This window comes from Budorcas taxicolor, chromosome 8, assembly GCF_023091745.1.
Source record: "Budorcas taxicolor isolate Tak-1 chromosome 8, Takin1.1, whole genome shotgun sequence".
Lineage (NCBI taxonomy): Eukaryota > Metazoa > Chordata > Mammalia > Artiodactyla > Bovidae > Budorcas > Budorcas taxicolor.
This window is the reverse complement of record NC_068917.1, coordinates 51,036,216-51,180,394: the sequence shown is the minus strand read 5'-3', so window position 1 is coordinate 51,180,394 and position 144,179 is coordinate 51,036,216. Positions and strand designations below refer to the sequence as shown.

Below are 144,179 nucleotides of genomic sequence, written 5' to 3'. Positions count from 1 at the left end.
TTGAAACATGTATATTATCATATGTGAAATAGATCGCCAGTCTAGGTTCAATGCATGAGACAGGGTGCTCAGGGCTGGTGCACTGGGATGACTCTGAAGGATGGGATGGGGAGAGAGGTAGGAGGGGGGTTCAGGCTGGGAAATACATGTACACCCATGGCTGATTCATGTGAATGTACGGCAAAAACCACTACAATATTGTAAAGTAATTAGCCTCCAATTAAAATTTAAAAAAAAAAGAACTGCACTTAAGAGTAACCCAATAGCCCTAGCTAAAAAGAAACCTCTTCCTTTTCAAAGAATTTTAGCTAGTAAATATAAAAGAAATAAAAAATTAGAAAGTGACCATTTTGCAGCCCCTAACTTAAAAAAAAAAGGATCTAGCAAAGATTAACAATTAACAGTGAAACAACATTACAAAATTGATAGAGAATGAAATAGTTGCAAAGTAAATATTTCATGGGTCACTTATGAGTCACAAGAGGAAAAACCAAACACTATGTTGAAGGCATTAGGCTTACCCCATCTGAACCGAATGATAAATATTCTCATCACTATTTTAATGGAATGAGACATTATGTGCAACTTGACATGATGCAACGGGAAGTAAACAATATTTACTGTCTGTGATGTATAGTCTTGCCAAAAATGCTTAACCTGAATCTAATCAAGCCTTTGGCTCTTACTTGTAATTTACAAGAAATACAGGGACTAGAAGAACAAGTTAAACATGACTACAAGGAAGCAGTCAAACCCAAAACTGAGGACATTCTACAAGACAACTGACCTGTCTTTAACTAGATGATGTCATAAAAAGAAAAGGTAAGTGTGGGAGGGAGGAGAGAAGTAGTCTAGATTCAGACACACTTAAGAGACATAAAACATAATGACCAAAACAGAGAGACCAAGATTTGATCCTAGTACACACAAAGTAACTGCAAAAAGCTCTTTTGGAAATAGCTGGAGAAATCTGAATACAAATTTAGTACTAAGTCATATTAGAGAATTATAGTTAATATCATTAAGTTTTGATGACAACATTGCAAACATGTACAAATGTCTCTTATTTTTAAAAGGACCTCAATAAACTATTTAAAAAGCAAGTCTTTTCCTTTCTGCAATTTACTTTTAAATAAGTAAAGAAAAAATAAATATATGAAGCAATTATGGCAAAAGGTTAGTATTTGTTAAACATAAAAGATGCTTTCTCCTTAAACTAGTGTTTCTCATGCTTTAACATGCTCATGAATCAACTGGGGCCTTGTTCACATGCAGATTCTGACTCAGCATTTCTGGGCCAGGCACTCAAGTTATGCCAAAGCTATTTCTTCACAGACCACACTTTCTGTAGCAAGATATTACAGCATTTTTTATGCATTTCTGACTGTTTGACAAAATAAGTAAATTTATTCACTAAAGAAAAAGAAATGAGTGCATAAAATTCAAAACAGAAGAAACAAAGTCAAAGGGAAAATAAATTCTGAAGGAAGTATCATTAGCAAAGCCCATTCTGGATAATAAAGTCAAGTCTAACCTTTTTTTTTTCCTTTTCCTTTTCCTTTGTGCTTAGCATTCACTTGCTTGTAGGATGCTGCATCCAGAAGCCCGGCAACCAACACTCCCATTGAGAAATGGCTGGGCCTATGCTTGCTCGTAGAGGAGCAGGAGGCCTCAATCCAAGATGGCAGCAACGGGCCGTGTGCAGAGACGCTGGGCCTGGAGCTGGAGCCTGAGCAGCACAGCTGCACCCAATCTGCAAGAATTCCACCCCTTCCTCTCCCCTCCCCACTGACAAGAACCGTATAAAGTAGCCCCACCCACAGCTATTCAGGAGAGCAAGGACTCTAATGTGTGTCCATTCGTTAACAGAGGAATAAAACTTTCCCTTGCTTCTGAACCAAACTTGGTCTCAATCTACTGGCTCCAACCACACTGGGCAGGAAGACCCTTGTTGGGTTCCAGCTCTAAAGGGTCAGCAAGAAAAGCAGTAGTAGAAAAAACGAGGGAATATAGGAAACAGCAGGATGAGACAGCCAAAGATAACTCAGAAATAAATCTAGGTACATCAGAAGTCACACACAAAAAATTAACTCAATTTACCAGTTAAAAGACTGAGATTGTCAAACTGGAAAAACTGGTAGTAGAAGAATTGAAATATATGGCACTAACCAAAATAAAAGCTTTTGTAGCTATAGTAATGCAAAATAGAATTCAAGGCAAAAAATACCAGGTTGAAGAAGTTCCCCCGGTTGAAAAGTTTTCAAGTACTATACTGTGGAAATCTTATAAAATGAAATACTCTTAAGAGCAATGAAAAGGAACAAACCAGAGTAAAAACAATAGATTATAAAAAGATGTGGGAATTGCCCAGCAGTCCAGTGGTTAGGACTCTGTGCTTCCACTGCCGAGGGCCTGGGTTCAATCCTTGATCAGGGAAATAAGATCACACAAGCTACCTGGCACAGCCAAAAAAAAAATAAAATAATGTGTGCAATATTATACCATTTCTATAAAGTATAAAACCAGGCAAAAAATATATGCACATACATATATATGTATATAAAGTGTGCAAACACATGTGTGCACCTGTGTATAGTTTAGGAATACATAGACATATGGGAAAATTATAAAGAAGTACATGGGAATGACAGAACATGAATTCAGAATAGTGGATCCTTCTCAGGGAAGGGAAACATGGGTGTGGTCTGGAAACATTTTATGTATTAAATGGCTCTGGGATTTATTACACTAGTCTTTGTATTTTCATATTTTTTTTCAAAGATGATGGAATGAGAACATGTACTCACTCACCATTGGTTTAAATCCCATTGTAATGGCAGGAAAAAAAATATTTTTAAAAGAATGAATTCCTAATAGCTCCAGAAGCAAAAAAGGGACACAAGCCATCAGACTAAAACAGTGCAAGTTCTTAGAGTAATAAAAGTAGAGAAACCCATAGCAGGCCAAAGAAAAGAGCAGCCCTCCAGGAGAGACTTGAAGCTCACAGTCGTGACTTAAAGCACAGCTTGGTTGCTAATACCCTGAAAACTCTCCAAAGGCAACTGAACAGCTGAATTAATTAATTAAGGGATTCACCTGCAGCAGTCATGGTGGACTACCTGGGCCCAACTACGTCTTCTCTTTCTCCCCCTCCCCCCCATGATGCCTGCCCTCCTCTCCCCTCCTTTTCCAGCCACTGAGCAGTAGCCAGCAATGGTTTTTGAGCCCAGTGTTAAAAACTCAGTATTTTTCTAACCCAAAGCTATGTAAAATATCAGCTGAATCAGGCTTACAGATATATTTTGTTTGATCTGCAGAACATTTACTGAAAACTTAAAGAAAAATCCAAATTTTCAACATCTTGGAAAAAAAAAAACAGTAAGGACAAGCACCTTGGGCCCCTCATTCCTGAATGACAACACTGCAGCATCTCAGTTTTCTGCTCTTCAGGAGCTGAAGTTTCCACCAGTCCTTGGCCTGTCTGGCCCTTGCTGTTATTTTCATTTTTTCTTCTACCCTAGATCATGTTCCCAGACCTTTCTGCTGTGCTTGCTAAATGTTAGGTTTTTCAGGCCTTTTCTCTGGAGATTCTGATTTAGGGAATGTTATGGATTGAATTGTGCCCCTAAAATTCATATGTTGACATTCTAATCCCTAAGTCCCTCAGAAGGTGACTTTATTTGGAGATAGAGTTTTTACAAAGGTAATCAAGTTAAAATAAGGTCGCTAAGGTGAGCCCTAATCCAATATGACTGGTGTCCTTGTAAAAAGGGACAATTAGGACACAGGGACTCCCATGGAGGGAAGATGATGCAAAGACAGAGAGACAATAGCCATCAACAAGCCAAGGAGGGGACTTCCCTGGCAGTCCAGTGGCTAAGACTCTTCACTCTCAATGTAGGGGACCTGGGTTCTATCCCTGGTCTGGGAAGTAGATCCCACTTGCTGCAAACAAATAAATAAACTTAAAAAAAAAAAAAAAAAGCCAAGGAGAGAGGCTTGGAATAGGTTCTTCCCTCAGAGCCTCAGAAGAAAACAACCCAGCTGACCCCACACTTTGATTTGGGACTTCCAGCTCCAGAACTGTGAGAAATTTCTCTTGCTTAAGTCACCCACCTGTGGAACTTTGTCATGGCAGCCCTTACAAATTAATATAGCGTACTTGGTATCAAGTCCAGAAATTTGCGCTTTTAATAAATGCAGCAAACATGGCCACATGTTGGAATGATTTGTGGAGCTTTTTAAAAAAAGAAAAAGATACTGACCCTGGGGTTCCAATTTCAGAGATTCTGAGCTCACTGATCTAGGGTGGAGCCTCAACATCAGGATTTTCTGAATCTTCCCAGGTGACTCTGTGGAGAGCATGTTTGAGAAAAACCAGCTGGGGGACACTTTTCTATAATACCAGGTTTGATATTAATATAACAGTTACATTTTAGTTCACTGTTTTTCATTTCTTAGTTTTCTCATCTGTAAATACTGCTGATAGTTACCACTTATTAGGGCCCTTCGATGTGCTAGGCACTTTCTAACTTGTCTCATTTCACCACTGCTGCTGCTGCTACTGCTGTTGCTTCAGTAGTGTCCGACTCTGTGTGACCCCATATTCGGCAGCCCACCAGGCTCCCCCGTCCCGGGGATTCTCCAGGCAAGAACACTGGAGTGGGTTGCCATTTCCTTCTCCAATGCATGAAAGGGAAAAGTGAAAGTGAAGTCGCTCAGTCGTGTCCGACTCTTAGCGACCCCATGGACTGCAGCCCACCAGGCTCCTCCATCCATGGGATTTTCCAGGCAAGAGTGCTGGAGTGGGGTGCCATTGCCTTCTCCAATTTAACCACTAACAGTCTCTAAATTTGATTCTTCTCTACAGTTGAGGCAAATGGGCTCCATGAGATTAAATAGTCAGTTGAAGGTCACACAGGCTCTTAAGTATCAGTCTATAAACCAATGTCTTTCCACATTGCTGTTAAGTCTTCCAGGAAAATAGGTTAAACCAGGTGACCTCTAAAAATGCATCCAGTTAAAAAACTCTTTACCAAGTTTAAAAAATATTTTTAGAGTTTTTTCGAAAACTCTTTAAGATTTTTGTGCCTCTGCCTACAAACTCCAGAACCTTCTACTTCTAATCACAAATAAATGAATAAAATGGATTCTGTCTGTTTTACTTTTTAAGGCAGGAAATTATTAACAATTTACTTAAATCTATTTCATGGTAATGAAAAGTAAAGCAACAGTAGCACATATAAAACAGAGTCCTGGTGGATCAAGACAGTCAAAGGTGAACACTCAGGATGAATTACTGTTGTCCATAATCTAATGAGACTCAGTGGCTTAAGTATCCATTTCCTCTAGTGGCCTAAGGGAAACTATTTCCTGCCATAGACCCTGGGATTACCACTGTAATCTCTCTCTCTCTCTTTTTTTTGGGGGGGGGGGGGCATGTCATGTGGCTTGTGAGATCTTAGTTCCCCAATCAGGGGTCAAATCTGTGTTCTGCAGTGGAATCACAGAGACCTAACCACTGGACCAGCAGGGAAGTCCCATCATAGTAATCTCTTTAAAGATGTTTTATGTTAAAACATGCATTGTATGCTGTATCTTCCTCATAATTCTTGCCATTTAATTTGCAAAAGGATAATGGCATGTCTTTGAGTTCATCCATTCTTTTCATTTCATATTTATGGAGGGCCCACCATATCCAGACCCTATGCGAGGGGCTTGGGGTACATCGTGGAACCAAACTGTCTGCCTGCCCTCATGGAGCCTAGGGAGACAAGAGTCAATGAGAATTTCAGTAACTGAGAAAATCACAGATTTTGAAAAATACTAGAAAAAGAAAAAACCAGGATGAGGAAATATAGTTTCTGGGGAAGAATACTTCAGATAAGGAGGTCAGGGAAGACCTCCCTGAAGAAGGGATATCTGATTTGAGTTAGAGGGGTCTGGGTAGACAAAAGCTGGGGAAACACAGGAGCAGTTGATACAAAGATCCTAAAGGAGGAATGAATTTAGTGTGGTTGGGAGATAGCAACAGCTGGTTTGATTGAAATACCATGAGAAAAGAGAGGAACAGTATCAGATGAGGGTCAGCATGGGTAGGCCACAGTAAAAGGCCTGGGGGCCTTGGAAAGAAATGTGTATCTCAGGTTATTGATATTTCTCCTGGCAATCTTGATTCCAGCTGTGCTTCATCCAGTCCTGAATATTCATTGGAAAGACGGAGGCTGAATCTGAAGCTCCAATACTTTGGCCTTCCAATAGTTTGGCCTTCTGATGCGAAGAATGGACTCATCAGAAAAGACCCTGATCTTGGGAAAGATTGAAGGCAGAAGGAGAAAGGGCCGACAGAGGAGATGAGATGATTGGATAGCATCACTGTCTTGATGGACATGAATTTGAGCAAGCTCTGGGAGTTGGTAATGGACAGGAAGCCTGACATGCTGCAGTCCATGGGGTCGCAAAGAGTTGGACATGACTGAGCAACTGAGCTGAAATGATCGCTGTAGTGACTGAATGCAACAGCTACTTGATCTCCCAATGCCTTGTTCTCTTCCTGTTCTTCATCTCATGTCCACACAGTGATAATCTGAATAATCTTGATGCTGCCTTAATATGGGATTATATTCCCATTTGCCATTGGCAAATACAGTATCTCTATTTCTTCAAATAGATGTGTAACCCAGACCCAGAATCCATTCTGAGTGTTTATTTCCTAGACACTAGGTCTACTTATGAAAGCAATTTTGATGTCAGTCAAGATTCCAGAAAAAAACAGATGACTCACTAAAATTGGATAATTTAAAGAGAGTTTTTAAGAGACTATTTATAAGGATATGAGCTGAGTATAGGGAACCCACAGAGCACAGATTGTACCCTGAGGCTAGGAACAGCATGGCATCATTACCACCCTAGACCTGAAGGAGATATGAGAATGTCTTTCCAGAACTGGAAGGCAGAGAAGTCTACACACAGAGAACCTCAGATCCTCTCTCTGCTTTTTCTCAGCCTGCCCATGGAGACCCCAAAGGGAGGGAATCAGGGGAGCAATCTGAACTCTTCTTTCAGGGATACACATGGAAGGAATCTAATTGGAAGGCCAAGGGTAAGGGCATCCATAAAGGTCAGGCTCCCAGGTCACAGTGCAGAGGCCAGCAGAATACAGTAACCTAGGGGAACAAAGGGAAGATATCCCGTGGTTTTTAAAACTTAACTTCTGTGTTTTTATGTTCAGTTCAGTTCAGTCGCTGAGTCATGTCTGACTGTTTGTGACCCCATGAACCGCAGCACGCCAGGCCTCCCTGTCCATCACCAGCTCCCGGAGTCCACCCAAACCCATGTCCATTGAGTCGGTGATGCCATCCAGCTGTCTCATCCTCTGTCGTCCCCTTCTCCTCCTGCCCCAATCTCTCCCAGCATCAGAGTCTTTTCAAATGAGTCAGCTCTTCGCATCAGGTGGCCAAAGTATTGGAGTTTCAGCTTCAACATCATTCCTTCCAATGAACACCCAGGACTGATCTCCTTTGGGATGGACTGGTTGGATCTCCTTGCAGTCCAAGGGACTCTCAAGAGTCTTCTCCAACACAGTTCAAAAGCATCAATTCTTTGGTGCTCAGCTTTCTTTATAGTCCAACTCTCACATCCATACATGAGCATTGGAAAAACCATAGCTTTGACTAGACAGACCTTTGTTGACAAAGTAATGTCTCTGCTTTTTAATATGCTAAACTACCTGGGGCAGAAACTGTCTTACCCGTTCATGGATTCTCCCATAGCACCTGGGACAGTTTAGCATGACTGAATGAATGACAGTACTTCAATGTTCAGAGCTGTGCCATAACATGTCCACAGACCCAGTTATAAAGCATGATAAAAACAAGTTATCTGAAGAAAAAATCTGCCGTATGTATTCTGCCCAATTCATCCTACCCAGTTCATCAAAGTGATTGGAGCATAATGAAATAGAGCACAGCATTTCAAAATGACTGAATCAGGGGAAACTCTGACAGTATTTAATGTAGTCCCAGATGAACAAAGAATTCAGCTCTCCTTGAGTGATTTCATAGGTAGGCGTCAGCCAGTCCAGCCTCTGCTTTAGATTAGCAGGGCTTAAGATGAAATCAGATCACTCAGCGTGTGGCTTTAAAGTGAGAGCTGAGTAATGGATGGTAATTTCCCATCTATTATGATAAGGCTCCCTTTCCAATGGGTTTTTGTGCATTCTGCTAAGTGACTCTGGTTTTCATTTCCCCAACACATTTTTCTTCCCTTAAATGCCCTTCTAATATGCCTTATTTTGACACTGAATGGCTTAGTACAATTTGCAAAGATTTGTTTGTCTCTGCTACAGATTGATTCTTCTTACCTCACCTCGATTTGTTAGAATGCATTTGACCTCCTCACACTCACAGGAAAGGTGTTGAGGTCTCTTCATGCAGATAATAAAGAACAGCCAGTTTCATTTCTTAGATTCACTACAAGATTTGAAGAATAAGGAAGAGATAGCAGAGGGTTGTCCTCCCTAACAGAATCAATTATCCAAGTGTATTGGTGCAGAATGTGCACCCTGGTCACATACAAATACTCAAAATAAACAAGGGCTTTAGATATACAGAGATCATGCCATGACCTTCTTAACTTGGAGTCACCGAGATTAATATACTGTACTCTGAAGCTTAATATCAGCATGAAATCAAAGTGCTGTGTTCATGTCTGGTGAACACAGATGGCACAAATAAAATAATTTATTGAGTGATCATGGGTTGGTGTACCAGTTACTCCTCTTGAGGATCACATTTCAACTTTTAAGTCTTTATTATTGAGGAAAAAGATACAGTAAAATGCACAAATTAAAGAGTACATACAGTTCAATACATGTATGTATAATATGTATATAACTATCATCAGATCAAGTAGAGTACTTCCAGCACTCTAGAAGTTTCCATTGTGCTTACTTTTAGTTATTTACCACCCTATCCCTAACGGTAACCACTATTCTGACCTCTACCAATATAGATTAATTTTGCCTGTTTTTGATTTTTATTTAAATGGCACCATAGAGTGTTTCTATTTTGTGTCCAGGTTGGGGAGAGAGAGGGGACTTTTTTTTTTTTCTCATCATCAAATTGTGAGATTCAGCACTATGTGTGTGTATATTAGTAGTTTATTCATTTTTATTGCTGAGGACTATTCTATCGTAAGCATATACTACAATTCATTCTATCATTGGTGGGCTTTCCTTTGAATAAAATTGAACAAATTGCAGATGAATATTTAATAAAGTGTGTGTGCGTGCTCAGTAGCACCTGACTCTTTGCAGCCCCATAGACTGCAGCCTGCCAGCCTCCTCTGCCCATGGGATTTTCCAGGGAAGACTACAGGAGTGGATTGCCATTTCCTACACCAGGGTATCTTCCTGACCTCAGGATCAAACTCCTGAGTCTCCTGCACTGGCAGGCAGACTCTTTACCACTACACCACAGAATTACCTGTTACCAGAAGTTAAGAAACGGAGTTTCCTCCTCTGTGCCTATCCAGCAGCAGAGTTTCGAAAATGCCTTTCTATTATAGCAACACCTAGTGGCCTAAGAAGGCTGTGGGTCTGGATGCCCACATTTACATTTGGAAATAGTAACTTTCAGTGGTACTAGACAGCACCTAGATGTCTATTAGACGCACATCACAATGTCTGGGTCCCATCAGAAATCATTTAAATCAGATTCTTTGGTGGGTAAAGTTCGGGACTGGTAGGTTATAAAAGCTGCCTAGGTGATTTTAATGCACAGCCATGACTGAGAACTACTGATCTAGGTCACTGGTTCTCAAAGTTTTGCCAAGCATCAGAAGCCCCTGGAGGGCTTGCTAAAACACAGATTGCTGGACCCCATCCCAAGTGTATTTCGATGTGTCTGAGGTGATGCCCAAGAATTTGCACTTCTAACAAGTTCCCAGGTGATGCTGATGCTGCTTGTCCTGGGCCTACATGATGAGTACTACTGATCTAGATCAACTCTGTTATTTTACATAAGGAGAAATTACAGGCCAGGCAGTTGAAGTAATTTACTGCAGTCATGGAGCCAGTTAGCGACAAAGTTATAATTAGAATGGAGCCTCACAATCACTTTTCCTTTCATCTGATAGAACCAAAATTGGATATCTCAGAATGCTATGTCATCTGAAGCTACATGAAAAGAGAGACTTCCACCCACCAAAAAACAAAATAAGGAGACGTTTAAGGGGTGGGTGAAGGTAACCTTTTTTCACAAGCCTATTTGCAAGACGTAAGAATGCTGAGCAAGTGAGTAGATCATACAGTCTAGACCCAGGACTTGAGGAGGGTAAAAGAGGGGGAACGGAGATTATGGGGTTGCCTTTAGCAGCGTGAACACTGACCCCTGCCCAGGAAAGGCTGCATTTGCCTTTCAGTACCCCTCCCACTTCTTCCCTCCTTCAGCTACGTCCCAAAGGCTGAGCTGCTGCTACCCAAATGGGCTACATGGCCACAAGCCATCCCGTCAGGAGTCAGGGACTCCTGCCAATAGTTTGTTTCTCCCACATCTTTCACATAGCACAAGATTTACTCTGTCCTGATATTTCCCCATGGATCCTAAATGTCACCCACATTTGCCCCTTACAATAGAATTTTTTCAAATATGGCCAGCTTGTCCCCACATCTGAGGTTTAAACAGCTCTGTGCCTGAGGGTTTGTAGTAGTACCAGGCTGTCCAGCAGGGCGAGTCCATCCTCCTAGCTCTGCTAATCATACTGTAATGACAACTGAGAGCTTAAATGGACCCTAGCCTGCAGAGCCATTTCTGTCTTCCCTACTGGCTCCCCAAATTAGCTGGTATCAAGTCTGTAGAACTTTGCCTAATGGACTGGAGAATAAACACTTTAATACACATCACAGGTGATTCTAATGTACACCCAGGTCTGGGGACCACTACCCAATATCATATCTCAATTGCTATTTTTTTTTTTTTGATGGAGGGTATGGTTACTGGCAATACAGTGATCTTAGTGTCCACACTTTTGAGCAGTGGAGAAAATATTTTCAGCTCAGGATTCAAATAGGAACAAATTCGTTCTAAAAGAGAAGAGAAAAAAAACTTCATCAGGCAGAGACTGCAGGTGTAGGGCATTTTTATATATGACATTTTTTAAAATGTTTTCTATAGAAAACAACTGATGCAGACTCATTTAGAATAAGAACATAGGCAAAGACTTAACAGTTCTCTGATGCATGGCAAAAAGCAGCCATCCAATCCAGTGGTAGACAAGAGTCATCTTGAAAATAAAACCACCAAATAAAAAAGTCTCAAGATGGACCAAAATGATTCCAGCTACTACAACGGTTATACACCATTTTCTTAGGAAGAACCAGAGGCTGATATGAGAATCTACATTTGGCTTTTATGATTTGCTGTATACACAGTTTTCATTATTGAAGGTAGATCCAGTTATTCTTTTGTACCCTTCATGAAGTACCTGGTTGAACCACCTCCTCCAAACATGTTTATTTATTTACAGACACACACGTTTATACACACAACCAAATAGTGAAATCCCACTTTGACTTAAAGATAGTGAAAGCCATTTCTTCATTCTCAACAGATGTCACTCCCCTCCTTTCCCCAGTCATACTGGACATGCCCACAGTATAATCACCACAAAAACTCCTAACATGAAATTTCATACTAACTTACCTCCTGTGGCAATGTGCTAAACTAATACATACTCTCTGTATGTCTTCCAGTTCTAAAAATCTACCCAAACAAAATTGCATGCACGAAGGCTGTTCTAAAATTTTCATAAATGATGTAGCCTGTAGCTGGGAGGAGCAGTGGACAGTTTGTCAGGCTTCAGAACTGCAAGCGTCCATAGCAACCAGAGGGATTATTATGTCTCTACATTGACAATTCCTTAATGTGAATAATCATATTTTTAAACTGAATTATATTTATATATCTGCCACAGACTAGTAGAAAAGTATTTCTACATTATATCTGATAAAGGATTTGTATATAGACTACATATAAAGAAATCTTACAATAGTAATAAGACAGCCTAATTTTTGAAATAAGCAAAGAAGATATACCACTGGCTGATAAGCATATGAAAAGATGCAGAGTCGACATTAGTCATTCAGTTCAGTCGCTCAGTCGTGTCCGACTCTTTGCAACCCCATGAATCGCAGCATGCCAGGCCTCCCTGTCCATCACCAACTCCTGGAGTTCACTCAGACTCACGTCCATTGAGTCCGTGATGCCATCCAGCCATCTCATCCTCTGTCGTCCCCTTCTCCTCCTGCCCCCAATCCCTCCCAGCATCAGTCTTTTCCAATGAGTCAACTCTTCGCATGAGGTGGCCAAAGTACTGGAGCTTCAGCTTTAGCGTCATTCCTTCCAAAGAAATCCCAGGGCTGATCTCCTTCAGAATGGACTGATTGGATCTCCTTGCAGTCCAAGGGACTCTCAAGAGTCTTCTCCAACACCACAGTTCAAACGCATCAATTCTTCGGCGCTCAGCCTTCTTCACAGTCCAACTCTCACATCCATACATGACCACAGGAAAAACCATAGCCTTGACTAGACGGACCTTAGTTGGCAAAGTAATGTCTCTGCTTTTGAATATGCTATCTAGGTTGGTCATAACTTTTCTTCCATGGAGTAAGTGTCTTTTAATTTCATGGCTGAATCACCATCTGCAGTGATTTTGGAGCCGCCAAAAATAAAGTCTGACACTGTTTCCGCTGTTTCCCCATCTATTTCCCATGAAGTGATGGGACCGGATGCCATGATCTTCATTTTCTGAATGTTGAGCTTTAAGCCAACTTTTTCACTCTCCACTTTCACTTTCATCAAGAGGCTTTTTAGTTCCTCTTCACTTTCTGCCATAAGGGTGGTGTCATCTGCATATCTGAGGTTATTGATATTTCTCCCGGCAATCTTGATTCCAGCTTGTGTTTCTTCCAGTCCAGCGTTTCTCATGATGTACTCTGCATATAAGTTAAATAAGCAGGGTGACAATATACACCCTTGTCATACTCCTTTTCCTATTTGGAACCAGTCTGTTGTTCCATGTCCAGTTCTAACTGTTGCTTCCTGACCTGCATACAGATTTCTCAAGGGAACATTTCATGCAAAGATGGGCTCGATAAAGGACAGAAATGGTCTGGACCTAACAGAAGAAGAAGATATTAAGAAGAGGTGGCAAGAATACACAGGAGAAATGTACAAAAAAGATCTTCATGACCCAGATAATCATGATAGTGTGATCACTCATCTAGAGCCAGACATCCTGGAATGTGAAGTCAGGTGGGCCTTAGAAAGCATCACTACAAACAAAGCTAGTGGAGGTGATGGAATTCCAGTTGAGCTGTTTCAAATCCTGAAAGATGATGCTGTGAAAGTGCTGCACTCAATATGCCAGCACATTTGGAAAACTCAGCAGTGGCCACAGGACTGGAAAAGGTCAGTTTTCATTCCAATCCCAAAGAAAGGCAATGGTAAAGAATGCTCATACTACTGCACAATTGCACTCATCTCACATGCTAGTAAAGTAATGCTCAAAATTCTCCAAGACAGGCTTCAGCAATATGTGAACTGTGAACTCCCTGATGTTCAAGCTGGTTTTCGAAAAGGCAGAGGAACCAGAGATCAAATTGCCAACATCCGCTGGATCATGGAAAAAGCAAGAGAGTTCCAGAAAAACATCTATTTCTGCTTCATTGACTATGCCAAAGCCTTTGACTGTGTGGATCACATTAGTCATTAGGAATATGCAAATTAAAACCGCAATAAACTTCACACCCACTAGAACAGAGACAAATCAACATGGATCAACAGTGTTGGTGAGGAGATGGAACTCCTACATGTGGAACATATGGACCCCTCGACACTGACGGCAGGATTTAAAATGGTGAAGCCACGCTGCAAAACAGTTTGGTAGCTCCTTAAAAATTAAATATAAATTTACCATAGGATCCGTCAATCTCACTCCTAGGTGAGAACACTCAAGAATGTCCACATAAACACAAGGCAAATGTTCACAATAGCATTACTCGTAATAGCCATCAAGTGGAAACAGTAAAAATTGGAATGGGTAAACAAAATCAGTATGCCCATATGACGGGATATTATCCAGCAAAAAAGAATGAAGAAGTACTGACACATGTTACAACATGGATCTATCTCAAAAATGTTGTTAGATGAAAATACCCAGACTTAATGACTACATATTTTATAATTTCATCTATCTGAAAGGTTCATAAAAGGCAATTTTATAGATACAAAGATTAGCCGCCTGGGGCTGGGAATAGGAGTGGGGAGCGAGTAAAACTGATCATGAAGGATCCTTTTGAAGTGATGCAAACTGACCAAAACTAGATTGTGATGATAATTGTACAACACTGTAAAGTTACCAAATCATAAAATTACACACTTAAGTAAATTTTATTAACATATAAATTATACCTCAATAAAGCATTTAAAAAGTATAGAGATGGAATTATCACTCTGTTGTGGGAAAAGCTTTTATACAATTTTACAGAATTTATAGCACAGCGAAGGCTGATACTTTTAGCAATGATTCTCAACCATTTCCAAGACTAGAATCACTGTTCCAAGACAGTAACAGCCCTGTATATTTATATAAATGATTCAAACTTTGGCATAAATTGAGGAAATATAATTTTAAGAATACTATAAAATCATTAATAACTTTATGCATTTAACTAATCACATCTACGCAAAAGAACAGTAGATACACATGTAAGGCATATTATTTATTCAGTCTACTATCAATGCAGAGTTGCACATGTGGATTCATAGCTTCTTGAACACTGGTGGCTCAGCAGCCAAGTTGAAACTCCTTCAAAATGTTCATCATGCAGGCTCTTTTTGAAGTAAAAAAATACCCAAAACAAATTTACTACTCTAAGTTCAATTCTATGGTATTTTAATTATCTTTGTCATCAGTTTACAGCTGGGAAGAACATACTTGACTTTTGGACTATAGGATAGGTATGTCCAACACGTGGACAAATGTACTTAGGTGGATCACAGGAAAAGAGGAAGTCCTATGACTGGAAAAATAGAGAAAGGTTGCCTGGTTGGATGCTTGTTCAAACATATAATGAAACTGTTCTGTGGATTCCTGTTTTGTCTCAAATCTGTCTCCAGGGCCCATTTCAGTTGTAACTGGTTGTGTCACTACAGTGCTCCAGTACAAACCTTGTTATTAGGTAATTGTGACCATGCAGACGGCATGCTCCCACACGTCTGTCTTCCTCTGGGATTTTCATTTTCTGTAGGATATCTTTTCAACTTTATGGACAGTGGCATAACATCACTAAGTATTTCCAGAAGTACCAGTTGAGGATTTCCCACATATAAATCAATCTCTTAATGGGATCTGAAATGTACCATTTCCATTGCCAAGAAATGGATTCCAAAATTGTTTCCAAATTATTTATAAGAAACACTTGTTTGTTTCAGTAAGTCTTGTTTCCATCACTGTACACTGGCAGCCACTCTTGCTGCACCTGCCTTGTTCAGCTGGCAGCCACAAGTGTTGCAAAGGCGGGAAACATAAAAGAAATTTATTTTTAAACAGCGTCTAACTATTCAGTCGTACTTCCAAATAGTATGTTCAATATACTTTGGGATAAAGTATATTAAATACATCTTTCTCCCTGTTTTCTAGATACTATGGACACTGTATAGAGTATCAGTTGTATTTTTCTAGAATAACCATTGGACCTATTGCTTTAGAGTTTTTCACCAGAAAACACACTGAGTATACTATATGAAAGTGTAAATAGCATTGTTTAAAAGTCAGTTTATGTTTCCGGACTTCGTGGACACGCTGTCATATCCTCTGCTATGGGACGTCAGTTCTGTCCTGTAGGAGACCATCTTTTTTAGTCTCAGCTGGTCCTGGCCATTTCCCCAGAGCCAATTCATTTCCTCTATCAGTCATTTAGGTCATTGTTCTCCATGTTATTGTGATTCTTCTTCATAATACTAAAAGAAAAAAACAACTGTTTTACAGATTAAAGAAAATTACTCTGCAAATAAATTTGCGACTAAATAAGTGAAAATAAAAAGTAGGATAAGGTCATGCTCAACTGCACAAAAACATTTGTAAAGTTCAGTGTCATGTAATATGCTTTTCTAATTTATATTTTTAATTCACTAGCTAATCTTAAAAACATAAATTTTTGATCCTTTGATTTACTAAAGATTCTCAGTTTTTCTGTGATATTAATTACAGTTGGCAATGTTATTACTTAGTTTTAACAAAGAAATGAAGGGCAGTTCATACAGTTGCTACTGCCAGAAATATTTTTTCTAAAGCTTGCTACTGTATTCCCAAATTGGCAGATGTTGTTATTCAATGGCCTATCCTTCACAAATACTAAAATTAGCCAATAGCAAGCGTGACATCTGATTACAAACACTTTCCTTAGAAGGATTTGTCTCTTACTTTCAGTGTATAGGAACTTAGTATCAAGATTTCTTTCTTTCTCCCTCATCCAAGAATTTCCAATAACTTCATGTGTAGTTTTATGTAGTGATATCTCTTGAAAGCCTGGTGCTTTAATTACTTAAAAATTGTCTTATGAGATTTGGAAGTGCATATTTTTCCCTAATTGATGAAATTGTGTAGCTCCTTAGCATAAATAATCCCAACACACATCCCTGACTCCATAGGGTTGGCAGTAAAAACTGCGGAATACAGTCTTGCAACATTCAATATTACTGACATATTTGAACATAATGAGTGACAAAAATTCTGTGCCACAAGTTATATGGAGGATATCTATAATTGTTTTTTTTTTAATGTAGCTTGAAAAGCATTTAAGAACATGGAATATTTGTAATTTTGCGTAAATGTGGTTGAAATAATGTAGGCTTTGGAGTCACATAGACTTGGTATGAACCTTAGGCTTATTACTCATTATCTTTTTGACTTTCCAAGTTACTTAACCTCAGCCTTAGTTAAGTAATCTGAAAAACACAGAATACTTACTAAGAACAATACTGTTTATCTTTTACAATATAAAAAATATATGCATCAAGTACATATAACAACTTTTTCTTCTAATAATTATTACCATATTTGGAGATAATCAAACTTACTTTCCCAATATAGCTATTACATATATCCAGAATTGCTTGTAAATACCTATATCCCTTCCATTGTTCAAGTAGGTCTAACTATAAAGTGACATCACTAATTAGAAAGATTACAAGTATCACCACTAAAGCCACTTGGGAAGCCCCATGATTCACATATGGAAATCAACAATCAGAAGAAAGTACAAAAAAGTGATTTGAATTCAGGCAGTTCAATCCCTGGGTGGGGAAAAATCCCCTGGAGAAGGAAATGGCAACCTTCTCCAGTATTCTTGCCTGGAAAATCCCATGCACAGAGGAGCCTGGTGGGCTATCGACCATGGGGTCGCAAAGAGTTGGATACAACTTAGCGACTAAACCACCACAACTCAGTTCAGTTCAGTCGCTCAGTTGTGTCCGATTCTTTGCTGCAGCAGCCTAAAACTTAAGCACTCTCAGCAGTGATATCTGGGACCTTAAAGTTCTTCAGAAAAAAAAGAGAGAAAAGCTCTAAATTTTCTCAAATAATAGAATATGAAAGTATGGTAGTGGGAAAGACTGTCAGCTGCTGCTGCTAAGTTACTTCAGTCGTGTCCAACTCTGTGTGACCCCATAGACGGCAGCCCACCAGGCTCCGCCATCCCTGGGATTCTCCAGGCCAGAGTACTGGAGTGGGGTGCCATTGCCTTCTCCATGAAAGTGAAAAGTCAAAGTGAAGTCGCTCAGTTGTGTCTGACTCTTAGCGACCCCATGGACTGCAGCCCACCAGGCTCCACCGTCCCTGGGATTCTCCAGGCCAGAATACTGGAGTGGGGTGCCAGTGCCTTCTCCAGTGCATGAAAGTGAAAAGTGAAAGTGAAGTCGCTCAATCGTGTCTGACTCTTCTCAACCCCATGGACTGCAGCCCACCAGGCTCCGCCGTCCCTGGGATTCTCCGGGCCAGAGTACTGGAGTGGGGTGCCAGTGCCTTCTCCGTGGTTCTCCTCTAGTCACTCCTTAGTCCCCTAAGCTATACATATGCAGGACAAACCTCCAGAATCCTAGCATAGAACAGCTGCAAGGCAGATACTTCAGAGGTCACCCAGTGTTGCCGTATGGACTTACCCAGGGGGAGATCCTTTGGTGAACACCAATGGCATTAAGACCTCAGAAAATATATGCCTAGGAATAAAGACAAAACTTGAGGGGAAAGAGACAGGAATAAGCGTCAAACTGAAACGGACTATCCCTAATAAAGCTTAAACCCAAGTTTTGAAGGGATCCAGGTGATTGGCTTGGAGAAGGAAATGGCAACCCACTCCAGTGTTCTTGCTTGGAAAATCCCAGGGATGGAGGAGCCTGGTGGGCTGCTGTCTATGGGGTCGCAGAGTCGGACACGACTGAAACGAATTAGCAGCAGCAGCAGCAGCAGCAGCAGCAGGTGATCGGCAGTAATTTACTTTTCAGAAGTCTATAATGTGCCATCTACAATTGCTAGCATACAATAAAAATTACTAGATGTGCAAAGCTGGGAAGAATGACCAATAACCAAGAGATAAAATAATCAATAAAAGCAAGAAAAAATAAGGACTTCAAAGTAACTGTGATTAAATCATTTAAAAAATAGAGAAAAATATGTAGAAGAGAGGTAGCACAGAACATTTGTTTTTAAACATTTAGAGAAAGAATGAAATGAACATTTGGAACTGCAAAATTCAGTATCTGACCTGACACAAAGAACTGACTCATTGGAAAAGACCCCGATGCTGGGAAAGACTGAAGGCAGGAGAGGTTGGCAGAGGATGAGATGGTTGATGGCATCACCAACTTGATGAGTTTGGGCAAGCTCTGGGAGTTGGTGAGGGACAGGGAAGCTTGGCATGCTGCAGTCCATGGGATAACAAAGACTCAGACACGACTGAGCGGCTGAACTGAACTGAGGTGGATTTAAAAGTATACTAGAAAAAATTCCTGGTGGTCCAGTGGTTGGGACTCCACACTTCCACTGCAGGAGGCACAGGACCCTGCAAGTCTCATGGCCAAATAAGTAAATAAATAAAGGCATACTAGCAACACATCCTTTTCACAGGAAACTATATTCAATATCCTATAATAAACTGTACTGGAAAAGAATATGAAAAAGAATATAACAGTCACTTTTCTGGACAGTAGAAATTAACACAACAGTGTAAATTATAAATTATCTATACTTCAATAAAACTAAAAAAATTCCATACCTGAGAAATTAAACGGCTGAAAAACAAAGAAAAGCAGGTTGCACATAATATGGCCTCCCATTTCATTTCCTTCCTGATCTTCTCTCTTTCAGCTCTCCAACTTAATAGCTCCTTCCTTGCTGTTCCTTAAACACTCCTGGCACAGCCTTGCTTTAGAGGCTCTGCAGTGGCTGTTTCTTCTGCCTGGAACACTCTTCCCCAACATGGTTTTCTAGGCACCTTATTTAAAAATCAACACTTCCATCCACTTGTGCACCCTCACTCCCACCCGATCTGTGCCCTTAGACTTCCAATCACCCTACCATGCCTTTCTTCCATAGAACTTTTTACCTTCTAACATTCTGCATTTGATATTTATATATGTATATATGGAATACATATATAACTCTTTTGAAGAATGTAAGCAAACCACCAAATTGACATCTTCATTACTATTTACTAATTATTTCATTTCAATTAATAATTACTAATTCATTACTAATACATATATACAAAAATCACAGTAGCAATAATAATATCAGTTGTTTAGTGCTCTCCTAGTTGGCACAGAAAGATTAACTGGTGTCAAGTCATACAGCCAGAGTAAGTGGCAGAGCCAGGATTTAGATCCAATAAAAATAATTTTTAGATTAGAAAGGATAATACCTAAAGATATGTAAATGACCTAAATGTAACAAATTTCTGTCTGTTGAAAAAAATAAAACTTTTCCTAGCATTAAAGAATGAAATGCAGATATTAGTATATGTCACTAGGTGATGCTCTTTGTTAAACTTCTCTCTCAGAAGGTAATCTGAGGAATAATAACTTATTCAGATGAGAAAGAATTTATGCTAGGTCTAATAATAATTAAGTGGGCTCTTTAACCACAAAAGTTACACAGTTCAGAAAACAAATTTACAAAACAAAAGGTAAGCCACACAAATTTATGGTAGAAAAAATTTCTGTAGACTATAAACTTAAAGGCTTCTGTATCACAAACATGAGATCTCCTTTCATTTATTTTTATCTTTTTCCATTTATGTCTCCATTTAATTTTAATGTCTTGATAAGATTTTGATTTTTGTCAAGAGTTCTTGAATGTTTTAAAAATTTATTCCTAAGTAACATAGTTTCGATACCACCGAAATGTTCTCTGTATCTTTACTTTTTTATCCTAAAATATTTTAAAGTAAATTGACCATTACCCTTTAATATTTCAATATGTATTTCTCAAATAAATTATCATGCTTTACCATTAATTAAACAATTCCTTAATATCATCTATTATCCAAAAGTCAATAGTCAATAAACATTGAAGGGGGCTCAAGCTTATTAGTAATTAGAGAAATACAAATTAATAAGACGAAGGCATATGTTGCACACACACATTAAACTGACAGAAATGTTAACAGTATGATACCAAGTGCTGGAAATGTCGCACAGGAACCCTAATACGCTGCTAGAGGGAAGGGAGGTAATAATCCTTCTGGAGAGATAGCATTACATAGCACACGTAATAGTGAAGATGCATATACCTGATGTCCTCTACCACTGCTAGATATACCTAACAGAAAATGTAGTGTGAAATGAAAATATTTCCTGTCATATTAATCAATAAGAAATGCCACAGCCGTCAGTGGTTTCGGGCCTCCAAAAGTGAATGCGAACACTCCAAGCTGTGATCAGGAGGATGATGCCACCCCCAGGGTGACTGCTGAGGAGCTGGGGAAATGCAAGAAGCAAGATGAACTAGGGGACAGGATGGGGACAGGATAGGCCCAGGTATCTGAGGTGCATATGAAAGGAATGAATTCAGTGAGCCCCGAGGCTTGCACCTTTCCAGAGAATGCTAAACTCCTTAGTGATACCTGATCTCTGATGTTCAAGACTACCTGCTCTCCTTGTTGCAAACTTGTACATAGCCTGACTTCCCTCCTGCGTCCTTGGACCAGTTTTCTCAGAGCTACTGAGATGCTGTCGTCCAGGCTTAGAGTCCTAAACGTTATCACCAAATAAAATAACTACTTTCAGGTTGTGACTATACTTTTTGAGTCGACGGTAGTGAGAAACAAGTACACCAAGAAACATTTCAATCTTCAACTACATACTTAAAAAATGTACCAAGAAATAAGACATTTATACCAAGAAACACTTAGTATTGTTTTTAATAGGAAAATTTTTAAATAACTCAAATGTCCCTCATTATTAGAGGGGATAAATTGTGGTATGTAAAAACAATAGAAAAAACACTAATGTAAAACTAACAAATTAGAGCTCTTGCAACAACACGGATCAGTCTCACAAATTTCATAATAATAAGAACAGATACAAACTAACAGGCATAGTATAAGTCTGTTCACATAAACTTCAAAACCAGTGCCTGACACTTATTTTCAACTGTGTCAGCAAATAAAAAATATATCCATATATCTATACAAATATAAAGAAAGTGTGGCAAAATGTTAACTGTGAATCTAAGTGAAGAGTATATAAAGGTTCATTGTACTACATTGCTACTCTTTGGGTTTGTGGATTTTCAAAATAGAAAGATGATTTTTCTTTATAATTATTTATTAAACTATATATATTTTATGCATTTTTCTGTATGTAAATTTCATGAGAAAAAATGTAAAAATAATGTAATAAAATACATAAAAACACTTTCAGAGAAAAATTGCTATGTATTTGTTAAACAGTGACAGACTTTATTTTCTTGGGCTCCAAAATCACTGCAGATGGTGAGTGCAGCCATGAAAGTAAAATACACTTGCTCCTTGGAAGAAAAGCTATGACCAACCTAGACAGTATATTAAAAAGCAGAGACATTACTTTGCTGACAAAGGTCCATCCAGTCAAAGCTATGGTTTTTCCAGTAGTCATGTATGGATGTGAGAGTTGGACTATAAAGAAAGCTGAGTGCCAAAGAACTGATGCTTTTGAACTGTGGTGTTGGAGAACTCTTGGGAGTCCCTTGGACTGCAAGGAGATCAAACCAGTCCATCTTGAAGGAAATCAGTCCTGAATATTCATTGGAAGGACTGATGCTGAAGCTGAAGCTCCAATACTCTGGCCACCTGATGCGAAGAACGGACTTATTGGAAAAGACCCTGATGCTGGGAAAGATTGAGGGCAGGAGGAGAAGGGGACAACTGAGGATGAGATGGTTGGATGGCATCAACGACTCAATGGATCTGAGTTTGAGCAAGCTCTGGCAGTTGGTGATGGACAGGGAAGCCTGGTTTGCTGCAGTCCATGGGTCAGACAAGACTGCAAAGAGTTTGCTGCAAAGAGTCGGACATGACTGAGTGGCTGAATTGATTTGTTAAATATTACTATTAAAAATAATAAACTTTTTACTTTATAATAACCAAGCATAAGCAAGAGGGCTTTTTAAAATTTGGGATATTTACCTGAGATCAGTCTATCAAAAGATACCTCCTTAAGACCAGTTTTTGAGGTTAGCAACATAAGAATGTCATTTTATTTTTCCATGAGATAGTTCTTATACAACCATCAATTCTGAATCTTGTTTAGTTAGATACTAGATAGTGTATTCTCAATAATTTTCATAAACTTCAATATGATACTCCAATACTCATTTTGGCAGATATACTAGCATATGCTACTTTAAAATATAAGAAACCTCTGGATAAAAGTTTTATCATTATTCAAATATCATACACAATTCATACTGTCCATGTATTTTCTATAGGTTTTTCCAATATTCTTACTAGGATTCCACATTTTTTTAAACCCTCAAAGTCTCAGAAGGTAAAGAATATGCCTGCAATACAGGAGACCAATTTTTGTTCCCTGGGTCAGGAAGATTCCCGTGGAGGAGGAAATGGCAATCCACTCCAGTATTCTCGCCTGGAGAATCGAAGGACAGAGGAGCCTGGCGGGCTACAGGCCTTTGGGGTCGCGAAGAGCGGGACGTGACTGAGTGACTAAGCACTACCATGTCTCTCAAAGATGTTCCGAGGGCTTCCCTAGTGGCTCAGTGGTGAAGAATCTGCTTTCCAGCGGAGACAAGAGTGTGATCCCTGGTCTGGGAAGATCCCACGTGCTGGGGAGCAACTAAGTCCATGAGCCACAACTACTGAGCCTGTGCTCTAGAGCCCACATGTGTCACCTACTGAAGCTCATGCTCCACGAGAGAAGCTACTGCAGTGAGAAGCCTGAGCACTGGCACTAGGGAAAAGACCCCACTCATCGCAACCGGAGAAAAGTCCGAGCAACAGCAAAGACCCAGCACAGCCGAAAATAAAGAGGGAAAACAAATTTTTTAAAGGATGGTCAGAATTTCATGTCTTAAAACTGACTTTTAATATAGTTATATTATTTGTCTTCTTCTGCGTCATCTAAATCAATATCAAAATCTAAATCATCATCATTTTCTTCGTTCCTTCTGCAGCTTCTTCTATGGCTGGAACATAAATTACTTTCAACATTTTCTGTATTCTCTGGTTCTTTATTAAACCTAAAGATGGAAGAAAAAAACTCTTATTTCTCAAGATTGCATTGTTTGGGTAGACTGAAAAGACTTTTACACTACACTTCTTGATTAATAAGAGCTTAATGAATAAAGAGGAAAAGATCCTTGAAGATTAACTCAGTTGAAGAGCCAACCAATTATAATACTGCTGTCAATAAAGCATGATTAAACAAATTAATTCATGCTGTCCATTAAAGAAAAGAAGTTATAGAATGAATAATTCTTTTGTAATATATAATAAATGTGGCTCTCACAGATAAATATTTTAATTTCCTAAAAATGATGTTTTGCTTTTATTATAATGATAGAAACACTGAATAATTAATTATGATTTTTTTTTTCCTATTGGGTAGAAAAAGTCTACATTACTGCGATATACTGTATCTTAAGATTCGCAGAGCTACTCAATGTTTCTTTAAAAGAAAATTCACACGCCATTTACTAAAAGAATAAATTGCAAACATAAAAAGAAATACTCACGGAATAACAACGTCTTCTCTCTTTCCACACTTGGCACAGACTTCAAGTTCACAGGCACATGGTCTACACATTATATGATAAGAATCCTTCACTGTCTTTTGTAAACATTTAACACTAAAAATGGAAAAGAAAATCAAATCTTAATTTTTACTAGTTGTCTAAGATTTATTTAGTGAAATAAGGGGGTGTGGCTAAGTGTATAGCTGAGAAGCCTCCAACTCTTAAGATATTTCTCTCATATGTCACTTGAGTTTAATTATATAGCATTTCTAGACAATGGTTGACAACTCAAAATAACAGTACTTAACATTTATCTACTTTCTTAAAGCTTGTAAAGAATGTCACCTGCAAATATTAACAGTCTTGCTTCCTTTGCAATTTGGATTCCTTTTATTTCTTTTTGTTCTCTGACCTCCATGGCTAGTACTTCCAACACTATTTTGAATAAAAGTGGTGAGAGGGACATCCTTGTCTTGTTCCAATCTTAAAAAAAAAGCTTTCAGTTTTCACCACTGAGTATATTAGCTCTTGACTTGTCATATATGGTGTTTGTTATGTTGAGAAACTTTCCCTATATATCCACTCCATTGTGAGTTGTTTTTTTTTTTTATCATATCATTGTATAAAATGCTTTTTCTGGATCTACTGAGAGGGTCATATGATTTTTACCCTCCATTTTATTAATGTGGCATATCATATTGATTGAGTTGAGCAATCTGAACCATCTTTGCATCCCTGGAATAAACTCCACACTTGATCGTGGTGAATTACTTTTTTTAATGTATTGGTAAATTTAGTTAACTAATATTTTGTTGAGGATTTCCGCTAATATTTTATTGAGGATTTCTGCATCTCTGTTCATCAGCGATAATGGCCTGTAATTTTCATTTCTTGTGGCATCATTGTCTGGTTTGGTATCAGAGTAATGCTGGCCTCACAAAATGAGCTTGGAAGAATTTCCTCCTCTTCTATTTTTGGAAGACTTTGAGAAGGACTGGATCATTTTATCTTTGAATGTTTGGTAGAATTTACCAGTGAAGAAATCTGGTTCTGGACTTTCGTTTGTTAGGAGGTTTTTTATTTAAATTCAATCTCCTTACTAGTAACTGAACTTTCAGATTTTTACTTCATGATTCAGTCTTGGCAGGTTGTGTGCTTCTAGGGATTTATTCACTTCTTATAGGTCATCAAATTATGGGCAAACAATTTGCCATGAAAGTCAAACTGTTAGTTGCTTAATTGTGTCTGACTATTTGCAACCCCATGGACTGTAGCCCACCAGGCTCCTCTGTCCATGGAATTCTCCACGCAAGAATACTGGGAGTGGGTTGTCATTTCCTTCTCCACGGGATCTTCCCCACCCAGGGATCGAACCCAGGTCTCCTGCATTACAGGCAGATTCTTTACCATCTGAGCCAGGGTACCCCATAGTCTCTTACAATCCTTTGTATTTCTGTGATATCTGTTGCACTGTTTCCTCTTTCACTTCTGATTGAGTTCTCTTTTCTTTTCTTGATGATTCTAGCTAAAGGTCTGCCTGTTTATCTTTACAAATGACCAGTTCTGAGATTCACTGATCTTGCCTGTTGTCTTTTCATTTCCAATTATAATTATTTCAAATCTGATTTTTGTTATTTCCTCCCTTCTACTAATTTTAGACGTCATCTCTTCTTTGTTTCTAGTTTCTTTAGAAGTTAAAGTTAAGTTGTTTAAGATTTTTCTTGTTTCTTGATGTAAGCATTTATTGCTGGCAACTTCCCTTTCAGAATTATTTTTTGCAGTACCCCATAAATTTTGGTATGTTGCTTTTTCATCTCTCTCAAGGTATTTTTTATATTTCTTTTTGGTTTCTTCTTTGACTCACTGGTTTTTTCAGTAGCATGCTGTTTATTCTCCACAAATCAGTGAATTTTCCAGATTTCTTACAATTAACTCCTAGTTTCATACTATTGTGGTTAGAAAAAGACACTTCATATATATGATTTCAATCTTAAAAATTTAAGACCTGTTTTGTGAGCTAACAAACAATATTTTGTGAAGAATATTCCATGGACATTTGAGAAGAGTATTTTGTTGCTTTTGGTTGGGATGTTTTGTGTATATGCATGTAATATTGCTTAAAAGGCCATATATCAAAATTTCAATGATATTTTTCACCTAAATAAAAAATCCTAAATTTGGATGGAACAACAAAAGGCCCAAAATAGACAAAGCAATCTTGAGAAAGAAGAACATAGCTGCAGGTGTCACACTTCCTGATTTCAAACTATATTACAGTTTCAAAACAGTATGGCACTGTCATAAAAATTAGACACATAAATTAATGGAATAGAGAGCCCAGAAATAAATCCACTCATATGTGGTCTTCCCTGGTGGTGCTAGCGGTAAAGAATCCACCTGCCAGTGCAGGAGATGCAAGAGACTCAGGTTCAATCCCTGGTAAGAAAGGTCCTCTCGAGTAGGAAATGGCAACCCACTCCAGTATTCTTGCCTGGAGAATCCCCAGGACAGAGGAGCCTGGCAGGCTATGGTCCATGGGGTTGCAAAGAGTCAGACACGACTGAAGTGACTTAGCACAGAACAGCAGCGATTTACAAAAAGGAGCCAAAAATATAAGTAAGGGAAGAACAGTGTCTTCAATAAATAGTACTGGAAACTGGACAGAGAAAAGAATGCCACATGCAACAGAATGAAACTAGACCACTATCTCACACCATACACATGGCACCCCACTCCAGTACTCTTGCCTGGAAAATTCCATGGATGGAGGAGCCTGGTGGGCTACAGTCCATGGGGTCGCTAAGAGTCAGACACTACTGAGCAACTTCACTTTCACTTTTCACTTTCATGCACTGGAGAAGGAAATAGCAACCCACTCCAGTGTTCTTGCCTGGAGGACCCCAGGGATGGGGGAGCCTGGTGGGCTGCCGTCTGTGGGGTCACACACAGTTGGACACAACTGAAGCAACTTAGCAGTAGCAGACTACTATCTCACTATCTCACACCATACACAAAAAATTAACTCAAAATGGGTTAAAGACTTGAATGTGAGACCTAAAATCTTAAAACTCCTAGAAGAAAACTAGCAGAAAGTTCTTGACATCAATTTTAGAATTTTTTTTGAAATCATATTTAGAAATAAAGTCAAAAAAATAAAAAATAAACAAGGACTGTATCATACTAAAAAGCTTCTTCACAGCAAAGGAAAACATCACACAAAATAAAAAGGCAACCTACAGAATGCGAAAAATATTTGCAAGTCATGTATTTATTAAGGAGTTACTAACAGAAATATACAAAGAACTCATATTGTCAAAAGGCAAAAAAAAAAAAAAAAGGATGAAAAAATGGGCAAAGGATCTGAACAGACATTTTTCCAAAGACATACAGATGGCCAACAGGTACACGAAAAGATTCTCAATAACACTAATCATCAAGGGAATGAAAATCTAAACCACAATGAGATATTACTTCACACCTGTTAGAATTGCTATAATCAAAAAGACAAGAAATAACAAATGTTGGTGAGAATGTGGGAAAAAAGGAAACCTTTATACACTGTTGGTGGGATTGTAAATTAATGCAGCCACTATAGCAAACATTATAGAGGTTAATCCAGAAATTAACAGAACTACAATATGATCCAGCAATTCTACTTCTGGGTATTAAAACAAAAACACTAACGTGAAAAGATATATGCACCCCCAAGTTCACTGCTTATTTAACTTATATGCAGAGTACATCATGAGAAACGCTGGACTGGAAGAAACACAAGCTGGAATCAAGATTGCCAGGAGAAATAACAATAACCTCAGATATGCAGATGACACCACCTTTATGGCAGAAAGTGAAGAGGAACTAAAAAGCCTCTTGATGAAAGTGAAAGAGGAGAGCGAAAAAGTTGGCTGAAAGCTCAACATTTAGAAAACAAAGATCATGGCATCTGGTCCCATCACTTCATGGGAAATAGATGGGGAAACAGTGTCAGACATCATTTTTTTGTGCTCCAAAATCACCGCAGATGGTGATTGCAGCCATGAAATTAAAAGACGCTTACTCCTTGGAAGAAAAGTTATGACCAACCTAGATAGCATATTCAAAAGCAGAGACATTACTTTGCCGACTAAGGTCCATCTAGTCAAGGCTATGGTTTTTCCTGTGGTCACGTATGGATGTGAGAGTTGGACTGTGAAGAAGGCTGAGCACTGAAGAATTGATGCTTTTGAACTGTGGTGTTGGAGAAGACTCTTGGGAGTCCCTTGGACTGCAAGGAGATCCAACCAGTCCATTCTGAAGGAGATCAGCCCTGGGATTTCTTTGAAAGGAATGATACTAAAGCTGAAACTCCAGTACTTGGGCCACCTCATGTGAAGAGTTGACTCATTGGAAAAGACTCTGATGCTGGGAGGGATTGGGGGCAGGAGGAGAAGAGGACAACAGAGGATGAGATGGCTGGATGGCATCACTGACTCGATGGATGTGAGTCTGAGTGAACGCCGGGAGTTGGTGATGGACAGGGAGGCTTGGCGTGCTGCAATTCATGGGGTCGCAAAGAGTTGGATACGACTGAGTGACTGAACTGAACTGAGGTTCACTGCAGCACTATTTGCAATAGCCAAGAAATGGAAATAACCCAAGTGCCCACTGATGGATGATTTTAAAAAATGTAATATATACACATACCCTTCTGATAGATGAATGAATTTTAAAAATGTCATATATACACATACCCTTCTGATGGATGAATTTAAAAAATGTAATATATACACATACACTCACACACACACATGAATGTACTGTCACACGTGCATACAATGGAGTTCTATTCAGCCTTAAAAAAAGAAGGAAATCTTGTCATTTGTAACAACATGAACAGACCCTAAGGAAATTAAGCTAAGGGAAATAAGTCAGACAGAGGCAAAAGCCATATGATCACTTGTATGTAAAATCTTTAATGATTAAATGAATGAATAAATAAATATAATACCTAGCTTTGAGGTACAAAGCTAGGTACAAAATATAACACAAACTTTGAGTTGCAAAATAAACAAGTCATTGGATGTAATGCACAGCATGGTACTATGGTTAATATTATTTTTAAATTTTATTTATTTATTTTGGCTGTGGTGTGTGTGGGGGATCTTAGTTCATCAACCAGGGATTGAACTCAGGCTCCCTGCATTGAAGCATGGAGTCTTAACCACTGGTCTGCCAGGGAAGTCCTTATAGTTAATAATCTTATATAGCATATTTGAAAGCTGCTAAGAAAGTAAATCATAAAAAATTCTCATAAGAAAAAAATGTTTGTGAGTATGTATGATGACGGATATTAACTAGACTTCTTGTGGTGATCATTTTGTAATGTATAAAAATACGTTGTATACCTGAGACTAATACAATGTTATATATCAATTATACTTCGATTTTTAAAAAATTAAAAACTTTTTTGCATCAAAGGATACAATCAAGACAGTGAGAAGAAAACCTACTGAATGAGAGAAAATACTTGGCAATCATATCTGATAAGGAAGTGGCATCTCAAATATACTAAAAATTCCTATAACTCAATAACAAAAAGATAACTCAATTAAAAATAAGCAATGAATCTGAAAATATATTTTCCTCAAAAGTTTTACATAAATAGCCAATAAGCATATGAAAATATTCTCAACATCTTTACTTATCAGGGAAATGTAAATCAAAACCACAAGGAGGAACCATGATACACTGATCAAAATGACTATTATTAAAAAAAAAAGAGCAAAAAAAGCATTGGTCAGGATGCGAAGAAATTGGGTTTCTTGCATTGCTGGTAGGAAATAATAAGGTATGGTCACTTTTGAAAACAATTTGGCAGTTCCTCTAAAAGTTATAAATATAAAAGTATCAAATAACCCAGAAAGTCTACTTGTAAATACATACTCAGGGGAACTGAAAAAACATACACACACAAAAACTTGTACATCAATGTTCATAGCAGCATTAATTGTAACAGTCAAAAAAAGTGGGAATAATCCAATGTCCATCAACTGATTAATGGATAAATAAGAATATATATCTTTACAATGGAACATTATTTATTAATAAAAATTAAGCACCGACAAATGTTACAACATGCTTAAAAAAAAAATCCTAAGTGAAAGAAACCAGTCAAAGAAGTCTAGATATTATATGATTATTTACATGAAATGTCCAAAATAAGTAAATCTACAGGGACAGAAAACAAGAGAGGGGAGAATGTTGGTGTTGGGGAGAGGGAATGGAGACTGAATCCTAACGCGTATGTTTCTTTCTGAGATGAGAAGATGTTAAAAAACTGATGTGCTATAAAAAAATTGAGTTATATAACTCTATGACATACTGAAAGTTGCTGAACTATGTACTTTAGATGGATGAACTATACAGTATGTGAATTAAACCTTAATAAATCTGTTTTTAGAAAGTCAAATGGAAATATTAGAAATAAAAAAAATGGAGTGAAAGATACAAGATACAAGAAATCTACTTTAAACGTAAAAAGGTACATCTCATTTTACTTTTCAGCTACTGCATTTATTTATTTATACAAATTGAAGGTTTGTGGCAGCCTTCTGTTGAGCAAGTCTACCGACATCATTTTTTCCAATGTTTGCTCACTTTGTGCCTCTGTGTCACATTTTGGTTACTCTTGCAATATTTCAACTTTTAAATTATTATTATTATTATATTTGTTACAGTGATCTAAGATGAGTAATCTTTATGTTACTACTGCAAAAAGACTATGACTCATTGAAGGCTCAGATGATGGTTAGCATTTTCTAGCAATAAAGTATTTTTAAAATAAAGTGCTCACTGACTTTTCTAGACATAATGCTACTGCATACTTAATATAAATTAAGTTTTATATGCACTGGGAAACCAAAAAATTCATGTGACTCAGTTTATTGCAGCATTTCCTTTACTGAGGTGGCACAGAATCAAACCCCCAATATCTCTGAGATATGCCTGTATACAGTTAAAAGCAGAAGGGAAGGAAAAAGATGAAACAAAACATGCAAACACTAATCAGAAGAAAGCTGGAGTAACTACATTATTACTGAAACAGACTTCAAAGCAAAGGAAAAAAAATTGTCAAGTTTAAGAAAGACTATTACATAACAATAAAGGAATCAATTTTCCCAAAGCATGAAACATCTTAAATATTTATTCATGCACCTAAAAACAGGGTTTGAGATAACTGATGCAAAACCATTGAACCAAAAAGAGAAAGAGACAAATCCACAATTAAAACTGTGGACTTCAATGCTTCTCTCTTTATAAGTGAAGCAACAAGTAGACAAAAAGCAGTAAAACTATACAACACCTGGTTGACAGAGTCTATCAATCAAACTGACATTTATAGAACACTCCACCTAACAAGAGCAATATAGTCTCTTCAAGCACACATGGAACAGAATCTAAAATTGACTCTACTCTGAATTATAACACCAACATCAATGAATTAGAAACAAAACCCAAAGTTTATATAAGGTGTACTCTTTTGCCACAATGAAATTAACTAGACATAAGCAAAACATTTGGAAAATATCCAAATATACAGAAATTAAAACACTTCTAAATAACCTATAGGTTAAAGAGGAAGTCTCAAGAGCAATTAGAAAATGTTTTGATTCAATAATAATGAAATATAGCATCAAAATTTGTGGAATAGAGCTAAAAAGACATTCTGGGGAAATTTATATAATTAAATGTTTATATTAAGCAAAAGAACTATCCAAACTTCCACCTTAAGAAAACAAAAAAAGAACAGTAAATTAACTCAAAGCAATATCGATGTGAACAGAAATCAATGAAACTGAAAAACAGAAAAAAAAGAAAACCAATAAGACTCCAAGCAGGCTATTTGAAAAGATTAATGTAATTCATAAACATATAACCAGACAGACCAAGATAAAAAAGGAGCAAATACAAAAACCAATTTCAGGAAATAAAAGGGAACAACACAACAGATATTAAAAGAATAAGAAAAATGTACTAACAACTCTATGCCTATAAATCCAACCATTTTATTGAAATGGACAAATTTCTGGAAAGACAGTATAAAAACCTGCTTAAGATGAAACAGATAAACTAAAAACTCCTCTAGCCATTCAAGAAAAACTTTATAATCGTTAAAAACTCTCCAACAAAGACAACTCTAGGCACAAATGGCTTTACTGGTAAATTCTACTAAATATCTGGAAGTTCACGGTTCACATATTGCTGAAGCCTGGCTTGGAAAATTTTGAGCATTACTTTACTAGCGTGTGAGATGAGGGCAATTGTGTGGTAGTTTGAGCATTCTTTGGCATTTCTTTCCTTGGGATTGGAACGAAAACTGACCTTTCCCCGTCCTGTGGCTACTGCAGAGTTTTCCAAATTTGTTGACATATTGAGTGCAGCACTTTCACAGCATCATGTTTTAGGATTTGAAATAGCTCAACTGGAATTCCATCACCTCCACTAGCTTTGTTCGTAGTGATGCTTCCTAAGGCCCACCTGACTTCACATTCCAGGTTGCCCAGCTTTAGCTGAGTGTGACTGATCATACCTTCATGATGATCTGGGTCGTGAAGATTTTTTTTGTACAGTTCTTCTGTGTATTCTTGCCCTCTTCTTAATATCTTCTGCTTCTGTTAGATCCATACTATTTCTGCTTTTATTGAGCCCATCTTTGCATGAACTCTTCCCCTGGTATCTCTAATTTTCTTGAAGAGATCTCTAGTCTTTCCCATTCTATTGTTTTCCTCTATTTCTTTGCATTGATTGCTGAGGAAGGCTTTCTTATCTCTCCTTGCTTTTCCTTGGAACTCTGCATTCAAATGGGTATATCTTTCCTTTTCTCCTTTGCCTTTCACCTCTCTTCTTTTCACAGCTATTTGTAAGGGTTCAAGCTGGTTTTAGAAAAGGCAGAGGAAACAGAGATCAAATTGTTTTTTGCATCAAAAGAGCAAGAGAATTCCAGAAAAACATCTACTTCTGCTTTATTGACTATGCCAAAGCCTTTGACTGTGTGGATCACAATAAACTGTGGAGACTTCTGAAAGAGATGGGAATACCAGAACACCTGACCTGCCTCTTGAGAAATGTGCATACAGGTCAGGAAGCAACAGTTAGAACTGGACATGGAACAGACTGGTTCCAAATAGGAAAAGGAGTATGTCAAGGCTGTATATTGTCACCCTGCTTATTTAACTTATATGCAGAGTATATCATGAGAAATGCTGGGCTGGAGGAAGCACAAGCTGGAATCACGATTGCCAGGAGAAATATTAATAACCTCAGATATGCTGATGACAACACCCTTATGACAGAAAGCGAAGAAGAACTAAAGAGCCTCTTGATGAAAGTGAAAGAGGAGAGTGAAAAAGTTGGCTTAAAGCTCAACATTCAGAAAATGAAGATCATGGCATCCAGTCCTATCACTTCATGGCAAACAGACGGGCAAACAGTGGCTGACTTTATTTTTCTGGGCTCCAAAATCACTGCGGATGGTGATTGCAGCCATGAAAATAAAAGATGCTTACTCCTTGGAAGGAAAGATATGACCAAACTAGATAGCATATTAAAAAGCAGAGACATTACTTTGTCAACAAAACTCCGTCTTGTCAAGGCTATGGTTTTTCCAGTAGTCATGTATGGATGTGAGAGTTGGAATATTAAAAAAAAGCTGAGCCCCTAAGAATTGATGCTTTTGATCTGTGGTGTTGGAGAAGACTCTTGAGAGTCCCTTGGACTGCAAGGAGATCCAACCAGTCGATTCTAAAGGAGATGAGTCCTGGGTGTTCATTGGAGGGACAGATGTTGAAGCTGAAACTCCATTACTTTGGCCACCTGATGTGGAGAGCTGACTCATTTGAAAAGACCCTGATGCTGGGAAAGATTGAGGGCAGCAGGAGCAGGGGACGAGAGAGGATGAGACGGCTGGATGGCATCACCAACTCGATGGCCACGGGTTTGGGTGGACTCCAGGAGTTGGTGATGAACAGGGTGGCCTGGCGTGCTGTGGTTCATGGGCTTGCTAGGAGTCAGACACGACTGAGTGACTGAACTGAGCTACTAACATTTAAAAGATAGTACTAACTATATACAACTGCTTCCAGAAAACAAAATAGAAGCAATCCCCAACTCACTTGATGAGACCCTAACATCAAGATAACAAAAAAATTTCAGACTGTTGGTAATAAAAATGGGTCTGAAACTGAGTTAGCAAATCAAATCTAGCAATATGTAAAAAGGATACAGTCATGATCAAGTGGGGTTTATCCAAGTGCATAAAGGTTGATTTTATATTAAAATCAATAAATGTTACCTCATCAAATCAATGTTCTAAAAGAAAACCCACGTGACTATCTAAATGGATGCAGAAAAAGTATCTGACAAAACTTAATTGAAGCTTTCAAACTGTGGTGCAGGAAAAGACTCTATACAGTCCACTGGAGAGCAAGGAGATCAAACCAATCAATCCTAAAGGAAATCAACCCTGAATATTCATTGGAAGGACTGATGTTGAAGCTGAAGCTCCAATAATTTGGCCTTCTGATGAGAAGAGTCAACTCACTGGAAAAGACCCTGTTGCTGGGAAAGACTGAAGGCAGGAGGAGATTGGAAAGTAAGAAATAAAACTGTCCTCATTTTTTATCACTTAAAAAAATGTATTTATTTATTTTTTGGCCATGCCATGCAGCTTGTAGGATCTTAGTTCCTTGACCAGGGATTGAACCCAGGCCATGTCAGTGAAAGTGCCAAGTCCAAACCACCAGACCACCAGGGAATTTTCATGTCTTCATTTTTTTAAAAAATCACTGTCTATGTAGGAAAATCTAACAGAATATACCAAAAAAGTATTAGAAATAAAATTGACAAGCTGATTCTAAAGTTACAAGAAAAAGCAAAGGAAAAATATTAGCAGAAACAATTTTGAAAAAAGAAAAAGAAGGTGGGAACACTTTTAAGACTGGATTTCAAGATTTAACTTACAGCTGTAGTAATCAAGGTAGTGTGGTACTGGTGAAAAATAGACACACAGATTATTAGTGGGACAGAACAGATTCTAACATATATACTCAATTGATTTTCAACATAGTACAAAGGGAATTCAATGGAGAAAGGAGACACTTTTAAACAAATGACCACAGAGCAGTTGAATATACGTAAAATTAACAGAAAATGGGCCATAAACATAATATAAAACCAAGAATTACATAATTTATAGAAGAAAACAGAGTAAAAAAAAGTATTTGTGATCCTAACCAAAGATTTTTTACCTATAAGAAAATAATAATTAATAAATCCTGATAAATGGAACAGATCTTCACCAAAATAAAACATTTCTCCACTTTAAGATACTCTTAAGTGGATAAAACGTAAGTCAGAATTTGGCAGAAAATATTCGTAAAACCCATATCTGATAAATGATTTGCACCTACAATATATAAGAATTCTCAAAATTCAGTAATAAGTGAAACAAAACAACTTAATCAAAACATGTGCTAAATATATGTATAGAAAAAAAGATAAGGATGCAAAATGAGCACAGGAATAGATGATTAGCATCACTGGTGATCAAAAAAGGCAAATTAAAATCAAAATGAGATAGTGCTATTCACACTTATGGTTCAAAAAGAACAAAACAAGACTTCAAGGGGGGAAAAAAAACCCTGACAATCCTAAGTATTGATAAGGATGCTAAACATCTGGAGCTCTCACACACTGCTATTGAGAATGCAAATGATACAGCCACTATGGAAAACAGTTACACAATTTATTCTAAACATACCCTTAACATAAACCCAGTGAGCTTACTACCAGATATTTACTCAAGAGAAATGAGACCATACATTCACACAAAACCCTGCGTATGAATGTTTATGGCAGGATAGTTCACGATCACCAAAAACTAGCAAAACCTAAATGACCATGAGCCAGGGGACAGACGAACAACTTGATACATCCTGAAGGAATACTACTTAGCAATAAAAAGACCCAACCACTGATTTACACAACAATGTGGATGAATCTCAAATCCACTATGTTAAGTTAAAGAAGTCAGCCTCAAAGACCATATACTATGTGATTCCTATATATGACATTCTGCAAGAAGGCAAAAGCATGGGGAGAGAAAACAGATTGGTGTTTGCCAGGACCTGGGAGTGAGGTAGCAGGATACCAAGTGCCATAAAGGAATGCTTGGGGGTGACAGAACTGTCTTGTATCTTAACTGTGATGTCAGTCTCACAAATGCATTCGTCAAAACTTACAAAACTGTTGTTAAAACAAAACAACTGGCCCCCATATAGACTTAGTTAGGCTAAGCCCCAAATCATCAAAAGTCGAAGTGTTAGTTACTCAGTCGTGTCCGACTATTTGCAACCCCATGGACTGGGGCCCACCAGGCTCCTCTGTCCATGGGATTCTCTAGGCAAGAATGACGGTATGAGCTGCCATTTCCTTCTCCAAGGGATCTTCCTGACCCAGGGATCAAACCTGGTCTCCTGCACTGCAGGCAGATTCTTAACCATTTGAGCCACCAGGGAAGCCCCCCAAATCATCAAACTGAGACTTAATTTCAGTTTTGGCTCTCCCAGAAATGTAATTTTAAACCAATCCTGAATACGTGCTCAGTCATATCTGACTCTGTGAACCCATGGATCACCAGGCTCCTCTGTACATGGCATTGTCCAGGTAAGAACACTAGAGTGTACTGCCATCTCCTCTTCCAAGGGATCTTTCCTATGCAGGGATCCAACGCATGTCCCCTGAGTAGGCTGCACTGGTAGGAAAATTCTTTGCCACTGCAGCCACCTGGGGAAGCCCCTTAAATCAATCACAAATTGTCTGATCAGCACAAGCTAGGCACTCAGCCTGATAAGACCCCTGTTATTCCCTGAAGAAAAGTGACTCTGCAATAACCAACCTGCTTTTCTGTCTAGTGTGACTTTCTTGTTACCATTCCTTTCTACCTACAAAAGTCTTTCATTTTCTACAGTTCCTCACAGATCCTTTCCATCTTCTAAGTGAGACAAAGTCAATAAAATCTTTAAAAGTCACTCAGTTGAATTTTGTTTTTTAACACTGTTTATTATAACATGTATATTTTACTGCATGTTAGAGCTCTAGGGAATATAAATTAGAATTAAAAAGTCTTCACAATCAAAGTGAAAATAGTTTTGAAAATTGTTTGCTGAATTATTTGATATGCTTGTGTTTTGACTTTCCAAACAGCTTTACTTAATTACTTTGAAATAAAAGTTAGGTTAAAATTTCATGCTATTACAATACATACAAAGTCCTACCAATATAAATGGACTAGAAAAAAATCTCAGTATTTTTTGGCTTCAATTTTTTAAAGTTTTTAAAATAATTTTAAAGAAACTGTTTTGGTTAGGTTCTTCTGAGGCTTCAAAGAAATTCATTTCTATGAATATGCTGTTTTATAACAGGGACTCCTGGGGTAAACTAATCCTTAAGTATTCAAATTGCTAATTCAAGGATAAAACTGTATTTATAGAACTGTTAATGCTAAAATTTACATGTAAAATAGGCTCAAAAATGGGATATCCTGTTTTGGAATCCAGAGTCAAAAGAGAGCAGACTCTACACTCTCTGGCCCATCTAATCCTCAAGACAGTGACTTTTGGCACTGGCTCAAACACTGGCATAGCTTATTAAAATGCAGATCCCTCTAATACACCCATTATTTACATAATCAGAATCTTGGGGATGGGTCCCAAGAATCTGTCCATTAACAAACTCCTCAAGAAATTCTTATGCACCTAAGCACTTGAGAACTCTTGAACCACATCAAAGTACTACTGCCTAGATAGGGGAATTTTCCAATATCCCCAAAGCTGGTTGAAAAGACAAGGAATTTTGTTGCTGCAAGCAATTATGCTCTTTTAAATTTAAATCCACTCAGAAAAACAGGTTGTTAGGCTAGTAAATATAAATCTACCTATCTTATAAGGAAATACACACATAGACACGTTTTTAAAATGTTTCCTTTTCATAAATGTGAAATGTTTGTTGAAAGATAAATTATATACATTTTTTATATGTTTACAACCTTCAAGTTTCTCAATCACAGACTTGAGATCTTTGTGCCCCTTTGCTTTCAAACCTCTTAACCTAGGCTTTATGTCTTCATGGGGAGTAGAGAGAAGATGTGAAAGTAATTTGAGTTTCAGCTTTTTTCTTCTTCTAACATCACATTTGTCCAGCCTAAGAATCTTGATCTTAAGCACAAGATGGTTTAGAAATTATTTTAATGATAAAAGATATACATTCCAAGTTGTCATAGAACTTGTGCAGTATCTTGAAACATCTTTAAAAACACCTGTAAGTTAGATAATCACTCCTATTTTTTCCTACAAAACGAGTAGTAAGGAAAAACTTGAAATTGACCTAAATATAAATTTTACCTAATTTCCCCTGGAAATAGCTATATTTTGAATATTTTATGAGTTCATTACTAAGAGAACTGCAGAGAAGTTAAAATAATGGTGGCTTGGTCTTCTTTTCATATTTTCATGGACTACAATTCCCAGAAACAATAAATCTTGTCCATGCATACACCACAACTAACCATTTTAGTGGAACCTGGTCAAATAAAACCACAGGTTACTCCTATGAACCACTCCTATGAACCACTAACTGATCGGGCCCACGTGGGGTCTCACTGATAAGATGTCTCATTATGTTGACCTTGCAAACTAAGAATAAAATCACAGTGATCCTTGAGTTTGACCAAATTGCTCAAATGACATTCTGTTTTCCCACTGGTGTGCCTATCTTCTCAAAGCTGTGAGACCACCAGATTCCAGACCTCCGGCTGCAGGACTCAACTACAAGCTAAAAATTAACCATCCCTTCAGAGAACTTTTCATTGGTGGGGTATAAGAAGGACCCCATAAGAAAGGAAGGACAATGGTTCTCCTTAAGGGCCAGTCACCCTGGCCCTTAGAAAGAAGACAAAAGAAAATAAAAGCTAAAAAATGTTTACTATCCATTTAAGGGTAAAATTCAAGAGATAAAATTTTATTTTCAAGATCACTGTAAATACTAGAAATTATTATGCATTTTGATTTGGGAAGCAAGAGAACCAGATCTAGTCTAGCTTTGACATACTCTTGCCATATAATCACTGAAAGTCACTTTAACTTCTTTGAGTCTCATTTTTAATAATAGTTACTAAAAGTGCTGAAACTTAGCAAGAACAAAGACAGCACACCAAACTGTATTAGTAATTACTGTATTTGTCACCTCCACAAACCGACAACAAAAATGAAAAACCCACACTTTTAAATGACATCCTTCCAGTATCAACACAACATTTTAAACTGCATAATACAACACAGCAACATTTGGAAGATCTGTATAATTAAATGAATTAGTATTTTCCAAACTAGCAAAATGCATGATGTTACAAAACCATGCATGGGTGAAAGATCAACTGCAAGACACACCAGTGGATTTCAGTATAAGAAGTGTTTACGGATATGGTTTCAGATTCTACACTGTACCAAAGATGAACTTCTATAATCATCTGGAAAGGGTTATTAATATTTACTTCCATTCAGTTCAGTTCAGTCACTCAGTCGTGTCCGACTCTTTCCGACCGCGTGAATCGCAGCACACCAGGCCTCCCTGTCCATCACCAACTCCTGGATTTACCCAAACTCAAATGCATCGAGTTGGTGATGCCATCCAGCCATCTCATCCTTTGTCGTCCCCTTCTCCTCCTGCCCCCATCCCTCCCAGCATCAGGGTCTTTTCCAATGAGTCGACTCTTTGCATGAGGTGGCCAAAGTATTGGAGTTTCAGCCTCAGCTTCAATCCTTCCAATGAACACCCAGGACTGGTCTCCTTTAGGATGGACTGGTTGGATCTCCTTGCAGTCCAAGGGACTCTCAAGAGTTTTCTCCAACACCACACTTCAAAAGCATCAATTCTTCGGCGCTCAGCTTTCTTCACAATCCAACTCTCACATCCATACATGACCACTGGAAAAACCACAGCCTCGACTAGACAGACCTTTGGTGGCAAAGTAATATCTCTGCTTTTTAATATGCTATCTAGGTTGGTCATAACTTTCCTTCCAAGGAGTAAGCATCTTTTAATTTCATGGCTGCAATACCATCTGCACTGATTTTGGAGACCAAAAAAATAAAGTCTGACACTCTTTCCCCATCTATTTGCCATGAAGTGATGGGACCAGATACCATGATCTTAGTTTTCTGAATGTTGAGCTTTAAGCCAACTTTTTCATTCACCTCTTTTACTTTCATTGATATTTACTTACACTATTTTAAAAATGTACTGCTTCATTTTCCTTCTACTAGTCAGACACTAATGAAATTCATAAATATATAAAACAATGCCACTTGTCTCACTAATATTTTTGTTTCAAAAGTTATTTTTCATAAAAAATTATTAGTGTTAAATGTGGTGACCCAAGGACAAAATAGCAGATAAAACCAAGAAGGGTCTTGGAATGCAGGAACGGAAAAACCAGACCCTTTTCATCCTTCCCTCCCCCATGTTGTAATTATTAAGAGATTTCAGGTCCTTCTGAGCAGTATAACCTGTCTCCCCTCCTAACCCACAGAGGCTTCCCCTTCTTCCCGCACCCAGTATATATGCCTCATCCAATCAGCAAATAACCCGCAAGACCCCTAGCCCACTCCCTGAACCACGGGTATAAAAGTGGACTAAGGACCACTGTTCACCATTCTCCCTTGAGCTGGCCTGCTATTCTAACAGTGTCTCCCATTCTAATGAACTTTATTTCCCTCTCATTCTGTCTCATGTCTGGAAATTCTTTTCCAACCTGCACTAGGAACATGACATTAACCTTTAATGGTTGCTTATATTCACATTCTTTATAAAATAATTATTTTCAAGTCTCAGTTTTCATATCTAAAACAATAAATATCATTATATCTAATAAATACCATTAGATATAATGCATAAAAGCTGACATAAATCAAGCTATCTGGGTCCTCAGTAATTTTTAACAATATAAAGAAAGAGGTCCTGAGAACAAAAGCTTTGAGAACCACTGATCTAGACAATAAACATCAACTGGAAAAGAACTGATCTGATATTTTTAGTATTTCTGGAATAGACTTTCTGCCACAACTTTTCTGGTATTGCCTTCATTTCCTGGTCTTATTATTACACTTTAACCTTTATGATAATTCAGCTCCACTTACAATACTCTCACATGAGATGACTAGGTACTTTCGTAAACAGTGAGCTGTGCTACTCCACCCTTCGTGGACAAATAATAGAAACTCACAATGACGATCAACACTATCCCCAAGAAAAAGAAATGCAAAAAGGCAAAATGGTTGCCTAAGGAGGCCTCACAAATAACAGAGAAAAGAGAAGCTAAAGGCAAAGAAGAAAAGGAAAGATATACCCATTTGAATGCAGAGTTCCAAAGAATAGCAAGGAGAGATAAGAATGCCTTCTTCAGTGATCGATGCAAATAGAGAAAAACAACAGAATGGGAAAGACTAGAGATCTCTTCAAGAAAATTAGAGATACCAAGGGAAGATTTCATGCAAAGATGGGCTTGACAAAGGACAGAAATGGTATGGACCTAACAGAAGCAGAAGATATTAAGAAGAGATGGCAAGAATACACAGAAGAACTATACAAAAAAGATCTTCATGACCCAGATAACCACAATGGCGTGATCACTCACCTAGAGCCAGACATCCTGGAATGTGTGGTCAAGTGGGCCTTAGGAAGCACCACTACGAACAGAGCTGTTGGAGGTGATGGGATTCCGTTGAGCTATTTCAAATCCTAAAAGATGATGCTGTGAAAGTGCTACACTCAATATGTCAACAAATTTGGAAAACTCTGCAGTGGCCACAGGACTGGAAAGGGGCAGTTTTCATTCCAATCCTAAAGAAAGGCAATGCCAAAGAATGCTCAAACTACCACACAATCGCACTCACCTCACACACTAGTAAAGTAATGCTCAAAATTCTCCAAGCCAGACTTCAACAGTACATGAACCGTGAACTTTCAGATGTTCAAGCTGGTTTTAGAAAAGGCAGGGGAACCAGAGATCAAATTGGGAACATCCAGGGGTCATCGAGAAAGCAAGAGAGTTCCAGAAAAATATCTACTTCTGCTTTATTGATTATGCCAAAGCCTTTGACTGTGTGGATCACAACAAACTGGAAAATTCTTCAAGAGATGGGAATACCAGACCACCTGATCTGCCTCCTGAGAAATATGTATGCAGGTCAGGAAGCAACAGTTCGAACTGGACATTGAACAATAGACTGGTTCCAAATAGGAAAGGAAGTACGTCAAGGCTGTATACTGTCACCCTGCTTATTTAACTTATATGCAGAGTACATCATGAGAAATGGCCGGCTGGATGAAGCACACGCTGGAATCGAGATTGCCAGGAGAAAGATCAAGAATCTCAGATATGCTGATGACACCATCCTTATGGCAGAAAGCAAAGAAGAACTAAAGAGCCTCTTGATGAAAGTGCAAAAGGGGAGTGAAAAAGCTGGCTTAAAACTCAACATTCAGAAAACGAAGATCATGGCATCCGGTCCCATCACTTCATGGCAAATAGATGGGCAGACAATGGAAACAGTGAGAGACTTTATTTTTTTAGGGATTCAAAATCACTGTAGATGGTGACTGCAGCCATGAAATTAAAAGACGCTTGCTCTTTGGAAGAAAATCTATGACCAACCTAGACAGCATATTAAAAGGCAGAGACATTACTTTGCCAACAAAGGTCCGTCTTCAAAGCTATTGTTTTTCCAGTAGTCACGTACAGATGTAAGAATTGGACTATGAAGAAAGCTGAGCACCAAAGAATTGATGCTTTTGAACTGTGCTGTTGGAGAAGACTTGAGAATCCCTTGGACTGCAAGAAGATCTAACCTGTCCATACTAAAGGAAATCAGTCCTGCTTATTCATTGGAAGAACTAATGCTGAAGCTAAAACTCCAATACTTTGGCTTCCTGATGCGAAGAACTGACTCATTGGAAAAGACTCTGATGCTGGGAAAGATAAAAAGCAGGAGGAGAAGGGGATGACAGAGGATGACATGCTTGGATGGCATCACCGACACAATGGACCTGAGTTTGAGTAGGCTCCAGGAGTTGGTAATGGACAGGGAAGCCTGGCATGCTGCAGTCCATGGGGTCACAAGGAGTCGGACCCGACTGAGCATCTGAACTGAACCGAACCCTGACAGAGATCTATAAAGTGAAAGTTCCTATAGTGGCTCTAAGTAATCTGTGCTGACATAAAAAGAACCTGAAACCATATTAAGGAATTACATCAGGTGCTACTTAAGAAATGTTTTTAAGGAAACAATGTCTACAGATTTCAAGAACTTGTAATAGAAGAAGTTTAATTCTCTTCACAGTTAATGTATTTGAAATAAGTGAAGATATTTTATTACTTCCTGTTGCAGTGGATTTGACTTAGAATAATTCTTAAAAGAGTACAAAATCTTCACCTCCGGCCAACAGTAGTTTAGAAAAAAGAGATAATGGAAATTACTTCTCAAAACTATTACTTGGAGCAGGCAATTTAAAATCAAAGCTTGCTGTATCAATCAATATTAATGTCAAAAAGTAGGCTTTTTGCACAGGTGCACAAGTGATGACAGTACTAAAAGCTCTCCTTAATAAGGAGAACTAAAACTTAATGGCTTTAGTCTAATGGACTAAAGACCTGGGCAGTAATAAACCCAGGGTTTACAGTCACTGTACTATGATATGACGTAGAATGGCCTGTGACTAAAATTCCACTCTAGGACATTTTAATACTCTTGGAATGTGGTGACACAACTCTCAAATTACTGATTAACCAAACTATTATAAGAGCCTCAAACTATTATAAGCAATGCTGGAGCTGACGAGCTAAAACAAAGAGGTTAAGCTCACACTCTGTATGTGTGTGTGTACATACATAAATACTACATATATGTCTGTGTATATATATATATATATAAACACACACACATATATACATATGTATATAATTCCTTGTCATACACTGGTATATATGGAGGGATTGATCATCTTGTTGTTCACTCGTTAAGTTGTGTCTGACTCTTTGCAACCCCATGAACTGCAGCACACCAGACTTTCCTGTCACCATCTTCCAGACGTTGCTCCAGCTCATGTCCATTGAGTCGGTGATGCTATTCAACCATCTCACCCTCTGTTGCCCCCTTCTCCTGCCTTCAGTCTTTCTCAGTATCAAGGTTTTTTCCAATGAGTCGGTTCTTCGCACCAGGTAGCCAAATACTGGAGTTTCAGTTTCAGCATCATTCCTTCCAATGAATACTCAGGGTTGATTTCCTTTAGGATTGACTGGCTTGATCTCCTTGCTGTCCAAGGGACTCTCAAGAGTCTTCTCCAGCACCATAATTCGAAAGCATCAATTCTTCGGCACTCAGCCTTCTTTACAGTCTGTCACATACATACATGAAGCTTTGACTACAGAGACCTTTGTTGGCAAAGTGATATCTCTGCTTTTCAGTAAGCTCTCTAGGTTTGTCACAGCTTTTCTTCCAAGGAGCATGCACCTTTTAATTTCATGGCTGCAGTCAACATCTGCAGTGATTTTGGAGCCCAAGAAAATAAAATCTCCCACTGTTTCCATTTTTTCCCCTTCTATTTGCCATGAAGTGATGGGACCAGATGCCATGATCTTAGCTTTCTGAATGTTGAGTTTTAAGCCAGCTTTTTCACTCTCCTCTTTTACCCTCATCAAGAGGCTCTTTAGATCCTCTTCACTGTCTGCCATTAGAATGATACCATCTGCATATCTCCCAGCAATCTTGATTCTTGCTTGTTATTTTCATCCAGCCCAGCATTTCACATGATGTACTCTGCATATAAGTTAAATAAGCAGGCTGACAATATACAGACTTGACATAATACTTTCCCAATTTTGAACCAGTCTGTTGTTTCATATCTGGTTCTGTTACTTCTTAATCTGCATATAGGTTTCTCAGGAGGCAGGTTAGGTGGTCTGATATTCTTATCTCTTTACGAATTTTCCACAGTTTGCTGTGATCTGCAGTCAGAGGCTTTGGTGTAGTCAATGAAGCAGAAGTAGAAGATCATCTCGTAGCATATAACAATGTTTATTTTTATTAAAAAATCAAAGAAATACTAATCAACACACTTTTTAAGGCTAGAAATCCAACAACTAAACCGAAATCCTATCTTGTTTTCTCTTCATTAAATGTATATGCAAAGCAGATCTTTTGACAGGCAAAATAGAGCAAATGAATGAACAAATGGCTACTTATGTAGACTCCAAAACAAGACATATAGACAGTTCGTAAGTATCTGCATGTCAATCAAAGAGAACAGGGGGTTCTTGTCCATTTTCCCTCCATTCCCTGGTGCCTTCCTCATAGTGTTTCCAGTAAACACTGTTTACAGCTGCTGCTGCTGCGTCACTTCAGTCGTGTCTGACTCTGTGCAACCCCATAGACAGCAGTCCACAAGGCTCCTCCGTCCCTGGGATTCTCCAGGCAAGAACACTGGTGTGGGTTGCCATTTCCTTCTCCAATGCATGAAAGTGAAAAGTGAAAGTGAAGTCGCTCAGTCCTGTCAGACTCTTTGCAACCCCATGAACTGCAGCCTACCAGGCTCCTCCGTCCACGGGATTTTCCAGGCAAGAGTACTGGAGTGGGGTGCTATTGCCTTCTCCAATGCATGAAAGTGAAGTCGCTCAGTCGTGTCCAACTCTGTGCAACCCCATAGACAGCAGCCTGCCAGGCTCCTCCGTCCACGGGATTTTCCAGGCAAGAGTACTGGAGTGGGGTGCCATTTTCTTCTCCGCTGTTTACAGCACCCACTACCTTTTCCAGATTTATCTCTCCTGTTTTCATTTTATTACTCCTCAGCAGTCTTAACTTGCATCCTTTGGGTCTCTGTCTTTTACTTACACCTACACCTGCAATCTTTCGATGAGTTCCATCTGTGGGCCCATTTCCCCTAACAGGTTGGGAATTTCTTAGTATCAGAGAGTCATTTTGGTATTTTCTATAATACATAACACAGTGTCTTATACAGTGAAGTTGCTATTCAAAATAACTGCAAACTGAACCAAATTTCTTGTCTGTTATCCTAGCAATCCCACTTCTTTGTCAGAAAAGAACTATGCTTGCAGTAATATCCTTCATCATTACCATGGACTCTTCCTCAAGAGAATTTTGTTTCTAACACACACAAATGTGTGTGTGCTCAGTTGCTCAACTGTATCCAACTCTTTGCAACCTCACAGACTGCCAGACTCCTCTGTCCATGGGATTTCCCAGGCAAGAATCCTGGAGTGGGTCTTGCCGTTTCCTTCTCCAGGGGATTTTCCAAACAAAGGGATCAAACCCACATCTCCTGTGTCTCCTGCATGGGCAGGTGGATTCTTTACCACTGAGCCACCGGGGAAGCCCCAAAGTAACTACAAATTTTACTAAATTATCTTTCAAATCCATGGCAGGTTTATTGGCTTTTGGAGGTTAAATAAGGAAAATCTGATTATACAATCAGATTGTGGCTCCTGGGCTCTAGAGCACTTGGGCTTCAGTTGTTGAGGCACCTGGACTCGGCAGCTGCAGTTCCCAGGCTTTAAAGCACAGGTTCAGTAGCTGTGGCGCAAGGGCTTAGTTGCTCCGCAGTATGTGGGGATCCTCCCCAACCAGGGATCGAACCTGTGTCTCCTGCATTGGCAGGTGGATTCTTTACCGCTGAGCCACCAAGGAAGCCCCTGGATCTATTTCTTCCTTGCATGCATTATACCTTTATGCCAATGATGGCTCAGAGACTTGTCAAAGGTTTATTTTAATAACAGAAGCTATGCTTCTGGAATAGAAAGAACTGATAAATGTGCTCAGTTTTACAATACATCAAGAGAGGCAAGGCAAAATGTTTTAAAACTTGTGGATTGTAGAATCAGCCACCTAAATAATGGATCTTCACTCAGATACTATAAATTCAGATTATATGGAGGAATAAGGGCTCAGTTTGGACTGACCACTGCATACTGCAAACATTATTTTTCAGATACCTCATAGTGAACTAAATAATATGCTCAGTTCCTAAGTGCTGAAAGCAAGTACAACTTGGGATACTTACAAATGGAATCTATCTATCTAAAATATGCTTATAACTGGTTAAAGGAGATTCATGTTATGGTGTTTGTTCAATGAAAAAATGCAAGTAATAAATGCCAGCTGATGGACAAATATAATAATTCAGCACCAAAGAATGAGTGCTAGGTACTGTCATGATTTAACCATTAGCTAGTGGATATACCTGGTGCTTTCTTTTTGCATTAATTTGCTTTCTTTGGAAAATGAGGGCAGTGGTACTCTTTAAGAGTACAATACTTCTTCCCTTTGAAAATAAAGAAGTTAATACTGTATAGCACAGGGAACTCTACTTAGTGTTAAGTGGCAGCCTGGAACAGACAGGAATTTGGGAGAGAACAGATACATTTATATGTATGGCTGAGTCCTTTTACTGTCCACCTGAAACTATTACAACACTGTTAACTGGCTTGTCTCCAATATAACATCAAACAGTAAACATATAAAACTTAGCTCCCTGCTACTGGAGACCCAACTCTTCCCCCACAAGGGCCTTGAAATATTTATGTGAAGTAAACCTTTTGAAAACACTATTTTATTCGTCCAGAGCAAGGGAATAATAGAGGTGAGACAGAGGACAATGCATTTATTTAATGCAATGAAGTATGAAGAAATAAGGGTTGTACCAAGGCAGTCTGTGGAGAGAAAAATTAAGAGGCAATACACTTCAAAATTATCATGTAAGGAGTACAATTGCTGAATGTGAGGACCAGGAAGAGTGACTCTGTAGCAGTGTTTTTAGGCATAAAGTACTCACATGTCCTGAAACTACTTGTCCAGACATCCCCACAGCAATGTGGTTCTAAGATATGTTATACCAGTTCTCCTCTTTACTTGAAGTATTTTTAGGATGAAACCTACTTTCAATCAACACTCCTCTTATGGCCTATAAGTTCTTGACTCCCCTCTCTTCATTCAGGACAGTTCCACTTTGGCCTATCATATTCTACAGACTCTGGGGTAAGCTTTTGTTTTATTCAAAAATTCTACAGCTGAAAAGTTTGAAAATCACTGAACTAAAATACACATGAGGTTTCAGTGGCTCGACCCTGTGAGTATCCATCTATTTTGTATACAACAACCAAGACACTATTGACATGTCAGGCTGGATGTATCTTTGTTATCGGGCTGTCCTGTACACTGTAGGATGCTAAGCCTATACCTGGCCTCAGTAGCATCCCTCACAGATGGTCTGGTCATGACAACCAAAAATATCTCCAGACCTCGCCAAAAGTTCCCTGGGAGGCAAAACCCTCCCCTCCCAGACTCTAATCTGTTTGTGGCCTGTTGCTATTTTATACTAGCTTCTCCTTTCTCTTCTAATACCATGACAATGTTAAACGTGAGCTAATACTACATAAACTGGTGATTTGTTTTTTAATGGGTAGAAAGAGAAAAGAAAGCAGGCTAGATAGAGATTTTAACACAAATGTGGGTATTAGCGGGCCACATTTTGAAATTAACAGGAGAAAAAGGTTGCTTGGTTACCTGAAACACAAGGCATAAGAAGTTTCTAGGTAACAGCATACGCATTTCAGGACCTCAAAGTAAAATCTATTGTCTATAGATACATGTTATTTCAAAAAAAAAAAAAAAGCAGGGCTATATATGTTGGACTCAGAAGTTGGAAATTTCCATAAACAACACAGATGACTTCTATTAAATTTAATATTAAGCTCTGGTGAAGAGGGAAAAAGGACTTTTTAAGTGAATAATAAAATACTGAGAATTCACTATGGGAGAGTAAAAACATGGGGCTTTGAAATAGGACAATTTGCATTTGAATCTTAACTCCATCTGCTTTACTTTCTTATCTTGGGTAGACATTTAATCCCTCTGAGCCCAGAATAAAAAAAAGAAAGGAGTATATGTAAGAGTTCATTTCCTTACATTGCTTGAGAAAAGGCAGTTTTTAATCATCCGTATTTCTAGTACCTGGAAAATAATATAAATGTCTATAAATGAGTTTTAAGTGAAGAATATCAAGACTCTACAAATTACTTTACATTTTTAAGATTTCTTGCCTTTCCAGTAACTTTTAGCTCTACATCTAAAATTATTTACAGTGTTCATGAATGGCTTGGGACTGACCAGGAATGGTAACAAATGGTTTTAATTTATCTTTGGGTTTTTATTTTCCAAAAGTTAAAAACGGGGCACTTGAAAAACGAGGGGGTTTTTTTGTTTGTTTTTTCCTGGCCTTGCCTTGCAGCTCGCAAGATCTTAATTCCTTAACCAGGGATTGAATCCATGCCCTGGGCAGTGAAAGTGCACAATTCTAACCAATGGACCAGCAGGGAATTCCTCTTGAAAAATGAGGTTTTATACAAGAAAGATTTAGTCCTGTTCTGAACCACAATTCTTACATCTAATAGTAATCTTAATGATTATACTATTCAGGTGTCAAGGGAGAAGTCTGTCGCAGCACCACAACAGCCCTCCACCAGGGAGTAGCAATTTCTTGCTTTAAAATCAAAAGATATGAGGCAAAATGATAGGGAAATCTTGGTATAACTACGCTGACTTCTGATTAAGGGGCAGAGTGTAAAACAAGGATGGCAGTTCATCTTATTGCTTTTACAGAGATAAGAAGCTATAAAAAACTAAACATTATCTTTATAAGCCTTTCACTTTATTTCTATAAAGACCTAAAGCTTTGTATACTCAATGACATTTAAAATTATCCTATCAAAGGGCAGTATTGTATCAGTATCCCATTGTTCACACATTACTAATAAGTGACAGGCATTTTATCCCCTTCCCCTCACAGCCATCCTCCCATCTCTCTAGCAAATGCACAGTTTTCAACTCTTTCCTCTTTTAACTCAAGTTCAGACATCTATTCAGATGGTCCAGGGTTGTTTCCAGTAACTGGGAGAAACCGTCATAAAGAAAATGCTTATACAAATCCTGCAGCACATCACCTTACTGAAGGTGAAAGAGAAACAGGAAAATATTTTCTGCCACTTACAAACACCACACAATTTTTGCTTCCCATGAATGAAACAAAGAAGTTTGAGGAGTTTAGATATCAAACTCTTTTTTTTTCTTGAATCTAACGTTTGATATCAGATCTCATAGACAATGGATATTTGCTAGATGTGCAGAGTTTTTGATGATTCACACGCCAAACAAATGGGAGAAAATGCTTTAATTTTCCCAATATTCAGAATATTACTTCATTCTAAAAGAATTGTTACTTATAAACAGCACTTTCTCCTCCTACATTTTATGTTCTGCTGAACGTTTCTTCATGTACCTCATTGGGTTACATAATCTGTGGTATGAGACAGACAAGCGAAACAATGCTCAACATTTTAACTGAATGTAATATTCAGGGTGCTGGAAAAGGAATCTTTACACAAAGACACATCTAGTGTCAAAGTAAACTTCCTATACAAATCTTAACAAAGGACAAATTTAATTTATAAGTGATTAGATTGAATAAAACATTAAAAATTTCAAATAAATTATGCTACTTTAATCATCTTTTTATCAATGGATTTAAATCCTTATAATATTGGTCAAGTCTTGATATGCAGAGACAACAAAGTATACATAGGTGATTTATACTCTTCAGAACACTCTCAGTCTGGGTTTGGAGTTTGAAAGCTAGGCTTTCTAAAATGCCTAATGTAATCTAGAATTCTAATGTCATCTGAAATTCATGATACTCTAGGCCAGGCAAGTGGACTTCCTAGATAACATGTTCAGACCTTGTCTTAACTAGCAGTTTCTTAGTCTCTCAGGAGCTCTATCACTGTTTCGAATTAGTTTGGGCTTCTTTATTCCTAGAGGTCTTCCTTCCGGCTTAAAGTCTTGTTACCTGTACTTTGGTATTTGTACAGCATTGTATCTCCTTTATTCTGCACTCACTGTTAGCTACTCTATGGCTGACTTCATCTGCTTCACGGTGATACAGAACAGCAGCTCCTCTCTAGCTCTCATCTCGAAGGCCTCTGAGTCACATAGTACCAGTACTAGCAGCATCACCATGAGCTGCCCTAACTTCAGTGACTCCAAGACAGGACGGAGTTGCTGACCTTTGGGTCCATGTGTCTACATTCAATCATTCTTAGGTTGCTGTAAGTTCTCCAGAATTAAACATAAACTTGCTGCTAATACTGTTTCCTTTTACTTTTATTTTTAACTGAGTCTTTATATTTGAATAAAATATTTGTTTTTCTAGGATTTATAGTATGCAAATTCTTCTGGAGCCATAAAAATATTAAGACCATAAGCAATACACAAAAAGAGTGAAAATTCAAGAGCTATGTATCACTCAGTTCTGAAATTCTACAGCAAGTTATACCATCTGGAAAATGTATAATTGATATGACCTTTCACATGTTGGCACATTCAATGAAGATACACATAAAGGACGCAGCACAAATTAAAGAGATTAAAATACAGATAATGGGTAAGGAACAAATATTTTTCAATGATTTCCTTTGTTATAACGTGACTCTATTACAACTTTATGGCTATATAAATACTTATTACCTATACTTCAAATTCTTTTAGGAAATAGTACTACAAGAGAAAAAAGGAGACTGGTGATGAAATCTCAAAATACCTTTGTATTATAAAAATTTTTTTTTAAAAGACCTGTTGAAAATATTCAAAAAACTACAAATTTCGTGTTAGGTCTATTAACTAAAACTACATGGTTAATTGTGAATCAGCATCTAATTTCAATTGTAGGGGACAGAGTTAATTTATTCATGGAAATCTAGCATTGAATAGTACAAACAGTTGCCAAATTTCCCTAATGCTAATTTGGGCCAATGAGCATAAATTTTAAATTTTCTTTAGATGTGTTTTCTTCGGGGAAGAAATGCTAGAGAGTACAAGAAAAGGCTGGAAAACAGGAGAGAGAAAAACGTAGAGCTATTTTAAAAGGGGTCAGCTATACCTAAAATAAATACTAAAAATTTGCTCTGAAAGAGCAATACAAAAATAAAAATTCTAAAAAGCTGAAGTTAGTCTATCCTTACTTGAGGTTTTTAACCATTCAGTATTAAAAAGAAGCATCTTGAGCAAACTAAATTGCCCAAATTAAAACATTCAAAGCTGCTGTTCTCAAATAAACAAATTACCCCATAGCTTGAGCTAAAAATCCACAAAAAAGTTGACATAAAATTTCAAAATAAATGAACAGCGAAGATTATAACATATTTATTATTTAGACTAACCTTCCAAACTTATTTAATTAACATTTCCTCCCAAAAAGGAAGAGGGAATACATTTAAGGAAGATGTCAGTACTAAATAGCTAGAAGGAAAATAAAGCAACAATGAACAAATGCATTCAAATAGCTCCTATATAAATTATCAAATTAAAATTCATAATTGTCAAAACAATATCACACATACTGATGCTAATTCTTATATTTAAAATGATCAGTATTCTCTTTCAGGCAGCAATTACCCTCCAATATGGCCCTTGCTCAGCTGAGCCAAAGGATGTGAGGAGGCAGCATCAGGATACACATAAAGCTGATAAAAGAGAATCCCAACATTACAGAGGAAGGTAAAGGACAGAAAAATGAGAAACAAAGTCCAGTGTCTTTTCGTGTAGATGCAAAATTTCAAAGGAATGAAATTATAAGTTATCAATCTAGTGATTTACTCATGATACTCAATTTAAGCCATTTCAGTAATCTTCATGGGTCCAATTAAAAGGTTAGATGCTTTTAAAGATCCCCTGTGGTAAAAATTATTTAATTTAGTAAATAAAATAGCAAACATCATTATCTTGTCATTGGGAGATAGAATTTTGTGCAAAATAAAAAACCCTAGTCTCATTTTTGAACAGGATGCTACAAAAATGGTGTATTATTTATTTAGGGAAGAAGGGGGAAAGGAATGATGAATCTACCTTTTCAATCTATTTGCCTCACAAGCCAGGATGCAGCATGTAAGATGAAATTCTAGTTCACATGGAAGAATGGAAATTTTTTCTCTATTTCCCCTAATATTTATCTGGACACAATTTTGAAAATCAGGAAATGAAGTAATATGATACTGATATTACTGGTGAGGTAATTAAGGAACTTAACTTACCATTTTTTGGGCTTTGATAATGGTTTGTACTTGCTGTATTTTACACGCCATTCAAGAACTTCTTTACAACGCTGACATACCCCATCATGAAGTTTTGCATTAATTTTCTTAAAAAGAAACAGAAAAACCGAGAATTTCACTAGTGAGTCAGCATTACAAACCCCAAAAGGCATATGAGAAATTTAAGCTTTTTTTTAAACAGCAACCTAAATTTAACCTGCATAACATTTTACAGTGTACTATGTGTTTTTATGTACATCATCAATTTGGCTCTTTATGAAGGCAAAGATTCTTAGCTCAGGATGTAGCTCAGAATCATCTAGGGAACTTTTTAATTTCCTGGCAGGAGTATTTTAAGCACATCATCCCCACTGATTCTGATGCATATTCATTTTACAATTCAAACTATGTAGTTAAGATATATGCACTTTACTGTATGTAAGCTACATCTCAAAAAAAGTAGAAGAAAATCCAATCATATTTTAAGCCTACTGTTTTGACAACTCAAGTCTTACTACTGAGAAATGAGAAATTAAACAGATTTTAGATAATCCTGAAATGTAGTCTGCAGGGGAGGGCAGAAACTAAGCAACTTGAGAAAGGAGAGCCAGGGAGAAGCAGCTGGAAGCAAGGAGATATTTAATTATTCAATTTAATCTTTCTGTATTCTCATGTAAAGATGTCTTAGGAAAGTTACCTTGATAACCTGGTTTCTTCAAAACAGAAGATAACTACGTGCATATGACTGGTAGAAAACGAGCTTTATGAGGAAAAAAATTTTTTCCTTATAATATTCTTCTCAAACTGTGTTGGGAAATAAGAAGGAAGGAAAACTTTTAAATGTGTCATGTGTTTTCATAACAGCTTTGTAATTTGTAACAAGTTCATTTGACTCAAGACCTAGGCTACATATTTTCACTAAGTACTCAGAATTCTCTAACTTGTTTTGGTTGTGGAAGCCTGGTCTTTGCCTACTGTTGGAATAATGAATAAAGAATAGTTTAAGTTCTCGTTCTCTTTGCTTCTTTTGTTTTTTAAATTTTTTAAAAGGAGGAAAACAAAGCATCTCAAAAGATGCAGGTTCTTTGGAAGGTTATTTGAATACTGAGTTAAAAGCACAATGTTTAGAAATCATCTGAAAGAAAAACTTCTGAACAGCGCTTGATATTTTTTAATGCTCTAAATAAGAGGGTAAAATAATCACAAAACATTTATTCAAAGAGAAAATATTTCAAGGGTATTTTCAGAAAACCATAAATTGAGCTGTGAATACATTATGTTTGAATTTAATTCTGTGGTAAAAAACATATTCTATTACTTATGAATTGTGTAGGGGTTTTCTTTTCTTCCTGATCTAGATGGAGAGTCCCTGGGAAAATAAATCCTGCATGCCATTATATCCCCTCTTTTCTGTGGCTCATTGTTGCCAGAAAGAAGGAAATCTGCCTAATACCAAATTCCTCTTCTTATCAACCTTGGCACCTAGTTATCGCATGTAGGGTTTGCTAAGAAGTACCCAGAACTAAGGTTCACATTTCATCTTTTACTCTCACTGCCCTTTGTTGCCTAGAATATCTTACCAAAAGCACTGCTTATATTTTCCTAACTCCAACAATAATAAAAAAATAAACCAATGATGATCTATGATTAGAGTATGAATGTGATGTAAACTTTCTAGCTAGCATATTCTTAGAATGCACACCATTTCATTACCTGCAATTTTATTATGTACAACACCTTTTACTTGTTAACTGGCGAGCATTATTTGGTTTCTCGCTTGCTTCGTATCCAGTTTCTGACCAGTTCATCTTGATTTACAAAGCTGTGCATAGTTTAGAAACTGGTTTCTTTAGGGTGGATCGACAGATCGACAGTATAACAAAACAGGTCTTTGTGGGAACTTGTCCTGTGAGTGACGTGTGAAGCGGTATAAATGGAGATGTTGTACAGCATCCACATGACCAGCAGGCACTACTACAAAATTAAACTTGATTTTTATGTGTTAAGAAATCATTGAGAAAAGAAATGAATGAATAAATGAGAATGAATAATACTTTCATTTAAAAATGCTACAGAAAGAAAACTGTGTACCTTGTTTTTGCTGTATTTTGGCAAACTAGAAAAAGTGAATTCCAGAGACGTAAGTGAGGAAAGCTTAATCCTAGTTTTAAGGAATCACTCTGCCTGGAGCAAAGGGGGTGGCTGCTGCTGCTGCTGCTGCTGACAACCTTACATTACTCACAACTGTGTTTACAACTAACCCTGCCCATTTTGGCAATTCATTTTAGCATGTCCCTTACGGTAGAAAATAATAGGTTACTAAGGTTAAGATTTAAGCATGTTCAAATATAAAATCAAAACTTAGTTTTCTAAGTACAAAAGCCTTTAAAGATAATTTAGTTTAACAAGCTATTCTCAGATCTTTAAAAGAAAAAAAATCACCAGTGGAAGATTCCACTGGACTTAAGAATCATAGGTAAAAAAAGAAAACCTTCTTTATCAATGAATACTTCTTTTAAAGTTAGAATAAACATCATAAACTTATGTATCAGAGGACACTCCTACGTCATATATATACATAAAGTCCTAAAAACCGTCTTGGCCATTATTAATTCATACAACATATTTTATAGTGTTGTTTTAAACATTCTGCTGTCCAACGATGCATCAGTGGTACTATAAAACATTAATCACCAAAAAGAACTACGTGATGTGAAGACTTCAACTCCCAAGAAGGTAGCAAGAGCAAACTGTAAATATAACATCTGTATCAATATGCTGATGCTGAAGAATATTTTATAAAATATAAAATATCATTTAATAGAAGGGAGGTACTATTGTGTATGAAGGGGAAGAATTCGAATATCATTCAAGAGCAACCAATATAATTTTCATTAGGATTTTTTGCACATCATAATCCTTTCAGAAATGCTATAGATAAAACAATGGCACATTTACTTCCCTTCATTAGTTGGAAAAAAAAGAAATTAAAAAATGAAATTCTCAAGAAAAATGCCAATTCTGACTGCAGCTGAATTTCCATTTCCATGGAACAGAATGACCTCGTTCTCTCCCCTGCCTTACACCAAAATAAGGTATTTTCTGCCAATATAGCTACAACCGTGTTACTCCATATTTAATTATACTTAAAAGTATACATTTTTAAATTTTCTAGTAATACTCCTTTTATTCTAAATTTGGTTAGAGGATAAAGGATCTCTGAAATTAGGAGCAAGATATTATATGACTAATAGTAATAAGTGTGAAAATCAGTATTTGGGGCTGTGACTTCCAAATCATTAGACGTATTTTCTTAAATGCTTTTAATATGGCTAGAATATTGTTGGACATAAAGTATCTTACAAAATAAATATAACCAAAAAATAGATGAGGGAATCAGATTAAGGGAAAAACTAGAGTTGGGAAGGAAAATCACAGAGCAGCCATAAGTACAGCTGAAAAGTACACCTGCTAGGTATAGGCCACAAGTGAGATGTGAGTTCTCTAGTAGCCAAAATAAATGTTCTGCTCACTTACCTGACTCAAGATCTGTAACATGCCAAAAATCCAGTTTATCAGAAGCAGCACATCTTTTCTTATTATTAAAACCTGAAGTTTCATTTTCCCAGAAACGATGCCATACGACATAGTAAACAATGCTCTCAAAAAACATCCTTACACTACAAAGCATTTCACAGAGCTATTTTCTATACTAGTTCTCAAGTAGACAGTGTTACATAGTGCAGTCTAGTAAAAAGTTATTTTCAGGTGAAAGTGAAAGTGAAGTCACTCAGGCATGCCCAACTCTTTGGGACCCCATGGACTATATAGTCCATGGAATTCTCTAGGACAGAATACTGCCATGGGTAGCTGTTCCCTTCTCCAGGGGATCTTCCCAACCCAGGGATTGAACCCAGGTCTCCCACATTGCAGGTGGGTTCTTTACAAGCATTTTTCAGGTATGCAATGTAAATACAGATATCTGGATATTCATAAGATCTATAGAAACGAACTGCAAATCATAAGGCCATCTTCAAAGAATACGTCCTCCCAAACGAGTTCTAAAAACACTCATCTCTATTACAAAAAAATTCAAACATGCAGAAAAAATTAAAACAATACTAACGCATAATCACATATGTTATCTAGAGACAACTGTTAACACTTTCCAACTTACCTATTCACTTTTCATGTGTTCAGTTCAGTTCAGTCGCTCAGTCGTGCCCAACTCTTTGCGACCCCGTGAACCGCAGCACGCCAGGCCTCCCTGTCCATCACCCAACTCCCGGAGTCCACCCAAATCCATGTTCATTGAGTCGGTGATTGCAAGTATCAAGATTCTTCACCTCTCAGTCATATATATCCTAGAAATAAGACTTTCTCCTACTTAACCACAATACAGAAAACCACACCTCAGAAAAACGAAAAATCACTAATACCATTGAATGTAGCCAGTCTACATTGAAACTTCCTCAATGATTCCTCACCGCCCTACACCCCAATCAGTACTCAAGTTCGGTTTGTTCTCTCTCTTTTGGTCTAACGGGATCCCCCTCTTTTATCCTCTACACTGATTTTTTTTTTCAATTATCTTTTTAAAAATTTTTATTGGAATATAGTTGACTTACAATGTTGTGTAAGCTTCAGGTTTACAGCAAAGTGAATCAGTTATACACTGATGTTTTTTAAAACACCAGGCATGTTATCTTTGGGAATACTCCACATTCTATGTTTGTCAGATTGTTTTATCTTGGTGTAATTTAACTCAGTGCTTGCTTTATGTGTTTTTATTTTCATTATCTTAACTATGTTTTTCTAAGAGAAAACCTTTTCAATTTCAATGAAGGACAATTTTTTTTCTTTTTTTCTCTTATGGACATGCTTTTAATGTCAAATCTAAGAAGTCTTTGAAGAATCATGATTTTCATCTATGCTTTCTTCTGGAAGTTCAGTAATTTTCGGCTTTACATTTAGTCTATGATCTATTTTGAGTTCATTTTTGTACATGGTACAAAATAGTGGTAGGAGGTTCTTTATAAATTACCTATGGGTGTCCAATTTCTAGCATCACTGAATTGTATTTTTATCTTTGTCAAAAGTTAAATATGTGTGTCTATTTTGGGCTCAATATTCTATCATATTAATCTATGTTTACTTTTTCTTCAGTACTGTCCTGTCTTGATTACTGGAGCTTTAAGGCCTTGAAATCGATGCTGTGCATCCCCTAAATTTATTCTTTTTCAAAACTATCTAGCTATTCTACTTCCTTTGCTTTACTGTATACATTTTAACATCAATTTGTTAATTTCAACAATAACAAAAAAAGCCTGTGATGATTGCACTTAGGATTATATTGAAACTATAAATAAATTTGGGGGAGAAGTGACATCTTAACAATATTAAATATTCCAATCCATCAACAATGCATTCCTGGGATAAACCTCACTTGTCTGAGGTATATTATCCTTTTTATTTATTGGTGAATACAATATGCTAATTTTCCCTGAAGATTTTTGTTTATGTTCAATGAGGAATACTGGCCCACAGTTGTTTATTTTAATAATATCTTTGTCTGGCTTCAGTGTTTAGTTCAGTTGCTAGAGGATTCAGGTACAAGGGTTAAAGGGACTTAAAATGTAAGTAAAGATTTTCTATATGTTAGAAGAACACTGGACTATTAAAAATCTTGTAGAGGCTTCCCTAATGGTCCAGTGGTTAAAAATATGCTTGTGAACGCAAGGGGCACAGATTCAAAACCTGGTCTGGGAGGATCCCACATGCCAAGGAGCAACGGAGCCTGTGCACCACAGCTACTGGAGCCCACGAGCTGCAACCACCGAAGCCTAAGAACCCTACAGCCTACGCTCCCCAAGAGAGGCCACTGCAGTGAGCCCACGCACCACAGCTACCGGAGCCCACGAGCTGCAACCACCAAAGCCTGAGAACCCTACAGCCTACGCTCCCCAAGAGAGGCCACTGCAGTGAGCCCACGCACCACAACCAGAGAGGAGGCCCTGCTCCCCACATCTACAGAAAGCCCCCACCCTGAACCGGAGACCCAGCGCAGCCAGAAATAAAAAAACAAATCCTGTAGAATAAGCCCAAGTCCTTATTTTTAAATAATCGTTAAGTACAATTATGTGTTTAAAAGCGGTTTTTTTGGTCACAAACTGAGAAAAATGTCATCCTAACTAGATGAAACTAAATTACTTATACTTACACCTGGCCTTTGGTTTATTATATATTACATAACACTTTAGGAAATAGAATTTATCACTCAATAAATATGAATGGGGCAAGGGAAAAGACAAAGTTCAAATTTCACATAGAAATTTCTTTTTTTGTATTCTGTCCAGCAGTCTGTAAATTTTGTTCATCTCCTTACCACTTGGTTTTGCAACTAGTCTTTTCCCTTTAATACTTTTTTCCCACTATGTACGAACAATGGTATACTCTATTATATAAATATCTTATGCCAAGAATTTATTACTTTCGTGGATGAAAAATAACTTTACTGATCAGTTTTAAGATTTAAAACTATATGAGCATCTATATATAAATACTCAATTATAGAAATTTTTATAAAAGTTAAAAAGAGGAGAAATCTTATCCCTCAGAGATTCTATAATTTTCAGCATTTCAAGTATACATATTTATAGAAATTTGTATTTTTATGTACATGGTGTTTTATAACTTCTCATCAATTTTTTTTCATATTAGTATATATACTTTTAAAACATGTTTTTATTGACTGTATATTATATCCTTTCAGAGTAATACTATCACTTAACCTATTTTCTGATAGTTTGCTTATTTCCAACTTCTGACTGAATACATATTGTTTTCAATGTATTATGTTATAAATATCAGAAAACTTCTAATGAACATGCAAATTCTCATCACATTATACTTACACATAACAACTTCTGATCACATTTCAATAAAAAAGTAAAAATAACAGGAATTTTACCCGAGGTGAAAACTCATGATAAAAAATAACTGTCCCCTTCTTAAATTAAGTATGGTACATAATTATTTGGACATTAAAGCAAATATTTCCTAGTACTGTCAATAAAAATTTGCTTTGTTTTCTTATCCTGGCAGTTAAATTTTTAAAAAGAACAGGAGACACTGCCACTTTTCTTTTCAAAAAGGGAATTAAAAACCCTTCTTGTCAGGAATTCCCTGGTGGATCAGTGGTTAGGACTCAGCACTTTCACTGCCATGGGCCTGGGTTCAATCCCTGGTCAGGGACTAAGACCCCACAACTGTGTGGCTCAGGCAAGAAAGAAAAAAAAAAAATCCCTGCTATAATCAACAATACCACAATTACCAGAGATAGAACACTACTTTATGATCCAAAATATTAATACTGACTTCTAGTCACTTAAAACTTTCAAACATATGAACTATTTCAGTGCGATAAGAAGCAATAGTTTGAATGTTTATTACTCTCAGAAATACCTTATTTGGACAAGTTACTGAGTCTTACTATTTTTATGTATTTTATTATTTCACAAAATGAGCCAGTCATATAAATAGACCAGAAATACTTTTGAAGTGAGTTCTAGGAATAAAACTTGTTTGTGATTTAAGGAAAAATAGAAAACCAAAGTTACTACAGGGTTACATCTTTTTAAGAAACTATAGTGGTTTAATGTAACTAAAGAGATTAGCTCTCAACATTTATAAGCTAACTATAACTTTAAAATTCTAAAATATTTGATATAAATACATATGGACATCAAATACATAAACATTTCAGTTACCAATATTTGATTTTTCACAATATAAAATTCCAATTAAGAGATACCTAGGGGATAAAGAGGCATATTTCTACTGTACGCTAAAATAATTATTTTTCCCCCTGAAGTCTAGTCCATCTTTGTCTCCTTCACACCATATTCATCTAAGCCCTTAAAACACCAATGCCAACCAGAGAATTGAAAATATATACTAAAAATACTCAAATTCTCCTCTTGTTCAACATATTTACAATATTAGCTTTTTGAGTCAAGAAACAATATTGGATTCCCTCGCTCACTTTTTTTTTTTTTTTTTTTTACTGCTGAAACCTATAACAAAAGACATCTGCAAAAACAAACAATTGCATTTTCATCCAAAGACTGAATATAAAATGGGCCCTGATCATCCTAAACAGAGGACTATTCTCTCAAAAAGTGGGTAGAGCTATTGTCTGTTGCAATTATACAGAGAGGGTCTATGTACAAACTACCTACTGATTTATTTCAGTAGCCATGCAAACTACTCAGATTCTCACTGACAAGCTTACTGCAAACAGACACTTAAATGGAGCCACACCTGCCTACAGGCAGAAACATGCTATTGCAGTATCTTCTGGCAGTAGCAAAACCTATTAAGAAAGCCATTTCTGTTTTCCAAAGTATATTTCACTCATTTACTTTTAAGTACAAATTAAAATAAGTTGGTGCTGTGAATTTTAACAAGCAAATAGTTCTGAAGGATTTGAACAACCAAATCATTGCGCTGATAAACCAATCACATCTGTTAAAAGGTGTGGTCAGTTGGAAAGAAGAGCACTCTGGTATAAGATTTTTAATTCTCTCCATATTGTACTAAAAGGCACAATTCAGGAGGATATGTTATGAATGTTTAAAAAAATTTTATAGAAGGACTCACAATGCTAACCAAGAATAAATTATAAGCAAACATAGAATAATCTCCCGAGGACAAGAGAAATTTTGCCCTACAACAATTAAAACATTGGGAATTTAGTATTTTAAGATAATGTACATTTAATTATCTTTAAGCCATCTTCATTAACTACAGGACTTTATTAAATAAATAACCCAAAAATAACTTCTCTAAAGTGGAAATAGCTTTATTGTCAGAGTAGTTTTATGGGAGGTAAGTTTTTTCTCTCAAAATTTTGCTGTAAATGGTCAAAATGTCAATGGTTTTATCCAGGAATAATTTTTGTCTTTCCTGAAAAAAAGACTCACCTTACAAAGTAGGATTGCACTTCAAACTTCATTTGCTCCTTCTCAAGATCCTTTGCTAATACTTCTTCCTCTGATTACCCCTTAAAATGATCCATTCCTCAGTATTTAGTCATCAACTCAGTCACTGACCTGCCTTCCCTGTGTCTGTCTCTTCAACTTAGATGTCTGTGAAGTGCTCCTTTCTTTCTACACTCTGTGTGAGAGTGTGTGTGTGTGTGTGTGTGTGTGTGAGAGTGTGTGTGTGTGTATGTGTGTGTGTTACTTAGTCATGTCCAACTCTTTGCGACCTCATGGACTGTAGCCTGCCAGGCTCCTCTGTCTATGGAATTCTCCAAGCAAGAATAGTAGGGTGAGTAGCCATTCCCTTCTCCAGGGGATCTTCCTGATCCAGGACTGAACCTGGGTCTCCTGCACTGCAGATTCTTTACTGTCTAAGCCACTAGGGAATCCCTTCCATATTCTTCACTCGTGGTCAACATAACCTATAAGTATAGCTTCAGTAATGATCAATGAAGGTTACTTCCAAAACAATGCACAATCCTAAAGCTTCTCTGGAGGTCCTGATATATCAGACTGCATGAAGGACATCCATCTTCCTCCTCAAGGAAATCACCGAAACACCTCAAATCCATGGACTGAATCACAGTCACTATCTTAGCAGTAAATCTGTTTCTTGTTTGTCCCAGCATCATCTTAAACTCTTCTTGTAGTCTCAGGTATAAAATCTCAGGTCACCTTTGACTCCTCCTCCCTCTCCTACCAAAATGCCAATATTCACAAAACTAATCTTTCCACAATGTCCCCAACTTTGTCTTCTACTTTATATCCCCCCTACTTCTGTATATCAGGTCCTCATTTCTATCTGTACTGCTAAAGCAGCCTCCCAAATGGAAGATGGATTAGAAACTAAAAAAGATAAATGGAGACCAAGCTGTCAACAGTTATATCTAACAGACATCTGTCCATATGCCTCCTCTGGTCAGAAATTTACATTCCTTAAGGCACTCCTAAGACTGAAATTGAGACCTCACCACAATATGATCTCTACTTTCCTTTCTGGTCCTATCACCTGTCTTTCTTGCCTATGTATGTGGGCACTCCCAAGTAAACACATTTGGCAGACACCACAATCTGCCTCCTCCTGTGGCTTTGCTCTGCCAGTCCTTGTGCACCACACTCGCATGTCGAAGTTCAATTCTTCATGCAAATACAGGTTTGTATTCCAAACAACCCTCCAAAATCCCGTGTAGTATTTTCCATCTTGTTCAATTCAAAAGACGTACACAAGGCCTATAATGGCAAGGCATATATTAGATATAGGGGTACAAGAGAGAAGTAAAGTCTTTATCCTTGAGCTAGTAAGCAGTGAAACAGAGAGATGGCTTTGGCAGTGTGGAAATTAAAACAGGGATAGACAAAGGGTGCTTTGGGATTGTCCTCTACAAAGGCCAAGGGCCACTGCAAGGGAAGGACACATGAAGTATGAGAAAGTATACGGCCCTTTGGGGAAACTGCAAGCAGTCAGGAAGAGCCAAACAACAAACAGGGTGTGAGGAGAATGGAAGGAATGAGCCAAATTATTAAGAGAACATGTCTGCCAACTAAAGAATTTTGAGTACTAAACAGGAAAGGAATCTGATTGAATAAGATCCTAAGCAGCAGTTAAAGTCACAACTAGAAGGAAATATGGGGATTTGTAAGGAAGCTGCTGTAGTAGAAAAATAATATACTAAAACACTAAATTTGGCTGTAGCAGTGGGGACAGAAAGATGGGTACAGGCATGGGAGACAATAAAGACAAAAAAATGATCTAGGTTCAGTAAGTAGTTAGAGAAATGATGACCAGAATAGAATTAGGGCAAAGCCAAGCCTTTAGGGAAAAATGGCTTTTAAGTCCATTCTCAAACTGTAAGGTACATAAGACCCAACACAAAAGCATATTAAAAATCAGATTTCCAGGCCCCACTACTCCCTGAGATTGTGATTTGTATAACTCGGGAGTTTCTGTTGCATAGACCACACTGCAAAAACCTGTGGTAAAGTGATGGGGAATGCCCTAGAGCAAAAATGAGCTCAGACAACAGCCTCCTATGAGGGCAGCCCCTCCCACTTTCCTCAGATAGACCTAATGTACAAATGAGGCAAGTATGATCACTGGAAAGCTAGTCACACAGACAAGCATATCAATCTGAGTATCAAATACAGGAGAAGGTAATTAACAGAAGACCATGTGGTTTGAAGACCACATACGTTAGACTCTCCTGTGAGCTGCTGCTGCTGCTGCGTTGCTTCAGTCGTGCCCGACTCTGTGTGACTCCACAGACGGCAGCCCACCTGGCTCCTCTGTCCCTGGGATGCTCCAGGCAAGAACACTGGAGTGGGTTGCCATTTCCTTCTCCCTCCTGTGAACTACTTGTTTAGAATGATGATTCCTAGACTCAACCCCAAGATCTACTGATTGATAAAATCTGTATTTTATACAACTCCCCAGATGATTCTTAACCACGTCAAAGGTTAAGAACCATAGGCACCTGAAGCAAGTTGACATTTCCAGAGAGAAGAATATGTTCCCAACCTTACCTTTGCTACTGGGAGTAGTACTAGTAAGGAGGTGATTTGCTTTTCCTTAGAAAAAAAGTTGATTACTACAGTTGAAACACCACTGGTTACTGTAAGTGAGAACATTAATATTATTTATATAGTATCATCTTAATCAATATTCAGTTAATCATATCATTTCCTCAAGACATTAGGGGATAAACAGTTTTATTTCTATTTTACAGACAAAGAGAAAAATCCAAACAGGTTTAACAATTTGTCTACACTTACATACCTACAAAATCGTATAACCAGGGCTCAAGACCACACCTTCTGACTCCAAATTCTATATTTTGCTCCATCATTCTATTCTGTCTCTCTTTTAGAATCTCAGTCTGATTTCTAGTTTCTCCATCAAGAGCATCTCTATACTGGGAAGATGCACTTTGATTTCCAACCAAGTAACTTAAAAGAAACTTTTGAAACATGCAATATTGACTAGACTATTTGTATACTAATGTATCAAATATCTGACTCTCCAGAATAGCCTCAGAACTAACAGGAAAAGCTATGTTAGAGACACAAATCCAGAATCCAGAAGACCTATTATTTAAGAAGCTTTTCCAAAGTCTAATATCAAAAGACATCATACCAAATGTAATTTATCCTAAATTCTCAGTCTGCATGTTTAAAGTCTCTTAATTCAGACATGGTTCACACTGCTACGGCACTGTATAGAAATCATCTGTTTTCTACTCTGACTTCCTCATGGTCAGGAGAAATAGAATTTATAGAAATAGTTTCTGGCCTTTATTGCTGTTTCTGGAATTTAGGCCAGATCTAAACATGCTGAAAGCTGGGAAATTCTTCTTTGCTCTTCCCTGTGTTCTAAACCTGACTTAGGTATTAATAAAATTTAAACATCAGACTAAATCTCAATTAGCTACAGAATCTAACATTAGGAACATGCTGGGAAATCTGAGTAATTTCTAGATCAGTGATTATCAACTTTTGTTTCTCCCGCCACTATTCACATCCCCATGTTACTCTCATCATCAAATACAGAACATACTACAACTTAAAACAGGAAAGTAAGGAGCATTTTGGGGAAGGACAGGGAAAACAGATCCTGATACATTCTTTTCCAACAGAGGATGTCTCTATCAGAACTAGAGGAGACAGAGCTAAATACGTGTATTTCTATCTTCTCAAGAAATCTACTATACTTATTTAACTCCCTGCTTGGTTGTTTACAGTTCTGGTCAATGTTCTTTTGCTTACGCAAGTCCTTGAGTGATTTTATATCTATGGGATATGTCTGTACTTTGGTCAGGTGTCTAGACAAAAGCATGCTTCAGGAAAAGTTATTTATCTATGTGGTTTACTATAAAACAGGTCTTTTTTGGTTTTCATTATAGAAATGATAGCAAACTAAATATTTGTTATAAAAGACTGCTATCATAAATCTATAAACCACACGTCTAATCCTTTACAAAAATTCTCCCTGCTGCTATTCTTAGAATATTCCTGTGGCTAGGGGCAGGCATAATTATCTTCATTTTGCAGATGAGAAACCTGAGGCTCAGAGAATTAAGAGATTTGCTCGAGGTCACACAATTAATCAGGACAGCAGAGGCAGAACTCATAAAAAGATGCCTTTTATTTGAGGGCATTCTATTAAAGTTAGAAGAAGAAAGTGTTCCCCTATAGCTTTCAAGGTTTTCTAAACAGTAAAGAAAAAAAAAAGGAAAAGCACAAAATTTTGCTAAATTTGTCTATGTTTTTGCCCTATGTTTTGACTCAAATTCTAACACTGGTATATTGTTTTGCAAATAGGGCCAAACCTGCTGGCTTGTTCCTAAGGGACCTTGCAGTATTATATATCATTTGTTTAAAAGGCACAAAAAATTCCTAAGTTAGAAAAGTTCATTTAGGAAAGAAAATATTATCTTTGCTAAGCCATGTTCTAAAAGAGGAGGACTTACTTTTCTACCTTGTTCTTCACAGATTCTCAATACACTGAACCCTAAATAATAAAAGGTAAACTAAGTAGTGCGCTACATGGGCATCTATGTACAATCCAATTGGAATGCAAAAAGCCCTGCTCAATCAGCAATCGTGTAGTGTCATGAGGCAACACGTGTGTTTTTATAGGCACTCATTAAAAGTCAGTTACAATTTGAGATCCTGTCCAACCGGTATGGTATGCCCCAAGTTAGTGATCTTAAAAGAGACAAAACTACTAACCAACAATTGTTTAACACGTATTGAACAAAAAAGAACAATGATATTAATTTCGTTCTAATAGCATATTTTAGGAATTTATGGATTTAACTCTTCCAAGCACAATAATTGGCAGTGGCCCCAAACCAAATGATTTTATCTTTTAAAATAAATCAGCATTGTTCATCATTTACTTGGGGACAGGATACAAAGGAAACTGCCATACTGAAGCTAGTTAACTTCTTCAAAGACAGTTGCCTTGTTCTGATCACTTTAGAATGTCTAAGAACAATCTGTACATGATGACGACTGATTGAGGAGTCAAGTCAGATCAGGAAAAAATTAGGTTTGTGCCATGATTCGTTTAGTCCAGCTATTTACATGTGACTTACCTAACTTCAGTTGAGAGCATTTTCTCATTCTTAAAAAGAAAGATATTTTTTATGACAAGAATATAACAAGCTAAGGGATTAAAATTAAAGTATATTCTGAAATGGAAGATGCAAGTCACCTACAACAAAACACTACTACATTTTATTTCTATAGTTTTTTTTTAATCTAAAGTTATCCTATAGTTCTTATTTAATTCTCACATCAGCCTTGTGTGGAAGGAAGAAAGTGGTATTGCTATTTATTGTTATTCTAATTTACAGAGCATTGATATAACTTACCCATGGTAACAGAGTGACTCCACAGCCACACAGGGAGGAATCCGAGTTGTCTACTCCTGTGTTGCCCTGACTCCAAACTTAGGATTCTTTCAAACAGTCAAATTATAAAATGTATCACAGCTTAGAAGTAAGTACAGGATGTATCATGACCATCTCTCTGCTGTCTACAGGAACAATTCAAAAAAAAGTACAAGCTAGTGTCTACTCAATACTATGGTAGGCAACACAAGGATTCAGATTTCCAATACACAGTTCTTTCCTCATAGTGCTTCAAATCTAGTTGGAGACATGGCATAAATCTGAATAGGAAGCAATATACTGTTAAGAGTTAAAAGGGTGTTTAAGAGATTAACTGCAAGCTTCTTCAAAGTTGGCTTTTGGAAGGATTTAGACTGAGGGATGGGGCTTTCCAGGTGGCACCAGTGGTAAAGAACCTGCTTGCAGATGCAGGAGACATAAGAGATGTGGGTTCAATCCCTGGATCAGGAAGATCCCCTGGAGGAGGGGATGGCAACCCACTCCAGTATTCTTGCTTAGAGAATCCCATGGACAGAGGAGCCTGGCAGGTTACAGTCCATAGAGTTGCAAAGAATCAGACACAAATGAAGTGACTTAGGACACAGCACACACAGACTGGGAGGTGGGGGAGTCATCAGAGATTCAAGGCTTACTGGTAGCCTTGTAGATTCAAAAACTCTATTGTTTCAGTCAGTCCCAACCCGACAGGACAGAGAGGGAGATACATATCCCTACTACTCATGACAAATTCGCAAAGGTGTTAGAAAAAAGACATCTTATGTTTTCAAAGACCATTGTTAATCTTGTAAAATAAGTCCTCAAAAGGTTGCAGATCAAAGTCTAACATGACACACAGGCTTGATTTAAAACAACAGCAACTCATCTTCTTTCATCCCTTCTTTGTACTTCTACCAGTTGAGTATTAGAACCAGAAGTGGGTTCAACTGCAAGCAGAAGCAGGAGAGATTATCTACAGATATTCACACAGATCATATTTTTCAGCCCTTCTAAAAATTGCTAGTAAAATTTCCAGTTTGCTATTACTTCTTGTACAGTGTCTTAACTCTCCAGCTACACTATCAACATCATAAAGGCCAGAACAAGGTCTTATTTTCATCTCCAGTAGTTTAGCACAGACACTAAACAAATAACAGGCATTTTAGACTTTAATGAGGATACTGATTTCTCTTCTCTATGGCTTTTCCACCACTCTAAGACAAGACCTTTAGCTTGCTTTTGTTTTTAATTCCCAAGTGTGGCTGAAATGAGTATAGATTTTGTCTTCCAAATAGTTTACCTCTTCTGTTTTATGATTTACATATAACAGTATTTATGTTTACTGAATGTTTACTGAAAAGTTAACTTAGTTTACTGAGTTCTCCTTTTACCGCTGTTTCTTCTACCACATATCTTCCTAATACCCTGGAGTACATTACTTACTATATAGGTATTTTTGACAAACTTTTAGTCTGGATGATTCTTTTGCCTTGATTTCCAAGCCATAGCTTAGCTCTATAAAGAACTCTTAATTCAGGACTTCCCTGGTGGTCCAGTGACTAAGATTCAGTGCTTCCAAGGCAGGGGGCCCAGGTTTGATTCCTCGTGAGTGAGCTAGACCTCACAAACCGCAACTAAGATTCGGTGCAGCCAAATAAATAAATAAATGTTAAAAATAATAATAATTCTTAATTCAAAATACTTCCTTTGTAACACTTTGTATACCTTTTCCTTTCTTTTTTTCTCCAAGAAGCAGATGAGAAGTCTGATGCCCACAGGATCACAGTTGCTTTATGGGTAACCTCATTTTTCCCTCTCTTTGAAAGCCTATAGGAATTTCTTTGCACTTCTACGACTGGAGTTCCAAAATATAACCATGATAGGTCTAGAGCTCTGCTATCTGAAGGTCTAAGATTTTCATCAACTTTGGAAAAATTTTGTGTTTTTTTCCATTACTTTTTAACATTTCTTCCTCACCCTCCTTGTCTTCTGGATTTCTTTTACTCAGATAGTAGCTCTCCTAACTTGATCCTCCTTATCTGAAATTTCATTTCAGAATTTTTATCATTGTGACCTTTCATACTAGGTTTTAGACAGATCCAATGGCTTGATCTCTCAAACTGCCAATTTAGTCTTCAGTCTTGTCCATACTGCTATTTAGCCGTCTTATTAAGATGTTTACATTTCTGTAACCACAACTGTCATTTTTACAAAATGTCATAGGCTTCTGCAGCTGCTGCTGCTGTTTTTAGCAGCAATCTATCTTTGTTTTATGGATTTTGAGAGCTTTCTGAGTCATTAAAGATGGATACCAATTACACTTTTTCAAAGTTCTCCTCTGTGTCTTCTATTACCTTTGTTACCCAGGCAGAGGAGGTAGGGTTTCCAGTCTACATCTCATAGTTCTGGTTTTCCTAAAAAGTTTAGTGCTTCTCAGGAGTCTGCTCGTATTTATAACCGAGGGTTTAGATCTGCACTACCCAGTATGATAGCCACTGTCCACATGTAACAATTAAAATGGAATTTCAATTAAAATTCAGTTCCTTAGTTCCACTGGGCATATTTCAAATGCTCGACAGGTACATGTGGCTAATCGCTACCATACTGAGTAGAACTGATCTGAAATATTTCTACCATCATAGAAAGTTGTTCTGGACAGTACTATTATAGTATAATCAACAGATCTAGAATGGGTTACTAGAGCAGAATTGAGAAATGCTGCAGTTCTGGAATCCAAACATTATACAATCTCTGCCTCTAGCTGACAGGAAAAAACTTAACAGCTTGATAGCTTTAGCTTTAGTAGCACAGGAAGCATGTTGCCTCTAAGCCTACGGATTCCTCGTTAAGCTCTGAGACCAGAAATGATCAAGAATATTGCTCTGATTTTGTCTTTCATGGCATGTCCCCAGTTTAGAGTTGCTCTTCTGACCTTACCTTGAAGGTAAATGATAGAGAAAGCCACTTGATGCAAAAAATTGGTACAGATCTTATTAATTCTGATACTGACATTGTTCCAGACTTTTACTGGAAAAACGTTGACTTCCATCTGTATTATAACACAGATTCAAAAAATGCTTAGTTGAATCAGTCTAATCTCATCTACTTTATATCTTAAATTTCTTTTTGTTTTTTCAGTTTTTCTAATGTTGCAACTTTATTTTTTCCCTCTGTCATTTCATTTTAAAAACAGAAAGATAAATGCATGCTTTCAGTCAGTCATTTTGAATTAGAAGCCTTAGTAAAATTTGACTGATTTTTTTCTTACTGGGTAGAGAATGAAGGCATTAATAAAGGTGTCCCTAGAGAATCTCTAAGACTAGAATTAACTAGCACAAGAAACCAGAGATTTTTATTTAAATATACTAGGAAACAGTTGACCTTGAAATCATCATATGAGGGTCAAAGAACCATCCATGGTTCGATAATGAGGAGTTTAAATTAAAGCAAAAGCATCACATATGTAAAAGTAACCCTAATATCATTTTATATGGATGATAAATGACAACTTATCCCACATGACTATTCTACAAGTATGTCCTACAAGTATTCACATTTACAGGAAACATGATATCATATTACCACAATGTCTTGTGATAAAGGCTAATGATGGTATATAGAATATTAACATATGCAAGTATATACCATGATGTCAAATATATTACTCAATGTGATGACTTCAGGGACATGAGTAATGTCAAAACAAATAAGTCAGCCACCTGGTAAGACAGGGTGGAGCATTAATAATATATAAATCTTTATAGGACAACAAACATTTAAAATAATCCCTAGTTTAGCTTGGTATTTCACATCCCTGTTGAAAATGGCCTTCAAAACAGGTGTGATTAATATAAAGTTATAACAGAATTCTAATGCCAATGAACCACCACTGAAAATTATTCTACATACATAGTTCTATCACCTATAAGAATATTTCTTTGTTAATAACATATAACTCTGCCAAAACAAAAACAAAATGTGTTATAACTCAGTTTCATAAGGACAATTTGAATTATATTATCTTCAGAATATAGATACAACTATTCCAATTAGGAATGAACCTGATAAAATATCTAAGAAAATGTCCACCATAAAGCTCTTAAAATGCAATTCAACCTCATGAGGAAGTAGATCAAGTGGAAGAGATTTAGGATGAGGTTGAAATAATCAGCTCCAAAGCTAAAGGAAAGTTCAAATTTACTCTTGATAGTTTTAGAAGTCAGGAATCCTATAGGGACTAAATCAATTACTCGGAAAATCAAATCACACCAATTTTTACATTTCAAAGAAGGACTATATGAAGTCTTGCTGTATATTTAAGCAGTTAATATGATCCATCAGGATGCTTGTCTACATCCACTAACACTATTTCTGTACAGAAAGGCTGGTTATCTGGGCACCTATAACCTCTTCTTTGACTCCAAAAGCCAAGACTTTAAGGTTATTCAAAAATACTTCATCTTCATCAAAATAATCGTTATTAGAGGAGAGAGCTGTAATGACTAGGAGGGGCCAGTTACATTCTCTTGATCTGAGTGGTGACTACATGACTGTGTTCAGTCTGTGAAAATTCATTTAATTCTATTATGATTTTTGCACTTTTCTACACATTGTATGTTATACTTCAACAAAAGTTTAATAAATGAAAATGCCCCAGATTTATCTTTTTTCACCTTACTAGTCTGAGATTCTTGAATGAAGGATTCATATCATACTCATCTTTTGCAAATGCTTGCTATATAAGACAATAAGACAGATGTCAATAAAGACAGATGAATTAACAAAGACCAACAATTAACTGCCAAATGTCAGTAAGAACTACTTGATTTCCATTCCTTCATCCCACAGCACTGAACTGCTACTAGACATACATATTACACCATTAGTAGTTTAAAAAAATACTTGAGCCTCTCCTGCCAGACATAGATGGCATTTGTGATGTATGTGTAAGAGAAAGAAGCCAAGACATATGTACCAATACCTACTAAGACATGCATCATGTATGCCATGAGGGCAGTAAATGCCACAGGGAAGGAGGGAGACATTCCAGTGGGATTAACCAGGAAGTGCATAAATGAGGGAGCAGCATGTGAGCAGGAGTAGCTTGTGAGCATGATGAACGTCATATAAGCTGAAGGAATGGACTAGCATCTACAGAATGCTTCACACTGCATGCCAGGTGTCACGTGAGGTAAACACTGAATAAACTTTACCTAACTTTCACAATATAACCTAACCCACTAAAATCTTGACTACTTAAGAAATTCGTCCAAGATTACAGAACAAGTAAATACTAGGGAATTTGACCTAACTCTCTGGACTCCAATATCAATGTCTTCCTACCACACCATGCTGCCACTATCTTGAATAACAGATTGAGGCCTTTGGCCAAATGCAGGAGACATAAGACATGCAGGTTTGATCCCTGGGTCGGGAATATCCCCTGGAGGAGGTCACGACAACCTACTCCAGTACTCTTGCCTGGAGAATCTCATGGACAGAGCAGTTTGGCAGGCTGCGGCCCATAGGGTTGCAGAGAGTGGCATACAACTAATCAACTTAGCACACACACATATGCATGCACCTTCGGCCAAAATCCAAAATCCAAAATCATATATTTGAAAACTGACAAATTTTTTTTCCTATCCAATATATACACTTCAAAATATTTTTATTCTTCAAAGTAAAATGATCAAAACCAAAACAGACTGCATCCACTTATAGGAATGATGGCCTAAACTGACAGTACTAGAATTCTAAGTCACAGCTTGAAATCAGTCTATTTGACTATCCTTTCTGGTAAAAAGGTCTTAGTCAATTATACTCGTTAACTAAAAGTAATGAGAAGGTTATAAAAGTTAAACATAATTTAAATAGTTGACAGTTTTGCTGACAAACTGAAACATAGAATGTACAAAAAGGCCAACAGTCAAAGGCAATTGTTATATTTTGGTTTGAGGAACTCAGTAAATAGCAGAGTTGTTAACAGAGCTGGGAAATGAAGGAGGAAAAGGTTTGAGCAAGAAAAAAATTGAGTTATTTCTTTGTCATGTTAAGCTTTTTGATTTTCAAGAATAGAGGTCAAGTAGATGGTGACTGCAGCCATGAAATTAAAAGACGCTTACTTCTTGGAAGAAAAGTTATGACCAACCTAGATAGCATTTTCAAAAGCAGAGACATTACTTTGCCGACTAAGGTCCGTCTAGTCAAGGCTATGGTTTTTCCAGTGGTCATGTATGGATGCGAGAGTTGGACTGTGAAGAAGGCTGAGCACCAAAGAATTGATGCTTTTGAACTGTGGTTTTGGAGAAGACTCTTGAGAGTCCCTTGGACTGCAGGGAGATCCAACCAGTCCATTCTGAAGGAGATCAGCCCTGGGGGTTCTTTGGGAAGAATGATGCTAAAGCTGAAACTCCAGTACTTTGGCCACCTCATGCCAAGAGTTGACTCATTGGAAAAGACTCTGATGCTGGCAGGGATTGAGGGCAGGAGGAAAAGGGGACGACAGAGGATGAGATGGCTGGATGGCATCATCGACTCGATGGATGTGAGTTTGAGTGAACTCTGGGAGTTGGTGATGGGCAGGGAGGCCTGGCGTGCTGCGATTCATGGGGTCGCGAAGAGTCAGACACGACTGAGCGACTGAACTGAACTGAACTGAGGTAGTTAAATATACAACAACTCTGCAGCTTAGGAGAGAGGCTGGCCTGGAGTTCCAAATCTGGAAGGCATCAGCATAAAGATGGTATTTAAAGTCATGGACTGAACTAAAAAGACTATCTCAGGAGAATGCTAGAGAGGCAAATGCTGCCAGTCAAGTGAGTGAGGTGAGCACCGAGCAACACAAGGATTTGGCAACACAGAGATCAGTGACCTTGACAAGAGTAGTTTTCACAATGGTGTAGGTGGTGCTAGCGGTAAAGCACGCTCCTGCATTGGCAGGAGACATAAGAGACAGGTTCCATCCTTGGGTTGGGAAGACCCCTGGAGGAGGGCATGGCAACCCACTTCAGTATTCTTGACTGGAGAATCCCATGGAAAGAGGAGCCGGGAGGGCTACGGTCCACAGGGTTGCAAACAGTCGGAAACAACTGAAGCAACTTAGCATGCACGTGTGCAAAAACTATTTAAATTGGGATTGAAAAGAAAAAAAAGGGAGGTAAAGAAATGGAGATCAAGAACTTTTCTATAAAGAAGAAGAAAGAAATAGGGTGGAGCTAGAAAAGAACATGGATTCTATCTAAAGAGGATTTAAAAACAAACAAACAGGCATAACCCATTACAGATGGAAAGACTAATGACACAACAGAACAGGGACAACTGAGGAGTCTTAAGCCTTTTAAAATCACAAGGTAAGCAAGAACAGGTGAGCTCCAGAGTGCAAGCAAAGGGACTAGTCTCAGGGAGGGCTAGGCATTTCATCCACTGTACCAGGAAGGAGTGTGTATGGGTACAGATACAGGTGGTTTGGTAGATGTAATGGTGGATAGAAAGCTGGATCTAAGCAAGGTTAGGATTCTGTCAGGCAAGTCCCACAGAAGGGAAGAGAAATAAGGGATTTGAAGTATATGTAAAAGAGCAGTTGTACGGATAGAACATGGTATCCGTGCTGGATAAGGAGGGGAAAAAGGACAAGGATGAGGTACAGTGAAAAGTGGAAAAGTTAATGCACGTGAGTACCCAGTGGAATTTTAAAAAATTACTTGAGGAATAAGAAAACCAGATAAGTAAATGCTGGTCAGTTTCTGTTGTTCAAGTTTGTAAGAGGAGCAGTTACCAGCAAAGAGGGTTTAATATTGGAACATGGGAGATTTCTGAGGTGGGGGATATAAAAACTGAGAGAAAATGTGACTGTAGCAATCACTAAGTATGACGGCAGGAAAATGTGGAAAGGCAGAGAGCCAGATACTAAAGAGGATGTAAGGATAGATCTGGAGGAGATCAACAGTCTGATGCCATGTATTTCAGAAGAGGTGGGGTTTTGAGCAAGGAAAACTTGAACTGAAGAAGTAAATGGGAAAAAGGGTTCTAAATGATGGGTTGAAGATACAGGGTGAAAAAACATTGTTACTTAAAGACGACAGGGAAACAGAGTTCCCAGGAATAGTCAGGGCAAGAAAGTGAAAGAAATTTTATTTTCAACACTATGTCTCTGATGATAGTAAACTATCAATTCCAGAAGGCAAATTGGAATGGTTAGGGAACGGGGCATTGAAAAGTTCAAAGACTGCAAATTAGAATCCACATAAAGTCAAATGAGTATAAAATTTCCCAGCAATAATGGTGAACCCGGGAATCCTGATCACTAAAAAATCAACCAAAGCAAACTAATAAATACCTTTTCTAAGCTTCATGAGAGCAGTTCGGTATCTTTTTAATAAACTCCCTTTCTGCTTAGCAATTAAAGAATCCTAATGATAACTACTATCATGTAGAGGGCCTTGCACACACAGACAAGGTGAAAAGAGGAATGTTTATTTAATTCATTCAATATATTTAAGTGCTATTTGCCCTGGAGTGATAAGGAAAATTTCAGAAAGGAATTTTAGGCATGCTAGCTATTCCTTTATCCCCTTCTCATTTCATTTCTTCCTTTCACAAAAGTCAGTGGTGAGCAAAAGACCAATAACAACTGAGGATGGAGTAAGCTGACAGCAGGGTTGTTCTGAGGATAAGCAAGGTTCTCTGTAAACTTGCCTGTGACCTCACAGCAACACTTCTGCAGGTGTGGAAAGAGTCCTACAGCTTAAAATAACAAATGCCCAATGAATGCTGCAGCAGCCTGTATGTAACGCTCAGCCCTGAGGTTCTTTGTCCAATGGCGACACTCCAACTACACAGCTTTTCTCTAAACAGAAAATGACCCCATTTGGGGAAGAGTTAATATACACTATGACGCTTTCTCTCTCTCTCAGGTGAACTAATTTACCTAGATGAAGAATTCTGAGAATACTGTATTTCTAACACGGTAGTATTTACCTTCATGTAGAGAACAACTGAAGCGACTTAGCAGCAGCAGCAGAAACAAGAGTTGACAATGTAATTATAAAATTTTATAATCCAACAGTGAGTACAGTACTATGCCTTAACACATAGACCAAGTCAAGATAAATTAATTTTAGTTGTCATTTATTATGCATAAAATGAAATGTCTAAAACATATAATTCCACATATAATGTGGAAAAATTATATTGTAGCAGGCATTAAAACTAAGGAAATTGTAGGATCGATTTATTGATCCTGCCCAAGTGTAAGCACCTTGGAATTGTAGGTAAATGAAATATCCCCAAGCATGGATGAGATAATTTTGTGTAAAAGAGAACACAGTACTTAAAAATATTCAAAATAGTGAATACTCACTAGCACTGACTTTTTAAAAAATTTTTAAAGACTTTCAATTAGTACAATATACCTACATATTATAATGCTCATCATAGATTAAATCACCTTGTCAAGTGAAAAAGTATGTTGAATATAATAGGAAGTCAATTGGGGAAGGATACTTTTAACTTAAATCCATGTTGGATCATAGAGAAAGCAAAGGAATTCCAGAAAAACATCTACTTCTGCTTCATTGACTACACTCCAGCCTTTGACTGTGTGGATCACAACAAACTGTAGAAAATTCTTAAAAAGATGGGAATACCAGACCACCTTACTGCCTCCTGAGAAACCTACATGTGAGTCAAGAAGCAAGAGTTAGAACTGGACATGCAGCAAGACTGGTTCAAAACTGGGAAAGGAGTACATAAAGGCTGTATATTGTCACCCTGTTTATTTAACTTTGGTGCAGGGTACAACATGTGAAATGCCAGACTGGATGAATCACAAACTGGAATCAAGATTGCGGGAGAAATAACAACCTCAGATATGCCAATGATACCACTAATGGCAGAAAACAAAGAGGAACTAAAGAGCCTCTTGATGAGGTAAAAGAGGAGAGTGAAAAAGTTGGCTTAAAACTCAACATTCAAAAAACTGAGATGATGGCATCTGGTCCTATCACTTCGTGGCAAATAGATGGGGAAAAGTGGAAAGAGTGACGTTTTATTTTCCTGGGCTCCAAAATCACTGTAGATGGTGACGCAGCCATGAAATTAAAAGACGTCTGCTTCTTAGAAGAAAGGTTATGACCAACCTAGGTCAGTTCAGTCGCTCAGTCGTGTCCGATTCTTTGCAACCCCATGAATCGCAGCACGCCGGGCCTCCCTCTCCATCACCAACTCCCGGAGTTCACCCAAACTCATGTCCATCGAGTCAGTGATGCCATCCAGCCATCTCATCTTCTGTCATCCCCTTTTCCTCCTGCCCCCAATCCTTCCCAGCATCAGAGTCTTTTCCAATGAGTCAACTCTTCGCATGAGATGGCCAAAGTATTGGAGTTTCAGCTTCAACATCAGTCCTTCCAAAGAACACCCAGGACTGATCTCCTCAGAATGGACTGGTTGGATCTCCTTGCAGTCCAAGGGACTCTCAAGAGTCTTCTCCAACACCACAGTTGAAAAGCATCAATTCTTCGGCACTCAGCATTCTTCACAGTCCAACTCTCACATCCACACATGACCACTGGAAAAACCATAGCCTTGACTAGACGGACCTTTGACGGCAAAGTAATGTCTCTGCTTTTGAATATGCTATCTACGCAGAGACATTACTTTGCCAACAAAGGTCTGTCTAGTCAAGGGGTCATGTATGGATGTGAGAGCTGGACTGTGAAGAAAGCTGAATGCCGAAGAATTGATGCTTTTCAACTGTGGTATTGGAGGATTCTTGAGAGTCCCTTGGACTGCAAGGAGATTCAACCAGTCCATCCTAAAGGAGATCAGTCCTGAATGTTCATTGGAAGGACTGATGCTGAAGCTGAAGCTCCAATACTTTGGCCACCCGATGCAAAGAGCCAACTCTTTGGAAAAGATCTTGATGCTGGGAAAGACTGAGGGCAAGAGGAGAAGGGGGTGACAGAGGATGAGACGGTTGGATGGCATCATTGACTCAATGGACATGAGTCTGAGCAAACTCTGGGAGAAAGTGAATGGACAGGAAAGCCTGACACATTGCAGTTCATGGGGTCACAAAGAGTCAGAAACATCTCAGCAACTAAACAACATGTAATAGACAGCATTGGTGAATATACCAAGAACATTTCCCAGTTTGGAATAAAGATCAAAAGGAGTCCCAGGTAATCTCCAGAATGCCAAAGATGGTTACCTTAAAACTATAATGGAAACCATTGCCAAGCTAAAGATTTATTTAATGGCTACCCACTTCTTTAAACTTTAATTGCTGAAACCCCTTGATTAGGAAATAACATTTATTCTCATACTGGCACTTTATCTCTCATACCAAAATTACTCACACCAGAGATTACCTAAATCAATATGAGACCATTTCCTAAAGCACAGCATATTTGGGCTAGAGGAGATAAGACAAAGATCCCATATCACTTGAGTCCAAGCTACCCCGAATGAAACGAGCCTTACCACTAGTACCCTTTAGGTTTCATTCACTCATTTTACAGAGCAGGCATCATGGCCAACTAAATTACTATGACTCTACTCTGTTAAATAAGATCCAGATTCAGTAATCTTATGAACAAGATCAATTTTGGTTTGGTTTTTTGTTTTTTATTTTTGCCCATGCCACATGGCTTTTGGGATCTTAGTTCCTGAACCAGGGATCAAATCCAGGCCCTCAGCACTGCAAGCACAGAGTCCTAACCACTAGACCACCAGGGAATTCCCAAGATCCACTTTGTAATGATCATCTGAATTCCTCTTACAGAGAGACAATACCTAAGTGTCATGACTGGAGTTGGTAAATAAAAGCTTACAAGATGGGAAAATATTAGAAGACAACTACTAGAATTATTTTGACTTGTGGTTAACTAAGATATTCAGCCATGAAATTAAAAGACGCTTACTCCTTGGAAGAAAAGTTATGACCAACCTAGACAGCATTTTCAAAAGCAGAGACATTACTTTGCCGACTAAGGTTCGTCTAGTCAAGGCTATGGGTTTTCCTATGGTCATGTATGGATGTGAGAGTTGGGACTGGGAAGAAAGCTGAGTGCCAAAGAATTGATGGTTTTGAACTGTGGTGTTGGAGAAGACTCTTGAGAGTCCCTTAGACTGCAAGGAGATCCAACCAGTCCATTCTGAAGGAGATCAGCCCTGGGATTTCTTTGGAAGGAATGATGCTGAAGCTTAAACTCCAGTACTTTGGCCACCTCATGCGAAGAGTTGACTCATAGGAAAAGACTCTGATGCTGGGAGGGATTGGGGGCAGGAGGAAAAGGGGATGACAGAGGATGAGATGGCTGGATGGCATCACTGATTTGATGGATGTGAATCTGAGTGAACTCCGAGAGTTGGTGATGGAGAGGGAGGCCTGGCATGTTGTGATTCATGGGGTTGCAAAGAGTTGGACACGACTGAGTGACTGAACTGAACTGAACTGAAGATATTCAGTATGTTAGAATGTCGACCTGTCATTTGTTTTCTTTCTAGAGAAGTTAATAAAGTAGTTTTCTTTTTAAAAATACTGACAATAGGCAGTGTTTCTACAATGTGCCCAAACACAAAAGCAAACAACAAAAACAGAACTTTAAATATTTGAGTGGTTAATCAGTCATTTTACTATAATATCTATTTTTAATTGATATAAAATTTATGTATCATGCCCAGACCTTAAAGGCTCAATTCAATGCGCTTCAATAAGTGCTTTGTGATCTTCATGTTTCCACCACTCCAGAAAGTTGTCTTGAGCCCCTTCCAGTCAATTCCCCCACCACCGAAGACAAACTACTGTTCAGATTTCTATAGATGTGAGAAATACCCAACTTCTTTCCCTTCACACAACATTTCTGAGACTTATCTACATGTCTGCCATGTATCAGTAGCTTTAAAAAAAAAACAGCAGAGTAGTATTTCATTATATGATTGACACAATCTGTTTATCTATTCTCTTGTTGAAGGACATTTGTATTTTTTTATTTGTTGGGCTATTGTGAATAAAGGTGCTTGTAAACATAGAATCCTGTTCTGCTGTATAAATGTAATCATATCACCTTTAAACTTCTGTCTAAAGCAGAAGCTGAGGGACCTGACAGAACTAGCCTCTGTTTTCACACAAAATGAGTGAGAAGAGCCCTACCCCTGCCCTACAGCCCCGGCTGACTAGAGGCGACCCACTCCAATCCAACCAGCCTATACCTGTGTTGTGTGACATTCCTGGGGCAACACTTTGCGAGGAGAGACGCATTCCCTGGAACATTTCAAACAGGCAGTGTTTAGGGTCAGTGACACTAAAGCTCATCTTTGTTCCAACCCTAATGTTACAATGCCTCTATTAAAGACAAAAACACAGTCTTAAAAAACAACAGCCAACACACATACACACAAAGGGGCTTTTGATTTACCTGTTCTTTGAGGTCTCCCAGCACAGACCTTACCTAATAAATGGATAGCCACGTACTAGTAACACAACTTTGGGCACTCACTTCCCAATAGGCAAAAACGGGAAAATTGTACCATCTGTCTTAGGGTTATTCTGAAGATCAAATTAGATAATCTAGATCAAGTATTCACAATTGCTAACACTTAAGTACAAAGCACTAGCTATTAACAACAAAACTTCATTTCCAAAACTCATTAGAGAATATAGTCTCAGATTTTCCTTTTCCTTTTCAAGGTAATAACAAGAGTTTCCTGAAAGGGATGTGTTCCCCTGTCCCAAATTACTTCATGTTATGTGTTCCCCCCAAATTAATTCAAGTGCAACTGGTGTTATGTTAACCAAAGTGCACAGCCAAGCAAGATTTGGCTAAATCACTTTTTTTTAACTGCAAAACGCCTAAGTAATGTACACTGGTGGTTTAAGTCACTAAGTCGTATCCGATTCTTGCGACCCCACGGACTGTAGCCTGTTAGACTCCACTGTCCATGGGATTCTCCAGGCAAGAACACTGGAGAGGGTTGCCATTTCCTTCTCCAGGGGATCTTCCTGACCCAGGCATCGAACCCAGGTCTCCTGCGTTGCAGGCACTATTACCCTCTAAAAGTGAGATCTAGTACTGACCACAGAATAGACTCCTGCCCCATCAATAAGATCATGTGGGGTTCTAAGGCTTTCGAACATGCTAATAAAAACAATGTTGGCTACACGTATGAAACAAATAGCATCCTTAAGAAGATGATACATGCTCTTCCCATTTCACTCAGTTAAATGCTATCCATCCTTCAGATCTCAGGGAAGCTTTCTTAAACCCTCCTAACTTAATCAAGACTTCCTGCTAGACACTCTCAAGGTTCCCTTGGACTTTTCCTTCACAGCTCTTACTTCCATTCATATTAACATACTCAAAAGATTACTTAATGCCTGTCACCTTACCCACCAAAGTATATGCTTCAATTAAAGGCCTGGCTGTATATTACACTCAACCTTATACCCCTAGTATCTACCACAATGTTTGGTACCATATAAATGATGTGGAACAAATAACGTGAATTCAAGAATTTCATTGCAGCTTCATTTGTCAAACTGAAAATTTGAGAACAACTCAAAAGTTTATTAATAGGAAATTAAGCTTCTACATATGTATGACAGAATAGTACACAACCATTAAAAAAGAAAGAGCTTAATCTCTATGTTCTGATATACCCAATCTTCTAAATGAAAAAGGAGAAATGTATTTTATTTCATATGTACTATATTGTGCTTAGATGTCTAAAAACATACACATCAAACTGTTAACAATGACTACATCTGAAGACGAATAGGCCTGGGAAAAGGTACTTTCACTTACTTTACACATTTCTGTGTTTCAATATTTTTCAACAAACATTTCTAATCAACTTTTTATGCTTTGAGCAACTGCAAGTCCATATAAATTATCATACACTAATGCTTAGTGTATATTTGTATCACTATTTCTTAAAAATATTTTTTGTAATCATCTCCATAGAAACTGTGACAGGAAGGTAACCCAAAAGATAATATCAGCCCCTGTAGCATAGGTTAAGACCTGTATACAAACAGTCTAAATCACAAAGCAAAATAAACAGAACAGGAGCTACAATGTGGGTCTGTTTTCTTGGTCCAAGATTCCTTCCACTACACATCAGTGCCTTTCCAGTAAGGGACACAAGCCTGTCTTGATACAATCAATGTTTTAGTGCCAAGTGACTAGAAGAGATAACAAAACTACTCCCATTTCCACCCCACCTTTGCAAGTCACAAGAGGATACTGCAGGCCAATGGCCATAGAGGCTTCTTTTAACAACCCCAGAGAAAGGGAGGTTATACAATTCTAGTGCATACTAATCACTATTAAACAATTCCCTTATGTTGAGCTGAAACCTATCTCTTTTACTTTGACTCATTGATTCAAGTTTGGCATTTGCAATGCCAAGCTTCTCTCCTCTTTGAGGATATATTTAAGACAGCTACCATCTGTATCTTTTTGGGATACTGTCTGAAATTTATAAGCTGTTTTTCAATAAAACATCTCATTATCCCACTTTTAATTTCAGTCCTCATAAACTACTTGGCAGAGGAGAAGGGGAACTATCCTGGAAGACTCCTACAAAATAATGAGGTACAAAGTAGTCAGGTTGTTACTACAATCCTTCATGGAGAGTCATAGAGAACCATGCACATCTTAGCACTCCTTTGTTAGATGTCACTGAGTCAAACACCTTTCTGTTCTAAAGCACAGGAATGAAGACACCATCAGAGGCTTACAACAAAATCCTGGCTTTCGACAGCTGAACATCGCTGGTTCAAGAATTTGCCATGAATGCAGTGGCATTCCTTATTATACTTCTGTAAGACACAGGAACAATCAACCTAATGATCCTTTCTCAGTAAAATATTTCTTGCTGCTTTGTTGGCACCTTCAATAACAAAGCACCTGGTGGTTCCACCAATGTACAAATGAGACTTCCTCACAATTTAATAGAGACAAAGCAATGAACGATAAAAGTAATAAACAGAATGAAACTTAGCTACTGAACTTGAGATACATGAAAAGATATGAGACCATAATGACAAGGTTGTTAGATAATACTAGAAAACGCAATGAAAAGTACAGGAAGTCTAGGAAGAAGTGCTAGGACAAGAAGTACTTATAAGGACAAGAAACACAGAAAGCTACATTGCCACTACTTATTAAACAGGGCTTCCCTGGTGGCTCAGATGGTAAAGAATCAGCCTGCAAAGCAAAAGACCTGGGTTCAATCCCTGGATGAGGACGATCCCCTGGAGAAGGTAATGGCAACGCACTGCAGTTTTCTTGCCTGGAGAATTCCATACACTAGCAGGCTAATGGGGGTTGCAAAGAGTCAGACACAACTGAGCCACTAACACTTTCACTTTTATTAAACAAACAGCTTTTTATCACCTGATGAAAAACACAGAAGTAAATGATTGTGCAAAAACTTAAGAGTAAGAACACAGGACAAGACAGACATCTATTTGGAACAGCACAGCTTTTTACTTTGTTTTACCTATTGATGACAGACACAAACTTGGTAAAGTCTTCCCAAATGTTGCTCCAGGTTTTCCTTCTGAATCTGAACCAAATTAAGAGGAAGGAGAGGGCCTCTGAACATCCACTCAAAAATAATACCCCCTACTCTTCACTCAACTGTGCTTCCCTTCATCAGAATTTATAATTATACATCTCTGTGCTTATTGTCCCATGACCCAGAAAACCGTAAGTTCCTTGAAGGCAGAATCAACTCTTTTGAACACTGTATACTCATGTAATAGGTCCTTGGACATGAAAGATGCTCCTTAAATATCTGTATAGTGAAAATAGAAAGAGGAAAGGAAAAGGAAGTCACTGGGTACCCTAAATAGTCATTTTGCTTTTGTAGCTAATGTTGGGAGAAGGCAATGGCAGCCCACTCCAGTACTCTTGCCTGGACAATCCCATGGACAGAGGAGCCTGGTACGCTGCAGTCCATGGGGTCGCTAAGAGTCAGACAGAACTGAGCAACTTCACTTTCACTTTTCACTTTCATGCCTTGGAGAAGGAAATGGCAACCCATTCCAGTGTTCTTGCCTGGAGAATCCCAGGGAAGGGGGAACCTGGTGGGCTGTCATCTATGGGGTCGCACAGAGTCGGACACGACTGAAGCAACTTAGCAGCAGCAGCAGCTAATGTTGAGAAATTAATCACCTGTCGGACACTAATTATGATCCAGATTATTCATATACATGATTTACTTTAACTTCACAATAATACTGGCAGGTTTCTCATTTGTGATCAAAGTAAGACTAAAAGACACTAAGTATTACATAACTTGCTTAAGCCATACAACTAGCAAATCTGGGCTCCAGTTTTATGTTAATATCAAGTTAACTTGATATACTGGAGGCTGCCCCCAAGCTGCTCTTGTCTTGATTATCTCCACTCCTTACAGCTAAAGGAGGAGGAGTAAATACTTAACAGCAAATCAGTAGGTGCATATAACCCAAGACTTCTGGCTATGTATTCAGTCTGAATCTGCTTCCAGCTTAAAGAAATCTTCTAAAGAAATATAAACAGCTAAACAAGCATTTTTACATCGATCAAATAATTTGATTCTCAAAACAATCTTACAAATGAGAGAGAAATTCCCATTATGTGGGTGCAGATACTGGGGCCAAGAGCGCTTAAGAACTTTGACACTCTCCCTACAAACCTATGGGCCTGGGGTTTTCCAAAAAGAAATAGTGACTGCATAGACTTAGTGCAACCTTTGAAAAAGACACTCGCGCCATAAACCTCGTTTTCCTACTGCAAATATGTAATCCAGATGGGAACGTTCAACGGCGGTTTTCCCATTGCATTTTAGACTTGATGAGGGTCCCGTTCACTCTATACCATTAGTTAAATGTTGACTGCCAAATATAAATATTTACGAGGAGACAACACATGCAGGTCAAAGAAAGGACGTGGGAATATCATTTTAGAAAGGGCTGCAGTGCAGCCAAAACTCTGGGCTGCGGTCCACATTTGCCTTCGCCAACTCCTCCTTCTCTCCCCTCCACTGAACCATTCCTCCCTGGAGTCAGATTTAGTGCAACAGGCAGGTTCCTACCTTGGTCTGAACACTCTTATCAAACTTGTCATTTTTGAAGCTAAAAGTATTCTGGTGCCTCTGAGGCCTGGAACGAGTCACGTTCCCTTTCTGTGAGCTCATCGCCGAAACGACAATCGTCTCGCTCTGGGACAAGGAAGATGCAGGGAAGAGTAAGTTGCGAGGAACTATCCCACGGAGCTCACGCTTCTACCACTGACCCGGAAGGAACTTAATCAGCCTTTCTGTCCCCGCCCCCGGCATACCCACGTGACTCCTTGCGGAGGTCAAAGGACACCCCCAGGCCTCTCAGCGTCCGCAAGGCCCTTTTAAAACCGCCCAGACTCGATCCTTCCCCCTCCCCGCAGCCTCTCTCTCTCAAACCCGGCCTAAAAATCCCGCTTTCTTCGAAGCGAGAATTCCCCCATTGGTCCGAATGTGGCAGTCCATCAAAGTCGAGGGGCGGGGAGGCCTTGCTTCTATTGGCTCTCCTTTTCCGCAATCCCCGCCTCCTGCCGACTCTGCTCAGCCTCTCCTGAGCCCTACACCTCCGGGCTGCTTGTGATTGGTGGAAGTCGGGCTAAAGTAGACTCCGTCCCACCCCCGGCCCGCTCGCAGGCTGGAGCCGGGGTCAGCTTTGGCATCTTCCTACAGTCAGTGACCAACTCCTAGCTTCGTGAGCTCTCGCAAACCCCAGGTTTTCCCTTCCAGTCTCCCGCCACGAGAGCGAGTCCCGCGGCCATCAGGCTGTAGGGGAGCGAAGAAAAGAGAATTAAAGAAAGATCTGGCTGGGTCTGGGTGGTGTCTGCAGTGCCAGAAAGGGAGGTGGCGGCGGCTGCGGCAGCTGCGACCACGGCCGCGCGGGACGTGAGGCCCAAGAGCAGCCGACCGCGGCGGCGGAGGCGGCCGTTCCAGCGCCTCGCGCCGGGGCCGTTAGTCAGCAGAACACGAGCCCGTGTGGAGGAACAGGGTCGGCGCGAGGCGAGACTGAGGAGCTTAAGCCGGCCCCCTCGGGCGCCGCCGTCCTTCCACGTCCCGGCGCCGGGGGCTGCAGCCCTCGTTCCTGGCTTCTTGGCCGGGCCCGCCCGCAGGCGGGCAGAGTCCGGCAGCGGAAGCGGCGGCAGCGTGGATCGCGCCTCGTAGAGGACTGCGCGGCGGCAGAGGTTCTCTCCCGGCCCTTTCAGCCTGACGCCTTGGCTGCGGCCTTCAGGTGCAGGTGCGTGGGGCCGCGGCGGGGAGGTGGGGGCCCGGGCGCTGCGGCCGGCCTGGAGGAGGGGGCGCTGGGCCGGGAGACGCAGCGCGGGAGTGACGAGCCGGGGCCGGGCGGGGGGAGGGGAACGGGAGGCGTCTTTGTTGTTGGCGACTGGGATTCCTCTAGGCGCTGGGAAAGGCAGAGAAGCCGCTCCCGATCGGGTCTGGGATTTTGAGAAGATTGTTGGTTCGGTGAAGGGGAGAGGTAGGAAAGTCTGCGGTCGATGAGGCTGCGGGATTGGGGAAGGTTTTGGGTCCTCCTTGCAGAGAAGTCTCATTTCATCTTTTGCTCTTCGCCCTGTGGACGGAAAGATGGGGTCAGGTTCACATTCCCACCCTCGCTCATTGTGAAATTCGCGTCTCCTGAAAACTGTCTCCTGAATGTCCTCGAATGTGCCAGCCTTCATTTTTAGATCGAATCATGCCGGGTCCTTGGTGATTTGTGTGTTCTGGTCCGGCTGTTCTAGGGTCTTTTTCTCTCGATGATCTAGCTTCACTCGAACTTTAGGATAAGCTCATCAGGAATTGTTTTTGAATTGAAAAATTAGTGTTTTGTTGGAATATTTTTGAACCCTGAAACGAAAAGTTCTGTCAGGTTAGGTTGTACTGCTGTGAAGAGGTGTTTTAAAGAAGAGAGTTTAACCCTGGCTTTTTTTTTTTTTAAAGAAATGTTCAGAGCTTTGATCCATGGTGATTTCTGCCAATACCAGGACACAACTTTCAAAAACGACACGTTGATTTATCAAAGTCGGTGTGAACTGTATTTGTTAAGCAGAAGAGTGAGTAACGGAATGCAGGGAGGGTGACCTTTAATTTTTTGCTCTTAGCTTATGAAAAGGTATTCATGTTTAATAGTTTTTTTACAATATACAGTTCCTTGATCCGCAAGATAATTCATTGATTTTTTTTTTTAAGGCTCCAATAAGTAAAAAGAATTTTGGAGTTCTTGTGTCAGCGTTTAAAACTACCTAATGAATCTGAGTAAAAAGCCAGGTACATGTTGTAATAGCATTCGTCAAGCTTACATTAACAAGAAGACATAATATGATGAGCTTTTTTTGGTAAAGAGTTTGTCTCATATGTTTATAGCATAAACTCATTTGGATGATTATCTAATATCTAATCATACCCAATATTTTGGTAATTATCATAATTGACAGTGTTCTAATTGGGTACTCAGTTCTTTGCTTGTTGAAAGTAGGAGTGGAGGCTAACTTAGAGAAGAGCAGTGGAGATAGCCATGCTTCAACTTAAAAAAGAAATAAGGTCCCTGTTGGGCAATAATTACTATATTACTTGAGATCCAGGAGGAAATAAATAGCACCCTCACCCATATTTTGACCTCTCTTTTCTCCTACTCTAGTATTAATAAGGTTAATTGGCAAGGATAGGATTAGATTTTTAGCAGGCTAGGCAGTTTTAATTTTGTCTGTTGCTGTGCAGTACTGTAGTTGATCAGTGGCTTGCTCCTTGAGTATCTTTGCCTGCTTTGAAATGTGTATGACCTCTGACAGAGAATATTCTATTTCCTGTGACAAGGAGAATTACCATAAAGCATCATGGCAATGTAATGTTTTGGACAATTTAATGAACACAGAAGAAATAGGCTGTGTCTGTTCCAAGTTTTGTCACTGAATTGGTCTACAACTCCAGGCATGCTATCTCACATCTGAGTCAGTTTCTCCATCTGTGATATAGGGCTAATAAAATATGCCACCTGCTCACTGTGTAGAAAGGGCAGTGAGAACCAACAGTTCTTCTGGTTATGTGACATTGGTTGTTTTAGTGAATAACAGTGCTTTTTAATGCAGTTCTCTAAGTTTGTTTTTGTATCATGAATTTCACTTCCTTGGTGAAGAATTAGGATAAACGTAGTTATAATAGGGAAACTCAATCCATATGCTATCACGTAGGAATGATAAACTCTAATTTTCTCCAATGTTAAGAATATATAATTTGGTGTCATATCTTTAGAATCAGTGATGACAAGCAAGTAGAGTGATAGATTGAGTTGGTTGCTTTATTTACTGATAGATTTTATTTCTACTATATCCAAGGTAAAGTTATAACTACAAAACAAAGCTTCCCCTATACTTGGTACCCCTCTTAAATCCTATTTCCACACTCCCAACCACAAACCCCAAATTGACATGCATCCTTCCTATCCATGTGTTTATACATTACTGCATACCTTTATATCCATGAACATTATATGGTTTTTCTTTTATTGCTTTAAGACTGTTTAAGTATGTTTTTTATATTTGTAGCTTGCTTTCTTCACTGAACAAGCCAAGATTTATCTGTGCTGATTCAGGTAGCTCTAGTTAATTATTGTTGTCATTTGTTTGTGTTTTATTATGTGACTATATCAAGTTTCTGTTAGTGATTTTAGTGGTTTTCAATTGTTTTCTTATTAAACACAGTGTAGGGAATATTCTTGTATATATTTATTTAGATAAAGTAGAAGACTTCCTCCAGAGTGACTCTTGAACCTATATCTCATTTTTATAGAAATATTTTACAACCTCCCCAATACTGTCCTAAATGAAATTCATAATAATAAACTTCAGTTGGTATTTTAAATAAAGTAATGTGCTTACTAAAATAAAGAATTTATAACAAAGTAATGTATTGCACTGTGAAATGCTCAGGTTCAACCACATTGTAATCTTGCTACCACGTGTGATAATAGACCAAAAACATCAGAATTCTGGGGGTCGGTTAGAAATCAGGACCTCAGGTCCTACCCTAATAACTAAAATACTGAATATTAACAGGATTCCCAGGTGAACTGAGTGTACCTAGAAGTCTAAGAAGCACTGCTAGAAGAAATAGTAGTAGTCAGATACTTTGAACAGATGGGATCACCTTGACTAGGACAGCTGCTAAAGCAGATTAAACAGATGTGTTCAATTGACCACTGGAATACCGATAGAGGGATTTGATTTGATAAGTTTCTGAAATAACTATAATTTCAGTAAAGTTTGAACAAAAATAAAAACGCAGTCTTCTCTCTTTAAACAGCGGTTGCACTCTTTTACATCTTAATTTTGTTAAAACAATGCAACTATACTTTGTGTTAAGCCCTATTAATTAATATCTGACTGTAGTTTTTCCTTCTGGTCGCTTAAGTGAGTGTCCAGCAGCAGAATGTTCAGAAGTCACTGGACATGGGGCAGCATTATCTTTACATACCATGAGTGCGTCGTGTTCCTGGCATCTATTCAGTAGTGCCCCTCATTTGTTACAACTACAAAAGCCATTATTGAGAAAGATTGCCCTGGGATATAAATCTATCAATAGTATTAGACTGCTGGAACACAGGTTAGGAGCTGCTTCTTCGCCTTCCTTAGATACAATCAGTTTTCTCTCCAGAGTATATCAGTAATGAATGAAAGGGTCTGTTTCTCCACCTTCCAAATACTTCAGTTTATTCACTCAGTTGTGTCCGACTCATTGCAACCCCATGAACTGCAGCACACCAGGCCTCCCTGTCCATCACCATCTCGCAGAGTTTACCCAAACTCATGTCCATTGAGTCGGTGATGCCGTCCAACCACCTCATCCTCCGATATCCCCTTCTCCTCCTGCCTTCAATCTTTCCCAGGATCAGGGTCTTTTCAAATGAGTCTGCTCTTTGCATCAGGTGGCCAAAGTATTGGAGTTTCAGCTTCAGCATCAGTCCTTCCAATGAACACCCAGGACTGATTTCCTTTAGGATGGACTGGTTGGATCTCCTTGCAGTCCAAGGGACTCTCAAGAGTCTTCTCCAACACCACAGTTTAAAAGCATCAATTCTTCAGCACTCAGCTTTCTTTATACTCCAACTCTCACATTCATACATGAATACTAGAAAAACCATAGCCTTGACTAGACGGGCCTTTGTTGGCAAAGTAATGTCTCTGCTTTTTAATATGCTAACTAGGTTGGTCATAACTTTCCTCCCAAGGAGTAAACATCTTTTAATTTCATACATGCAGTCACCATCTGCAGTGATTTTGGAGCCCAAAAAAATAGTCTCTCAGGGTTTCCACTGTTTCCCCATCTGTTTGCCATAAAGTGATGGGACCAGATGCCGTAATCTTAGTTTTCTGAATGTTGAGCTTTAAGCCAACTTTTTCACTCTCCAATTTTTTTTTCATCAAGAGGCTTTTGAGTTCCTCTTCACTTTCTGCCATAAGGGTGGTGTCATCTGGATATCTGAGGTTATTGATATTTCTCCCGGAAATCTAGATTCCAGCTTGTGTTTCTTCCAGTCCAGCGTTTCTCATGATGTACTCTGCATATAAGTTAAATAAGCAGGGTGACAATGTACAGCCTTGACGTACTCCTTTTCCTATTTGGAACCAGTCTGTTGTTCCATGTCCAGTTCTAACTGTTGCTTCCTGACCTGAATACACATTTCTCAAGAGGCAGGTTAGGTGATCTGGTATTCCCATCTCTTTCAGAAGTTTCCAGTTTGTTGTGATCCACATAGTCAAAGGCTTTGGCATAGTCAATAAAGCAGCAATACATGTTTTTCTGGAACTCTCTTGCTTTCTCGATGACTCAGTGGATGGTCCCAATTTGATCTCTGGTTCCTCTGCCTTTTCTAAAACCAGCTTGAACATCTGGAAGTTCATGGTTCACGTATTGCTGAAGCCTGGCTTGGAGAATTTTGAGCATTACTTTACTAGCGTGTGAGATGAGCGCAATTGTGTGGTAGTTTGAGCATTCTTTGGCATTGCCTTTCTTTGGGATTGGAATGAAAACTGACCAATCCTGTGGCCACTGCTGAGTTTTCCAAATTTGCTGACATGTTGAATGCAGCACTTTCACAGCATCATCTTTTAGGATTTGAAATAGCTCAACTGGAATTTCATCACCTCTACTAGCTTTGTTCGTAGTGATGCTTCCTAAGGCCCCCCTTGACTTCGCATTCCAGGATGTCTGGTTCTAGGTGAGTGATCACACCATTGCAATTATCTGGGTCATGAAGATCTTTTTTGTATAGTTCTTCTATGTATTCTTGCCATCTCTTCTTAATATCTTCTGCTTCTTTTAGGTCCATACCATTTCTGTCCTTCATTGAGCCCGTCTTTGCATGAAATGTTCCCTTGGTATCTCTGATTTTTCTTGAAGAGATCTCTAGTCTTTCCTAATCTATTGCTCTCCTCTATTCCTTTGCATTGATCACTGAGGAAGGCTTTCTTATCTCTCCTTGCTATTCTTTGGAACTCTGCATTCAAATAGGTATATCTTTCCTTTTCTCCTTTGCTTCTCACTTATCTTCTTTTCACAGCTATTTGTAAGGCCTCCTCAGACAGCCATTTTGCTTTTTAGCATTTCTTTTTCTTGGGGATGGTCTTGATTCCTGTCTCCTGTACAATGTCACAAACCTCCGTCCATAGTTCATCAGGCACTCTGTCTATCAGATCTGGTCCTTAAATCTATTTCTCACTTCCACCATATAATCATAAGGGATTTGATTTAGGTCATACATGAATGGTCTAGTGGTTTTTCCCACTTTCTTCAATTTAAGTCTGAATTTGGCAATGAGGAGTTCATGAATGAGCCACAGTCAGCTCCCGGTCTTGTTTTTGCTAACTGTATAGAGCTTCTCCATTTTGGCTGCAAAGAATATAATCAATAGATTTCGGTGTTGACCATCTGGTGCTGTCCATGGGTAAAGTCTTCTCTTGTGTCGTTGGAAGAGGGTGTTTGCTATGACCAGTGTATTCTATTGGCAAATCTCTATTAGCCTTTGCCCTGCCTCATCCTGTACTCCAAGGCCAAATTTGCCTGTTACTCCAGGTATTTCTTGACTTCCTACTTTTGCATTCCAGTCCCTGTAATGAAAAGGACATCTTTTGGAGATGTTAGTTCTAGAAGGTCTTGTAGGTCTTCATAGAACCGTTCAGCTTCAGCTTCTTCAGCATTACGGGTTGGGGCATAGACTTGGATTACCGTGATATTGAATAGTTTGCCTTGGAAACAAACAGAGATCATTCTGTCATTTTTGAGATTGCATTCAACTACTGCATTTCGGACTCTTTGGTTGAGTATGATGGCTACTCCATTTCTTCTAAGGGATTCCTGCCCATAGTAGTAGATATAATGGTCATCTGAGTTAAATTTAGTATTCCAAATACTTAAGGCTTCTTAAATTTTGACATTGTAAGGAATATGAAATGTTAGCTCATTGTAATTTTCATGTATCTTCCCCAGTTAGTTGTGTAGTTAAGAACACTTTAACTTGGTTTTCAGCGATTCATATTCCTTTTCTATGAATTGCCTATTCTGTTTTTCTTTGAGATTATTTTATTGATTTGTAAGTACTTTTTATGTATGTAGGATAATAGTACTTAGTAGGCTTTAGAAATATTTTCTAGTCTTTACAATGCCTTTTCATTTTAAATATGGTATCTTTTGATGACTAGACATTCTTAATTTTAATGGCAAATTTATTCTCTCATGATGGTACTTTTTCTCTGTAAAGGAAGTATCTTGAGATGTAAAGATTGTTATGGTTTGTTGTAAAAGTTTTACTTTCTCACATTTAGATGTTAAGTACATGTGGAGCTGTTTTTATATAATGAGATATTTGTGAATCTAAATTTACTTAATAAAAATGACTACCCTTTATACTGAAATTATTTTTATGTTAATGTGCTCTTATGAAGTTATAGTGATAGTAGATTATATTTAGTTTGTAACATCATTTTGTGGGAAAATTAAAATTTGATAACTTGTCATTCTAACTTTAAAAAACAATTTGACTGGATTTTAATAAAAGATTTGAGAACTACTGCTTTTAGAGTACTCTGATTCCTTTTTATTCATGTTTGCCTCACATTCATCATCTAAAACATCACTGAAAATGATCAGGTACTCTTAGGTACTAATCTTTCATCATCTGCATCTCTACATTTTACAGTTTAACATGTCTTGTCATCTCTTTTTATTCTGACTAGAATATTTTAAATAATACTTATGATCCTTATTTGTTTTCCCAGGAATTAAAGGTGAAAATGGTTAAATACATCCTCATACAGTTAAAGATGAAAAAAGGGAAAGGAAGAATGGGCCAGTGTCTACTGAGTATCGATCACTGTTCTAGGTTTGAGGAGGTGCATCTGCAAACAAACAAGCAAAGATTCCCTAACTTCCTAGAATGTACCACCTAGCAGAGGATTATACACAATGTGCATAATAAATATCTAATATGTTAGAAAGTGATAAATACTTTTAAAGAAAAGGTAGAGCGTGGGAAGGGGGAATCAAATGAGGCAGTTTTGGCCTTTCAGAAGGGGAGAATAAGCGGAAATGTGAGAGATGCAGTGAGGGCCTTGACCATGCACATAATCTTGGAAGAGTGGACAGAATGTAGTGTTAAGTTAAAGCTGTGTTCCTGGCTGTCCCGTTTAATAAGAGGATGGACCTGGACAAGTTGATTGACATAACAACCTGAAGCCCTGATTTCTTCATATATAGAAAGATGATATTCTGAGAAAAGTATTGTTAAGATTAAGGGAGGGACTTCCCTGGTGGTCCAGTGACTGAGCCAACCCATTCCCAATGCAGGGGAATTGGGTTTGATTCCCAGTCAGAGAACTAGATCCCACATGGCTCAGCTAAGACCCAGTGCAGACAAATAAATAAATAAATATAAAATTTAAAACAGCATGTTAAAAAGTAGAGACATTACTTTGCCAACAAAGATCCATCTAGTCAGGGCTATGGTTTTTCCAGTAGTCATGTATGGATATGAGAGTTAGACTAAAAAGAAAGCTGAGCACCGAAGAATCGATGCTTTTGAACTGTGGTGTTGGAGAAGACTCTCACTGAGAGCCCCTTGGACTGCAAGGAGATCCAGCCAGTCCATTCTAAAGGAAATCAGGCCTGAATGTTCATTGGAAGGACTGCTGTTGAAGCTGAAACGCCAGTACTTTGGCCACCTGATGCGAAGAGCTGACTCATTTGAAAAGACTCTGACGCTGGGAAGGATTGAAGGTGGGAGGAGAAGGGGACGACAGAGGATGAGATGGTTGGATGGCATCACCGACGCAATGGACTTGAGTTTGAGTAAATTCTGTGAGTTGGGGGTGGACAGGGAGGCCTGGTGCGCTGCAGTCCACGGAGTCACAAAGAGTCAGATACAACTGAGTGACTGAACTCAACTGAAAATTTTGAAAAAGATAAAAGGAGATAACAAGTGAAAACACCTACCTCCTTCCTTCATCTCTCACCATGTAGATTTCATGTACCACTCTACTTTATTTCATAGCATTTGACATAGTATATATAATAACCTGTGTCAGTTGATAAATTTTATCTCACCTCTTGTGAAATAATGAGAAGAGCCAGTCATTGTAGTATTGGGTTGGCCAAAACGTTCATTCAGGTTTTCCGTACTGTCTTATGGAAAATCCCGAACAACCTTTTTGGCCAACCCAATAACATATATCATTAATATATAGTCATTTGTAGCCTTCCTTTAAACTTTTTTTTTATTTGAAAATTATTTCATGCAGATTTGTTGGAAAGTGTTTTTATTTATAGTGTCTTTATGCTAGAGCTTCAAATTGTATTATAGACATTAGCTCATTAATCACCACACATCATTTTTGTGATAGAAGTGGTAGAAATGTATATCTTGCACTTGAAGGAATTGAAACTGCTAAATGGCATAAAGTTACACAAAAAGTCAAGGAGAATCTGGGCCAAATCTGATTATGGTTATGTTTTCTCTATGCTCTTTTTTCCTTTCTACAGTATTGCTAAGTTGACTCTCTCTAAAGCAAAAATATGTAGTTTGTTATATTGTTAAATTAGTGGCCTTTAGAAAATCATTAGATGCAAATGCTATTTTAGTTATGACTTTATTTTCAGTTTTCCTTGTAAAGCTTCTTACAGTGTGTAAGGAGGTGGTACTAGAATTGGCAATAGAGTTAGGGGGTTTTACCCTTAAAATACGTGCTGCAAAGAAATCATTTTCATTATGTCTGTCGTGGCATAACTAAGATTTATTTTTAGAAGGTAGCCACAGTAAAAGAATAGGATTAAGAGCATGAGTATATGCTTGACGTAGGTCAGGATGAAGAAGAATGGGGGTTGAAAAAAACGTTAACTTGGTATAGGCAGGTCTCCATTCCAATTCCAACAAACCTGAAATAAAAGCAAATGCCTCCAGGAACAAAAATAGAAGACATTATCAGTTTACCAATTGCAACAAATCTGTTTGACTTCTGATTTTAGATTATTCTTAAATGTGCTTTGAAAATTAAAATCAATTGAAATAATTCCTGTAATAATATTTCCCCCAAAATGCCATTAGCAGACTGACCTAGATTTTTTGTTTCTGATTAGTATCCTGCTTGGTGTACTGATAATTTTTCACTCTTTAGCTTTGCCATCTTCACTTAAAGTAAAAAGTTAATTTCCACACATCAGCTATCAAGAAGAAAATAATGCCATTCAGTAACTTGGTTTGGCAAGCTTATAAATCTGAAACACTACAAGTTACATTTCATTCACAGCTTTTTAACAGACCTCAATGTCACTTTTATTAATGAAGATTTGGGGCGGTGAAGTCAATGTGAGTGAGGAGGACCTTTAAATATACATTCTGATAGAATTCCTAGGGTAATGGCTTTCCATTTTTTATTTGTTAAAATCCATGAGAAGTTTTGCTTTTATGACCTAATACATGCGTATGCACTCACACAAAAGTTGCCCCTAAGAGATTATCTAAATGTTTAGTAGAATGAATGGAAAGGAAATTGCTCAGAAATAAGGATAGATATTAGGAAGGGAAGTATCAGTTCAGTCACTCAGTCATGTCCAACTCTTTGCGACCCAGTGGACTACAGCACAGCTTTCCACTCCATCACCAACTCCCGGAGTTTGCTCAAACTCATGTCTATCGAGTTGGTGGTGCCATCCAACCATCTTACCCTCCATGGTCCCTTTCTTCTCCCACCTTCGATCTTTCCCAGCATCAGGGTCTTCTCCGGTGAGTCAGTTTTTTGCGTCAGGTGGCCAAAGTATTGGAGGTTCAGCATCAGTCCTTCCAGTGAATATTCAGGACTGATTTCCTTTCGGATGGACTGGTTGGATCTCCTTGCAGTCCAAGGGACTCTCAAGAGTCTTCTCCATCACCACAGTTCAAAAGCATCAATTCGTTGGCGCTCACATTCTTTATGGTGTAACTCTCACATTCATAAAATGACTACTGGAAAAACCATAGCTTTGACTAGATGGATCTTTGTTGGCAAAGTAATGTCTCTGCTTTTTAATATGCTGTCTAGGTTGGTCATAGATTTTCCTCCAAGGAGCAAACTTCTTAATTTCATGGCTGTAGTCACCATCTGCAGTGATTTTGAAGCCCAAGAAAATAAAGTCTGTCACACTTTCCCTTGTTTCCCCATCTATTTGCCAGGAAGTGATGGGATCAGATGCCATGATCTTTATTTTTTGAATGTTGAGTTTTAAGTCAGCTTTTTCACTGTCCTCTTGCACTTTGATCAAGAGGTTCTTCAATTCCTCTTTGTTTTCTGCCATAAGGGTGGTATCATCTGCATATCTGAGGTTATTGATATTTCTTTTGACAATCTTGATTCCAGCTTGTGCTTCATCCAGCCCTGCATTTCACATGATGTACTCTGCATATAAATTAAATAAGCAGGGTGACAATACACAGCCTTGACGTACTGCTTTCCCTATTTGGAACCAGTCTGTTGTGCCATGTCCAGTTCTAACTGTTGCTTCTTAACCTGCATGCAGATTTCTTGGGGGCAGGTTAGGTGGTCTGGTATTCCCATCTCTTTCAGAATTTCGCACAGTTTTGTTGTGACCCATACAATCAAAGGGTTTGGCATGGACAATAAAGCAGAAGCAGATGTTTTTCTGGAACTCTTGCTTTTTCTATGATCCAGCAGATGTTGGCAATTTGATCTCTGGTTCCTCTGCCTTTTCTAAATCCAGCTTGAACATCCGGAAGTTCCCATTGCATGTACTGTTGAAACCTCGCTTGGGGAATTTTAAGCATTACTTTGCTAGCGTTGGAGATGAGTTCAATTGTGTGAGAGTTTAAGCATTCTTTGGCAATTGCCTTTCTTTGGGATTGGAATGAAAACTGACCTTTTTCAATCCTGTGGCCCCTGCTGAGTTAAAAAAAGGAAGGGAAGAGGGTGAATCAATCATGTATGACATGGTAAAGAATTTAGGGTTATCCAAGAGCTTCCCTGGTGGCTCAGATGGTAAAGCGTTTGTCTACAATGCCGGAGACCCGGGTTCAATCCCTGGGTCGGGAAGATCCCCTGGAGAAGGAAATGGCAATCCACTCCAGTACTATTGCCTGGAAAATCCCATGGACAGGGGAGCTTGGTAGGTTACAGTCCATGGGGTCGCAGAGAGTCGGACACAACTGAGCAACTTCACTTCACTTCAAGAGCAATATAAGACCCACTGAAGAATTTTAAATAAAAATGTGAAATTGCTTGACAGCAGTGTAGCATGTGCATTGGAGGAGTGTAAGATAAGATATTTCTGAGTGACTTTATGACATTAAATTGAAAAGTAGTTGAGCTAAGATGTGACTTAGGTGATGGAGAGATACGTAGGAGTTGGGCCTTGATTGAATTAGAAGAATAAAAGGGAGAGGGAGGAGGAGGGAAGGAAGTCTGGATTTAGACATTCAGGGTCTCTAGCTTAAGAGAGAGGTCTGTGCTAAAGACTTAGGTTTAGACACCATTGGTGTATAAGTGATAGTTGAATCCAGGGATATGGCTGAGAACAAGAGACAGGAAGACAAAGGAAGACCAAAGTGGTAGATGAAGCCTGGATTTGGGTGAGTTAAACAAAAGATAAGCGGAAGATAAAAGAAGCCGATCTGTAAATAATAGTAATAATAATAATAGTGTGTGCTCAGTCATGTCCTACTCTTTGTGACCCCATGGACTGTAATCCACCAGGCTCTTCTGTCCATAGAATTTTCCAGGCAAGAATACTGGAGTAGGTTGCCATTCCCTACTCCAGGGGATTGAACCTGCATTTCTTATGTCTCCTGCATTGACAGGCAGATTCTTTACCACTGCACTACCTAGAAGGCCTATTAATAATAATGGTACAACCTTTGAAAGATCACCAGAAAAACCTAATTTCAAGGAGAGGAGAGCACAATGGTGTTTAATTCCACAAATGATTGTGTAAATGGAAGACTAAGAAATACCCAATGCACTTGAAATTATGAAGTTACCAGTAATCCCAAACAATCAACAACTTTATGATAGATGTTAGGTCACAATTCATTTTGGGCCTCATGGGAAATAGTGGAAAATATGAGTAGAGAAGTTTGATTCTGAAAGATAGTCAGAGAAGTAGTAGAATCTAGATATATATACATACTTTTTTTTTTAAAGAGGAGACTCTTGAATATGTTTATAGATAGTAGAAATGAATAGAAGAGCAGGAGAAGCTGAAGATAAAGGAAACATCAGCAAGGATAAAGCAGGGTCTCTGAACAGACACATTGAACCTTCCAGGATATGTGTGGAGAAGTTGGTCATGAAGAAAGAACACTTAGCAGTGAGAAGGAAGTCAGGATTTGATTGATTTCTAGGGTCCAGAAAGAGATCAGATACGTGCTTGCATTCTCCAAGTAGTGAAGAACATCTGTTTCTGCATCTAGCATAGCAGGAATTCAGATGTCTCATTTATTGTTCCCAGCAACTCTGCACAGTTTACAAATATTAATAAGATTGAGGCACAGAGAAGTACTGTAATTTATCTAAAGCTGTACAACTTAGAAGGTAACTGAGCTGGGATTTGATTGCATTTGTATCTAGTTTTAAAGCCCAGTAGTTCTAAAATTTTTTATTTTTAAGGGGACAAACCAAATTTCCAAAAAGAGGGAAGAGGCTTCCAATGTAAGTTTCACCCAGTACAGTCACTTTAAAAATAAAAACTTAGTACCTATTACCATACTTTTGGTTTTTTACAAGAGTTTCATTTTTCAGAAAAAAAATGTTTGTTAGAAAATTGTCAAAAGGATTTAATCTCTAAATAGATGGCAACCCTCTCAATTTATTAACTCACTACTTTTGTCCTTAACTCTTCTCATTTTGCTGAAGAATGGTAAAAACTTGTGTAGGCTAGTGCGTGCGTGCTCAGTTGCTTCAGTCATGTCCAATTCTACAACCCGATGGACCATAAGCATGCCAGGGATTCTACAGGCAAGGAATACTGGAATGAGTTACCGTACCCTCCTCCGGGGGATCTCCCTGACCCACGTTACCTGCATTGCAGGCAGATTCTTGACTGCTTAGCCACCTGGGAAGCCCATCACAGGGTAGTACCAGTCCTTACACTACCCATGCCAACTAAGATTCATGAAATGAAACTTGATATATAAAAGTAAAGTACAGTGTTACCATTTTATAACAAGCTTCAGTTATTATAGCTGAATGTTTTGTGTTCAAAAGAACTAAATATTGTATTTCTTCCATATTAGAAACTTCATATTTTGGTTTGCTGCAAATTGATCTATGGGTTTTCACTTCCAAACTTTTAAGAAGTTAATAAAATCACTGATAAACAAAAGCAACTCCAAGAAATTCAAAGCATTAATTGACAAACTGTTTTGTAAATTTGTTAGATATTTTTAGGATTTGTTTATAAGGTTATTTTTTGAAGTGCTAAAAGCCACTGTAAGTCTAAATACTTTAAGAAACAGAAAATCAAATTGCTCTAACAGATCTTGTACCATTGCTTACCTACCTTGTCCTACTTTGGGAATATTATCCTATATGCATAAACTCATTTGCTTGTAGAAGGGAGAAGATTGCCTAACTTACAATGGTACATCTTTAATCAACATGTGTAACTTAACGTTAGTCTTAGAGTTTCTACCAAAGTGAACTGAGCTAAGTTCCGTGTTCTTCTCTTTAAGTTTGAAGTTCTGCTGCCCGTGATTGCGCTGGAAAGCAGGAAGAGCATGTATAAGAGGGGGACAGTTAGTGTTCAGGGGCTTACAGTGGGGCACTAACTGATATCTTATCACTTAGGGACAGTATGTTTTACCTGGGGGCTGCAAGAACAAATCACTCTTGTAAGTACCCAAATCATTTAAAAGTGAATGCTTTAAGAGTATAAATCCTTCCTAGTAGCACACATTTCATTTTAAAAGAAACTCTCAGTCAATAGAAGAGAATGTTAAGTTTTAGCCAAAACAAAATTTAAATTAACTCTTCAGAGTAATTCATGAATACTAGGCTCCATGTTTCCCAAATTAATCAACTGGGAAGCATTTCAACTTTCTTTTTTTTTTTTTTGCCACCATTCAAATAAGTCTTTTAAAAAGGATTTTCTAGCCTTGTCCAAGGACACTGGTGATAACAGCTTAATATGTAAAAATATAGTGTTGCAGCCTTATAATCAGGAAATGGATTTGCTAATTTCCAGATAATGATTACTAGCCAGTTAGAACATTAGCACATTAGTAAATTGTACATGTAGTTATTAACTTACTGGTCTGTTTATTTAACTGCCTCTCACAGGGATTTTAAATATATCAGAAGGTGTTTTTTTAATGCATAGAGTACAATGTAAATAGAAACATAATTTGTCAATTATTATGGTTTCCAGAAAGATTCAAGCCATAAATTACATACACTGGTGTTGTGAATCATGGTTCAAAATAACAAAAATATTTTAATTATATTTAGCATTATCTCAGTTTACATTCTGTCAGGTCTTTAGATATAGCTGCAAGTTCTTATTTTCTTTAATCTTATATCTTTTTCATTGCATTAGTATATTGTTGTTGATCAGGTACTGCCTGTATACTACTGAAGAAAACGCATGGTCACTGACCTCATAGTAAAGACAGTAGGCATTAATCAATTAAGCACAGTATTCACCTATAAAGGAAAAGAACTGCATGCTAAGAAAAAGAATGACATGATTAAGATTTGAGGTGTACAAGATTTCTGGAAAAAGTGGCATTTGAGACCAGAATGCTAGAGGTCAGAGGAAGCAAACGATGCCTGTGTGCAAGTACAGTTGGATACAGCTTTCAGGAAATTGAAAGAGGGTGTGGAAGACTACAATCGTAGAGGTGAAGGTATCAAGATAAGTTTGGACAAGTAGGGAAAGGCCAGATCACACAAGGCCTTTAAGGACCTATGGAGAAAATAGAGTTTACTACAAGTACAGTGTAATAAAATAGATTTTATTACAAGTCAAGGAGTTCTTCACCAAGGTAATCTGGTCATGTAGAAAAGAAATTGTAGGTTAGGAGAATATATGAATGAAATTCACATTTACTCTCAAATATTTTCTATTTGATTACACACACATTCTGAGTTGTTCCTTCTGTTGTCTTGGTAACTCTGGTATGTCCTTTCATTTGTAAAAGCGAGGAATTACTACAAAAAAGTGGGAAAGGTAACCTCAGTAAATCAAAAGAATTACATGTGTTCTACAATTAAGGGTGACAAAAAAATGATTGTTTTTCCCAATTGAACTCTCTATTTACTATAAAGATTTTATGATAATTGAGATCAAGTTCATTGAAAACTACCTGCTATTTGATACTGTTTTAATTTTAGTAATGTTCCCGCAGGTTTCACATTTTGTGTTCTCTTTAGAAGTGTTATATTTTAAAGACTATTTTTACATTTTTGTTATTTTTTGGTAGAATATACAATCATATTTTTCCTTCTGTGTGGTCAAGGAGAGGAAAGGCATCATATCCAGTTGCATAAAGAGCAACAGTGTGAACATGGGGTATGATGGCCCCCAAATCCAGGCAGGTTACAGAGGAGAAGGAGGATTTAGCATAATAAAATATTCTTGCTGGAAAAGCTCCAGATCTTTTAGTTTAATCTTCTCACATTAAAACTGAGATAGCTGGGAGCATAAGAGATCACTTGAGTTATAACTGGAAACTGAGTTTCCTAATTTCCTGAGTTGGTATTGTTTCTACCATTCGTTTAGTTTATAAAAATGAGGTACATATAATGTGAAATAAGACTTCTTCAAAAGGTAAAAATTGTGTGAAATGCCAAAAATTATTAGATGAGTTTACTATTTCATGCCTAAGGTGGTATTTAATAACCCAATTGATGACATTTGAAAGGGTGAGTGGATTACCCATCTTTAATGCTTGCTTTCTTCTCCCACAAAAGTATTTACACCGGAGGTACACTAGACATGTATCTGAAACTAGCAATCAGATTCTTCTCAAATCAGATGTCAAGGATGTGCCTCAACTGGTTTTTGCAAGCTTCTGTTCTTCCCTCTGTCCTACTTTTCTCTGGCATACAATATCAGAAACATCGTTGTTCTCTATCAGTCTTGACTAAAATACTTCTCAGACCTATTCTAGAAATTATCTCTAAAAGAAAACGCAACAACAACAAAAAGATCTACAATATTTACTTGCTGCTTGCCTCATTAAAAGGAGAATTAAAGACAAATTATTCAGAATACTTATTTATTTTTGGAGGCTCTGGACCTTCGTTGCTTTCTCGGGCTTTCTCATTGTTGTGGCGAGCGGGGTCTACTCTTGGATGCACCATGAAAGCTCTGGAGCACGGGCTCAGTGGTTGTGGCGCGCAGGCTTGGTTGCTCTGTGGGTTGTGGGATCTTGCTAGACCAGAGATGGAACCCATGTCCCCCGCATTGGCACATGGATTCCTAACCGCTGGACCACCAGGGAAGTCCAAGACAAAATTTATATTAACTAAAATATCCAGTAAATCAAGATTAGTTTTAGTTTATTTTGTGTGGTAGAAAGTTATAAACAATTACTTTTAAATGTAGTCACATATTGATATTTAATTAAATGATGTGTGGTTTATATATTTTGCACTGTATAGCCATTTGTTTATTAATTTTCTACTTTCTAAATAATGTGTTTGACATACCTCCATGTAGCAGTTTGAAGGGTATGCCTGTTTGATGTTTGTTTTTGAAAGCTTAAGATTTATATAGTACACAAGATACCGTGCTCCAGAGTCACCAGTACCGTCAAATTCTAATGTAAATCCAAGTCAGTGTCGGTCTATATGCAGTTGCCTAAATGACTGCATCACTCTCTATTCTATGTGTAAAGAACTACAACGGTTTCCTACACATTGTTAAACGGAGACTTACTTTTTAAATTTCTCACTTGTCTGATCCTCCCCCTCCTCTGATGTCTTTCTTCCTTTCCACCAGGTACCCTTTGCCTTAGTTGTGTCTTAACTGTGATACTTTTATGTGTAGTGCTCTCCTAGCCTGGAGAGTTTTCCCTCTCCTTTTGGAAATCATATCTACTGGCTATCACATTATAACTTCTTCATAAAGTCTTTCCTAAGTATTATCTACTTTTGTCTGATTCCTGAAGTTTAAAGTCTACCCCATATTACATAGCACTTAACATTTTTATAAGATGAAAAGACCCTGTAGAACCTTTTGTTGTTCAGTTACTAAGTCCTGTCCAACTCTGGGACCCCATGGATTGAAGCATACCACGCTTCCCTGTCCTTCATTATCCCCCGGAATTTTCTCAAATTCATATCCATTGATTCGGTGATGATATCTAACCATCTCATCCTCTGCCACCCCCTTCTTTTGCCTTCCATCTTTCCCAGCATCAGAATCTTTTTCAACAATGTAGAACATCAGTTTATTAATAATGAATATATGTATCATTCATTATAATACAATTAAAATTCAGATGACCAATTTACAAAAGAGCACATGAGTTTAAGAATTAACAGACTTGAATGAACATTAGGCCTATTACCATGTATGTCTCAAATGAAGAAACAAAGCAGTTAAATGATATGTCCAAGGTCTTAAAGAGTTAAAACTGACTCTTAGCCTATTGAATGTGTTGCTCTTATTTTCCTTAATTAGACATATAAGCATTTCTTCTTTGACATAGTTATTCCAGTTGCACAACATTTCCATCTTTGAAGAAACAATGGCAAAATGTTGTTTGTTGAGGCCAGAAAGATATTAAGCACAAATTATTTTGACTTTGACAAATTATAGTGACTGAGTGTTGATTACACGTTTTCTAGGAGTGGTAGTATTTCTTCAAGCCTTTACTTGCGGATGAGTATAGCTAAAGAAAAGCAGCTGGCAACCACTATAAAAGGAAGTGGTGAAAGTGGCGGTTTATATTGATAGGCAGATTGAAGGCCATACGAGTAACGATTGACTGGCTTGTTACCCAACCTGTGTAAAGAGAGGTACTGATATTTGTTAAGGAATATTGTACTCGCACTGAGGCTGCATAAATGTCAGAATTCCCCACATCAGTTCAGTTCACTCACTCAGTTGTGTCCAACTCTTTGCAACCCCATGAACTGCTGCACACCAGGTCTCCCTGTCCATCACCAGCTCCCAGAATTTACTCAAACTCATGTCCATTGAGCCAATGATGGCATCCAACCATATCATCCTGTTTCATCCCCTTCTCCTCCCGCCTTCAATCTTTCCCAGCATCAGGGTCTTTTCAGATGAGTCAGTTCTTTGCATCAGGTGGCCAAAGTATTGGAGCTTCAGCTTTAGTATCAGTCCTTCCAATGAACATTCAGGACTGATCTCCTTTAGGATGGACTGGTTGGATCTCTTTGCAGTCCAAAGGACTTGCAAGAGTCTCCTCCAACACCACAGTTCAAAAGCATCATTTCTTCGGTGCTCAGCTTTCTTCACAGTCCAACTCTCACATCCATACACGACTACTGAAAAAACCATAGCCTTGACTAGATGGACCTTAGTCGGCAAAGTAATGTCTCTGCATTTGAATATGCTATCTAGGTTGGTCATAACTTTTCTTCCAAGGAGCAAGTATCTTTTAATTTCATTATTGCAGTCACCATCTGCAGTGACTTTGGAGCCCCAAAAAATAAAAGTCTGACTGTTTCCACTGTTTGCTCATCTGTTTGCCATAAAGTGATGGGACCGGATGCCATAATCTTAGTTTTCTGAATGTTGAGTTTTAAGCCAACTTTTTCACTCTCCTCTCTCACTTTCGTCAAGACTCTTTAGTTCTTCGCTTTCTGCCATAAGGGTGGTGTCATCTGCATATCTGAGGTTATTGATATTTCTCCCGGCCATCAGGGATTGATACAAGGAATAAACTTGTATGTTCATGCAGTTCTGTGGTTCTGTTGTCCCAGTGCTGTTGTTTAGTCCCTATGTCATGTCTGACTCTTCTGTGACCCCATGGCTCTGTAGCCCCAGGCTCTTCTGTCCATGGGATTCTCCAGGTAAGAATACTAGAGTCGGTTGCCATTTCCTTCTCCAGCAGATCTTGACCCAGGGATTGAGACCACATCTCCTGCATTGCAGATGGATTCTTTACCGCTCAGCCACCAGGGAAACCCACAGGTTGTCCCAGTGCTTGACAAAAACACCTCTTTCAAAATAGTGTCTGTAGGAACACTTAAAATTGTACTCTGATCCACCCTGAGACCATGTAGTTTTCTGTTTTTTCCTTGCATGCTTAAACAGATTTAGATCTGTTTTACTTCTCTGTACTGCTTTATTAAATAAGTAGGATAAATCCAACTTAATTTAAATAACCTAAATTTCACTCCTTCACCAAATTAACATTTTTAGGACGCTAAATCTAGAGCTGATCTAGCGGAATAGCCTATTATTTTGGGAATTGATATTTAATACATATATGCAAGTTTGGACTGCTTCCGTTTTCAATTTGAAGAATGTGTCAAGCTCTCAGCATCTGTCATACCACCTTTCAGTGTTCTAAGGTAGAACTGTTTCTTGTTAACATCTTTTACCCCCAAATGGCAGTGTATCTGGATCATGTAATAATATATTTCTCCTAAGAATTAACATGGGACAGGGACCTCTCTGGCGGCGCAGTGGTTAAGACTCCGAGCTTCCATGGCAGAGGGTGCAGGGTTGATGCGTGGTCAGGGAAGCTCCTGACCACGCATTAGAATAGCATGCCTCACGGTGCAGCCACAAACACACAAAGTTAAGAATTGATATTGGACAAACCCTTATCAGGATGGTTCTGAGCTGGGTACTATTTAATCAATCTCATGCAAAAGCAGTTAATGTGCTATCAACTTGGGATCAAACCTGAAAATTACCTTGGATACTAACAGCACTATTAAGACTATGTGTGGTTCTGTAAACCCTGAATCTGTATGTAAAATTTTTAGAAAAGGGGATCCAAAACATTTAATTACAGTATGACCTGAAATCTCTCTTCTCAAAAATCTGGTTTTCAAGTCTTATAACCTACCTATACCCCTTGGTTCTATAAATGCTCATTCTATCCCAAATTTCACTTTTATATAATTAATATTTTCAGCTTTAGATGGGAATTTCTACTTTATACTACTGACTTTAATTTCTTTTTTCCATTTTAGCAATGCACACAATCCAGATTATAATTCTGGTAGCGATTTATTCCTGACCTAGGGATATGCCTTCAACCTGAGCATGAAGGACTATTGCTAGCTTGTTGTTCATACTAATTCAGTACAGAAAAATATTTTGCATTTCTATACATTAGCAAAGAATTAGAATATGGTATTTTTTTAAAAGATTAAATAAATGTAGAATACAGAAATACAAATACTCAGAGATTTCAGTTCTTCCCAAATTGATTTCTAGATTCATTGCCACTCAAAAACATCTCAACAGAATATTAAGTATCGAAGTTAATCAAAATGACAGGTCTCCATCGGTGATTGTAGAGATGTTCCTGCAAACTAATGCCACCATTGAAAGCAGTTTGGCAGTCCATTTTGGGTACATTTTAAGAAAGAAATTTGACAATATTGCAGAATGTATCCAAAGACTTCCTAGAGTCCTTACACATTTGAAGGCCACTGAAATATAGCTAAGAAAAGAAAAGACGGAAAGAAGAAAAGGAAAGATATACCCATCTGAATGCAGACTTCCAAAGAATAGCAAGGAGAGATAAGAAAGCCTTCTTCATTGATAAATGCAAAGAAATAGAGGAAAGCAGTAGAATGGGAAAGACTAGAGATCTCGTCAAGAAAATTAGAGATACCGAGGGAACATTTCATGCAAAGATGGGCACAATAAAGGACAGAAATGGTCTGGACCTACCAGAAGCAGAAGATATTAAGAAAAGATGGCAAGAATACACAGAAGAACTATACAAAAAAGATAACCACGATGGTGTGATCACTCACCTAGAGCCAGACATCCTGGAATGCAAAGTCAAGTGGGCCTTAGAATGCATCACTACCAACAAAGCTAGTGAAAGTGATGGAATTCCAGTTGAGCTATTTCAAATCCTAAAAGATGATGGTGTGAAAGTGCTGCATTCAATATGCCAGCAAATTTGGAACACTTAGCAGTGGCCCCGGGACTGGAAAAGGTCTGTTTTCATTCCAATGCCAAAGAATGCTCAAACTACCACACAATTGCACTCACTCATATGCTAGCAAAGTAATGCTCAAAATTCTCCAAGCCAGGCTTCAACAGTACATGAATCATGAACTCCCAGATGTTCAAGTTGGATTTAGAAAAGGCAGAGGAACCAGAGATCAAATTGCCAGCATCATTGGATCATCAAGAAAGCAAAAGAGTTCCAGAAAAATATCCACTTCTGCTTTATTGACTATGCCAAAGCCTTTGACTTGTGGATCACAACCAACTGGAAAATTCTGAAAGAGATGGGAATACCAGACTACCTGACCTGCCTCCTGAGAAATCTGTGTGCAGGTCAGGAAACAACAGTTAGAACTGGACATGAAACAGACTGGTTCCAAATAGGGAAAGGAGTACTTCAAGGCTGTATATTATCACCCTGCTTATTTAACTTACATGCAGAGTACATCATGTGAAATGCTGGGCTGGATGAAGCACAAGCTGGAATCAAGATTGCCAGGAGAAATATCAGTAACCTCAGATATGCAGATGAAACCACCCTTATGGCAGAAAGCAAAGAACTAAAGAGCCTCTTGATAAAAGTGAAAGAGGAGAGTGAAAAAGTTGGCTTAAAACTCAACCTTCAAAAAATTAAGATCATGGCATCCAGTCCCATCACTTCATGGCAAACAGATGGGGAAACAATGGAATCAGTGACAGACTTTATTTTCTTGGGCTCCAAAATCGCTGCAGATGGTGACTGCAGCCATGAAGTTAAAAGGCACTTGCTCCTTGGAAGAAAAGTTATAACCAACCCAGACAGCATATTAAAAAGCAGAGGCATTACTTTGCCAACAAAGGTCCATCTAGTCAAAGCTATGGTTTTTCCAATAGTCATGTATGGATGTGAGAGTTGGACTATAAAGAAAGCTGGGTGCCAAAGAATTGATGCTTTTGACTTGTGCTGTTGGAGAAGAAGACTCTTGAGAGTCCCTTGGACTGCAAGGAGATCCAACTAGTCCATCCTAAAGGAAATCAGTCCTGAATATTCATTGAAAGGACTGATGCTGAAGCTGAAACCCCAGTACTTTGGCCACCTGTTGCGAAAAACTGCCTCATTTGAAAAAACCCTGATGCTGGGAAAGGTTGAAGGCAGGAGGAGAAGGGGATGAAAGAGGATGAGATGGTTGGATGGCATCACCAACTCGATGGACCTAAGTTTGAGTAAGCTCCAGGAGTTGGTGATGGACGGGGAAGGCTGGTGTGCTGCAGTCCATGGGGTTGTAAAGTATCAGGCAAGACTGAGCCACTGAACTGAACTGAACTAAAATATATCACTTTCTTTCATGTAACAAGTAAAATTTTCCTGTTTTAAACAGTGACTCATAATCTTTAGAAAAGAACATCAAAGCTGTCAATTTATAAATGCCAATATACTTTTTTGCTGTCTAGTGGCCAAGACTACTTCCTACTTGCCCCAGGTACATATTCTTACCTTCTGAACCCCCCAAAAAAAAACTTTTTCATATAGTCTTAAATTTTTAAATTTTATGTGGTTTGATTTTGGATTTTGTGTATGAAATGGGAAGGTGTTTTCCTCGTTGCTTCTCTTTGTCCACTAGACTCATTATACTCTTTACATGTCCACACCATACATAGCAAAACATTTCTTTCCTAAGACTGATCTTAACTCAGTGATTAGAAACATGGACTCAGGGTCAAACTATTAAGTAGGAATCCTGGCTTCACTATAGTTATCTTGGGGAAATCCAGCTTCTCAGTTTTCTCATCTGTAAATTGGGCTGGTGGGGAGGATAAGGGCATCTCTTTCATAGGGTTGTTATGAGGATTATTTATGAAGTTTCTTTTTTCTTTTTACAAGATCTAGCTATATAAGTATTTTGATAAATAAACACTAGTTTGGCTTTCATAACCTAGCAAAATACCATACCTGCATATTTATATCACTGAACGTCAACAGTGATAGTACTGTTTGATTTGTTTTGTTTTACAAACTTTAGCTCAGCTGTCATTGGCTTTTGAGTGACTTCTGTGTGACTCCTGGGTCAGCATGCTTACACAAATATAAAGGATACTCTTTATAATTCTTTGCTCGTAAATATGAATTGTAAGTGAAGAAACAGTCTAACAGCCTGAAAATAAAAGATGAACAGAGGGAACAAACATCATCTGAAAAACACAGTTGGACAAAACAATAAAAATTTGGCTCAGTATTCTAAGAGATTTGAGAGGGTATTGCACCCCTAAACCAAAAGATTTTTAAATAAAAGTTGTTTTTATACTCTATAGAGTACCAAAGTAGCAATCTGAATTGAACAAGAAGAAATTCCCTAGGAAATAGAGCTGAAAGAGGAGAAAAAGATAAAGTTTATAATAGTCCTGGGATTCCTATATAGGAATTCCTGGTAGAAAGGAAAGGAGATGGGAAGGGAATTAAAAAACAGTAGAAGAAAAATTCTTTAAGTCTTGGGGCTTTAGATCAAAATGACTTGTTAAATACACAACAGTATGAATGAAAAACAACAGACTTTAGACATACATAGTCTCGTAGAATTTCAAAGCTAAGGATAGAGGGAAATTTGATTTTTTTTTTTTTTAAGAAAGAGTTTTTTGTTTGTTTGTTTTAAAGAACAAAAAATCAGATTGGTATTAGCAATCAATATTGAATGCTAACCTGCATCATCATGCGGGCTAATAATCTAAATTGGGGTGGAATTTTTTTTTTTTAATTTGTAATTCTAAAGCATGCCTAATTTGCCATAGGTGTGAAATCTAAATAAGAACTTGAAAGTGTTCACTAAAATATGCTTTGTTTTCCTCCGGCCCTTGTGAAGGAGGGAGGGCAAATGCTTGGAGGTGTATTCTAGCAAACCCAAACAAAAAATAATCCCACAAAAGGATTAAAACATGTTATGAAACAACAGAAGGAAGATGAAAAGAAATCCTGGATAGACACACAGCTGGACTGGGAAATGTCCCAGAACATAATTGTTTCAAATTAAAACAAAACTCACTGGGATCTAAGAACATCTTCAGAAACAACGGAGATTCTGTTGCACAAATTCTCAGAATAAGATAATGGAATATATTAAATGTTATGAAAGCTTCTGAATTTTGTAAAGACTAAAAAAAGGCACAGGTCTGAGAGAATTAGTTTATTCAGAAAGTCCAAATATGAAACAAAGTGAAATGTGCCTTATTTTTAAGCAGTTATCAGAGTTATAAAAGCCCCTTAACACTTGGAATTTAGTGACCTAAAACATCACACTACCTGAATGGCAGTGGATAACATTGCAGATAATTTTTATTGTTACCCATTTAAAAAAGAAGTCATCTTATAAAACAAAGATTTAATAATTATAAAAAACAAGCTGCAAATGATATAAAATTTAATATGAATGTAATTTTATAGCCAGTTATAATGGTATTTGATTACATGGGAAGCCAGTAGAAACTTCCTAAAGTTGGAGGAACAAGAAGTGAAGATTCAAGTATAATGTTGAAAGTTATAAAAAATAACCTATAAAAACTTAAAATTAGCATCAAAATGAGCACAGAACGGAGAAAGGGTAAATTCTCTGAATTTTTCATAATAATGAAACATGACAGTGGAGAATAAACATATGAGTGTGGTATTAAACATCAGATCTAAAAGCAAATGACCCAACAACATAATTTCTGGGATGGAGCTTGGTTTGGGTTTGAGTTTCTGATGCGATTAGGGAAGAGACTTTTGTTTTAAATCTTTATTTTTATCAAATTCATACAAGCGTATGGTTAAAGAGCCAAATGATTCTACAAAGTTTGTTGTAAAAATTAGCAAACTGGATCCCTGCTCTGTCTCTTTGGTATTTACCTCATAAATAACAATATTATATTGCTACTTCTTATATGTTGACATCCCACTTACAAAAGGCCCCAAACTGTTACATTCTCCTTCCCACAACTTCCCCATGTAACCTTCCCATAAAAGTATCATTGTATCTTTCAGATTATTCTGCTTCCTCAGAAGGTTCTGCCAATGTAAACCACTGGTCTTCTGAATTGGGAAGAATATCTAGGGAACTGAATTCTTAAATTGACTTTCAACCAGTACTTACTTTATTTAGCCTGGAAAGAGACTTACTTTTTATTTTTAAGCTTTGTTGTTTGACTTTTTTTAAACCATGTCTTAAACAGTACTTTTGTAATTGCAGTGTTACTTTTTAATATCATAGTAATCTCAATTATGCTGCCTGTAGTGTTAGCACCATGTACGTTTCAAATTTTCTGAACCTCATTAACTGCTTTGATTATATTGTGCTGTGGATGGGTGTTTTAAGGTATGTAGTGTGTTTAAGTGTTCACCTGGAAAATGTCCCAGAAACAGATGTTACTTCTTATAAATACAGAGAAAATAATGTTTATTTGTGGAATATCTTCACCAGTGTACTTTGTGAACTTTGAAGATAAGCATGTTTTAGAAAGTGTTTCATTAGAAGTGCCAAAAATGCCATGATTATGGGTAGGAAAATGTGTGTCCATATTTTAGCATATGCTCAGCAACATGTAGAGGTATGACTTTGAAATTGCACTTTACAGTCACCAAGAGTTTTATAGGAGTCTGTGATAATAGCATATTCAAGTCATCAAACTGTCCTTCTGCTTAAACAGGAAGACTTGATTCAGTTGTTCAGGCCTTGGTTGAGTGTATCATCAGGATTTTTAAGTGTTTAGAATATTGTATGGACTGTGTTCAGATAAATCAGTTAGCCAGTAGTCACAAACATTCTCAATAGTTTCTTACGGTTTACTTGCAACTCCAACATACAAGGAACCTTTTAATAACATTGTTAAATAAAATGGCTTTTAAGGTTGGATTAGACACAATATTTTTGTTAAGATGATAATCTTCTATTATTATTGTGTAGGTAGTCTCATTTAGTTCTAAGTGGTTACTTGTTCAACAGGATCTATAAAAATAGCTTATATGTACTTTGATGGGAAGATTGGTGAGGAAGGAGCACCAGCATTTAAAGTTAGTGTGGATATCAAGCATGTAAACTGTGGTTCTGCATTGCCTGGGTTTAAATTCTTTTAGTTCAACACTACCTGCTAGGACTTTCTCCAGTGAGGGAAATCCTCATTCTGCACTGTACAGTTTGGAATGAACATGAACTTGGGCGAACTCCAGGAGATGGTGAGGGACAGGGAGGCCTGGCACGCTGCATTCCATGGGGTTGCAAATAGTCAGACATGGCTGGGTGACTGAACAACAACAGCAAGCACATGTGGCTAGTGTGGCTGAGGAACTGGGTGTTTACTTTTAATTACTTTAAGTAGCCATAGATAGGTAGTGGCTCCTGTAGTAGTGCAGCAAGAATTTTACAACTAAAGGAAAACATAAGAATTACAGAAATGGCTGCATTGACCTGTATGTAGGACTGCTGAGGCAAATCAGTTTGCTTGGTGTAGCTTTTATAGGCTCCTCAGCCTTAATTTCCATTGTCTATAATCATGTCATAGATCCAGTTTCCTGACTTCCGATTCTAACAGTTTAACTTTCTTTTACTAAAAGAAATATACTAACACTAGGAGTGAGGTTATTTTGGTATCTCTGGTAGACCTCAACATTTTTATGTGTCTAACCCGACCTTTCTCACCAACAGGAAAGGAAACTTAACTTTGACATTGCCCAGTACGTTTTGCCTATTTGCTGCTGCTGCTGCTGTGCTGCTGCTAAGTTGCTTCAGTCGTGTCCGACCTTGTGCGACCCCATAGATGGCAGCCCACCAGGCTCCCCCATCCCTGGGATTCTCCAGGCAAGAACACTGGAGTGGCTTGCCATTTCCTTCTCCAGTGCATGAAAGTGAAAAGTGAAAGTGAAGTCGCTCAGTTGTGTCCGACTCTTCGCGACCCCATGGAATACAGCCTACCAGGCTCCTCCGTCCATGGGATTTTCCAGGCAAGAGTACTGGAGTGAGTTGCCATTACCTTCTCCATTGCCTTTTTGAGAAACTCCTAAATTTTTTAAAACATACAATTATTAGGGCACCTGTTCAATGTACCAACAAAAACCACATTTCATAGGTGTTCTCAAGTGATACGTTGGTCCAGTTACTAAGTTTCTCTAGAATCTTATTCATGTTTAAAAGTTATAACTCTGTCTTAAAAAGTAACTGACATGATTCAGTGAATAGTTTTGTGAAATTTTTCCTTTTCAATTTGAAATATAAAAAAAATACAGTGCTTTGAAAAATTGCTCTCCTAAGTCTTTTTTTCCCAGTAAAGTCACTCAATCAAGTCTTTTGATCTCACATACAGTGGAGTACTTCTGCTATTGATTTTTTTTTTTTTTGGCCGTGCTGGGTCATTGCTGCCAGTGGTGGCTACTTTCTAGCTGCAGTGCATGAGCTTCTCATTGTGATCGCTTCTCTTGCTGAGGAGTCAGTAGTTATGGCCCACAGGCTTAGCTGCCTCATGGCATGTAGGATCTTACCAGATCAGGAATCGAACCTGTGTCTCCTACATTGGCAGACAGATTCTTTACCTCTGAGCCACCAGGGAAGCCCTGTTGATTCTTGTAATGATGAAAAAGAAGAAATAAACATCACCTACCTCAAAGAGATAAGAGTTGCATAAGCTGTATTTCAGGCTTCCCTGGTAGCTCAAATGGTGAAGAGTCCGCTTGCAATACGGGAGACCTAGGTTCCATCCCTGGGTTGGGAATTTCCCCTGGAGGACACGGCAACCCACTTCAGTATTCTTGCCTGGAGAATCTCCATGGACCGAGGAGTCTGGTGGGCTATACAGTCCATGGGGTCCCAAAGAGTCAGACATGACTGAGCAACTAAGCGCACACACACAAGCTGTATTTCTACATACTATATTACAAATAAGAAAATGTGTTAAAACCACATATACAAGAGAGAGGGGATATATTTGTACATATAGCTGATTCACATTATCGTACAGTCGAAACCAACACAACTTCTAAAGCAATTATACTCCAATTAAAAAATAAACAACGTATAGTAAACACCTAGTTTCTAAGTAACAGCAGGAATTTTGATCATTCTAAGTATTTTGAATGCTCTTTTGGGGGTGGGGGAGTGCAGGATCTTCATTGCTGCGCAAGGGCTTTTCTCGTTGCTGCGAGCAGGGGCTACTCTGCACAAGCTTCTCATTGCGGTGGCTTCTCTTGGTGCAGACCATGAACTCTCATTGCACAGGTTCTCAGGGCATGGGCATCAGTAGTTGGAGCAGGTGGGGTCAGTAGTTTGCTTAGTGGCCTCTCAGCATGTGGAATCTTCCCAGACCAGGGATTGAACCCATGTCTTCTGCATTGATAGGCAGATTCCTACCCACTGGACTACTAGGGAAGTCCTGGGTGCTCTGTCTTTACTGGAAAATAAGTATGCTGCCAAATTTCCTTAATGATGACTATTCCATTTCTCTGTATGCATTGAACTCTGTAATATATCAGTTCAGTTCAGTTCAGTTGCTCAGTCATGTCCGATTCTTTGCGACCCCGTGAATCGCAGCACACCAGGCCTCCCTGTCCATCATGTCCATCAAGTCGGTGATGCCATCCAGCCATCTCATCCTCGGTCGTCCCCTTCTGCTCCTGCCCCCAATCCCTCCCAGCATCAGAGTCTTTTCCAATGAGTCAACTCTTCGCATGAGGTGGCCAAAGTACTGGAGTTTCAGCTTTAGCATCAGTCCTTCCAAAGAACACCCAGGACTTATCTCCTTTAGAATGGACTGGTTGGATCTCCTTGCAGCCCAAGGGACTCTCAAGAGTCTTCTCCAACACCACAGTTCAAAAGCATCAATTCTTCAGCACTCAGCTTTCTTCACAGTCCAACTCTCGCATCCATACATGACCACTGGAAAAACCATAGCCTTGACTAAACAGACCTTTGTTGGCAAAGTAATGTATCAGTTCAGTTCAGTTCAGTTCAGTTGCTCAGTCGTGTCCGACTCTTTGTGACCCCGTGAATTGCAGCACGCCAGGCCTCCCTGTCCATCACCAACTCCCAGAGTTCACTCAGACTCAGGTTTGGCTCCCTAAAAAACCATAACACATGTATTTTCCTTGTTGCTGTACTTTGGTAAATGTTACTACAGATAACATGCTGGATGTTAGGGCGGCAGTACCTCAGTCACTTGGCGCCCTCCAAGAAAAGTGAAAGTGAAGTCGCTCAGTCGTGTCCGACTCTTTGCGACCCTGTGGACTATAGCCCAACAGGCTCCTCAGTCCATGGGATTCTCCAGGCAAGAATACTGGAGTGGGTTGCCATTTCCTTCTCCAGGGGATCTTCCCGACCCAGGGATTGAACCCAGGTCTCCCGCATTGCAGGCAGACGCTTTAACCTCTGAGCCACCAGGGAAGCCCAGCGTGCTTAATTTCCCTGGCTTTGACACACCCCTAGGGTACTGAGCTGAATGTGATTAACCCCCTCTGTATAGTAGTATTAATGGTAATTTCCTTTGCATTAGTCAGTTGGGCTGTGCTGGGGTCATGACCTCCTTGCACAGAACTAACCTTAATTTTTTTTTCCTTTCTTTTTCATAGTTGAGTATATTCTGTGCCATCACTTCTGACCTCATTCTGATCTTTGCTACCTCTTGCTCCTAATGTTCAAACATCTATCTTGTTTATACATCTCTGGTGTTAGGTAGGCTCTGCTATAATTCCAACTTAATTTTTACTTTTTTGGGTTTCTTCTGGCAGTTTGAAAAAACATAAGTCTTTAATTTCTAGTTCAGTTCATTACAACAAACTCTTGAACCCTAAAAGAATCAATTATCCTTTGTACATAGTAGTGATATGAGACAATCTGCATTACCAAGAAACTATTACAAAAGAGATCAAAGTAAGATTTTTTTTTTCAGTACATGTTATTACATCAGGAATTGCCGCAAGTCATTTCAGTAATTTCTTGTGTCAGAAGAAAGGAAGGAGATTATAGTGTGTCATTTTATTTAAGGACGATCTTTAGCACTAGTCTTCCTGTTTTGCTGAGAAAGGACTCAGGTGTTCATCTTTTTTCCATTGTCATTGAGCAGGAAAAAGTTACCAGGAGAAGCAGGTTCTTAAATTATTATTTCATTCAATTTTAGGAACTTCCTTCTGCTATAAGAGTAAAGTAACTGAGTCGCCTGCCAAAAGGAAAACCTTAATTTTCACAATGGGCCATCTGTTTAACATTGAGCTGACCTTTCATTTTGTGAATTGATTGCCAAAGGGGCAAGATTTCCTTCTCCCTGGGAGACTGTTATATTCTGTGCTTTATAATGCACTGAACGATTTTAGTAACTAGCAATACCTTTCCTGCCTCATTCAGATTCATACATTTTTATTTGGTTGCTTCTAGGCTGCCACCGTACAGAACACCTAAGTAATTGTCACAAAATATGGTGGCTTTCTTTCTTAACATGCTGATTTGTAAACTTTTTTCCTTTTGTGGGAACTTCTGTGGTAAGGAGAATTGAGTTAATCTTACTAAACTTATTGCTTCCCTGATAGTTCAGTTGGTAAAGAATCCACCTGCAATCCAGGAGACCCCCGGTTTGATTCCTGGGTCAGGAAGACCCACTGGAGAAGGGATACGCTACCCACTGCAGTATTCTTGGGCTTCCCTTGTGGCTCAGCTGGCAAAGAATCTGCCTGCAATGCTGGAGACCTCGGTTTGATCCCTGGGTTGGGAAGATCCCCTGAGGAAGGGAAAGGCTACCCACTCTAGTATTCTGGCCTGGAGAATTCCATGGATTGTATAGTCCATGGGGTCACAAAGATTCAGACAGGACTGAGCAACTTTCACTTCACTTTACTAATAATTTATTAACTCATTCATCTAAAAAATTATGTTAGAGACTTCATTACGTGTCAGATACTTTGCATGGCACTAGAAGTACAGAGTGACCTTTCTTCATATATTTGTTAACCTGTGTATCTTTCTGCCTATTCATATGTTTTGTCCATTTCCTCTTTTGAGTTTTTTGTTATTTTCTTGTTTATGTAGAAGTCTTATTTTAGATATTAACCCTTTGACTGGATGGTTTTAGATGAAGAAATCATATTTCCCAAAGCATTTTTTTACTGAATAGAAATTCTTTATTTGGTTGAAGCTAAATTTGCTAGTGTTTTCTCTTTTATGGATTTTTTTTTTTTTTTCTGAGTTGTATTAGTTTTGACTTTTAGGTTTATAATCCATTTGGAGTTTGTGTTCTATGTACTGAGAGGTAAGGATACAACTAGTTTTTTGTTTTTTTTTAATACATTTTTTAAAGGTTACTATTATTGAAGCTATGCAACCGCCACCCAAGTCAAATAGAGAGTGTTTTCATTAAAAAGAAACCCCATATATACTCTATAGCCTTTGTTCCCCAAGTTTCCATGCTCCACAGTGCTTGAAAACTAATAATCTCTTTCTATTTCTATAGATTTGCCTATTCTAGCTATTTCATAGAATCATAAAATGATCATTTGTGACTGGTTTCTTTCAAGATCCATCCACTTTGTAGAATGCATCAATACTTGGCTCCTATTTTTATTCAGTATTTCATCATGTGGATATCCCACATTTTGTTTATTGAGACGATGACCATTTGGATGGTTTCTGCCTCTTTAGCTATTATGAGTTATGCCACTGTGAATGTTCATTTACAAGTTTTTGTGTAGCCATATGTTTTCATGTCTCTTGGGTGTGTACCTAGGATTAGAATTGCTTAGTCATCAACAGTGTTATGAAGGGTCCAATTTCTCAATATCGTTGTCAACCTTTTCTTTTTTTAATTGCCATCCTAGTGGGATTGAACTGGTATGTTGTGGCTTTGAACTGCATTTCACTAATGAGTATTGATGTTGAGCATCCTTTGATGTGTTTATTCACCATTTGGATATCATCTTTGGGAAAATGTCTTTTCAGATCTTGTTCATTTTTTTATTGGGTATTTTTGTTGTTGCTGTTCTGTTACTCAAGAAATTCATATATTTCACCAGTTATTTAACTTATTCACGATATTTTTAACTTTTAAAGCTTGTCTATAAGTCTGTCTTCTTTTTCATTTAGCATTTTAGATTTTGCTCATCTTTTTCTCTTGATAAGTCTTGTCTGAATATTCTTTCCATAAAACTATGGTTATGAATTCAGGTTCCAGAGTCATTCTGCCACTTAGTAGTTCTACCATTTGCTAGCTGAGTCACCCCTGGCAGGTTTATAACTACTCTGTGCCTCTCTTTCCTCAATTGGAAAACAGGTACAAGGGTAGTCTTTATGTAAGAGGATTATTGAAAGAATTAAGTGAATTAATATGTGAAAAGGATTAGTACAGTGCCTGACACTTTAGGATTAGGAAGTGCTCAGGTACTGCTATGATTTTTCTATTGCAGAGATTCCAGTTGGATTTTTCTTTCTGGCATTTTTTTATGCTTCATCTTTAAGTTTTCTCTTCTCTCTCTCTCTGTGTAAATAAGTTTATTATAACTTATTTTAAATCCCTATTTTTGTTTGGTCATAACTGTTGTTTTCCACCTGTGATTATTTTGTTGCCAAGAAATAACTGGTAAATGACATGTTTGTATTCGGGTGAGTTATATTAAAAAATTGGGTTTAAATTATCTAAATTTAACAAGATATTTCAGTGACTTATCAAGAATAAGATATTCTCCCTCAGTAGTTTGCTCAGCTCTGATCATAGTAAAACTTAGGTTTGTTTTATTTATATTTTCTGTTGTGGAAAAATTTAACATTTATAGGAAAGGAGAGAATAACTTTTAAGCAAGTCTGTGTTACTGCCCTTAGCAGAGCTGTTATTAGGAAAGCAATAATTTCCAAGGTTTTGTTATTAAGTGGATACTAGTGATGTGGATTCAAGGCAGTGGAGGTGGGATTAATTTCTTCTGCCACCATTAAGAAAATTAGGTTCTTTCATTAGACTTGACCGTGTCACAGCAGATTTTTCTCGTTTTCATCTTTTCTTTGGTGTTTATCTTCAGAAGCATCTCTGCAGCATTGTGTATGTTCACTCAGCCAGATTTACTTCAGAATTACTATAGTATATAAAAGTCTTCATGTTCAAGAAGTAAATTACAGGAACATAGTATAATCAATAAGCTTTTAATAGGCTGTTCAAAGTGAGCAGTTGGTGGCATGTAAGGTAATTGGAAGTGAGAAATAACCATAGGCAGAGTATTAAGCAGATGGCACTGATACATTGTACCTTCTGCCTCATCTTTTTCCAGATCATCTTCTTTGTTTGTCACCGACCCTTTGAACTTCTTTCTCTACCATCCCTGCCAGATCTTTTATTCACCTGGCCAGGATAATAGATTTGTAACCAAATTCTGCAGTGCTGCTGCTGCTGCTGCTGCTGCTTCTGAGTCGCTTCAGTCATGTCCGCCTCTGTGCGACCCCATAGATGGCAGCCCACCAGGCTCTCCCATCCCTGGGATTCTCCAGGCAAGAACACTGGAGTGGGTTGCCATTTCCTTCTCCAATGCATGAAAGTAAAAAGTGAAAGTGAAGTCGCTCAGTCGTGTCCGACTCTGTGTGACCCCATAGACGGCAGCCCACCAGGCTCCTCTGTCCATGGGATTTGCCAGGCAAGAGTACTGGAGCGGGGTGCCATTTCCTTCTCTGAAATTCTGCAGTAAACATCACTAATTTATCGCACATTCTTTGTCTGGCAAACTCTGGGTATCCCCTCAGAATCCTTCTCAGTACAACCCTTCATGGAACCAATTAGAATTATCATCATAGATGACAGCTAGTTGTCATTTCTGTTCTATCTGACTCTTTTTCCAACCACAGTTAGACATTAACTTACTCAGGTTGTATTCATTTTGAAGGCTGAAAGGGAATAAAGATAGATATGCAAGTAAAATGCTTCCCTTTCTGCCTTTCCTTTACTCATCTTTTAAAGGATTTCATATCACTCCTACCCTTGCTTGCTTCTTTGCTATTTCTGCTGCTTCTTTCTAATTAATTTATACATGGAAATTAACACATTTGTATTAAGCAATATAAATGAGATTTTGAATCAGTAATTAATGAAACAGAGATTCCTTTCTTTAGTCACTCTTCTGAGTGATTTATTTATTTATTTATTTATTTATTTGGTATAATGAAGTACTTTTTTTCCTATCCTTTATTTAGATTTTTTTAGAGAAAATTAGATGACATTAGACCAGACCAGAGAGACCTCTGGTTACTCTGGAAGGTGTTTGTTTTGAATGCCTTCTTCCTGGAACTAAGTAATGGTCTGCCACTAAAAAGAGATAAGAATTTAAGAAAGGATAATTAGAAGGAAATGCTGGTAGGGCAAACAAGTAGTACTTTATTTATGTTCCTGAGTTCATATGAACTGTAGATACTTTTTAAATATTGATAAAAAAGGCACAGGAGAAAGTGGACCATTTCTGAGTCTTTACTATAGCCGTTATTACCATGTTAAATGCTTTAACAATATCATTGTATTTGTTCTGCACAACCAGTCTGTTCATTGTAGGCATTTACTTAATGAAGACAATAAGGGTCAAAAAGGTAAATAATTTGCTCAAGGTTAAATGGTTAATAAGTGCTACCCCCAACTCTGACTTCAAACATTCCACTTATTTCTGGCTAACCATTTGAAAGTTTTCCTTGAGCAGATTTTACCTTCTTTTCCATAATAATGCCTTCTTGATTGGGGCAATAATTACATACATAACATATATTGATTTTAATGTCTTATAGGTTATTTAGGCCACTGGCACTATGGCTAAAATAATAGACTTCTGAGTCAAGTAGTGTTCAGAGCCTTTGAGGCAGTATAACCTAGTGATGTAGGATGATGCCTGAGCCTGGTGTAAAATCTTGGCTCTGCAGCTGATTCACCTTGTGCAGATTTCTTTCTCAGACTACCAAAGAGGGTTGCTTAGAGGATTAAACATGCTAAAAGGCATAGTACACTTAGCACAGTGCCTGATAGACAGTAAGTGCTTCATCAGTGCTATTATTACATATTTATTATGTTAAATCGCTAACTTCTCTTGAGATTCTGAGAATTTTCACTGAAATTACAAACTAAAGATATTTCATAACTCCTTTGTTGTTTTTTTTTGGAGAAATAGCAAATTTATACCTCTCTTCTCTGGTAAGAGTATCATTTTTCATATTTTGGTTAAGTATTACAAGATACCACTACTATTTGAAATGTGTCATATAGTATTTGAATCTGTTTTCTGCTCAGGAATATTTGCCTCACCTCAGGATACAAAGATGCCAAAAATCTATTGGGGCAAGGATACTTCATATAACAGTAGTAGACACTGACCACTAGTAGAATTTATTGGTTGGTATCTTTGTTTTAACTTTTATTATATGTAAATGCAGAATGCACATTCAGTGATTAAAACATTGACTGTTTTCTTTTTCAGAAGATGAATAATCTTTCGTTTAGTGAGCTATGTTGCCTCTTCTGCTGTCCACCTTGTCCGGGGAAAATTGCTTCAAAGTTAGCATTTTTGCCACCTGATCCAACTTATACACTGATGTGTGATGAAAGTGGAAGCCGTTGGACTTTACACCTATCAGAACGAGCAGACTGGCAATATTCTTCTAGAGAAAAAGATGCCATTGAGTGTTTCATGACTAGAACCAGTAAAGGCAACAGAATTGCCTGCATGTTTGTGCGTTGCTCACCCAATGCCAAATATACTTTACTCTTTTCACATGGAAATGCTGTTGATCTTGGTCAGATGAGCAGCTTTTACATAGGACTGGGATCACGGATTAATTGTAATATATTCTCATATGATTATTCTGGATATGGTGCAAGTTCTGGGAAACCAACAGAGAAGAACCTCTATGCAGACATAGAAGCTGCTTGGCTTGCTCTTAGGACAAGGTAAATTTAGTGATTGGAAATTGTTTTCCACACGCTGAAATTGTCTTGTGTAAGAATAACATGTTTTTGTAATACACCTTGAAGTACTAAGTAGAGATTATATTTACCAGTATAAATCTATAAATAGTTACAGTTTTAGATTATAATTTTAAATTTTGTATAATAGCATAAAAGAGTTTGACAAATTATGTGTGTATGTGTGTGTGTGAGACAGAGATTCTTAAAAATTTATTTAAGCCAGTGAAAAAATGTTTGGCTTTAGAAACTTATTAGAGAAAAAAGAAACTTACTGGATTGTGGTATTAAAATGTTTATTCAAAGTTACAGAATTTCAAGAGAGAAAAAACAGTGATTTAAATAATCATTCACTTGATCTGTCATTAACAGAATAAGAGGCTAGATTGCTTTTGTTCAGATCCTAAGCAGGATTTGCATTATTTTATATAATTAAAAATAAATAGAAATTACATTGGAGAAGGCAGTGGCACCCCACTCCAGTACTCTTGCCTGGCAAATCCCATGGATGGAGGAGACTGGTAGGCTGCAGTCCATGGGGTCGCTGAAGGTCGGACATGACTGAGCGACTTCCCTTTCACTTTTCACTTTCATGCATTGGAGAAGGAAATGGCAACCCACTCCAGTGTTCTTGCCTGGAGAATCCCAGGGATGGGGGAGCCTGGTGGGCTGCCATCTATGGGGTCACACAGAGTCAGACACGACTGAAGTGACTTAGCAGCAGCAGCAGCAGAAATTACATTAATCATCTTCTAGTCACCAAGATACTTACAATTTTTTCTTGAAAAATATTGCAGTTTTGTATACTTACATGTATTTTGTCATCAGACAGTTAATGTACACTAAACAGAAATAATACTTTAGTACAAATTATTCCTCATTATACATTAATAAGCTGCCTGAATTCCAGAGTATTTTAGAGTACATAGAGAAAACTTCCCATTCCTAATTTAATCTTTAAATATTAATATTAATGGTTTCAGTTGGCTGGGAAGAACTTCCTCAATTTTATTAGTAGGTATAATCTTTTTAGAAAATGTCTTTAGAAACATTTATCCCCCTCCCCCAAGATGTATAATAGAATTATGGTCTCATAGCAGAGTCCTGTATAAATGAGATTAAGTCAATTGAAATGATATGAGAACATATTTCTAACAAGTAAGAAAAAAAGAGATAGTAAGTAGTAATTAAGTAGCTTCAGGGTGGGAGGGAGGCAGGCATAGAAGGGTAAATATTTATAAACTTCAGAACTACCGTAAATGACAGCAAAATATGCTTCAGTTACACTGATATCAATCCCCTCAGGTATACAAACAAAAATGAGTGCCTCCTATAAGAGTCAGCCAGTTGAATATAGTATAATACCTGTCAGGAAAATTTAATTTTTTTAAGTAACAGATTTATTGCAATATAATTCACATGCTATAATCAACTTCAGTGAATTAGTATAGTGTTTTAAGGTGCTAAAAGCAGAAAGCCTTCCTTACTACTGCCAAGTAAGACAAAAATATATATTTATTGAAGTAAAACATTAGTATCCGGTTAGGTGTTCTTTCTATGTTTATGTAAAAGAATCCCCTCTTGTAAGTGGTCAGCTTTATTATTTTTCTTTTTTAAGTTTTCTCTGATATCAATCTAAAAGAAATGTTCTAAAATGATTTCTTGTCTTGGTTAATCTTTTATACACTTGACCATTATGATTGAAGAGCAGGAGCAGAATAGATAAATTATCTCACATACTTGTTTACCATAGAATTTCAGACTTGTAATTTTTCTTACGTTGAACCCTAAATATGGTTAGAAGACTTAGTAAGTATAGGAAGTCTTGAAAACTTTAACTTTTCTGTTTCTTTGCTTAATGAAGAGGTTGAGTTAAATCATCTCCAAGATTCTTTCCAGTTCTTGAATTCTATCATCGAATAAAATATGTGTAATTAGAATGCATGCCTTTCATTTCCTTTACTGGATTAAAGTAAAAAGTTAGGGTTTAAGTAACAGGAAGGGAAAAAATAATTAATGAACTTAATTATTATTTGAGTAACTTCCTTTTAAGAGTAATTGAATATTTATAACCCACGTTACTGAACTTCTGATGGATCAACAGAAAATAGGGACTAATACTCATTCTGTGGCCTTTCCCCCACAGTCTCTGAGCTCCTTATCTGTGTGCTATAATCGAAAAAGCACTGGACCTGGAGTCAGTATACCTGAGCCTAATTATAGGTCTGTCATTAACTTACTCTGACTTTGAACATCTGCTTAGTAAGCAGCTGACCTAGATTAGATGGTCTCTAAAGTCCTTTCAAACATGTACTATTCTGAAATTCTGTTACTGCCTCAAGTCCTCTGATGCTAAATTGGCAGCTGCTTCTGCTACTTTGGAGCCTTGCCATTGCTAGCTTTAGCCTAAAACCCGTCATTGCCACCAAATGTTCATTTTCCTAATTCCTTCATTCCTATGAAGCTAAGTCTGTTGCAAACAAACAAACAAAAAAAAACCTTTTCTTAGTTTTGTTACATTTAGAGTCAGTCTGGAGTAACTCGAACCCAGTCTCTGGGCCAGGGTCCAAGTTCTTGTGTAGAACCGATTTGAAGAACCTGGGAGGAGGTATGTCACCACCTAGATAGTTCGAAGAGTCTTGTGCCCCCAGCAAGAACTATAGGAAGCACAAGGGTTTATCTTACTTTTTCCCGGGAAATATTCAGATTCTGTTACCTTTTGACAACACTAAAAACTGTTGTGCAAATAACTGTCAGCATCCAGAAGTGACTGTTGTCAGACCACTAAAGTGGAAAGGCAGCATGTTTGATGTGACTGACTCTAGCCCTTAATCGCACATTCATAAGCTCCCATAGTACCTCACTTATACTGCCGGTAGTTTATAGTTAGGACAATTATATCGTAGAAACATGCTGTATACCCAGTATTACTGAAGCATTTTTAAAGGAATTAAGGTAGTAGTCTTGAGATTTTGTCATGAAGTCTATTCATAAGTCACCAAACCATGTGGCATTTGAAATTCTCATTCATCTCTTAATCTTTTCCACATTAGTCCATTTCTATGGGTGAATAAATGCAAATCTCAAGAAAATAAGTAGTTTGCGCTAGGCTATAATACATATATTTTATTCATTCCCTACTGTTGCATTGCATTTTCATCACTGTGACCAACTTCAGAAAATAAAAAGAGCCACTTTTAATACCTAGAGAAATGAAGAACCTCTGTTACATTGAACGGAATATAAAAACTGAATCTCCATTAAAATATTAGTGACATAGTATGTTCCAAATATATTTAATAATAAGCTACACTGAATTGCATAAATGATTTAATAAATTCATCCTTTAAGATTAACATTCTAAGAGACCTCAGCTACTATTTTTTCAAAAGATGGAATGGAAACTGATGAAATAAATGAATATAGATTTTATTATTGCATTAGATATGGTAGTGGTGACTAAGAAACTTACATTTTAAATATAAATTTGTTGACATTGTCTCATTTTAAGTCATTCTTTTACAAGACTAAGTACTTACTAGTGACTGAACATTTCATACCAGTCTGACTCTACAACTCTTTTTTTTTTTTAACTTCTGTACTTGTAGATATGGCATTCGCCCTGAAAATGTGATTATATATGGCCAAAGTATAGGGACAGTACCGTCTGTGGATCTTGCTGCTCGGTATGAGAGTGCTGCTGTTATTCTTCATTCTCCTTTGACCTCAGGAATGCGAGTTGCTTTTCCTGATACCAAGAAGACCTACTGTTTTGATGCATTCCCAAAGTAAGTATTAATATTCCAGTAGTTTAATTCAAAGAAACGTTGGAAGGAATTTTTTTCCATCATTCAAGGTGTTCATGATACAGTTCTCTCAGCCTTGAAGTCCTATTAATATTTTACATATATTATAGAAATTGTGAAATAATTAATCTGTGGAGAGGGTGGTGGCAGGACACCAGTCAGCAGGCTGAAATGTTTGCGCAGTAGTAACCTAGATGAAAAGTGCTGTGAGCCTTAGTCCCCAGACAGTGGCACTAGCATTGGAGACAAGAGAATGAATTTGAGAAGGAAAATTGATAGAATAAATGTTAGACTGTATATAAACAAAAGACTTTGACTATAATTCCCAGATTTCTGAGTTGAGTTGCTAATGGATGATAGTGCCGTCCAGTGAGGTGCATAACACTGAAGGAGAGGAACAAGTAGAGGGAAAAGGAGATCCGTGTGCATAAAAATAGTGAATGATGTCTGATGAGTGACATGTTTTACAAAAGAAATGAATTGTAAAAATGTTGTCTTAAATGAACCAGAATAATTATTGCCCCATAAGTCTGCAAACATAAGTGTTAGATTTAAAAGGAGGACTACATTTCTTCATGTCTCTCAACATAGAGTGATAGTTCCTGCTAGCTCCTCTTCATCATTTCAAAAAAATTGATGGCCTATTTTTCCCAAAAAAGGGAAAAGGCAAGAAGTGAGAGCCTGGCAAATTTCAGTCTTTCTTTCTTTCTCAAATGGGCAGCAATACCAAGGTTTTTTGTGAATGATATTTGGGGCAAAGGCCAAAACATCACTCAGTTCTTTATAAGAACAGCAAGGGTCATTTCAAAACCATTTTTTCTTCATTAGCCTAAGGGGGGGTTACTTTGGTAGGGAAGCTTATGGGAGCGTATGATCCTATCACCAGAGCAAGCTATGGGGTTTTTTGGTTTTTAAATTTATCAGGGATTTGTTTTGATTTTAGAAAACGGTAGATTGGAGGGTATGTGTGTTATACTGTGTAGCTGAATGGTTGGAATGATAGGGAGACATTTGGGGTAAACTGCTGCCAAGTTATATGTCTGTCTGACACCCTCTTTCATGTTAGCTACACCACAGAAGCACTAACAGTAAACTGTTTGAAAAACATCATACATTTCCTTTTTTGTTTAATTCCTCTATTATGGAATAGTTGGCAGCAAGTAATATACCCAAGCATTTTTTCCTTACCAAATGCTGCCTTGAATTATTTCATTGACGATTTTCTTCAAGACTCTATCCTCATTTTATGCTTATAATACCTAAATGCCTTGATGCCTCTCTCTCTCTCTCAGGAAATTTTTAAAGAATTGTTATTGTAAGGTTTCTTTGTATTGTTTGTCTCTTCCAAGTTGCCCTTTCTTATTGTTTATTTTGATCCTTGTATTACATTTAAAGTATTCTCCTCTGATGTCTGATAATTCTTGGTTGTGTGCTCATATGGAAAAGTAAGGAATTAAAGAGCTGACCTGAAGTGGGTGATTAAGACTTGTTGACTGAGTTTCACTATCCAGTGATCTGGTCAAGCCAATTAGTTGGGGATTCCCATGCTGCTCATCAGTATTTATTTATCTTTCTTCTTAAGGCAAATATATAGTCTCCAAAGAAGACTCTTCCTACATCTATGCCTTAAGAATGAAGGCCTGGATGCCAGCATGTATATGTTTACTTGTTATTTGATATCTCTGCCTTAAACTGTGTCTGGTAATCCCCTAGTCCACTAGGTACAAGGCAGTTACCCAGCTGCAAAAGCAAGGGGAAAGAAGAGAGCTGGGGGCAGGGGTGGCTAACTACTTCTTAAAGAGACTTTGAACAAATTCTGTAGATTTGAATCACCTGCCTTCATCCCCATGTCAGTTCCTTCTGGTGTATTCCCTGGTACAAATTGGGCTGGTTCTTCACTGTACCCTTCTATCCTCTTAAAATTGTGTTTTCTCCTATACTTTTAATCTATTTTCTTACATACTCATCTGCTTTCCTGTTCCAAAATGTTATGTTTTATTATATTTCTATTTTTGTGACTAAATATCCTAAAAAATATATTTTGCCATCATTTTAGTAAGAGATTAGGAGGGAGAAAAAAATATGAATGCAGAGAGGTATTAAGTTAGCACATAGCTGAAATAGCCCTTGATTTCCTCCTCTCCTTGCAACCTAAGTTTCTATTCTAAATATCAACATTGTAGAAAGGAGAGACTGCGCTGGCAGTCCACTGTTAAGACTCTGCACTTCCCATTGCACTGGAACTAAGATCCCACATGCCATGGGACAGCCAAAAAGAAGAAATATCTGTAGAAAAGTAAACTAAGGTGGCTGTAATAATTGAGTGATTCTCTCAAACAGAAGTGCATGAAATTAATATCTTCAGATAATCTTAAAGTAGGGAGTAATGTAAAGATGACTTTTGAATCTTATTTGTAATCTAAAAGGTATCTATCCCTTCTGAATTGATTCACAGGTGGTTCTGATGTTTGAATTATCTAATATAACACAAGAAAATCTGTTTTATGGTTCCTTTTCATACTTAATTTGTTGACTTCTTCCCCCTTCTCTTTTCCTACAGCATTGACAAAATCTCTAAGATAACCTCTCCAGTATTAATAATTCATGGGACTGAAGATGAAGTCATAGACTTTTCACATGGTCTTGCATTGTTTGAGCGATGCCAAAGACCTGTGGAGCCTTTGTGGGTTGAAGGGGCAGGTCACAATGATGTGGAACTTTATGGACAATACCTTGAAAGATTGAAACAGTTTGTGTCACAGGAACTGGTAAATTTGTAAAATATTCTGTAAATTTGCATATTGGGTTTTCTTTTCTTGCTGAACTGCACTCTGGTAAATAGCATAAAACCTGAAGGTTTTGTTTGCAAATCATGTCAGTTGCCTTCATAAATGTACAGGTAATGATTTGTTAACAGACTTAATGAAGGTTTTAACTACCAAGCTAGAAACTGGAAATAACAGTATCATGCAGTCAGGCTGTGTAATTTATATTTTTTCTGTGAATTTTTTTTTAAACATCAAGATGAGTACTGTATGAAATTTTAATTCTATAAAATCAGATGCTATAAAAGTATTGCCAAATGCTTTTGCATATCAGAAACAAATTTATAAATATTTTTAAAACATCTCAATGTACTAAATCTTATCCTGGTATACAAATGTAATATTCTTTGAATAAAAAGCTGTATATCTAAAACAGTTCAAGTACTCATAATAAACTATATGAAAACATGCAAGTTCACTAAAGGTGACCTAAACCCTGTTGTACAGGGATAGAGATTTAAAAGGTTATTTTATTGTAAAATACATTGAATTTTCTGTATTCCCTGGTTATCATACATTTTCTCCTAAAAAAAAAAAAAGATGTAAGTCTTAATTTTTATGCCATCTGTTAATTTACCAACTAGTTACCTTTAAATGAGAAGTCATGATAGAACTGAATTTGAACTAGTTTTGATTTTTAAGTTTGGTACTGTGAGGCAACTACTTAAAATTTTCAGTTTAGTAATTTAAAAGGCATTTAGAGCTTCAAGAATGATTTTGTACACAATGTTTTAAATTTTGACTAATCCCGTAGAAATGCAGTACTATCATTATTAGAAAACCTGAAAGTCCATTGGATGTTCCTTAAGACCACACATAGACTGGCTATTCAATCTCTTTTCACTCTGACTATTTTTAAGAATAAGACTTGTTTTGGATTACTTTCTGAGAATTTCATGGATTTACTCCTGGATACAGGAGATAAAACATTTAATTCATAACTTTTATATTAACCAATGTCGTAAAAAAATAAAGTTCACACACAAAAACTAAGTTGCCTTTCCTTGAATGAATCCTGCTTGAATAAAACAATGAAAGAAAAATTAAAATTAATGGTATGTAGTCTGATTTGTAAATGAATGAATATACACACTGTGGATATATTTTAAGGCCTTATGTAGTTTTAATTGTTCTGCTTGTTCTGTGGTTATGTCTAAGACTATAGTATATGATTCTCTTCAAAGTATATCAAGTATTGTGAATGCTTTGGTTCAGATGTGTCGAATTAATAGTAAAACAAAAATATGCCACTCAGCTGTGCTTGTTTTCCTTCTTCCATGCTCCTCACTTCCTACTTAAAATAAGGACTGGAAAAAAATGCCATTCATCTTTGTAGTATATAGATCTATAGTTTTCTAAATTTTATTATTATTTCTTTCTTTTAAAGAGACTTTTTCCTTCTCATAATTGTCTTGAAGCCTATATAGTTCCTTATTTGTACAACATACCCCAGAGTTTGGCTAAGTGGGTTTTTATATATATTATCACCTGGGAAAATCAAAATATTGATCATACTACTTCAGTATTTACTGATTCATTCACCAGGTACTTACTGAATGTTTAAATCATTCAAAACCCTATGCCAAATAAAGATAGACATCAACCTTGTCCTCAGACTTCACAGTATAACTGAGGAGACAGACACTTTATTGCATGAGTATTATTACTGTTTGTGTAAGACTGAACAGATTTATAGGGTATTAAAATAGGCAAAAGGCATTCTTGAGAGGGAACATGGGGAGGGAGAAGTTGAGGAGTCCCACAAAGAAGTGGTATCTGAACTGAGCTTTGAAGGATAACTTAAGAAAAGACTAGACCTGGGTGGCCCAAAGAAACATTCCTGGCTGAGGGGAACAGTATGTGGAAGCCTAGACAAGGATATGGTGTGTTTGAAATTAAGAAGACTGGTCAGAGGTCAAGGGGAAAGGATGTCATAAGGATGAGGCTGGCAGGCTAGTTAGGGGCACAATTACACATGGTATGATTATTCTGGAAACAGAAAGCCACTGATAGAAATATGAAACTCTACTTGTCAAGAGCTTATGGAGGAAAAATACCTGGAGTTTGTAGCTTGCAAGAAATAACGTGAGCCAGTTGATTACAACCTTAAGTAAGCTCATGGTAATGAAAAATTGATCGTGGAGAAATAATCTCATGTACAAAATGCTTGTTAAACCACATCTGCAATACTAATTTCAGGATGCAGTGAAAGGAGATTCACAAATTAGAGCAAATCCTGGGGTGTTTTAACAAGTTGGGAAGGGTCTCATAAATCAAAACCCAAAGAATAATTAAAGAATTACATGACTAAGGAATGATAGCTATCTTCAAATATTTGATAGGCATGTGCAATTTATCCTTTTTGACTCCGTAAAACTAGGTGAAAGTTGTGAAACAGCAGATTAGAGCTCAGTGTAAGAAAGAATTTATGGTTCTTTGTCCATTAAGGAAAGGGAACACCTCTGAAGGATAAGTGAGCATCTTAACCTTTGGCACAGAAGCTGAATGACATCTGACACAAGGCTACAGAAGAAATTTCAGATTTAAATGAGAAATTGAGCTAGATGGCCCATCTGTAAAGTGTCTTTAAGATATTATATTTCATTTAGAGTTCTGCCTAATCAGAGCATCTCCTGCTCTGACATCTAGAAGAAGGACAGTATGATGTAGAATTGGCAATCACATCTGTGCGCTCTTCTCAAATGACATTAATAGATCCGTGACCTTGGAAAGTCACTGGACCATAGCTTACTACTAGAAATGAAAAGGTGGCACAGATTGATCCCTTACATTCCTAATGAAATGTGAAAACCTCTTAGCCCCACTCATGTGTAATGACTCATCAATTTTTAACCTTCCTTGACAACAGGAGCACCAAATAACATATTTTGATATGTGGCTTTTGTGCATATCTACATTGTACAGTTTGGATAGTAGTCTTGGGTTCTGGGAAAATGGTCAGCAGTGTACATAACTCCTACAGTATCTTACAAGTACAGAAAAGAATCAGAAGTTAAATTGGTATATCATCTTCACACTTCTCACCAGGCCTACATTCCACCTAAGAATATATTCCACAGTAGTTTTTTTCTTGGTGATTTCTATAAATACATAGGTGTTGCTCGCTTTAAGGAAACTTGATAAATGAAAAAAATTTTTAAGCTGTAAACTGACAACGTTTGTCATGTAAATAGGATGTTCTTAGGTGCAAGTAGACATAATGGCAAAAACTTCAAGAATACGTATTATGGGAAGCCAGATAAACTCTTAAATCTGGAAAACTTTTAAGCATCATAAAGCCTAATCCCTTCATTTTACAGGTGAGAAAGCCCAAACATGAGAAGTTACTTTGCAAGGTCTACAATATAATTGTCAGGAGTTGTACTATCATTATCTTCTCTTCACCCAGTTTATCTGTACTACTGTGCCAATGGTCCTCTTGAACTGTAATAGGATATAAACTTACTTGTTCTCTAGCATTAATCATAAGCATTTTTAAAGAGGCTCCTACATTTCTCTTTCAGCTAGTTAATTCATTGAATAGTAAATTGGTAGGTTATACCTTGAACATTCCTCTAATGATTTCTGTCTTTAAAGTAAGTAATACTAATTCATTTTACAAGGTTCAATACAGCTATTTGGTTGTGTTAAAACCTGGTGAAGATTTAACAATTTAACTGTAGTCACATGAACAAATACTTCCTTCAGCAGCACATTTACTACAAATTATATAGCATGCCAAGAATAGGCAGTTAATGTTGGGGAAAAAAAAGCATCAAAGCAGTTACTGCTGATTGGTGACGGAACAGGCTTTAAATTTGTTGCTTCAGTTTAAAACAGGCAATATGTTCAATACCATGATAGCATATCACATTTTACCAATGTATATCCCAAGTGTTCAGTAATCAAAAAAGGAACTATGCATATGACAGCTGAAACTGAGTTATAATTTGCAGAATAGAGAGATCTCTACCACATCTATAAATGGTCATGCCTCTGACTGAATTAAATGAATGAGTAATGCAAGGGAAGGAAGCAAATACCTCTATCCTGGAAATGACCCACTTGACATTAGTTGATGCGGGGACAGAAAGGGAGGAGCAGGAAATAACAAGAGTAAGCTAAAGTCTGTTAAACTGGTTCTTACATTAGAAGCCAGATGGTCCTGAAATTATTTTTCTCTTTTTATTTCCTCTTGTAACAGGCCACCATGTACTGAACTTGCATAATACAATTATAATGCAATACAATGTCTAGCTTCTAGACAGAAATTTTAATAGTTAAACTTTTTTCCCCCAAGTTATAGCTTAACACAGTATATTAATTGAAGTAATAAAGGTAGCAAATAGGTTTATGTGTATAAGGGCATCTGAGTCAAAAATTTTAAATATACTGCTCTTTTCCAGGTTACCTGCAAAGTATCATGGATTTGAAACTATCAATCAAAACTTTTAACTTCTAAAGTTTGAGATTTTGATATTTTTTTCCTAGCTGATTTGAGTCTGAAAATCTTGTGTTCCAGTTTTTCTAAGTTCACTGATAGAAGATAGAATGGGCAAGTGGGAGAGAGACATGAGAAAATAAAATATATATATATCCCTGAATACATGTAGTGCTATCAAAAATGATGTTTATACTTACTGTAGTAGCTACTGTAATATCAACTGTAAAAAATATATAAATGGTTATACTCAATAAAATGTAAATGCCTATGAAATAAATCAGAAGGGAATAAATAAAATGAAAAGTAATTATGTTGTGGCAATAGGATTATGGGTGAGTATTTTCCTTTTCTTAGAAAGTTATCTTTTATGTTGGTATGCTATCTTTTATGATTTTTTTTAATGGTTTTTATTTTCACTGGGAAAAACTGATTCTTTTTAAGAAATCCTAGGATCCCAGTATAGAACAATGAGAGTAACTCTCAAATGTTTTTAGCCTGGCTCTCAGAAAGGCAAATATAGTCCTCATATTTGGGTAATGCCTGATGTTGACGGTTTGGTTTGGTTTTGTGGGGGTGGGGGGAAGTCAGGGAGTGTAACAAATTCCATAATATCTGAAACTTTCTACCAAGTCTATAAAGTATTTTAGTTATATATTTATAAAGCAAACCCAACAATGCATTGTTACACAGTTGACCCTTGAAATAACATGGGTTTGAATTGCACAGCTCCGCTTAATATGCAGATTTTTTCAACAAATACGTTGAAAAATTTTTGGAGCTTTGTGACAACTTGAAAACACAAACCACATAACTTAGAAATAATGAAAAAAAAGAAAGGTATGTCATGCTGCTGCTGCTAAGTCACTTCAGTTGTGTCCGACTGTGACCCCATAGACGGCAGCCCACCAGGCTCCCCCGTCCCAGGGATTCTCCAGGCAAGAACACTGGAGTGGGTTGCCATTTCCTTCTCCAATGCATGAAAGTGAAAAGTGAAAGTAAAGTCGCTCAGTCGTGTCGGACAGTTTGTGACCCCATGGACTGCAGCCTACCAGACTCGCCTGTGCATGGTATGTCATAAAAGCATATAAATACGTAAATACTAGTCTTTTATCTTTTACTATCATAAAATATAAATCTATTATAAAAACAAAATTTATCAAAACTTAGACCATCTATGGTGCCATTCTCATTGAGAGAAATGTAAATATAAAATGTAGTAAACTTAAAATACACACACTGCTGCTGCTAAGTCACTTCAGTCGTGTCAGACTCTGCAACCCCATAGACAGCAGCCCACCAGGCTCCTCTGTCCCTGGGATTCTCCAGGCAAGAATACCGGAGTGGGTTGCCATTTCCTTCTCCAGTGCATGCACTATTACTGTATTAATTTTGTAGCCACCTCCTGTTGATACTGTGAGCTAAAGTGAGCATCTGCTTGAGTTGCTATGTCAGCAGTTCATCTCTCCAGTAAATTGCATAGAGCAGTAAAAATTAACCTCTTGTCATTCTCACACATTTTTCTTGTTTGGTACAATGCTGTAAACCTTGACTAACACTCTGGGACATATGAAATGCACCCAAAAAGCAGAAAAATGTCATGACATTACAAGAAAATATTGAGTTGCTTGCTATGTACCATTAGCTATAGGTTGAGGTCTGCAGCTGTTTCAGCATAAGAACCATCATAAAAGCAGAAAAGGAAATTCACAAAACATGCTGTGGCTACACCAACAGGCGTGAACATCCTCCACTTTGTGCAAAATACCTTTTTATCTCGTGTTGAAAAATACAGCTTTTATGTGCATGAAGGATTATTATAAGAAAGGCATACCTAGAGATTCCAATGTGATTTGAGGAAAAAGCAAAGTTAATATATGACAAAGCAAAAAGAAGTTGAAGAATCTAAAGCTGGAGAATTTAATGTCAGCAAAGGATGTTTTGATTATTTTAGAAAGATGGTTTGGCTTTAAAAGTGTCAAGATAACAGAAGCAGCTCCTGCCAGCCAAGAGGCAGCACACAAGTTCCCAAATGCCATTAAGAATATCAGTGAGGAGAAAGAATATCTGCCTGAATAGGTCTTTCATGTAAACCAAAGTACTGCATTATGGAGAGAGAAAAAAAATGTGCCACAGAGGACATTTATTAGTAAATAAGAAAAATGATCACCAGGATTTAAGACAAGAAGGGATATATTACTGTTTTGTGAAAATGCAGTCCAGTTTATGCTCCAAGATGCCCTTATCTCTAAAGCTGAAACCCCAACCTTGAAGGGAAGAGATAGATACCATCTGCCAGTCTTTTGATTGTACTATAAGAAACCCTGAACAATGAGAACCCTTTTTCAGGATTAGTTATATTGATGCTTTGTCCCTGAAGTCAGGAAGTACTTCTCCAGTAAGGAGCTGCCTTTTGAAGTTCCTTTATATTGGACAATGCCCCTGGCCATCCAGAACCCAATAAATTCAATACTTCAAGGCATCAAAGTGGTTTACTTGTCCCCAAACACAACATCTCTAATACAGCCTCTAGATCAGAGGGTTATAAGGACTTTTAATGCTCATTACATATAGTACTCTATGGAAAGGATTGTCAACACTATGGACAAGAAGTCCAAGAGAGCATCATGGAAGTCTGGAAAGATTATACCATAAAGATGCCATCATTACAGAAAAAGCCATGAGAGTCATCAAGCCCAAAAGAAAGTCCTGCTGGAGAAAACTCTTCAGATGTTGTGCATGACTTCACAGAATTTATGACAGAACCAGTCAAGGAAATCATGAAAGAGACTGTGACCATTGCAAAAAAGTGGGGGTGAAGATTCTTAAGATAAGAATCTTGGGGAAATTCAAAAGCCAATGGACACCACACCTAGGGAATTAACAGAAGACACTGATGGGGCTGAGTGCTTCTGAATCAGTGCCAGACAACGAGAAAGAAGTAGAAGCAGTGCCAGAAAACAAATTGTCAGAAGAGTTCTGATTATTCATGACGGTTTTGACTTCTTTTATGACATGGACCTTCTATGATATGGGCACTGAAACTAAAGCAAATAGTGGAAGAAGGATTGGTACCATATAGCAGGGATCCCCAAACTTCAGGATCTAACTCCTGATAATTGAAATAAAGTGCATAATAAACGTAATGCACATGAAGTGAAAGTAGCTCAGTCGTGTCGGACTCTGCGACCCCGTGGACTATACAGTCCCTGAAATTCTCCAGGCCAGAATACTTAAGTGGGTAGCCTTTCCCTTCTCCAGGGGATCTTTACCAACACAGCCACCAGGGAAGCCCAAGAACGCTGGAGTGGGTAGCCTATCCCTTCTCCAGTGGATCTTCCTAACCCAGAAATTGGACCAGGTCTCCTGCATTGCAGGCAGATTCTTTACCAGCTGAGCTACCATCTCCAAATCATTCCCCCTTTAACCAGTCCGTGGAAAAACTGTCTTTCACGAAACCAGTACTGGTGCCAAAAATGTTGGGGACTGCTGCCGCATAGAAACATTTATAAAGAAACGAAAAGGCAAAAATCAGAAATTACAATGTATTTTCATGAAGTTACACCAAATGCGCCTCCCTTTCCTTCCTCCCCTTCCACTTCCTCCACCTCTTCTGCCTCTGCCACCCTAGAGAATATACCACCAACTTCTCTTCCTCCTCCTCAGCCCACCGGAAATAAAGACAATGAGGATGAAGACCTTTATGATGATTCACTTCCTCTTAATGAATAGTAAATAACCATGTCATACAGTTAATAAACTTATGCATGCATATGAGTGTCTTCATGTGAAAGTCTAGTAACTGTAGGATAAGAACTGTGTGAGATATTTTTGTTTTATTTTCGTTGCCTAAGTATCCATCATGTAGAACACTGCAAGATTTGTACTGAAGTGAGTGGGTAGCTTATCCTTACATAGGCATAAGGTGAGTGACATTTAATATAAAATTATTAACATTAGTTTTCTTACTGTTTTATGACTTTGCTTTCAAAGAATTATGCTGCAGTACAGTAGTGTTCTTGTCCTCTCATAATTGGAGAAACTGCATATCAGCTTATCACAGGTAAGTGGAGTTTTTTTTTTAAGTAACTGTTTCTAATACTGTATTATGGATATGACTATAATACTATGTGCCATGAAAATTGTATAATGTTTATTCATTAGTCTATAGGTTGGTCTCAGTTCAGTTCAGTTCCATCGCTCAGTTGTGTCTGGCTCTGCGACTCCATGGACCGCAGCACGCCAGGCCTCCCTGCCCATTACCAACTTCTGGAGTCCACCCAAACCCATATCCATCGAGTCAATGATGCCATCCAACCATCTCATCCTCTGTCGTCCCTTTCTCCTCCTGCCCTCAATCTTTCCCAGCATCAGGGTCTTTTCCAATGAGTCAGCTCTTCGCATCAGGTGGCCAAAGTACTGGAGTTTCAGCTTCAACATGAGTCCTTCCAATGAACACCCAGGACTGATCTCCTTTAGGATGGAGTGGTTGGATCTCCTTGCAGTCCAAGAGACTCTCAAGAGTCTTCTCCAAAACCACAGTTCAAAAGCATCAATTCTTTGGTGCTCAGCTTTCTTTATAGTCCAACTCACATCCATACATGACCACTGGAAAAACCATAGCCTTGACTAGATGGACCTTTGTTGGCAAAGTAATGCCTCTGCTTTTTAATATGCTGTCTAGGTTGGTCATAACTTTCCTTGCAAGGAGTAAGCGTCTTAATTTCATTGCTACAATCACCATCTGCAGTGATTTTTGATAGGTTGGTCTACCTTGAAGCAATTGTACCGATTACACTACACCACTATAAAGCAATCACATTGCTGTTTCTTTGTTATCAGTGTACGAATCATTATACCTGGAAATAGGAATTTCTTTTTCACATTATCTTTTCATTTTTGATACCTAGTGTTAGTAGTACATATACCATCTACCATGTTTTATATCGTGTAAGACAATACTGGTGTAGGTATCATCAGAAAAATGATCATCTTGTAATCTGACAGTACAAACTTATGGGGTCAATAAAAACTGCTGTAAATGTATTTTCTCTTATGATTTTCTTAATAATCCAGAAGTAAACTCTCTTGTTGTAAGTGATACACTGCTTTCCTCTAGGTTTCTTCAAGATTTTCTCCTTGTCTTTGCCTTTCAGAGTTTTGTACTATGATATGTCTGTTTGTGATCTCTTTGCATTTATACTTGGAGCTAGTTGAATTTCCTGGATGCGGAGATTATGGTTTTCAATAAACATGGGAAATTTTTGCCATTTTTCTAGCTGTTTTTTTCCTTCTCTCCTCTTGGTACTCTCAGTTCAAGGGCTGCAAAGATTACAGAATTAGTCATCTGCTCTTATGTTAATGCGCCCCAGGCTGCTTTACTTTTTAGATTCTGTGTTTGCTTTCCAATTTCCTCTGTTGCCCTTTCACATTCTTAACTGTCACTGCATGCTACTGTGAGTTTGTTTTTTCTTCTCTAACTTGCTCTTTCTGGTGTTTCTGTTCAGATGATCTAGAAAAACAGATAACTGAACTTATTAAATTATGTCTAAATTAAGAACAACATGGCTCTGCTTAAGACCCTGAAAGACTATGCTATGAGCTACAGCCAGACAATCCAGACTGAGTCTTTCCCCACTCTGAGGTAAGAATTAGGTGTTGGCTGCCTTGGGGATAGGGTTCTGCCCAAAAGATCTAGATTTCTGGGCCTTATGGTGAAACTTGCTCTCTGGTGAATGTTACTGCTGTTGTCTTCTATGTTTCTCAGTCATGAATTTTCAAGAAACAGAGCGACATGCCGTTAAGGGATGCACACTGACTGAAACTGCCCACCCTGGCCAGGCACCATACTAACCATTTGCATGAGTTGTTTTATGACAGGAGGTCCTGGTAAGGAACACAGAACTAATAAGCCACCACCAGCCGGAAGAGTTCAGGAAAGGTCAAAAGGAGACACTACATCTCTGACCACCTCCCAGAATCCTTCTCTCTGGCATCCATCTTGGCTGAACAAGGCGTGCACCACTAGGAAGGACTCTGAATCAGAATGATTGGCTAAAGACAACCCGAAAACTAATCCCATCACCATAAAACCCGAGACTGCAAGCCACGTGGCAGAGCTGTCCTCCTGGGTTCCCTTACCCTACTGCTCTCCACCCAGGTGCCCTTTCCCAATAAAATCTCTTGCTTTGTCAGCACGTGTCTCCTCAGACAATTCATTTCCTAGTTAGATAAGAGCCCAGTTTCGGGCCCTGGAAGGGGTCCCCCTTCTTGCAGCAGTACCACTTCCAATATTTCCAATGTTTCAAATTAACTTATTACCCATCTGAAAATCTGAAGAGACCAGAAGAAGCGGTAGCGTGCATCAGCCAGCCTTGAGCTTAGCACTTTTTAATAGCCATCACTGACTAGGATGATGGATTTGAAAGTATTCTCTTTAGAATCATGAAGACAAAAAGTTAAGCTATGGCAAACATCAGGGAATATGGAATAGAACTTTCCTTCCACACAAAGCTACATAATCAGGAGCAAGGCAGGGTAAGTATAAGTAGAGTCCAAACATCCTGTCAATTAAGAAATATTTTATGGACTTCCCTGGTGGTTCAGTGGTTAAAGAATCTGCCTACCAATTCAGAGAACACAGGTTCGATCTCTGGTCTGGGAAGATTCAACATGTCGTGGAGCAGAGCATCACTACTGAACCTGTGTGCCCTAGAACTTGTGCTCTGCAACAAGAGAAGCTGGTGTAATGAGAAGCCCGCTTGCCGCAACCAGAGAAAGCCCAATAAGTAAATATTTTGCAATTCATGAGATAGCTGAAGAACAACACTGAAAAAAAATGTGAACTACAAAAAGATGCACAACATGAGAGTTGCAAGTTGAGCTTTATTTGGGGCAAAGTGAGGATTGCACCCCAGGAGACAGCACTTAAGATAGCTCTGAAAAACTACTCCAAAGTTAGAGGTAGCAGAAGAGATCAATGTGTATGATTTTGGTGAAGTGGGAGTTCACGAAATCAAGTGCTTACCTTACAAAAGATTTTCTGCTAGTCACAAGGAGCTGATGTCACCATGAAAGGATTTAGTGCTTTTCTAGATATGAGGAGATGCAAGGATTAGAATCATGAAATCAGTTCCTGAAAACATCTAACTATCCAAAGACCTGTTACACAAATTTTCCTGGAGCACAGAATGTCTCATTCTCTACCCTAAACTCCCTTTGTGAAGTTGCTCAGTCATGTCCAACTCTTTGTGATCCCATGAAGCCTACCAGGCTTCTCCGTCCATGGGATTTTCCAGGCAAGAGTACTGGAGTAGGTTGCCATTTCCTTCCCCAGGGGCTCTTCATGACCCAGGGATCAAACCCTGGTTTCCCGCATTGCAGGCAGATGCTTTACCCTCTGAGCCACCAGGGAAGCCCTGTAGGGCATGTCTAAGGTCAACAGCCGGAGAAGGCAATGTCACCTCACTCCAATACTCTTGCCTGGAAAATCCCATGGATGGAGGAGCCTGGTGGGCTGCAGTCCATGGGGTCGCTAGAGTCAGACACGACTGAGCAACTTCCCTTTCACTTTTCACTTTCATGCATTGGAAAAGGAAATGGCAACCCACTCCAGTGTTCTTGCCTGGAGAATCCCAGGAACAGGAAAGCCTGGTGGGCTACCGTCTATGGAGTCGCACAGAGTCGGACACGACTGAAGTGACAGCAGCAGCAGCAGCACAGGATTCCATCTCCACGTGGAATTCTACCTCCACGGATGGCAAATGCCCTTGGCGAGCACCAATTTGTAGTTGACAAAAAGAAAAGGATTGAGTTAATAGTTTGAATATGAGTAATAGACATTACTTTGCCAACTAAGGTCCATCTAGTCAAGGCTACGGTTTTTCCAGTGGTCACATATGGATGTGAGAGTTGGACTGTGAAGAAGGCTGAGCACCGAAGAATTGATACGTTTGAACTGTGGTGTTGGAGAAGACTCTTGAGAGTCCCTTGGACTGCAAGGAGATCCAACCAGTCCATTCTGAAGGAGATCAACCCTGGGATTTCTTTGGAAGGAATGATGCTAAAGCTGAAACTCCAGTACTTTGGCCACCTCATGCGAAGAGTTGACTCATTGGAAAAGACTCTGATGCTGGGAGGGATTGGGGGCAGGAGGAGAAGGGGACGACAGAGGATGAGATGGCTGGATGACATCACTGACTTGACGGACGTGAGTCTGAGTGAACTCTGGGAGTTGGTGATGGACAGGGAGGCCTGGTGTGCTGTGATTCATGGGGTCACAAAGAGTTGGACACGACTGAGCGACTGAACTGAACTGAACTGAATAGTGTAGAGGGCTTCGCAGGTGGGGCTAGTGAAAGGTTCAGCCCTTGGACCAGGATGATCCCCTGGAGGCGGGCAAGGCAACCCACTCCAGTACTCTTGCCTGGAGAATTCCATGGACAGAGGAACCTGGCAGGCTGCAGTGACTTAGCACAGCATAACACATTGCCTCTTTAGTGTTCATTAAGCCCTAATTTTGGTCACATTTTGTCTCTGTATTTTTGTGTTTCAGAACCTAAGAGAAATAAGTAAAAATAATGATTTAAAAAATGTAAAAGGGCTTGTAAGAAAGGCATAACAATAGCTGTTGTGGCTGCACCCTTGTTTCACATCCTTTCCAGTGTGTTTCAGAAGTCATCTAAGTTCCTAAGAACACTTGAAGTGAGATAGAATACATATTGAACAGAGTCCCTTTTATTCCTAACAGTTCTAGGTAGTTCTCTAAACAGAGTGTTATGCAGAAGATTGTCAAAAAAAAAAAAAGAAGAAGAAGAAGCTTCCCAGAGACACTGATCTGCCTTAAAAGAAGCTATCTTCTACCTTCTTATCTGTTGGACTGAAAGTCTCTGAAGGGCTGAATCTGTGTCTTTCCCTGTATATGTATCTTTACGTTTTCCTTGGTCACTAAAAGCTTCCTGACATCTAAATTAATATGAGGGAAGGAAAGGTTCTGAAGAAGTAAAACTTTTCCTTTTCCTCATTTGAAAGTTTTATAGAATAGCCTCATAATTCAGAGCTTTGACTTCATATTTTCCTTTTGTCTTTATTATATTAGGGAAGAAAGTAGCCAAATTAACAGTACAAGGGGAGAAGAGAGTGTAGGTCGATTTGGAAAACTCAGACCTTCTAATGAATCTCCTGGAGCCCCAGTTTCCTCATTGGTCAAAGGGGATGTTAATAATATTCACTCTCTTGTCCTTGGAGGTTTACTATGAAGGTTAAATAATAATCCTAAGTGGGAATATATTTAGTGCTCTACAGAAATATAAAAATATAAGGGGTTATGTTCTAACTGTGGATTTCTGTCTAGCGATGAAGGTCAGGCCATGAACAACTTATAAATAATTTTTAGGGAGTTTTTATTCTTGATAACATGCCAGTTTACTAATGAATTTGCAGAAAACACTCTGAGTCCACGCAGCAATGTGACAAAAGCTAGCTTATTTCTTATTCGATCGTATTTACATGACTGAAAGAATCTAAGGCAACCAAAAGTTACTGTCTGTTGTGCTTTAAA

General features: G+C 38.0%; 2 protein-coding genes across 3 annotated transcripts; one reads left to right on the top strand and one right to left on the bottom strand.

Annotated features, from left to right (window-relative positions):
• Nucleotides 1-23,651: 23,651 nt before the first annotated feature.
• Nucleotides 23,652-86,256, bottom strand: C8H9orf85 (chromosome 8 C9orf85 homolog). The gene is made up of 4 exons (XM_052645307.1): nt 86,052-86,256; nt 53,534-53,640; nt 24,289-24,402; nt 23,652-23,793 (listed from the first exon to the last, which is right to left on the bottom strand). Exons 1-4 carry the CDS (start codon nt 86,151-86,153, stop codon nt 23,652-23,654), a joined length of 465 nt encoding a protein of 154 aa, XP_052501267.1. The 5' UTR covers nt 86,154-86,256.
• Nucleotides 86,257-86,712: 456 nt separating this feature from the next.
• ABHD17B (abhydrolase domain containing 17B, depalmitoylase) lies at nt 86,713-130,401 on the top strand. 2 transcript variants are annotated; one of them, XM_052645081.1, is made up of 4 exons: nt 86,713-87,246; nt 123,064-123,533; nt 127,157-127,336; nt 129,915-130,401. In XM_052645081.1, exons 2-4 carry the CDS (start codon nt 123,067-123,069, stop codon nt 130,132-130,134), a joined length of 867 nt encoding a protein of 288 aa, XP_052501041.1. In that variant the 5' UTR covers nt 86,713-87,246; nt 123,064-123,066; the 3' UTR covers nt 130,135-130,401. The 2 variants fall into 2 exon arrangements, with proteins under 2 accessions (XP_052501041.1, XP_052501040.1); XM_052645080.1 differs by lacking the exon at nt 86,713-87,246 and adding an exon at nt 87,950-88,060.
• The last annotated feature ends 13,778 nt before the right edge of the window (nt 130,402-144,179 follow it).

What these genes read in the sequence shown, in the direction of transcription:
- C8H9orf85 (XM_052645307.1), bottom strand. Translation starts at nt 86,153, where the DNA reads ATGAGCTCACAGAAAGGGAACGTGACTCGTTCCAGGCCTCAGAGGCAC. An exon ending in ATAAGAGTGTTCAGACCAAG is followed by an intron (nt 53,641 to 86,051) that starts GTAGGAACCTGC and finishes TTTCTTTTTAAG; the next exon opens with AAAATTAATGCAAAACTTCA. An exon ending in TTATCAAAGCCCAAAAAATG is followed by an intron (nt 24,403 to 53,533) that starts GTAAGTTAAGTT and finishes TTCCATTTTTAG; the next exon opens with TGTTAAATGTTTACAAAAGA.
- ABHD17B (XM_052645080.1), top strand. Translation starts at nt 87,950, where the DNA reads ATGTTCAGAGCTTTGATCCATGGTGATTTCTGCCAATACCAGGACACA. An exon ending in TGGCTTGCTCTTAGGACAAG is followed by an intron (nt 123,534 to 127,156) that starts GTAAATTTAGTG and finishes CTGTACTTGTAG; the next exon opens with ATATGGCATTCGCCCTGAAA. An exon ending in TGTTTTGATGCATTCCCAAA is followed by an intron (nt 127,337 to 129,914) that starts GTAAGTATTAAT and finishes CTTTTCCTACAG; the next exon opens with CATTGACAAAATCTCTAAGA.